Consider the following 144,179-nt stretch of genomic DNA (forward strand, 5'->3'; position numbering starts at 1 on the left):
CTAGGGTCCACTTGGCTATGGGTTCCAAAACACAATCTGAGCCTGCACAACAATCATCAAACGAATACACTCTCACTGTAGCTCATTCTCCTTCCACCTGGGTATTTGCCTTGTCGTTCTCATTCTCGCTTCCGATTGGACTTTTCAACCCACATGGGGCTACCATGTGTCATGGATTGCCTCCAGTCTGTGCACTCTGCCTAACTAGGTACCGAAGCCCTTTCTTTCCACCTTTCCTGCATCCCTCTTGTGCACAATCGCATCATTCTCCAAGCCTCTCGGGGTGCATCAGACGAGGGGATTCTCCACTACCAATGACTTTGATATTTTTATAGTTAAAATGTGAATAACTAGCAGCGCTGCATCAGGGGAAAAAGGCCTTGTAGGATGATATTAAAGTGTAGGAAAGGGATGAAGGGGAGGCAGTAGCTAAGAGTTTTGGATAAGCTCTCTTTTGGCTGTAGAGTCAGGGAAGTAGCTTCAGCGGGGTGTTACAACCCCCTGACAAATGTGTCTTGTGATAAATAGTTGGGTACAGGGGCTTTTAATAGGGTTTGGTGAGGTGTAAGCCCCTCTTGTCCGCCATGTATTTCAACATTATGTGCCAGATTGATTGGTGGGAAATCTGAAGCTCACCTCTTCCGCCCTCCCCCCCACTCCAATCTTACTGACAAAGTTAAACCCCTGTTTAGAGTCCCTAAGGCCACAGAGCTAAGCCAGAGCCAGGCATCTGGCTCACGCAGGCTCAAATCTTTAGTGGCTCATCCACATCTATTTCTATCTCAAATAAAAGTAGAAAGAACTAACTTCTTCTGTGTAGGGGTGGGCAGGGGGGCACTTCTCTCCCAGGAAACATCAGCAGGCTGAGCTGTTTCTGGCCTGCAAGTGAAGTGTCATGCACAGCAACAAAGAAAGATATAGGCATTTGGTAGAGTAGGAATTTGAGTGACGGAACAGACGCCCAGCTCCCTTTTATTGGGATGTTCATCTGATGTGGTTGCGACTAAATAGGGATGCGTGAAATGCAAGTGAGGGACAACTCTCTAGAGGAGTGGGCAGATCCTGCGTGCCTTCCCCCTCGCTGTCTGCCTGTGTGTGATCCTTGCTTCCCGAGTGCCTGTCTGTGTGTGATCGCGCTCCCCTTCTCTCCTTGTTTCCCAAGTGTCTGTCCCCGATTGCTGCCTGTGTGTGATCGCGCTCCCCTTTACTCCGTGTCTCCCGAGTGTCTGCTCGCCTGAGTGCCCCCGCCGTCCCCCTCGTCCTTCCGCCGTTTTCTCCTCTTTTTCGTACCTTTTTGAGGTACTTTTCGTTTTTCAGGCCTCCTCGCCGTTCTCAAGACCTCCCGCCGCTTTTTTTTTTCCCTACCCGCCCGCCTCCCGCCTGACCCCGGCTACCCCTTAAATGGCGGCCGCGCGCAGCGGGCACGCCGCTGGCACGCCGAAGGCGCGCCTAAGGCAAGCCCGTCTGCGCCCGTCCACGCCTGGACCGCGCCCGAACCCCTGGTCCCCACGACCCCCACCCCACCCTCCACCACCGCCTGAGCTACGACACCACCACCCTCACCGCCCTCAACCCCGGCCGCACGCCGGGCTGCTACCGCGCCACCCCGAAGCGGACCCACGGATCCTTCACCTGCCGCAACTGCCGCTTCACCTGCCCACGAACACACATCGCACCCATCAAGAACGACTCCCACGGAAACAACCTCGACTGCATCCTGATCAACACCCGATCCGTCCACAGGCACGCCACCGAACTGTGGAACCTCATTGAGTCAACAAACCCGGACATCGCCTTCCTCACCGAGACCTGGATGAACCCCTCCTCGGCACCCGACATCGCCATAGCCATCCCCGACGGCTACAAAATCATCCGGAAAGACCGCACCAACCGCACCGGAGGAGGAATCGCCATCGCACACAAAAACTCCATCCGCATCTCGACCCACGTCGACGACTCACTCCCCGACGCCGAACACCTCCACTTCGCAATCCACAGCGACCCCAAGACCACCCTCAGAGGCACCCTCATGTACAGACCACCAGGACCACGCACTAAGTTCAGCGAAGACATCGCAGACTTCGTCAGCCCACACGCACTCCCGTCCACCGACTACATCCTCCTAGGGGACCTCAACTTCCACCTGGAGAACCACACCGACAACAACACCACCGCCTTACTGGACAACCTCGCCAACCTGGGACTGAAACAGCTAGTCAACACCCCCACCCACTACGCCAGACACACGCTCGACCCCATCTTCTCCTCCAGCAAACACATCTCTTTCAGCCACACCACCGTACTCGCCTGGTCGGACCACAGCTGTGTCCACTTCAGCTTCAAGAAGACCACCATGCGCCACCACACCCAGCAACCACCAAGAAGACAATGGAATCGAATCACCACGGAACAACTCACATCGACCCTCTCCCAGAACCAACCCACCAGCACCACAGACCCCAACGAAGCCGCCAACAACCTCACGAGCTGGATCTCCGACTGCGCCAACCTCCGGGCCCCCCTGAAGACCCAAGCAAACACCAACAACCACAAGAAAAACTCCTGGTTTACCCCCGACCTCAAGGACTCCAAAAAAGAATGCTGCACCCTCGAGAAGACTTGGCGCCTCAACCAGACCGAAGAGAACATGTCTGCTCTCAAGAACGCCACCCGCCAACACCACCAACGCCTCCGCGCCGCACGAAAATCAGCCTTCCAGAACAGACTAGACAACAACGCCCACAACAGCAAGGAACTATTTGGCATCGTCAAAGAACTCTCCAACCCCGACGCAGAAAACAACTCCATCCCTCCCTCACAGGACCTCTGCGACTCCCTCACAGCCTTCTTCCACCACAAGATCACCGACATCTACAACAGCTTCACCACTACCAACAGGAACCCACCACTGGAACCCGCCACCGACAACACCACCATCCTCACCTGGAACCCAACCACCACCGAGGAAACCACCCGCATCATGAACTCCATCCACTCAGGATCACCATCCGACCCCTGCCCGCACCACATCTTCAACAAAGCCGACAACATCATCGCACCCCACCTCCGAGACGTCATCAATGCGTCTTTTACCACGCCCCCTTCCCGGAGAACTGGAAACACGCCGAAATGAACGCCACCCTAAAAAAACCAACAGCAGACCCCACCGAACTCAAAAACTTCCGGCCCATCTCGCTCCTACCGTTCCCCGCCAAAGTGATTGAGAAAATCGTCAACGCTCAACTCACCACCGCCCTGGAAACCAACGACTCTCTCGACCCCTCACAGTTCGGCTTCAGAGCTAATCACAGCACCGAGACCGCCCTCATCGCAGCCATGGACGACATCAGATCCCTGACCGACAAAGGAGAAACTGTGGCCCTCATCCTCCTGGACCTCTCTGCAGCCTTCGACACGGTATGCCACCGTACCCTGATACGCCGCCTCAGCAACGCCAGCATCAGAGGCAAGGCCCTGGAATGGATCACCTCCTTCCTCTCCGGAAGAACTCAGAGAGTCCGCCTCCCCCCCTTCAGATCCACAGCCACGGAGATCATCTGCGGCGTCCCCCAAGGATCCTCCCTCAGCCCCACCCTCTTCAACATCTACATGACCCCCCTGGCGAACATCGCACAAAAACACGGACTCAACCTCATATCCTACGCCGACGACACCCAGCTCATCTTATCCCTCACCAACAACCCCACCTCAGCAAGAGCCAGACTACACGAAGGCATGAAGGAAGTAGCGAACTGGATGACAGACAGTCGGCTTAAACTGAATACAGAGAAGACGGAGGTCCTCATCCTCGGCCCTTCACCAACCGCCTGGGACGACTCCTGGTGGCCTCCCGCCCTAGGCAGCACTCCCCAACCCACCGACCACGCACGCAACCTCGGCTTCATCCTGGACTCTTCCCTCTCCATGACCAGACAGGTCAACTCGGTGACCTCGGCATGCTTCAACACCCTCCGCATGCTCCGCAAGATCTTCCGCTGGATCCCCACCAACACCAGGAAGACCGTCACCCTCGCCCTCGTCACCAGTCGCTTGGACTATGGGAACGATCTGTACGCCGGCATCACCATCAAGCTGCAGAGGAAACTTCAACGAATCCAGAACGCTGCCGCACGACTCATCCTGAACATACCCCGCCACCACCACATCTCTGGACACCTGAAGAAACTTCACTGGCTACCAGTCAACAAGAGGATCACCTTCAGACTCCTCACCCACGCACACAAAGCCCTGCACAACCTCGGACCAAAACTCATCAACCACCGCGTCTCCTTCTACACTCCTCCGCGCACCCTACGCTCGACCGGACAAGCCCTGGCAGCCGTACCCCGCATCCGCAAAGCCACCGCCGGAGGAAGATCCTTTTCTTTCCTGGCAGCGAAGACCTGGAACTCTCTTCCCAGCCATCTTCGCGCCATACAGGACCACCTCTCCTTCAGAAGGCAGCTGAAGACCTGGCTCTTCGAGCACTGACCCCCACTCCCGCCCCAGCGCCTTGAGACCCTTACGGGTGAGTAGCGCGCTTTATAAATGTGATTGATTGATTGATTGATTGAAGTATTCATGGACTCTGCACTACACTCAAAACCTGTCTTACTCTTCCAAAACACCATCCCCATGAGTTTCAATGGGCTCATCCTTCAAAACCACTTGATCATGTAAAGCTGCCTTTTAGCTAGTTTCATGCTATAGAAATACCATACACACACATGCAAACCTGACCCTAACTTCCTTGTGGACTCAAAAAAGGCTGAGAAGTATGAATCCATTGCAGCCCTGTTGTTCTTCAATGGTCGCCCACCTGACAATCCTGTTGTCCAAACTGGTAAATGAGGTTGTTACAAGGCTAACCATCAGCTACAGGTAAGATCTTCCGAAATATTTGTGAAAATTGGCTCTGCATTACAGCTGGCTTTGGTAGGAAGTCCCAAATTGATAATGATGAATCGGAATCACATCTCAGGCAGAATGATGTCTAGAATCAAAAGTTAATTTTCTAATTGGAATCAATAATACTGAACACGTTTTCTCCCGTTGAACATTTTTATTGCTTTAGTTTCATGTGAAAAGCTGGAGATTTTCGTTAATTTGTGTATCGTGCTATCAAGACTGAAAAATACAGTCAACCCTTCCTTTAGTCTACACTGGCTGGGAAATCAGATGGTGGTAATACGCGTGATGGAAATTGGGGGGACTCTAACTACTATTACATACGTACATGAACTCAATCACATTAAGGACCTTTACAAATCTTAAAGGATTCACCTAAAAAACAAAGGGAACAGTCTTACTACCCTTGAACTATTCGGTTCTTCGATAGCGAAGCACCTACATCAGATATTTAAATGTACTGTGGTTCAGCAGATCCCTTGAATGATAATACAGCCGAAACCACTTCTATTAATCCAATTTAATTGACAACATCGTTCCTCTTGTTTCCTTAAAGTGACTGGTTTGCTATGCAGCTGCTGCTGTATTTCAACTAATGTTTGACCTGCCCCATTTAAAACTCACTGTGCTGTAGCATCTAACAATAATTTAATCTAAAAGAAAGCCTATAAGGAGAATAAGGGGAATAGTACACCTAACTAAATCAACTCCAGCCAGATGCTCCATGGAAGTCTAAGGAGATCTTTAGCTCCACTGTTGATTTTCCTGAAAGAAACAAGCCCTTAAATATGGTCAATATAGTAGATTTAAAAAAGAAAGACAAAAAACCCAAAAGACCAACTAATCATACGCATGCTACATTAAAAGTTATTTAAAAAAATACTCATAGGTTCACTCTGTAATAACTTGGGTTGTTGATTGAGAGGGGGTGTGAGCCTGTCTCAAAACAACAGCCACAATCTTGGTGAACCATAACCACAAAGAGATACTAAATTAACCTGTGCTTAACTCACTGGTAGCTGAGCTAAAATTTGAGGCAATGTGGAAAGTATGCAGCATACAAACAGCAATAGAGTGAAAACACAAAAGAAGAAACATCTCAAACCAATTTAGAAAAATAGAGTACATTCCACAAATTATTTAACACCAAAACAACAAAAATCCAATCAGTAGATCTGGAGCTATGCAGTTAAGAAGCACAAAGTGCCAATTGTGATTATTTGGATGCCAAGACTTTGTCCAAGCCATAAGGTTAGACCAATTGAGAAGGAGTGCAGGCTGGATACAGGCCTGTGTTCAGTCTGCTGTTAAAAGTACCTAGTGTCCTGGTGACTCGAGATACAAAGTTCTTGGGTTGGCCAGCACAATGCGGGCATTGAGAAGCCATTGACAGGAGCTGCGATCCGAGGTCATGCTCTGTGATGGGTTGTGCTAAGCTAGGATGGTTGTGGTCAGTGAGGTGCGTTGCACTGGGATGGTGCTTGCGAGGATGCTAAACTGGAGATGCGATGCATGGTGCTGTGTCGAGATGTGTCAGGTTGCATCAGCGCAGAGGGCTCTGGTATGTCAATGGAGCTCAGAACAGGAGGCCGGCTAGCTAGCTATTGGATACCCTCTGGTGACCCCGGGTTCAAGTTTGTAGATTCAGTCCTTACTCCTCAGATAGCAGGGCAGCAGAGCAGTACCCCGTGCAAGAAGAGCAGCAGAGCAGCTGGACAGTCCTTCAAGCAGAGAAAGCCTTCTGAGTCTTCTACAGGTCCAGAAAGGATCTGAACAGTGGGCCTTAGAGTTTCCTTTTTGTGCCTGGTGCCTTCTTTGAAGTGGGAGACCCTTCTGCAGGCTTCCCCTCACAGAGGTGTCTGGAATTTCCTGCCTACCTGCCCTGGCTCCAGCCTAGCTACAGGCACAAAAGGCTAGTGTGAAGTCCTTTGCGTGCCACTAGGTCACAGCTTATTGAAGTTCAAGAAGGGCTGTGCCCTACTCCGTCCCTGCCCCCAGCCCCACACCTTCCTGCCTGAGATGACTGAACCAGGCATACATAATCCCTCTATTGGATGGGTACAATATACAAATGACAATTGCCATTCACACCTAGTCCTGGGGCCCAGGAATAGGCTGCAAACACCAAATGGTTAGGACACAGAAATGCTAACTTTGTAAAAGCACCACAAAAGGATGATGGATAGAGTGATGAAACCTTTCGAACACCCACCCCCAGTCACACATCCAGTGCTTGCTATGCCCCCAGATTAAAGCTAGCCTAGCTGATGAGGAGTGATATCCTGAACCTGGTCCCAGGATGCTTGTTTCTGGTCCAGGGAGGACTTGGCCTGGCAGTTCGGTCTGGACTGTTCCCATGGGGAGTAGGGTCAAGACTGATGTGCATATAGCTGTGTCCAAACTGGAAAGGCATGGTAGGGAAAAACATAACTGATATATATAAAACCCAGATCTGTGACTGGGGGTGAAAGTTTTATTTGTTCCGCATTGCATCCATCATTTGTTTTTGCATTTGTTGCCCTAAGTGGGAAGGGTATGCCCAGGCGTATGTCCTGTGCTCGCTATGCAACCAGATTCAAGCTAGTCTGGCTCATGAGGGGTGATACCCCGAAACTGGTCTCAGGATACTTGTTTCTAGTCCAGAGAGGACCAAACTGCCATTTCGGGCTGTACTGTTCCTATGGACAGCAGGGTCAAAACTGATTTGCATATGGCTGGGTCCAGAATGGAATGGCATGCTGAGCAAAAAAATCTGATGTGACTGGGGGTGAATGCCCGATTTATTCCGCATTCTGTTTATCATCTGTTGTTTTTGCAACTTTCTAAAAGTGGCATTTTTAGAACTGTGACTTAAAATCTGACTTTATCATTAAACAAGATTTTAAACTATAATTCCTCTGACACGAAACATGACTTTCCAACCTTCTACCAATCGAAAGTAACCACTAATTGAATGTATTAAAGTAACCCAATGTTATCTTATGGGAAAAATGGGCCTAGCAGTACACATACAACTTAAAAGTACATGCCCCATTCCTTTTCATTACAATGCACCTTGCCCTATGGGCTGTCTAGAGCCTACTATAGAAGTGCCTGAGATGTAATAAAAACTGAGCTTTAGGCTTGGCAAAGGGGTTATTCTACCAAGTTGAATTGGCAGTTTAAAACTGCACACACAGGCTGCAATGGTAGGCCTGGGACTTGTTTTAAAGGGCTACTTAAGTGTTTGGCACGATAAGTGCTGCAGGTCCACTAGTAATATTTAATATACAGGACATTGAAATATGGTCTACCACTTCACAAGGGACTTATAAGTAAATTAAATATGTTAATCAGTGTAAGCCAATTTTACAATGCTTTAAGAAGCATGCATAAGCACTTTAACACTGGTTAGCAGTGTTAAAGTGCACAGAGTCCTAAGGGTTCAGAAAACAGGAGAGGTGAGGGCAAAAGGTTTGGGAGTGATCCTGTATAGAGGGCCAAGTACTACACCTCCCCCAATCCATTTACCTACCCCCCCCCCTGCCAACCACTCTAGAAAAACCAAGAGTGTTCACCCTATAACCAAACACTGCTTAAATATTCCTTCGGAATAGATTTCTGAGCAATTTTCAGATGCTGACAATGTTACTGTGTGTAGTGGGTTGTATGACAGGACCATGCATGGGTTTACAACGCAGTTGGAACCACAACTATGCCTTTACCACACATGCCTTTACAACAAATTTCATTGTAAAAGCATGCTTAGTAAAGGTATAAGTGGGAACACCATCCATGGCTGTGTGATACAACCTCCCCAACCTCCTCGCCCCTGCCCTAAATCCTATACTGTCCTAAAAACGACCACACCCTATCATAAAAACTACCCCAACTCCTCACCCCAGCACTAAGCCCTAAAACCTACCCCGCCCTAAGAAGTATGCTGTCCCCTGCCATAAACCCTAAAAGCTACCCTGCCCTGTCCTAAAACCCACCCGCCCTGTCCTAAAAACTACCCTGACCCCCCCTCCCACCCTAAATTCTAAAACCTACCCTGTCCTAAAAACTAGTCTGCCTTGTCCTAAAAACTATCCCGACCCCCGGCATTAAACCCTTAATTCTGCGCTGTCCTAAAAACTACTGCACCCTGTCCTAAAAACTACCCCAACCACCCACCCGCACTAAACCCTAAAACCTACCTGTTCTAAAAACTACCCTACCCTGTCCTAAAATCTACCCCCATTCTAAACCCTAAAACCTACCCTGTCCTAAAAAGCACCCCACCCTGTCCTAAAAAGTACACAGACCACCCACCCCGCCATAAACCCTAAAACCGACCCTATCCTAAAAACTACCCCACCCTGTCCTAAAAACTACCCAACCACCTTGCTCCACCTTAAACCTTAAAATCAACCCCGTCCTATCCTAAAAGCTACCCTGAACCCCACCCTAAACCCTAAAAGGTACCCAGCCCTGCCCTAAAACCTACCCAGCCCTGTCCTAAAAAACGTCTGACCCCTCACCCCCAAACCCTAAAAACTACCTTGATCCCACACCTGAAACCCTACCCTGTCCTAAAAACTACCACACTCTGTCCTATAAACTACCCAAACCCCAACCTCCTGCCCTACCTTAGAACCTACCCTGTCCTAAAAACTACCCGTCCTGCCCTAAAAACTACCCTGACCCCACCCCTAAACTCTAAAACCTACCCTGTCCTAAAAACTACCCCAACCCCGCCCTCAACCTTCAAACCTACCTTGGACATAAAAAACTACCTCTCCCTGTCCTAAAAATTACCCTGACCCCACCCCTGAACCCTAAAGCCGCCCAGTCCTAAAAACGACCCACCCTGTCCTAAAACTACCCCCGCCCTAAAGCCTAAAACATACCCTGTCCTATAAGCTACCCCACCCTGTCCTAAAAACTACCCTACCACCTTGCCCCCCGCCCTAAACCCTAAAACCTACACTGCCCTGTCCTAAAACCTACTCCACCCTGTCTTAAAAACCACCCTGATCCCTCACCCCGCCCTAAACCCTAAAATCTACCCCACCCTTTCCTCAAGACTACCCCGACCCCAGCCCTAAACACTAAAACCTACCCTGTCCTAAAAACTACTCCACCCTGTCCTAAAAACTGCCCCAAACCCCACCCTAAAACCTACCTTGTCCTAAAAACGAACCCTCTGTGTCCTAAAAACTACTCTGATCCCCACCCCGAACCATAAAACGTACCTAGTCCTAAAATCTACCCCACTGTGTCCTAAAAACTACCCTGACCCCTGCCTCACACTAAACCTTAAAACCTACCCTGTCCTAAAAACTACCCCACCCTGTCCTAAAACCTACTCTGACCCCACCTGCCCTCCTGAACTCTGAAAACATACCCTGTTCTATCGGACATGTTAAGACAGTTAGGGATTGATTTGGAGGATATCTCCTTCAGGGTCTGCACTCACAAAATTGGGCCCAAGTAATTTTAGACACAAGTGGCTCAATGTCAAAAAAGATCCCTACAAAGAACGGTTTGCGCCAAGGTTGTGTGTTGGCACCAATATTATTTAAATTATTTCTGTCAGACCTGCCCGGGTTGCAGCAGGAGGTTAAAGGCCTATGCCCAAAAATGGATGGTGTACATGTTTCTTGCCTATTATATGCTGATGACTTAGTGATAATGGATATGACAGAATTAGGTTTACAAAGGAAATTAGAGGTGTTCTACTTTTATTGCCACAGGAAAATAATTGTAGTAAGTTTAGAAAAAACAAAAATTATGTCCATAGGGAAAGTGAAGAGTGATTTTGCTTACCGGCTAGGAGGTGAAAAACTAGAGAAGGTAAAAAAATATAAGTATTTAGGCATGTGGTTTGACTCAGACTTGAGATGGAAAGATCATATTGAAGCCTTAAAAAACAAAGCTTCATCATCGGTCTGGGGATTGAAACAATTTAGTAGCAAATATGGGGGTCCTTCTCTCCAGCTGGTTATCTCTGCTTTCAATGCTATGGTTCGTCCCCAGTTTCAATATGGGGTGGCAGTCCTAACACTCTCTGGGAAATTAAATTGGGAGATAGAAGAAAGTTTTTGTGTAAAGCGCATGCTATCATTACCTCCGTCGAGTATGTTACAAGCTATAAGAGTAGAATGTCAAATGACGGCTTGGATTTACCAGGGACTGCAAGCAGCACTGAGGTTATGGTTAAGCGTTAGGGACGAGGGGATCTGTAAAATCGCGGGCTTGTGTAAAAAAGAAATAACAACAAGCGGATTGTATTGGGCGTTACAAGTGAGAGGACGGTTAGAGAAGATCTGTGTTCTCTTAGGCTTACCTGGTAATCAGTGGTGCAATGCACAGATCTCGAAACAAAAATTACGAACAATAGTGAAGGAAAGGGCAAGAGAAATAGATCTGAAGTATTTAGAGTGTAAAATCTCAACTCAGGCTATGGTAGGGGGATGGAAGAACCCGGAAAATGTTCCCTATATAGAGGCTCTACCTAACTCAAGATTAAGGGAAGCAGTGTTAAAATTTCAAATTGGACTGAATCCAGGCTATATGGTCCCTAAAGCAAAATCATTGCTCAGGGATACCCAGGGCTTATGTACATGTGGCTTTCAACAGAAATTCAGCATGCAACACTTATTTTTGGACTGTTATTGGTTTTTAGAGGTGCGTAAGAAGTTTTCAAAACCAGTTTTTAAGGAATATAATATTAATAATCGGGATCAATCGCTTAGGCTACTAATAGACATGAGATTTTTAAATGTACCTTGTGCGCTAGGCCAATTTCTAATATGATTAAGAGGGGTTTTAACTGAACTTATCGTGCCGGGTATAATGTAGGGAGTAAAGGCGAACAAAGAGTTTGAAATGGCACAAATAGATTGTTTTAAAAAAAAAAAAAAATACATATGCAGTGGGTTATGGTAATATGGAAAATTTGCCACATATTAAAGAGGCGGGAGGCAAAATGTAGAGCACTTTAAATCGGAAATTGTACTTTATGTCACTGTAAGGATCGGAGTCCCATTAGAATTGTATGTGGGATAATTTGGTTAGCATGTAGTATTTTAAAGAATCATTAGGAAATGAAATTGGCTGAAGGCTGAAACAATTTAATGAATCAGGCAAGTGTAGTCTGATAATAAGAATTAGAATGAATTTTCAATTATGCATGTGAATGTATTATGTAACAAGGGAATTCCCTGCAATGAATTTTGTATAATCAACGATATGTATAGGATTTTTATGATGAACTTTGCACATTTTATTGTTTTTATACTTTTAAGGTTTAAGCCAAATAAAATAATTTATGACTGACTGATACCCTGTTCTAAAAACTACACCAACATGTCCTAAAAACCACCCTGATACCCCACCCCGCCCTAAACCCTAAAAACTACCCCACCCTTTCCTGAAGACTACCCCGACCCCAGCCCTAAACACTAAAACCTACCCTGTCCTAAAAACTACTCCACCCTGTCCTAAAAACTGCCCTAAGCCCCACCCTAAAACCCACCCTGTCCTAAAAACTACCGCTCCCTGTCTTAAAAACTACTCTGATCCCCACCCCGTACCCTAAAACGTACCTAGTCCTAAAAACTACCCCACCCTGTCCTAAAAACTACCCTGACCCCCCTGCCCTCCTGAACCTGAAAACATACCCTGTTCTAAAAACGACCCCACCCTGTCCTAAAAACTACCCTGGCCCCCGCCCTAAACCTTAAAACCTACCCTGCCCTAAAAATGACCTGACCCATGCCCTGAACCCTAAAACCTACCCTGCCCTGTCCTAAAATCTACCCCAAACCCCGCCCTAAACCAGAAAACCTACCCTGTCCTAAAAACTCTCCCACCCGGTCATAAAAACTACCCCGGCCCCCCGGCCCCCCTGCCCTAAACCCTACCCTGCCCTGTCCTGTGCTGTGCTAAAATACACTGACCCCTACCCCACCCTAAACCCTAAAAGCTACCCTGCCCTGTCCTGTCCTAAAACCTATGTCACCCTGTCCTAAAAACAACCCTGACCCCCAAGCCCTGAAACCTACCCGGTCTTAAAAACTACCCTAGCCTGTCTTAAAAACTACCCTGATCCACACCCTAAACCCTAAAACCTACCCTGTCCAATAACTACCCCACCCTGTCATAAAAACTACCCGACTGCCACCCTAAACCCTACCCTGTCCTAAAAACGACTCCACCCTGTCCCAAAATCTACCCAGACTCCTGCTCTAAACCCTACCCTGTCCTCAAAACTACCACGACCCCCAGCCCTAAACCTGAAAAACCTACTTGTCCTAAAAACAATTCTGACGACCGCCCTAACTACTAAAACCTACCCTGCCCTGTCCTAAAACTACCCCAACCCCCTCCCTAAAAGCTACCCTGCCCTGTCCTGAAACCTACGCTGCCTGTCTTAAAACTACCCCAAACCCCTGCCCCCACCATAAACCCTAAAACCTACCTTGTCCTGTCCCAAAACCTACCCCAACCTGTCCTAAAAGCTACCCTGAACCCCTGTGCTGATCCCTAAAACCTACCCTGTCCTAAAATCTACCCCACTCGTCCTAAAAACTACCCCAACCCCCCATGCCAGGGGCCCTAAAACCTATCCCCTCCTGTCCTAAAAACTAGCCCGATACCCCCCTAAAACACCCCAAAAATTACCCTGTCCTAAAAACTGCCCCATCCTGTCCTAAAAACTACCCCAAACCCCACTTCCTACCCTGAACTCTAAAACCTACACCGCCCTGTCCTAAAACCTACCCCAACCCCCCCTAAACCCTAAAACCTACCATGTCCTAAAAAATACCCCACCCTGTCCTAAAAACGACCCTGATCCCCCCTCTAAACCGTAAACCTACCCTGCCCTGTCCTAAAAACTACCATGACCCCCTGCCCCCGCTCTAAACCTTTGAAACCTACTCCACCCTGCCCTAAAAACTACCTGCCTTGTCCTAAAAACTAACCCGACCCCAGCCCTGAACTCTAAAACCTACCCCACCCAGTCCTAAAAACGACCCCAACCCCCGCCTAAACCTACCCTGTCCTAAAAACTACTTCAATCCCACTCCAAAAATCCTAAAAGGTATCCTGTCCTGTCCTCAAAACTACCCCAACCCCCTGCCCCACCCTAAACCCTAAAACTTAGTGTCCTGTCCTAAAACCTATCCCACTGTGTCCTAAAAACTACCCTGACCCCCGCCCTGTCCCCTAAAACCTACCTTGTCCTAAAAACTACCCCACCCTTTCCTAAAAACTACCCTGACACCCCACCCATGACATGAACCCTAAAACCTACTCCACCCTGTCCTAAAAACTAGCCCGACCCCCACCCTAAACCCCAAAACCAACCCTGTCCTAAAAACTACCGATCCATGTCATAAAAACGAACCCAACCCTCCAACCCCACCCTAAACCCTAAAACCTACACTGCCCTAAAAACTACCCCCTCCTGTCCTAAAAACTACTGACTCCCTGCCCTAAACCCTAAAACCTACCCTGTTGTAAAAACTACCCTGCACCCTGCCCCCGCTCTAAACCCTGAAACCTACCCCTCCGTGTCCTAAAAACGACCTGCCCTGTCCTAAAATAAACCCCGATCTCCTGCCCTGAACCCTAAAACCTACTCCACCCTGTCCTAAAAACTACCCCAATCCCCCGCCCCCACCCCGAACTCTAAACCCTACTACGCCCTGTCTTTAAAAATCCCCCCACCCGACCTAGCCCCATTTACCGGGCCACCATGTTCCTCTTCCAACTGTTCCTACGGTGTGCCTCAACCACGCATATGCATTTGCGTTGCTCAGGCACCTGCATGGTTCAGGCAAGCGTAGTAACGCATGCGTGGGTGGCTATGCTAAATGTTGCTCCCGCTGCGTAGAAAAGACTGTTTCCCGTTTAGTCCAGCCAGCAATATAACCTAAGGATAGAAAGTAAACCCAGTTACTTCCTGAAAAGCAGGAAAATATGTGCCATGCGGTTGTCCTCTGTGAGCAGCACTGCTCCACTATCTTGAAAAAAACGATGAAGTTCGCAGTCCCTTATCATTAACACGCCAGTGTCTGTGAAGGGTCCTGTCAGTTGTAGCTGCACATGCAATTTTACGAAAATTACATTTAATAAAAATGTATATGCCAGAGCTTCTGGACTTCAATTTACAGGCAACGGCGGGTAGGCAGTTCACCCTGATGCACTTGGGCCTCGTAAAAACTTATCATCTGTCACTAAGGTTGAGTCAGTAGTAGGGGCTAAGATGAGGACATCTTTAGATGGCCTCATTTTAGCCCCTACTACTGACCCAGCAGTTAGGAACAGTTAGGAATGACTATACTGGCCCAATAGCTAGGAATGTCTATACCTAATGAGTAAGGGTTGCTTGAAAAAATGCCTCAATTGATAGGAGGGTAAGTGGGGGGAGAATAAAATATGCAAGTAAAAAGTCAACATGACAGATAATCCCCATAGACTAAGAAATGGCGGCCGTGTAGGACATTATAAGGAATGACTGCCAGGGGAGGATATCAGCAAATATATTTAATGTCATGATTGCCCCCAGTGGGCTTGTGTAGTAGGGTGCAAATATGGCCTTAAAAGCAATATAGCGGCACAATTTTCGGTGAACAAATATCACCAAAGGTAAGGAGAGGGGTGGTTTTTTAATTGAGGCGGACTCCCTTATTTATGACATCCTAATAAGCGACTGAACCACACAATAGAATATGGAAATGGATACCTAGGGAGAAAAAACATAGCCTACACGAATAGTGGGGAAAAGAATAGCTGCTCCGAAACATTAACTAAGAGTTGTTGCCATAGTCATATCTGAGGGGAGGAAATGGGCATAAATATCTGTATAGAATAGGCCATTTGGTGCCAGATATATGACATTAAAGCATTTTCAATAAACATGTATAACGGTAGCCGGACATTATAATGGCTACCATGCAGGTGTTATTATTATGAAATTCTAGCATGCTAATACCGTATTATTTATAAAAAAATGTTGCTGTGGGTAGGGAGGCGGGAATGGAAACTATAGTTATGAGTAGTAAGTTATGATCTTGCATAGAATAGTCAGTTCAAGGCCAGATACACTATATAAATGAATTTTCAATAAACATGTTGAACGGTACCCTGACACCGTAATGGCTGACATGCAGGCGAAACTCCAATTCCGTACTATTTATAATCTTAGATGATAGGTGTGTTAGACCTGGCATCTATAGAGTGGTTTCCCCTGGCTTTTTGCTTTCTGACTTCCCGTTTTGACTGTGTGCTGAACCTGTTTTTTGCTGACATAGGACTCTGCTCACCTTACAACTGCTATCCAGTGCTAAAGTGCATGTGCTCTGTGTCTAAAATATGGTGACTGGCTTCTCCATGATTGGCATATTTGATTTACTAGCAAGCCCCTAGTAAAGTGCACTGCGTGTGTCCAGGACCTGTAAGTCGAATGCGACTAGTGGGCCTGCAGCACTGGTTGTGCCACACACTACGGTAGGCTTTCAGCCATGTCTCAGGCCTGTCATTGCAGAACCTGTGTGTGCAGTTTAAACTGCTGTTTCGGCCTGACAAGTGCACAAACTTTCCTTTTTATTATATGTAAGTCACCCCTAAGGTGGGCTCTGCTAACCCGCGAATTGCAGGGCCCAGTGTATTTAAAAAGTTGGACATGTACTTTTAAGTTTAACATGTCCAGTTAGTGAAAAACATATTTATTTTTAGGGTTGAGCACACAAGTGCTCTGGCCTGTTGTAATCTCTCTGTGGGCTTTTAACCACGCCTACAACTGCTATTCTGTGCTGGTCTTAAATGATTCATTTTTATTGGTGAATTTTGTGAAATGTCCCTACTTTGTGTGCAAAGTTCCCTCCCAGGCGACTTTAATAAGTGAACATTTTTGTTGGCCATCACACTACGTCACACTTCCTCCTGTTATAGCGTGTGATGGCCCCTCCTTCGGTTTGCCTTTCATCCCAGCCGTGATCCTTTCTAGACATTCATGCAGAGAGCCAATAACTCTCTGGCTCATGCTCATGGCGGCCATGGCGCTTTGAATTGACTTGTTCATATTCCAAGGACTTTCTCTCCCTTAGGCTAACATTGGGGTTACCTTTGAACATCTTCTAAGTGTAATTTCCAATTGGGAAACGATATAAAAATGGAGTTTGGAGTCTCTGGACACACAGTTTAAAAATACATCAGTTGGTAAAATTGTTTCTTAAACTGCAGGTCTGAAAATGCCACTTTTAGAAATATGGCATGTTCCTACTTTAATAATTCTGTGCCTTAGCCTGTCTCTGAATACACGTCTGGGTTTACGTGACAACTACATTTGTGCATTTCTGCAGACAGCCACAAAGAGGAAGGGATGGGTGTGACAGGAGACACATCTGCATTCATCTGCATACTGATAGTCGTCCTGCGCAGGGAGCGGTAGTTCACACTTACATTTTAATAGGCTGTGTCCTGCCCTCACACAAAGGGCTGATTATCCCCCTACTGGTAGTCTGGAGCCAGGGCTGAGTTGAAAGGGATCCTTGTACCCTTCAGAGATTTCTTTCAAAGTTACCTGTCCATCAAAAGCCTTTTTGGGTAGAAGTACTGGTACTCTGACATCATATCCTTAGAACACTTCTGGACTGAGAAAATTCTACCAGGAAGAAGGATCGCTGTGCTGGCAGGAGAGACTGCCATTTTGCTGTTTCTCTGCTGTATTGGCCTGCTGCCTGCTACTTCTTGTCTGGGAGTGAGAGGACTGGATCTAACTCTCTACTTCCTGCAATCTAAAGTTTCTCCAAGGGCCTGACTGAGCTTGCCTCCTGTTTCTGAAGTCTAAGGGATATCAAAAACTTCACCTGCATGTCGCTACCAGCACCTGGGATCCTCTGCTGTGAGTCCTGCTCTGCCAAGTGGTGCCAAATCCAGTCCTGGGCCCTTGGAGACGAGTGTGGTACTGCAACACAAGAACTAACACAACAGCACCGGTGCATCACTTGGAACTGATGCACCCCGCTGCAGAAAAGCTGTTTTGCCACTGCCTGCACTGGAGCCGCAGACACAGCTCACTGACTCCGCGATGCAATGACCCCCAACTTACAACGCAACCCCGGCTTGGCCGACACAGCACCAACGCTTCTGGACATCGACGCATTCACGACATTGCCTGATTAGAAAACGACCATCGCCTTCAAGGACGGCGCATCACTTCCTCTAAATTAACACATCACCGAGCATCAACAGAACAAAGGTACTGTCAGCTGGCCTGCGTGACGTCTATACCCGGCCCTTGCTCCATCGCGGTTGGACTGAGCTTTTGGATTTGCCCCAGTCCAGCGTGACCAGATAGCCCCAGTAGGAGCTATTGTCTTCTAAGCACCGCATTTTGATTTAATCTTTGAAAATTCATAACTTGACTTCTACATGTCGGATTTTTCTCGTTTTAGTCATTTGACAAAGATAAATATTGGCTATTTTTCTAAACTGGGATTGAGTCTTTTGTGGTGTTTTCACTCTGTTCCGGTGTGTGCGCACACATACTTTACACATTGCCTCTGTAGTTTAGCCTGACTGCTCTGTGCCAAGCTACTAGAGGCTGAGCACAGGTAAACTTTTAATGTGTATCTCATTTGCCCTGACTAGGTTTGTCATCTCTGCTTGGACAGAGTGCAAACCTCTGTCAACTAGAGATCCAATTTCTAACAAGAGGTATAGAAACTATGATAACAAGTATTTTCAATAGAAAGGGATGATGATATCCCCGACACAGAGATCATGTGAGACAAAATAAAAGATTACTAAAATGCACTGCAGTCACTGCCGGGCATAATGCATAAATGCCTGATCAGAGGGTGTAAAGATTGTAATACAACGTAAAGCTCAAAACTAAAAGGTCACAGTGAATACAAAGATAGACAAAATAGTTTCACCGTAGAAAATTAAGGTATTAATGCCAAGAGGAGGAAAGAAAGGGATTATTTTGGCATATTTGGCAATCATCCATTAAAAAAACAGCACATTACTTATATAAACTGCAAGCAAAGAAAAGAAGGCTGAAGGTGTGTAATATACAAGAAAGTAAGGCATAATTATTATGGTGAGCACTAGCGCATTATAAAGGATTGTTATTTTTTAATCCACAGACGCTTGCTTGAATCATGACGTGATCAGCAGTTTTACTGATAATCACTGGGTTTTTGCACATAGAGAACCATAGGAGGGAGGAGTTATCTGGCTTAATATATTGAAGGAAGGAAAAGTTTTATAGCAGGACTCACATGGGTACTGAATAAAATATGAGCGATATTGTAATGGGCATGTCCTTTTTCAAATTGGAGAATAAAAACAGTTGTAACAAAAATAGTGTAAAATGATACATTATTTGGTTTATTAATTTATAGTACTTCCAATGTGTACTCCACCTGCTCGTGTTGGATGGAGAAATAAAGGGCTCTCAGATAAGAAAAAATACTACTACTATTTGAAGTAAGAAAGTTTTGAGTAGAAGTGGGTTGACTAACAAATAATGGAATCATGACCTACACTCCTGGATGTTCTTTCTTAATGCTAGGTAAAAGTTTTTAGCCAAAACAGCTTGTAAACAACATTTTGAAGGCAGAAGGAAGCCCCCTTTTAGTAATAACCTAACACTGTAGGGAGGAATTCACTGCAGGTATGAAAATTATCAATTAATCGACAAACAATTTAAAAAAAAAAAAAAAGAAAATAAGATTTACCTCAATTGGATAAGAGGTAAACATATAGAAGAGATGAGGCAACTCTTGTAACAAAGGATAGCTAGGAAATGTTAGAGAGTTACAGCATATTTTGTACATAGTTGTTTGAATGGCCAAAGTTTATTAATTTGTGTTTCTCTGTCTTGCAGAATTCTGTGTGATTTGTATTTTTATGTCCTGATGAAGGTGGTGTAGACCAACTTGAAAACTACGAAAACGCCACATCAACAGATTTCTTGTTTTTAACTAATTTTAATATTAATTTTGTATAAATTGGTAAAAAAAAGACTGATTTATGATTCTACTCTGTACAGTGTACCATAAGACACATTGATGGGTCAAATGTTTGGAAGAAAAGATACGGATTAAATTTTTAATGTGGTACTAATTATATTGTTTTAATAGAAGAATAAATGAATATTTTATAATAATATAGTGAGACAGTTTATAAATTTGTATAAATCGTTACACTGACATTTGTTTTTTGTTTATTGTTGTATGTAATTGTGATGGTTTATGCTCGTGCGAATAGTACATTGAGGCTGTAAATCCAGGGTTACAGGTAAGGGGTATGGCTTGAGATATATATATATATATTTATATATATACACACACACACACACACACAAAGTAAGGTAATCTTGTTTGTTTCTCTAGATGATGACTGTCGCATTAGTGAATGGCATCTGTTAAGTCGCAGCACGATTGGTTGCACTAGAACACTTGAAAGGTTCTTTTATGGTAGGATGGGTAAGTAAGGACAGGGCTTAACTCAGACAGGCACCATGTATGTAATGTGCAGCTTTGGGGACTTTGGCCAAGCCTGCCTTGAATGCCAATCCCGGGACAAGAAATAATGAAGTGACAAGGCCCTAAACCGGTATGGGAAATTATGGGCGGCAAAACTGTGAATTGGCAAGACACAAGTTGCTGTGTAGGAAGGCGTTTGAATGCAGTAATGAGTGACAAATGCTGTGAAAGAGGAAAATCCTGAATGAAGCTGGTAATGAGAGGGGTGGTGAGATGGTACCTAGTGGGCTAACAATTTTGTTACGAGAATTAACAGCAAACCGTCTTCCTTGGTCAGTCCACTCTTCTAGTGGAGGAGGCTGGGTGAATTATGGGAGCATGTCCATGGTTCTTCAAGCAACGGTCAAGCCGACATGCCCCACAGAGCCACAGGGATCCTCCAAGGAAGCCAAAGAATGTGCTTCATCTTGTAGCACCACCAGCCTTAACAGGGTAGCATTTCACAATGTTAACTACAAAAATATCAACCTGCACAAATATTGACTCCGCAATATCGATTATAACCAAATTGTAAACGACAATATACAATAGGATGTGTAGAGTTGCTATTCTTAACATCACACCTACTGCCCTTGTTGCTAAGGCACAAGTCTATTCTGTTGAGTCAATATTGTTGCAGGTCAATACTAGAGCATCGAATCCGCACAATTACCAGTAGCATGGTGCAGCAAGGGGAGGTGGTGGTGTTGCTGCTATACTCTTGCTTCCAAATACTAATCCCTCCCATCACCTCTGAATCCACCACGCTCCCCTGACAGGGGCTCATGTAAAGACCAGGGGTAGTGAGGAAACAATTAGGTTCTACCTTCAACTCAGGCACAAAAATATTTTTAATAAGCTTAGAGCTCGGCTTGGTCAGATGTCAAAATTCTTATACACGAGTATCGGGTAACCCCCTGGGTCTTCAATACACAACACGCAATCTTTAACGTGGATACACTTTTCTGTTGCATATTGAACATGATCTCAATGGGTAACAGATTCCTGATATTGAATACAAAATGACAAGCGTGGAAAATTGAAGGAAATCAATATCTTTAAAACTAGCAGTGTTTGCTTTATGGATGCCATGGAGCCATTATCCGAACCAGATTCCTTCCAATCGTCGCTCCGCTTATGTTTTTATTTTGCACACAAATGTGTTATTAATGACCTGTGTGACAACAATGAAACCTAAAGTACTCCTATCGGTCGTACCTCAGGGACAGTGCGCTGAGCATCACTGCAAGCTTCCTCTCATAGTACAGAGTGGACTACCCCCAAACCAAGCCAGTGCAAGACTGCATCAATCTCCAGGATTTTTTGAGGACTTTGAAAACCAAGAAGACAGAGTGTGTATACATTTTGTATGCAAGTATGTAAACATTCCTGGTGAAATCTGACAAACACCTCACCATACCCGACTGAAATAACGTTGCACAACGATTTACCAGAAAATGCATTTATTAGGGGGGTGTAACACCCCAAACACCCCCCTCCCCCTCCAACCCAGAAGCAGAGCCCCTGTATTTAATTTACCTTCATGCCTCCTTAAATTCAGGAAGCCAGGTTTTTTTTTTTGGATGGCGAGTGTAAGGCAAGTACTCACTGGTATGATGATACTTCCTAGTTTTTAACCCTTGAACTTTGGAACAGACACTTATTCACGCGCTTCAAGGCTAAGAGCTATGATGACGCCCAGAGCGCTTTGCTCTTGTGTCACTAACCTCTTTCACCCTGTCCCTGATCTCAGAGGACTTTAGGATCTTTATGGACCATCCTGTGCACAAATAATCACTTGTCATATCATTGTAAAAGTCTACTGTACCTAAATCATCAAGATAGTAAATAGGTTGTGCCAAATAACATTCATTCAGTCCTTCACAAAGTGGTATTTTGATCTCTGCATTTTTCCTCAAATGCCTCTTCATTGGTAACCACTTTTGCCCAGTTTGCTTTTTTATTGTGATTTGAGTAAACATACATACAAGTTTCACACCAGATGCCATTACAATTTGGATACTTTGCAATGGAAAATTAATTGCAGCCTGGGTCTGCTTAAAATTCTACTCAATGAACAAACATGACTGGTTGAGAACACAATAGCAGCAGGAAGAGGATGATTTCATTCACAATTCTAAATCAATTGCCACTACCTATATCGTTGCTAATATTTTTCCTGTTTTCTACCAATAGACTCAATATTACCCAAGGGAATAAGCCATATTATATATAAAATACGCATCAAATTGTAAATCATGACAAGTCCAAACTAAACCAAAAACCGTCTGCCAGGGTAGAAGAGGTCATTTCCTCTGCCACCCAGATGGACTACTGTCTTCCAAATGTAAAGATGGCCGTCAGCTCACCAGTCATCTCTGTGCAATGAAAGGACCCGCCGTCACAGTGAGTCCTTTCAATGTACAACATTTTAGGGTATAGCCACCATCTGTTTTGATGCCACCCATCGAACGTTCCCAAAGTTTTGTTTTTTCAGAAACAAACTAACAAAGCTGCAGGTTTTTTTCTAGAAAACACAAAACTAGTGAACTCTCGGTAAGCAGTGTAATGTCCTTCCTCTCATAGCCCCTAATCAGTCAGAGGAGCCTTCCTTTGAAAGAGCCAGCGGGGGTTCCGTCAATGGAAACCTTAAGGTCCGTCCAAATCTAAATGAGGGGGTGGACCCGAGGGCTTGACAGACGGGGTACCCCATCCGAACTGTCCATTAGACTCCCAGTACTGCCTCTGAAAGAAAACCAAACAGAAATAGCACAGGAAGCAAAATTAACAAAATAAAAAACAAGTAAGGGTTATAACAAGTTTAGGAACATTGTAATGACGACAGAATCCGTTAGCGAATAGAGGGAGAATAAATTATAGGGTGATGTTCGCATCCCTCTTTTTCCCCTGATTTGATACTGTATTTGTGAAATGTCCATACTATTTTATCCGGTTTCATTTTCACATCACCCTTATTTTTAGTGATATTCAAAAGTGTTTCCTTCTCTCCAAGAGGTTCCCATCAATTTTTCGGGCGGCCACGTAGCGCATAAATTCACTAAAGTGATCCGAAAGCTGTTCCCTGTTCAAAGAATCATGATCAGCAGACATTTAATTCCGCAGATTGTTTTCAGCCCTTCGAGAAGCTACTTTTGGAGTAAATTATCTGACCAGATATGACAGAGGCTGTGTGACCTGCCAAATTCAAAATTAATCAAAGGTTAGCAAATCTCATTCCACACTAGAAATGTACTGCTGCGATAAATAAAGTATACCCCAAAGGGTTTCTGCAGGGGAAAATATTTTCCTTAAGGCAAAATAATATAGTTATTTCATGTACATCTGCACAATCCACCATATGTATTATGGTAAATTGTCTGTATTCTACAAATTGTTTGCCACGCAGAAAAACTGTTGTGGTGTGCATAATAAAACATGTGTAGCTTTAATTTTGATTCTGCAAATCCCTATCATTGAGTAAATCTACTCAAATCGCAGAAGTACGTCTATAGTGATTCGTGCATTTTTGGTGAATTGTGCCTCTGATGCGAAGCTGGATGTATGCCATGAGAAATCACTTTTCAGAGAACTAGTCGGTCAATTATTCCATGATAAATGAATTGCATTGTTATTGGAGTCTGAGGGGCATTTCCAAGCTAAGCAAATGTGTGCCATAATAGCAGTAACATGACAGCGAGGCAGACTGAGCAACAGGGAACTTATTCATGGAAGGAGTATACGACTCAGAAAAAATGTAGGTTTCTAGAACTTACAAACCCCATCTCACAGTTATTTAAAAAAAAACCTGGAAATGCGAAGCTCCTTCTACATCATTGTATTTGCAATTTTCATTGTTTGTGTAACTTTGTACTAAGTTGGGCTCTCCAGTGAGTAGCAGTATTGGCAGATGATGGCAGCAGTTCTAAACACTCCAAGTAGAGTGATCATTCCTAAATCTCAATGTGGATGATCAACTGCAGAGAGAACTATTTTAGCTACCCACATGCACGTTGCATTTTCGGTTGACCACATGAAAACACCAGAGGCTGCTGTGGGGGGAGGATGTAAAGCAGTTGTGATGCAGACCAAAGGACTATCATGAACCGATGCATGTTGGTACATTCAACATAAGCTGTGATTTCCAGGTGAAAGGAACGCAACAGGACTGTGCCAGTTTACTCAGGCTGGATACACTAACAATCTGACTGCCTGTATTCATTCCTAAATACAGAATGCAAGTGGTCAATAAAAAAAAATAAAAAAAAGATGTTATCACCATGAAATACATTTATCCACTAAAGGTACAAAAAAACCTGCACCTGGAGGAGGTGGAGGGGAGGAGAAATCAGGTTTCCGCCACAATTTTCTAACCACATGCAAAGGCATCCGTGTTAATTGAAAATGATAAGAGATGAAATAGAGAGTAAACCATATTAGGACTGCACTCTTCCTATATGCACCTGAATGAGCCATCAGGTTCCCATCCACAATTTATAAACCACTTGCAAAGGTGTAAGTTCTAATTGCAAATGAAGAAGACATGAAATAGGGAGTGAATACTATAAGGCCAGCACTCTTTCTACAGCCTCTAAAATGTATTTGTGTCAATAAGTATTGGTGTGAAGGAACCAGACTGGTGCAAAAACAGTGCTAGTGATGTCTTTATATACTACAGGCCGAGTTTCAGACGACGGACTGTTTTATGTTTTAACAATTACTTAAGCCTGTATATATTGTTGATCTCGGATGAGATCTAAATAAATCCATTGAAATTGATTTGATATTGACAACAAAAACACTTTAAATCAGATCAGTGAGACTGACCTTAGTTACAAGAAGGTCATGCTGTGGACTCCTTGATACACTGCGTTTGGGACTTAAGTGGGGCTCCTATTGTAGACTATGCTTTTAGAAAGCTCAAAATCACTAAATGCCAGAGTGAAACACATGCAAGCTGCATCAAGCAAATTTTTTTAAACGAAGATTGACACTGTTGGCAAAACTGTACTCTGCATCACATAACAGGTAGATTGGTACTTTCTATGCCCACTAAAGTGAACTCTACCAGTCCCCTCCATTTTGAGGTCCATGTGTCACCTGATTTCAAAATGCAATCTGCTTGTGAAATGGTTAAAGGAATTTTGTGGCAGTAAAAGTTGCAGGTAAGATATTACAACCTTTTATTTTTTCATCAAGCACATCTCCAGAGTCACTCTGCTATTTTATGTGACTTATGGGTACCAACTAACATCAGGGCTTAGCAATGTGACATATATCTGCATATGCAGACCGCATTCCTATCTCTCAAATCATTTACATATCATTCCTATGAAAGATCATGTGCGTCAGTTTGTTGTCCATCCAAACATCTAGGTCAGCGAAGCATGAATTTATGAGATTTACTCTTGCCTACGTATAAATGCAGAGATTTGCCTCGTGTCTCATGAGCATACATAATCTTTAAACACACAGCACACAATCAAGCGTAACCAGCCCAACTACAGTGAATAAACCACTGCTAAATTAAACCTGTATCTTTACTAATAATACAGTCAGATGTTTTTGGATGCTGGCTTCAATTTTCAACCAGACATTTTGCGACTAATATTTAATTTTGCAAATCAGCCTATGTACTAATAATTCCATTCGTAAAATAAGGAATCATAGCAGTTGCAGAATGTCCAGCCTTATGAATGTTATCAGCAGCTCTCAATTTATGACCCTTTTTGATTGGCTACAATCACATTGAAGGTGGCGTTTAAAGGACATCAGACCATCTGCGACTGCATTCAAGTTTGAATTGTTTTTTTTAAGCAGCTTTGTTTCCTTAAAGGAAACAAGGCTGCTTCAAAATACAAAAGGTTTCATATTTTATAATAAATTTAAAAAAAAAAAAAAAAACTGAAAGGTGGGGGTGGTCCCCTGGATTGCGGCTTTCTCCCTCTGAAGGTGCCACCCTGATTACTAAAGGAGAAGGGATCTAAGGAGAACGGTAGAGGCATTAAGCAATCAACAGTTTGGATTCTGAATTATCATTGCCAACCGCTCTTAGGTATGATAACAGAGTTGTGATTTGAAAAGACTGGCCAAAACACGCCAGTTACAAATTTCAGATTTGTAACCATTTCTAAACCAAATTCACAGGCTGGTAAACCTTACAAAATGATTTTAGTAAATAAAATAAAGGGATTATGCGGTTGCAAACCCAGTGATCTTCTGAACCACAGGATCTGCAGCCGTAATATGCGTTAATACATCTGTCCCTTAGAACATTGTCGAATTTCAGGGATAATTCTTCTGGAATGTGTGAGGATTTTAATTAGAGGTAGGCTATCCTTACTACTCTCTTGGGAATCCCATACATTGGCCTTGTTACCCTCACAAAGGATATGTGACACCTACACTACCTTTGGCATTTCGGAGAATCAACATTTGATTCATGAAGGCATTCTACATGTTTGAGTAACTTTCCACTTTTGAATAAGTTTACTACTTTTCGGCATTAACAATCTCAGAGTATAAGTTACTACAAAAAACAGTGGTAAGGACTCCACTACACATGGCCAACCACTGGTACTGCAACACCCTCCCATAGAAGATAACAGAGTTAGGGAATTAAAAATAAACCAATTCGAAATAATGCTAAATTAAATTATTAAAGATAGATAAAACTAAAACTATGAATGAATGTTAATTTTGAAAATATATATATATATATATATATATATATATATATTATTTAACTATACCATTTTTAAAATTCCTATTTTGAATGTGAAAAAAGTAACAATACCATTTATTAAAAATGAATTCATTTTAATAATTATATACATCACTTGTAATCATTTCAAAGCACATTTTTTTATTTATTTTTTAGACCTGAACCAGACCCTGTAGACCTCGCAACTCAACTTGCCATCTTGAGTTAAGAAATAACACTGATCTCATGGCCTGCCATCACCTCAGAGAAGACAGCCACCGTCATGAAGTCTATGCACTCCAGAAACCCATCTGATCCCTGCCACCCATCACACCTTCACTGGATAACATCAACCCATTAGAGAAGCACTCACACTTATTCTAAAATCCTCCATCGCTTTAGCCACCTACCTGGAATCAGACAACAGTTCTCTCACCTCTAAGAAACCCTTTGCTTTTCTATCTACACTTGTTATCTATAGACCTGCTACCATACCCACCCGAAATCCCAAAGAAACTTATCAACATATGTCTCACTGATCATCTCAGCAACCACCAACTCCTCGATGTCAATCAGTCCAGTTTCAGACCCAGCCACAGCACGGAAACAGCCCTCATTGCCGTTACAGATTCTGGACAGAGGAGACGGCTGCCCTCATACTCCTTGACCTTTCTGCAGCCTTCATCACAGCCTCCCAACTTATCCTCATACAATGCCTACATGATATTGGAACCCAAGGACCCACCCTCCACTGGATTTGCTCCTTCCTGACTGGCAGAACACAAGGAGTCCGACTGAGCCCTTATGCTTAGGCGACCACAACTACAACGTGTGGACTACCACATGGTTCATCATTCAGCCCGATGCATGTAGGATCCCACTGACCAACACCATCACCGCCCACAACATCAACGTAATTTCCTACGCCGACGACCCTCAACTCATATTCTACCCCTTGGTCATGACTCCCAACATCAGGAACACATTCATCGCTTGCAAGGCCGAAGTTACCGATTGGATGAAGAGCATATTTCTCAAACTTCACCCTGACAAGACAGAAATCATGATCTTTGGTAACAGCACCTCCCCTTGGGACTCCATCTGGAAGCCGGCTGAACTAGGACCCACACCTTCCCCCAGCACCCATGCAAAGAAAATCGGGACCGTCTTAGACAACAAATTCGACATGAATGTGCAAGTAAACATTGACACTGTGTCTTGCTTTCACACCCAGAAGATGTTGAGGAAAATCTTCAAGTAGCTTCATAGCAACCCCAGCAAAACCATCAAACTTGCTTTAGTCACCAACAAGCAGGACTATGGAAACACACTCTACACAGGAATAAGCAAACAACTTACCAGTAGTCTACAACAATTGTAAGGAATAGCCTCTTTATAGAGACTCGCCCCCGAAGTTTTGGATTGATGCTGCTGGTTTTTCAACTAGGCGTGCACTGAAGCCTGCTAACCAGACCTCAGTGCCAGTGCTCTGACCCTTCCAATTGTATGCTTGATTGGCTAACATCCAATTGGCATAAGGTAACTTAGAAGTCCCAGGTTCGTGGTTCCAGGGGTACGCCGGGAGAGTAAGTTAAGCTGTACCTCATGGCTGCAGCACTCATTGTGCCACCTTCAGTGACAAATGAAAACATTTCTCGCAACCACTTCAGACTGGTAGAGCAGTTTTTAAACTGCTAACTCGACTTTGCTATGTAAACTAATGACAAAATCCAGACCTCCCTTATGAATTTATATGTCATCCCTACATCAGGCCTATCGGGTCCTAAGGCAGGGAGCTGTATGTTAAAAAGTAGGACATATATTTTCGCATGTGCCAACAGTAAAAGCCCTAAATTGTCGTTTTTGCTGTGGTAAGGCTAGTAGACTCAATGGCAAGTACTGGGTTACAACTGACAACACAGCTGTGCTAACTCTGGCATGGGACTAATAAAGTTTGTGCTTCAAGGTATCAAAATAATTGTTACATTACACCCAACTTGATTGCCAATTTGAAGAAAACTTTTAAGAAAAAGACAATTTTAGAAAGTTGCCACTCGGTTGCCTAAGCTTTCAAGTGGCCATTCGCAGAAGATGGAAACAAGACACCCTTCTGCTCTCTTGGGGAAAGTAGTGAACAACTCCCAGGAAAGGTCACAATAGAGGCCTACCATTGGAAGAGTGTGTTAGCCATCCCTGGCAGAAAGCCACTCATGGTGTGAGCCCAAATGGTGAGCTTCAAAGTGGAAGTCACCTTTGAAGGGCCAATGGTGGACAAACACAATAAGGGCTTCTCTTTTGTCCTGGTAGACAGGTTGGCATCAGTAACAGAAATGGGTAAAAAGTTGTTAAAATCGTCCAAGAGAGTCGTCAGAGTACAATTTGGTCGGTAAGAAGGGCACTAGCCACCACCAAAGGGAACTGCTGGTTTCATTGTAACCAGAAACCAGTAGTCCAGTGGCAAGTAGACTTTTGCTGGACCATTCAGTACTTCGAGGGATATCAACTTCTGTGGCCAAAGTCACCCCATCATGACTGAGGACCAAAGAGTAGCCCTCAGCATCTTTCAGCATACTGCATTGTTTGCATCAAGACCACTCCATTAATTTCTATGGCTGTTCACTAATAGAGCCTGGAACAGGACTGGAAACTACTTTGGCAACTAGGTAACTGTTCTACAAAACTCTTCACTGACCCCCTTGACCTGCTCTCTGCCGGAGTTGTTTGCCCAAACTGAGTCAGAGTACCCGAACATACAAGCGTTTTTCAATGTTTCTGCTAACCTTTGTTGTTGCCAACACGTGTTTGCATTTTGAGTGAAAAGCTGTCAGGTATGTTTAACTTTACAAAAAATTATATTTCTGGAACTCTCCAGTCAATTTTGCTCATTTTAGTGTCCAAAAATGACTATCTATTTTTATAAATTGTTGTTGGATTGCTTTTGTGTTGTGGAACTTTCTTACTCAGTTGTTTTGCTTTGCACTTGTTCCATTGTTTATGCTTGGCTGCTCGGAGGCACAGCTACCCAGGGTTGAGCTAAGGTTTTTACAAATGAGCCTGACTGGACCCAAGATGATACTGTGATTGTATTACACAATGAAGTTACACCATATAATATACCACTTACCTCACACCATTCAGAACTCAGAAGACAATATTATGCTTCGATAAATCAGGCCCTTAGTTTCTTCATAACCCTAGAATCGCAGAGGCATTCAAATATTAGGGTATCCACTGTCTAATTTAAGTATGGAGTCCTTTCTCCAAACATGTGGTAGTACTAGTAGACACCCTGGCCCTCATTATACTGGTGAGATGTAATCTCAACACCCATAATTATTGTTACCATGTGGTAACACCCAACCACTATTATTCAATTAGGAGTTAAACCCAGTGGCATGCCCAATGTTCTGGGCAGAAATATGGTAGCCTGGCACTCAGACCTCAGATCACATCTGCACTGGAGAGAGGACCGGCTTTTACAGAGCATAAAACTGCAAACAATTTCTAATTCTGTGAGTTTTTTCTGTTTTACCAACTGCTCTGAGAACATGGTAAATGGTGCAAAAGGTTCAGTACAGAGATGGAATGAGGGGTAGAATATAGGGGAAGGAAGAGAGCGTAGAAGGAAGGGCAATTGTCCCCCACAGGGTGGAGCACTGCATGCTCCCCCTTGTCAGTAAAGGACAGGAAAAAAGTAATGGCTGTTGTTGCTACAAACTCTATAGCAGTTTTACAGATCTCGATTTGCAGCCAGTAAAATTGCTTCAGGTATTCCAGCAACTGGGCAAACACCGTGTCATTATTGATCACATTGAGGGTCATTCCAGTGGACAATTCCTCTCTGCTAGACTCATAATGAGGGCATTGTCTTCCAGCCTTCTGAGATATTGCTCCAGTCTAGGTACCCCCATTCCTTTGTTACCTGCAAGGCAGGTGGCATGTTCATCGAGGTCTTCCAGTGCACGTATCAAGAGCATCTTTGCAGCCCATTGAGAGAAAGTGATCTGCTCATTCTGCCCTCCAAAGGTACTGTAGCAGACGTAGACACGGACTGATGGGTTTCCCCATTTGAAGGGTTAAAATCAGTTTGCAGTGACAATATTATTATTAGCTCCCTAATCTTTAACTGAAGTAGAGATAGCTTTGTAGTGGAGCATCTTTCTTATTCCCAACGTATCAACTAATTTGCATTATTCTCATCCAGGTGGCTATCCAATTTAATTCAAGTCCAATGACATAAACTGAGTTCCCCCATTTATCTTCAAAACTTTTCACCAGACAGACTGTTCCAGTAACACAGTGGTTTTGGTGGATATATCTAACAACATCTGAGAGCCAGAAGTTGCCACCTGTGTAACCTTCGCCAAGTAGGCCTTAATCAGAGGGATCATGGACACCTGATCGGTCTCCATGGGGGACAGTGAGTGAGAGAAAACAGTAGATGACACCAAGAATGTGTATTATGAAGGACCTGGAGGACCTAAACCTTCCAGGCATCGATTTGAAGTCCTCCTCCTACCCTGCCTCCCAGCCCTTGTGCACAGACAGTATTTGTGCCCTCCTGGAGGGTGGGTTAGGTTTACTTCAATCTGCATGCTCCAGCAGGTCAGAAAGACAGACTAAACACAAAGGATCTTTGCATACTATGAAAGGTGAGGGGCTAGACCCTAAAAACTGCAGGATGCACCACCATATGAATGCAGATTAGGGGGTTTACCCCCAATCTGTTCAGCTAGGGGAAGAAAGCACAAGTAGACACAATGGATTTTTAAAGTAATGAATGGGGTTAGTGCCAGCCCTCCTTGCCATCGGGGCACAACACAGCCCCCAATATGTCTGCCTTTCTAGAGAGGGAGACTGGGGGGGATTATTTCCAATCTGCCTAGCCAGTAGGGTTGAAAACCACATTGGGCACTTATTAAAAAGGAAATCCAAACTCAATACAGCCATCTCTTGTAGACACTGAGAGGAAATTGCTTTCTGGATACTCCTGACATTTGCATGGCATTTTGGGCAAGGACTTGCTTCCATTCTTGCAAGCCACACCGTCCTAGATTCCCTAGGTCTTTAGTTTCAGAAATGTTTTGGTTAGTAGCCCAGGGTCAACTATCCTCAGACTCAAATATGATAACTATTCACAACCCAAAAGCAGGCCTTCTTTAAAGTGATACAGAGATCAAAGAGATATACACAAGTGAGTTACAGACTCCATTGGAACACCAACAACCAAGGCTACAGACATCCATGGAATCCAGCTATAGGTCGAATCCTGAAACCAGTGCATACAGACACGCCTCTTTAAGACAGCTGGCTGCCACAGGGGCCCACATTGATATTAGGAAGACCTCTAAATTGGGGCCTCCTGACACTGCATTGCAGGATGAACTGGTAGTTAGACCAGAAGAGGACTAAGCTATGTTCATTTGGGAAGGTCTGGGTTGACACTTAGGTTTGCACTGCTCAGAGTACTTAGTGCAAGTGAATACACCAAAGTCTGTCACCCTACATTCAGTTTAACAGTTGAGTCTTATCTCGGCATTCTTCCACTTTTATTTCTGTTGAGGAGTTTCTCACATCTTCATTATTGAAGGTTTCCCCTTTATTCTGTTAGTGGTGTATATGCATGTTCAGACAGAGTCATCAATAATCAATGCAGGTCAGGAACGCAGCCGATATTGTTTCTCTCTGGTAACGTTGCCAGCAAGTTTTTTCAAGGCAATGTGCAAAGGCATAATGAAGACTGACATGTTCTAAGCTTGTCGACAGGAGAAAGTTGCCATACAGGGAAAGGGGAACATTTCAGGGTAGTCTACCCCCCCCGGCAGGTTGAAATGTAATGTCTTGCCTTGACGAGTGATTGACTATTCCTCAATCCTACCAGCACCCCTGACACAAATTTAGTAAATCTGGGCCCAGATTTACCTCTTTGTATAAGTGGTGAGTATCTTACAAGGATTAGAAAGCTTGACCTGCAGGTTAAACCTGTATCGGAGTCATAAATGTATGACCCCACTCAGTTGTGTTTTTTTTAAATTGAACTAGGAATGAACCCTGCAACCCACACACCTCTGTAACATGCAAATACCAAAAAACACACAGTGCTCCACAGCAAAAAACACGAACAAACCATCAGTACTATACGCTAATGCAGGCTTCTCCAATGAATAGCTTGTAAACTACTGGTAGCTCTCCAGCTAGCTATGTGTAGCTCTCCTGTGTTCAGCTTAGCCTTTTCAGTTCAACATTTTAGCTTGGTTGAACCAATGTAGTTTACCACAATTCAAACGTGTCTATTTGAGACGAAAATGTATGTATTTTCAGACCATATATGCAGAGTTTTTGAGAAAAGCTGAATGTAAAAAAATATATTAAAAGCTGACATTTACGTGATAAGTCATACGTCACTGTGGAGACCTAATACTAATATTAATTACCTTGGTGCTAGGGGCATTGCAGGTACAGCAGTTTTGCACTACAGAGGTAGAGACATTCTACATTGAAAAGGCGTTTTATTACGTTACTGCAAGCAAACATGCCTATTGAGTTAAGGTGATCACTGCTCATATCTTGCAGATAGTGGCCTCTAATGTAAACTTGTCTGATGTGGTCACTACTCCACCACTAATATCAGTAGATGGGGGGGTGGGGGGAGATTTTCATTAAACGTAATTAGCTCTTATTACAGAAAAGGTTGGAGAACCCGGCGCTAATGTATGCTGGATACACAGATCTTTACAACATCCTCCTCAATCTACTGAACCATCTCACTAGCTGATAGCTTTTAAGGGAGACAGAGGCATGAAGGCATCTCAGTGTTAATGTTTCAACTGTAGAAATGTGTGGATGATTTGAGGTCAGATGTTCAATTATCAGTGAGGCCGACTCGGCCATTGATTTGGGATGTTCAAAATTGCATTTTTAAACTTCACAAATTTCTCAAACTTCACTACTTGTATAAATCCAAAACTGGAAAAGTTTAAAAACAAATACTGCAAAAGCCAGTCGATTCTGAAGCCAGACATATTGGCTTTGCTAATACTTGTTTAAATATGAACTCAATTCTCATTTCAACATGCCAATGCTTGACCGACAACACATGAAGCCGACACAGGATTACAAAACAAAAGCTTTATTATTATTTACAAAATAATTCAAAGAGAACATGGAAATGTTTTTAACAAGGGTGGTGGCTCAGTACAATGGAAGAAGCAGAAGGTACCAAAAAGCAACAAGAAAGTGACCAAAATGCACGTATGTTTTTTAATAAACGTTTTTTGCACGTAGTGTTACTCGTCTGCTACATGTACACATCTATTATCCAAAGTATCAATAGCTTTCATGTCACATTCAAAATGCTGAGCTTGAAGAGTGGGAACTGTACACCTTTTTTGTGGACTTAATGACTGCAGAAGGAATAACTTCCTGCATCCATCAGGTTAAAGACTGGGTTAGCAAAAATAAAGCTTAATTAGTAGTGACTTTTTTTTAGTATACTGCAGGTATTTCCAATCGAACACTGAATGAAGACCTGAACAATCTCCAGGGATGCTCTCAATCATCTTTTCACCAGTGTCACCACATCCATTTAAACTCTGGCCCTTCTACTGAGAACTATGTACATACTTACAACGCAAACCATCCATCGCGCTAACTCTGCTAGCCGCACACAAACATAATCAGTCATTTGTACTAAACAGGTGGCTGTCACTGCTCAGAAGCAGGTCAGCTGAAGCACTGAATCAGCCCCATGGCCTCTTCACAAGATTATAACCAGTACTCTCTGCCTCGAGTACCGAATATTATGTATAATACCCTGTGGACCCCATTACTGAGAATGAGTAATCCCGGACCCTGGGTCCACGGTTATTCGTCATGTTACTACTAACTGATCACCTGGAGAAGCTCTGCTTTTAAGAGGTGAAGACAAATAATGAAAGACAAGAAATCCAGATCAAAAGACCTTCTAATTCTGATGAGGCCGGTAACTCGGTTATAGATCACTGTTGAAATTAAAAATTCAGTCATAATAAGGGTCTGAAGTCAATCTGACAAAAACGTGGCTTAATTCCAGGCATCATGGGACACATTCATTTTGGGGTCATGCTAGGTTTTGTGTAAGAACTGCAGGTTTTGCACGAGTCACCAGCATGCAAGGCGTTAAAGAAAAGCCATCCCTTGTTCTTCATTTGAGAAGTTCCAAACCCCAGAATTTCAACAACATCAAAATTCCTCACCCACCACAATCGTCCTCAGTAACCCAGTCTTTACTAAAAAGGAGAACCTCGGTTTAAATGAATACAAAATAAACCTATTTAAACCATCTTCACAAAATACCCCCCCAAAAAGCCTACTTTCCTGGCTGGAAGCCATAAAAATCCTTGTACAACCCTTTCACTCTCACCTTCTCCATCCTCTGGACACTTACTGGTACTCTCGTTTTGTTGGGAGCCTTTGACTTGCATTGCGATGAGGGCTAGACCCTGAAAACAGGAAATGCCCACCCCTTGTCCTGTTGCTGCTTATCAATAGTACTCTTCGCTTCCAACTGCCGGCCTCGTTACTTCTGGCCATTAGTCTGTGTGTTAATAGCGCACCGGTAAACATGGATGGTGCATGGTGTGGGGTTTACCGGGCTCGTCACTATCCCATCACTCCAAGGGAGCATTACATGCAGAATCAGACTTTGTGCGCTCGATTACCACGTTTGGCCTCTGTGCAATGATTCTTCCCAGGGCATATTACAGCAGGTGTGTTTCTGGCTAAATGCACTTTGGGGACATTGCACACAGCTCAGAATCACCGGTATACACTGCTGTTATCAAGCCCCGAGTCTGAAGTGAGGGGGTGCCATCCGATGTAGAAATAACCCCTCCCACCAGACAAAGGACTACTTTCAGGCTTCAGTATGTGGGAGTGACAGATAACACTGACAGAAGGCTAGCCATGCAAGAACAGCAAAGCCTGGTAACATGTGCCTGCAGAGGCGTAGAAGTTATGCACCCAGTGATATTTCCTGCAATAATTCAGCTTAGACACTGGTTATGGTATATATATATATATATCCTCCTTTGTAACAAATTAAAATAGCATTTATGCAGAAGCCCAGCGTATTTTTAAGAGACAACCGGGTTTATGTTGTGGCAGATGAACTTTCATCGTATCAAAGCGAGAAAGAATGAAATGCCTCAATCCCACTCTTGGCACTGCCAAGATTGCAGACTCTCATGTGAAACTGTGCCAAGCAGGAAATATCCACATCTCGAGGAAACCTGCTGATGTCATGCTTGCGATTATTCCGTGGACAAAGAGGCGCTTGTGTGGGTTTACGAGTGGGTGGAAGGCAGAGCAGGGAGAGGGCAGACTAGTCTGCATTCCTAGGTTAGCGTTTTAAGGTTGTCTGCTAACCAACTCAAGAAACACGTCATTTTCAGTCTCTATCAGAATTCTAAGGACAAAGTTAGGAGATAAAGTGATAAGGGCAACCTAAATACCACAAACAGCTTGATATTAGGTTAATCACCCAGAGTTCGAGTACTTGTTGGGCGACAGTGGTCGTGCTACACCCACCTGTACTAAGCTTGCTTGATGTGCTGTGAACAGTTTTCTTAAACTGCACAGGTGCGATAACTTCCCTCGTATCCAGTGTATTTTCAGAATACATTCGATGTTTGCAAGGATAGCACATACATAAATTTTGGCAGACAAATATCTGGTCTTACATATCGTCCACAATGTGTAGATTTTCAACTATTAATTCCCATGGGGCGATGTTTTTGTAGGCTATTGTTAAAATACGATGATTAAGTCAGAGGATATTCTGACAACGACATTCTGGTACCGCACTACCAGATCTGACTTGGAAGAATCTTCATTTAGAACAACATCATTCTAGCTCTTTGCAATAGTGCACTGCACCCCACAAGGAAGCCACTGGGAGGGAGACGAATTCTGATCTAGGCAGGGACAAATGAACTCCTACACCAGGTGTGATACCCTACACTGACTTCCCACTGCCTCTAACTCACATTGTGAAGCAGTAGTGTTGACAAGTAAAGTGGATGAATGCCATCTTAAAGAAATAAAAGTCTAGGTCTTTGGCAGAGAAAGTTACAAAAAACATATATACTGCCTATCTCGTTGCCTTCATTGTGTACGCTTGAATCAACAAGACACTGACGAGTTCCCAGTTTTGGGTAAACTGAACGTTGCCATCTGTACTATTATTTTTATGGCTCTACCCGATGAAGGCATTGCTGAGTACACAACCCTAATGCCAAAACTCCCAACAGCTAATGATGTCAGACGATTGCAATATGTTCATTAAAAAAAACCTCATTCTTACATAATCTCATGAGAGCACAGAATCAGCAAGATACATTTGTTCCAGTAACAGTTCTCAATCAACTGAAAAAATGGCTTCTCCAGAGGGTTTGGCAGCCTCGAGTTCTTGGGAACTTCTTGCATTTATTGTACGAATCCAAGGTTTTGGAAAAAAAAAAATGCAAAAAATGTCAGTATTGGGCTGCATTCCACATTACAAACCCGCCACCAGAAAATGAACCATAAAAAATACACTTATGTTCAGATATTTTTTTGGTTATAGTTTAAGAAATGAACATCAGCTGAGGACTTGGACTCCTGAAGGAAAGTCATGTAGTGACTCACAAGATGGACTGAGTAGTATGAGATGATTACAGCTATAGGCGCTCCAAAATAAGAACGAGCAGAATGTTTCTCTTTATGAGAGACATGACGTCAGCTTTTAGAGTAAAACATATCCATGTGCATCCTATGTAAAGCACAGGGTATTTCCACCCATGTCCGATCAATCGTGCAGCTTATACTGTTAAGCATATACTTTCTCAAATAAATAGGGATAGCAGTTCCTATGAGTCTTATAGCTCCTTGGTGTCTTGTGTCTTGTAATCATCCATAATTCGAAGCACATCATCTAGGATAGAAGGCCCCAGATCTAGATCCAGTCCTAAAAGTGATTCTGATTTTGGCATGTCAGTCTCAAGATTGCACAAGTTGTCTGTGTTGTTGTAGGCAGAGGTAGTGCTCAAGCCGAAACTCTGGCTATAATCTGGTTCTTTACTGCATGACAGTGAATCCTCTGAGGAAGAGAACGAGGCAGCTGACGAGGGGAAGGAGTTTATCTGTTCGTGGTGTGAAATGGAAGAAAAGGACATTTCCTCATTGCTGTGGAAGGAGGTCTCTCTGCCGCTGACAGACATGGTCCTATGGCCAGGGGCTTCTTCTAGGTGCAACCTGGGAGGTTTGGGTGGGGCCGGGTCTTGGTTTTGAATACCACTGAAAACAGGAAGTGACACTGCACTCTTCAGGAACGATCTGTAGCCTCCGGAGGGTGAACACTTGTCATACTCTTCATCAAGACTGCCTTCCGTTCTCTGGAAAGTGAACTTCCTGGAAAGGTTCGGAAGGAGGTCATATTTTCCTTGTAAGAAGGAGAGTTCTCCGAACATATCACCTTCTCCATCCAATCCAATATGAGCGCTGTGACGGAAATCACCAAGTGGCGGACTTATCATCTCACTAGACAGGACATCTCGAAGCTTTAACTTTTTACCCCTTTTGGGAGTGGAGGTTTTTAAATACATGGGGGTCTTAGCTGGCATCTTGGCAGTGTGTCTGTATTCAAGGATCCCAATGATGGATTCAAAACCTTTCCAAAAAACAGGTGCTCCAACTTTGAGTTTAGAGTATTGATGCTGAAGCACTAAAGGAACGTCAGGCTTTCAGATCTATTGCACCACCAATGTCCTTCTTGACTTACACAGCTACACCTCTTCGCAAGTGAAAGTCTACAATCCACCAGCTAAAGGATCTTCTTTTGTAATTTTACTGCAAAAGGATAAAAGGATAATTAGTTTGGATATTGAAGTATTCATTGACACAACATTTCAGCAACAAAGACAACTAGAAACTGGATTACATTAAAGCCTGACAACAGATATAAAAATAGAGCATCAGTGAATACAACATTTTTCAAATAACATTTACTAAATGGATGCGACCACACACTTGCAATTTGCTGCAATGCTCAACTAATTAGCTTTGTTTCCAATACAAGAAACTAGGCTGTGGGGGTTGCAGCAGCCCTATGTAAGAATACAGATGAGATGTTTTAGGAGTAAAGAACACTTGTTTTCAAAAGAGTAGAAGTGGAGACTAAAGAAAGCTGAGAGATTAGCTGAAAAAGGACAGCACACAGAGAGAAAAAAAAAATAACAGAATCAATTTCAGTGCTATGGAACCCTATCCAGTCACATACAGCAATTCTGAATGTGTAAAGACCAGGGTGGCCACTTTAATACTAGTCATCACAGACACTGTTTCCAGTCTCGAGCTTCCATGCAACATCCTATTTCACTCTGGGTATTGTGGGCTTGGTTCACTCTCATTTCACTCTTCTCCAGCCAGTAGCTCTCTAGCCACCTGGAAGTAAGTCACCAGTGTGCAGCCCAGCCTACTAGAATAGAAGCTTATGCTTGGTTGAGTTAATACATGTATCCCAAAATTGAAAAGTGGGCATTTAAGACACAAATCTATTTTCAGAACTCATGTGCTTCGCTGATGTTTGGAGACAAATGGTTGGATTTCCAAAATATATTTAAAGCAGATGTTCGAGTCCTCAATCACGAGGCATTGGTGATACATAACTACAATTATTATGTTGGTGCGGGGGCATTTAGGCTATGACTGTAGTGTAAACTTGTAGTTGCATTCCAAATTAATAAGGCCATTTTCACATTACTGCTGGCAGCCTTGCCGAGGTAATAACTGTTGGTAATCTTGCACGGGTAGAACACCAATGTAATCTTGTCTGACGTGGTCACTATTAGCACAATACTAATATCAGTTAGCACAATACTAATATCAGTAGCTCGCTATGCTTTTAATTGTACATAAGGAGCTCTTATTGCAAAAAAAAAAAAGGTTGGAGAACCTAGACTAACACATCGGATCCTAAGAAGTTTTAAGTTAACAGAGCGAAGTGGACATTCTAGTAATTACTTTCATTCGGAGGTTGGACGAGTTCCCACGAAAGTCATTTTTACTGATGTTATTAAGCATTAGAATGGTTTACAATCTGCCCTCTCCAGAACAGCTTAATACCATTTGGGTAGTCCAGGGTATGGTTTCCAACCATTTCCGCGAGTAATGCTGTGACAAGCTCAAAAGGGGCTGTTCCGACCATAAAAAGTTCATTACCGGAAATGTTGGTCACTTATTTCAAAGGAAAATGGAAAGTGTCTCCATCATGTTTGAGCGTCACTGGGATTGCAACTTAAAAGCCTGGGACATTTGAGAAACAGGAAAAATGGATTCACCTGTGACTTGTTTTGCATACGATGTAATACAACTACTGTGGGGCAGCCGTGTGGGTCTCACTTCAGGGATGGTTACATGTACATATTTTGCAACACACAAATATGCAATAGTTAAAGATAGTTAAAGATTCACTTACATGGCTACACCTGCTTCCTATTTCCGCTCCTACTTCTGCATTAGACTTCTCAGGCAGGAAAATTCAACATTAATAGAAGGCCAGAAAATTGACACCAATAGTTTTTTTTTTAGGTATGCCATTAACAAAGACCTTTTGATTTGACTAAAACGATTTGTATAATCAACTCGCTTAGAGGCCATTTTAAACCAGCAGTCTTCAGCAACTTATCAGTTACTGCGTCATTTATATTTTTCTTGAACCCACTATAGCATGCAGCATGGGGCAATGGGTCATCCCACTCCAACCATTGGCTGTCTTCACTGCCAATTTGGACATTCTGCTTTCTCCCAAGGAGCACACCCACACAAAGTAACTGCCTTCAGTGCTTGGGACTCCAATGGCATTGTAAGCTTTTTCAAACCAACATTATTTTTACTTTTAGGCAATGTTTCATTTACGTTGACAAAAGCAAGGCAGATTTCCCAACAACATGAAACAACATGCATCGACAAAGTCTAGTAGCTGGTAGTCATGCCAGACTTCTTTTGACAAGAAAGTGGACTGTGTAAAGAGTGTCCACAAGTTTTATTGTAGCAGAGTTTGTGGTCTGCCAAGAATTGTCATTTTGTCCTGATAATTGTTTGTGGTGACTAATCACTGAGGTACACTCTCTTTTTCCCCCAATACTTTTTTGAACACTTTTGTACACTCTTCCATGTTTATATTTCTTTTTCTGAATTTGAAGAGTCTTAGTCATTTTACGTCACATAGTTTGAGTTTTGTTTGACAACTCCACTCTTTCCCCAAAGTGTCTTAGAACGATTCAGATAAATTAGCTTCACACCTTTAGCTATATACCAGATTTGGACATGCCTTCTAAAACGTAATCTGAACAGGCGGGACAATGGAGAACAAACCATCCATCTTAACGAAAACAAGCACTGACAAAGCAAATATGTCCCGCATTTGTGAACTATCAACATCTGCAAAGCTGTGCAGCATGGCTGAAACATTGAAAGAGATTGCGAAGAGGCAATGCTCCTTGGAAGGGACAAACACAAGATTGATAAGCTGGGACACAAATAAAAAGCAGGCAAAGGAGTGTGACAATGATATCCAACCAATAGTCAGCAGTAGCTGGTCACTAATGCCTCTATGTTCTGATTAAGCCACAATACACCTCGAAAAATACAGCACATGCACGGTCTAGTATACCTAATCTAAAATGGTATAGTCCTTTGTTACATCTATCCTTTCACATACCACACTACAAAGATCTTTTACCTGGACTGCACTCCTACTTTCACATTAATCAACACAACCCGTTTCTAAAACAATACACTGAAAAAAACTTTAATAAACCAACCATAAGTGAAGAATGTTAGTTCAATAATCTTGTGAAAAAGGTGTGCAACTCACAAATTAATAGGGTGTCCTAAGGTAGAAGGCACTTTACAAATGCTAATAAAAAAAATGCAACTGAAAACAAAACAGTGTATAAGAGATGATGTTCGTGTTATGGCACCTACAGGTGGACCATACATAGCTCTCACTTGACAGGAAAACTGAGAGCAGACCCTTTCCTAGTCCGGACCTTTACTTTTACAAACATTATTTTCAGGTATGAAATTCCCAGTCATTCAACTAAACGGAGGGCTGTGGCTCCCAGAATTTTATGCAATGCTAGGCTATGTATATTTGTAAAACACACAATGACCAGTGAGGTTATACTGGTGCTATGCTGGTGTGTGCGTTTAGCCTTGCCAAGGGCCGGGTTAATTGAAAAGCCAGGTCTTCAGCTTTTTTCAGAATTCAAGAAGGAAAGACACTGATGTGAAATGGAAGGTTGTTACACACTTTAGGAGCGATGTATGAGAAAGTGCAGTTGCAAGGGAGGTGGGGTCCAGTTGAGGGTTGAAGTTGCTGTAAATGGATTTGATTTTGTTGCGGAAGAACATCAAAAGTTTGTTGCAGAGTTCCTGGGGTGATGATGCTGGTGGCAGCTGGAGGCGTGGTAAAACCTTTGGGGTGACAGCCAACATTTCCTGCTGCTGTTAATTTTGCAGCTGATTCAATCTGTGAGAGCTGGTCACTTAATACCGATTAGCTGGTGGTAACGTCTTAGGGTGGATTTGAAGATTCCTTTGTCCGTGGTGTCTTGGTTTGTTCTCCACTTGTGCTCCAGATGCTTGCACTGACTTTTTTGCCATTCTGAGTTTTACTATGTACCAACTGGCCTGTTTTCTTACTCTTAATGTTAGGTTTTGCTTGAAGGGAGAGAGTATGGGTGCATGCAGTGATCTAGCTTTTGTAGTTCTTGATGGCTTCATGCAGCCTGCTGGTGTGTTCAAACATGTACGCGAAGTGGGCAGAAGCCTAGTCCTCCTCTGTGGTATTTTTCCAACTGCAGTGGGCGGGTCCAGTGGTGATAGCTCTGTGGTGGGGTGGGAATGTTGAAGCTGATTTGGTCTATCCAAGTCATTGCTTCTGGTTTGACTGCGATGTTGCTCAGGTGTATGGCAGTGCAGGTGGGTCATTCGATGTGCTGGGTGAGGTCAAGGTGTTCAAGTAGGGTCGTAAAGTTTTGATCAAAGCGGTCTTCCAAGTGAAACTTCAGGTCTCCAAGGACGATGAAGGTGCTACAGTTGATGATGAGGGGCATATTGAAGTCAGTGAATGCACTGCATTTTTAAATGAAAGACTAGGACTAGAAACAAAGTTCCTCAGTAACATGGAGCACTGCGTGGGTTGTGGTTTGCCCACTCCTCAGAACATCAGCATCTGAGACTGCCCGGTCGGCCACAGTGAGATTTTCACTAGGTTTGCCCTGTATATGTTTTTCCTCAACTTCCTGTAACAACACTTAAAGCGCTGACACTTATCACTCTATATGCCAGGACTATGCAGTAAAAAAACGTGTGGGTGAATTACCCGGTTTCTCAGTCTCAGGGGGGTCCGAGCTGTCTTTGGGCCAATGAATATCTGAGATATGGGCAACCTTGGGCCCCTCTATACAGTCTACTAAGAAGGGAGGGGGACGAATCACTTTGCATTACGCCACTGGTGAATTGGTGATATTCTAACAATTTTAAAGTATCAACATAAACCTTTACAAAAAGAAAGGATTTGGATAACATAGAAAGTTATTAAAAAAACGTGGTTGTTTCTGTGCAGCGCTCTACCATCTGATGGTAATATATTAACTCGTATAAATTTGGGACAGTGCAGAGGAACAGTTTGTTCCGTGGAGACATCAGCAAACGGTTTGTGTAATTATTGAACCAAAACTCAGTGTTTATAGCTTTTCATATGAAATCAGTTAAACTTTCCAGTTTACCTTAAATGGAGATCTGCATCCCGTATGACTGGGGAAAGGGGGCAAAGAGCGAGAAATAGGATGGGCCTTGCACTCCCGCCTAACAGTAAAAGAACAGTAAGGACACAACCAAGCGTCTGAAGCAGCGCTGGCTTCTCTCCCCAAATCCACCACTCAGCTTTCTTCAAGTTGTGCTCTTTTAAAAGATCATTTCATTTTAAAGCTTGTGTGGATGCTCTGATTGCAAAGGGCCCGGAAGCCCGCCTGGGAACCCTGGGAAGGTCATGGGTTACAGGAAACGATTGTGAGCGTGCAGCTATGGAACACAAATAATATTTGCTAAGCTACATTTTAAGCCCAACCCTGACCCTGCTCTTTGGACTGCTTTGTCCAAGAGTTCAGCCTATTTCACTTTGTGTAGGCACTTCAACAATTCATATGTGACAGTGCAGTGCTTAACGCAGTGCTTAGAGACAGAAGTTTAAAGGTTTGAAATGTTGCAAAAGGCAGCTGTTCTCATTACCTCAGTTCACTGTTTCTCATTTTATTAACCATGGATGAATGAAAGGGCGAATACAATGGTGGTAAATGAGGACTTGAAACAATAATTTGTAGGCTGACACCAGTCTCAGCAGCTGGACATCCCTCACTGACCTATCGTAGCAGCCCAGTAAGAGTGAGAGGGCTGGGAAAACCTGGACTGCGTCAAGCAAAGTTGAGGTGGGGCTCCCTTTGTGGCACACCCTCCTACGGTGTTTCAAGTCAGCCTCTTGGCAACATCAGCTGCTGGCAGAACAGTCATTCTACAGTGTTCTGGTGTCTTCATGGTGAGTTGTCCTGGTGACCATGAGGGAAGCAGCTGGGAAAGATAAGACCCCCATCTCCACAAGCAAAGACCTGAAACTCCCAGCCAATTCAAGTCTTAAACATGCCTCTTGGGCCAAGAGCAAGAACACAGGCCCGGAGATAATCCAACTTCAGATGTATGCTAATGCTGCCTGCACACTTCTCTACTTGTAGAACCAAAGTAGGAGTTGGATGAACATCAAAAATGCCTGGTTCTTGCCTAGAATCTGAGAAGCATAAACTTGTAAAATGAAGGTTTATATTCGCTCTATAGCGAACACAGCAAATAAAACAGGTGAGTGACTCGCTGTCAATCTTCTTCACATAAAAAAGAAAAGGGGTAAAAAACAAACTTTCAACTCTCCATTATGGTACAAAAGATCATATCGTTCTTGGAAACCACCTGTATTGTTATATAGCATCCACAATTGGCTTATATAGCTACATGTGGCCACATCCAGTAACCGTTGGCACACCTGCTGCCAGGACATAATCAGATTCGAGAAAAAAAGTACCCCAAAAAATTGCAACTGGCCTTAGTCATCTGTACAATCTGGATCAACACCCTGTATCCATCAGGAGCGACCCAAAGGTGCTCCAATTTTCCTAAGAGCTAATGACAAATCATTTGGGAGCACTGCATCAAAACACCCGTAACAATCTACTTCCACACTCCAGGACCATGACAATCTGACTCAATATTTGCTTTTGACCCTGTAAGGAACACTGCTGCCTACCAGCTAGGTTCACAATGTACAAATACCTCAGACATGTATGCGTCCAACATGTCACCTCTGAGCAGATTTATTTACCAGCATGTAATGTTGGCGCTTCCTTTTGGCACTTTTGATTGCTCTATGCCAAGCTTCCAAAAACAAAATGAACAGATTCTCTCGACTGCAAAAGATCAGTCAGTCCAGAAGAAACATTACAAGAATTTTCACTCCAATAATACCTCTATATGTCACGACTAGGATGACATTACTCCATAATAAGTGAAAAGAGCTTCACCCAATTCTGATCCAGTACCTTTTGAGAGAGAGGCATCCGTTTCCTTTCCTCAGTATGTGCTCATTTTAAAAACACCTGCATTTTTTATTTTAATCCCCAGCCTTAGCATTTCAATGAGAATCTGCTGAAAATGTAATGAGAAGCAGGCATCTTGATTTTACATTAATGAGTGACAAGAACATGTATTTAGACTGGTGCTCATTGTTTCTGGGCAAGTAACAACATTGTGTACAAAAGGGTCTTTCCAGACCCGCTTGTCGGAACATCATCCGTGTGGTCTATCTGGACCTACAACAATTGGGACTGCTCCTTGCGTATACCATTTATAATCATCAGAACGCTGACGTTACACAACTCAACCTATCAGTCATTAGCTGATGCAAAAGCAGAGCTTCTGGGAATGTACTAGTCACCCAAACATGGATGTCAAGCATGTTGCTGAACTTTAACCTCTCCCGCAGAGCCTGAGCTCGTGCTTCTCACCCACGCAACCACATAGACCAGTCCATGTATGCAATGCTAGCCCTAGCCACTCCTGCTCCTGGCTCACTGTTCAAATACTTTAGCTTACAGATTGATTGCAATCTCTCCTGCAACACAAGAATTACTTGGCTCTGTTATTTTTTTACTATACAAAATATAACGATATATTCTAAAAGCACTTCTCCAAATGATGGTCCTAACTCAGCATGGAAGGGCCCGGATCTACCAATGCTTAGCACAGGTGCTCATGTGAAGCTACGATATGGTATGTGACTCAAAGTGGCTCAAAAATAGCATCAATTAGCTTTCCCATGCAAAAGGATGTTTGCACCAGAAACTGATGCAAGTCCACCGTAGCGGCCTTCTGTCACCTAGTGTGAAACCTCTAAAATTCTGTACTAAGTGGGCATAACAGGGTAAGAAGAGTGTAAATATCTGTAGGATTTCACGTAAAGCCAGACCAACTAAAGTCACACAAAATTGCTCTTTCATGCAATCCTAGTGCCGAATGAAGAAGGTGCAAACAATGGACAAAAGGATAACGGTACAAGGCAAACACTTCATTTTTCAAAATGAGCATGACATACGACTATCGGCATGTGATATGTAATAAATACGGAACTGCATAATTTTTTGCCTTTAGCACAAGGCAAAACTGCAGATTTCTGCGCTGCGTTATGTTAGCAATCCTTAGTAAATCTGGTCTAAGCCATCGCGAGCCTACACCCAGGATCTCCCTAAAAGCATCAAACACTACACCGCGATGGCCCTCCTCTTAGCCACACAAGAGATTGCTGTACACTGGGTAGTGAAAGCTTACCCACAGGTTAAGAACTGCCTCAAACGTCTGACATACTGTGACACCACCAGCAAGCTGTATGCTTCCCTTGGACCCCCAACTTCCAGCCCGAAGGAATTTGGCAGCCCTTGGGTAACTACTTACTGTTAACAGCCAAAACACCTCAGAGCGCAGACACCTCTAATGGTGCGGTTACACATTGCGCCCTCTTCCCAGCCACGTCCTCTCCCCCTCTAGCAAATCTCAGTTAAACACTCCTGGGCCATCACCATCCTACAGACGTGACACATGCTATGAGACATGGACCCGTTTCTCCCCCAACATACCCTTCTCCCTTTGCTCCCGCACTGGTTACTCTGCATAACCAGTTCAATGTATAATTTATGGATGTATGAGACACTGTACTTTTCATATAGAGGAGAGGCTTTGCATTTTTGTTTCTGCTGAAGTTTGATTATGTTTCCAAACTTCAGACCCTCTCACATCTCCTACTGCACATCAGTGCCTACTTGAGGCTTCTCTACACCACAGACAATGGAGATGCCCCTTCTCTGTACTACTCCTGCGTTACAGCAATTGTATCTCATTTCAATAGCTGTGACCCTAATTTTACTTACCAGAGTGCTAGGGTCACTGATTATTATTCATCCTATTACTGTATATGTATTCTATTGATGTTGTGCCTTACCATGAATATGTCTGTTCAGAAAAGTCAATAAAGTTTGGGAAAAAAATCTGTGCTTTAAAAATACCTAAAACAAATGAATAATAAAGAAACTGGAAAAACTAATAGAATAATTATTTCAGTTTATTTATGGATGTGGCCATAAAGAAACACTTCCACTGTCCTTTCTGTATATTTAACCTACTTAGGAGATTAATATGGTCTGGGAATCCAATTAACAATATGGACTCTTTATGAGCAAGTGTTCTATGTTGAAGCCACAAAATGTTTGTTCAGCTATCGCCAGATCCCGATTAGCCATCCTAAGCACAGTCCTTTTGTGAAACGTCTCGGATCTGTTCTTTCGAAAAACGGCTCACAAAATCTACCTGAATAAGTCAAGTTAAACTCAGTTGAAAATATATGTGGAAATTCAAAGGTCGGGGGATGACTTCTAGAAAAACAAAAAAGGTCGTTTCTATATTGGGCCCGGAGGATCTCTCTTTGTAGGATTATCTTCTTAGTGCGACAGACACGTTTCCAGGTAAGGATGCATGTGGATAACCTCAGCACGACCCTCTAAGTCTTCATGCAGCTGCGGGACATGCGGATATCCAATACCTACATCCTGTAACAAGAACTCTGAGCTCTGCTAAGCCAGTAATTAACGTGAGCAAAAAAGGAGAATTTGCGATTCAATTCTAATACAGATTGTCAAGATAAGTGGAATTTTTGATTATCAAAAGGACACTTAAGGACAGAAGAAAATCCACCAAGACACGAAAATTCCTACCAGAATGAATGTAGACAGTTTTGCAGGAGGAAAAGCAGAGGGGGCAGGCAAAATTCACTAAACTGCCAGAAACACACACTTTTGGGTTGCCACAAACACTTGGCAGATTTTCCATCACCCTTCTAACTATACTAACATCGAAGGCAGGGATATGAGATTTTCCAGAATGGGGAAGGGAACACTCAATATTTTAAAAGGGTGTAAGGGAAGAGGTTTCCCACATGCATTTTCTTTCTTTTCTATGAAATTCATAATGATATAAAATTAGCTAATATATAAGCCACTCAAGTATATTTTGTTTGTAGTAGCAGCCACGGAAACCTATAGTGTACATTTGCTCGTGAGTTCTCATGGTAGTCGTAAATCCCTAAAATGCTTGAAATGTACTTTAAAAAAAAAAAGGTAAGAGGAAGTGTACCAGAGAAGAATTCAAAGATTTACATCACAGCTTTGTGAATGACAGTCGAAAAAAAAGAGCCTGCCTCAGAAATCTGTGAGGATCGAGAACTATCTGGATTTTGCTGTGCACTGAAAACGTTCTGGTTTACTTAAGGGGGGGGCCTCTATCTGTACCACTAGACAGAGTTTTTTGGTTCCTTAATTGTTCTGCCACTGCCTTACCACCAAGAAGGTTTCTAGGCACACACACACATATATATATATATATATATATATATATATATATATATATATATTATAATATAAAAATGTAATCAACTTGTTGAGTGGAAAAAGTAAACACTATATTTGAGCTACCTATACGATCTGTTATTATCGGAGTTCGGGCAGATGCTTTAAGCAGAAAAATACGGTCTCAGATTAGGTACCAGAAAACTGCCTTTCAAACACTCCATGTAGCTGCAACTTTCGGTATCCCCATTTCCCTATGAATGGACTTTTGTCTCCATCACTAGATTAGATTCATTTGAGGAGGGGTAAACTCTGGTTCCACATGGAGCATTCTAGAGTGACATACAACTATTTACATACCTTGGCCCAATGAAATGGGACATTCCAAATTAAACTATTCTTTCACTTCTCCCAGACAGAGTTGAAGACGTGTGGTACCTACCAATTCACGTATGACACAAGTCAGCATCCAGGGATTAGAGGGTGTTTACCTAGCAGTGAAGCAGAAAAAAAAATACACATCTTCTCCCACCAAGAACTGGAAGCACTGAGAAATAATAAGAACTTGGCCTTGGATTACCAAGAGCAGAGTAAGAAACTCACTAATTCATCCAATTCCATTTTCTGTGACTGTTTGCCTAAGGTCTGCAATATACCACTGAAATATCAGCCTATACAGACTGAGTAACTTTCAGGCTCACTCAGCAGAAGCAGTCCATCTCTGATGATATAAGTACTTCCATCTGCAAGAAAAATCTGAGTAAGTTTAAAAAGTAACAGTGGATTTGACTAATAAGTGAGAAGTTAGCAACTATGGGGGTCATTCCGACCCGACCGTCAGGGCGGAGTGCAGCGGAAGCACCGCCAACAGGCTGGCGGTGCTTCCTGGGCGATTCGGACCGCGGCGGTAAAGCCGCGGTCAGAAAAGGGGAACTGGCGGTTTCCCGCCCAGGGAATCCGCCATGGCGGCGCTGCAAGGATTCCGACCCCCTTCCCGCCATCCTGTTCTTGGCGGTAATTACCGCCAGGAACAGGATGGCGGGAACGGGTGTTGTGGGGCCCCTGCACTGCCCATGCCACTGGCATGGGCAGTGCAGGGGCCCCCTAACAGGGCCCCATAAAGATTTTCAGTGTCTGCTTTGCAGACACTGAAAATCGCGACGGGTGCCACTGCACCCGTCGAACCCCTTCAACTCCGCCGGCTCCATTCGGAGCCGGCTTCATTGTTGAAGGGGCTTTCCCGCTGGGCCGGCCGTCTTCTGGCGGTCGCCCGCTGGCCCAGCGGGAAAGCCGGAATGGCCGCCGCGGTCTTTTGACCACGGAGCGGTCTTTCGGCGGGACCCGCTTGGCGGGCGGCGACCGCCGAGGTCAGAATGACCGCCTATATGTGCTCTTAGCCACTGTCCTTGTCATCCACCCAAACATGAGCCTGGTACCAGAAGAAGTGATAATTGTGTTACTGGTGGAAATGAAAAATATCACTGGCTGTAAAAAAAAAAAAAAAAAAAAAAAAAAAACTCCATAAAGAACAATCTAGACCACTGATAGGCAAAACTGCCATATTACTACCACAATACTGCTGTGGCAAATTTACTGCTGGTAGTATACGCATCATAATCGGTCTTATTGGAGGTGTGTCCTAAAAATGGTTGTTTTTTTCATCATAAATGAGGAAAACCCAAAACTTGATTTACCTAGGCCACACAGCTCCCACAAGGAGGCTACATATAGTCACTAAAGACTCAAGTAAAAATGACAGTAAAGTGTTTTTGGCATATGGTGCCTGTCAGACCATTTCAATTTACAAATTTCTCGACAACGGTATTTTAATCACAGGGGTAAAAATGTAGGGCCATATGTACCAACACTTTTTCCCATAGACACAGAATGGGTAAAAACATTTGCTACATCTGGCCCTTACCGACAATGATCAGGAAAAAAAATACTGAAGCAGTAGGTACATAAAACCAAAAAAATGCCCTTCACGTTTGCGTACAAGTATTCTACATTAAATCATACTTTTGCTTATTAGTTCTTATCACGGAAGATAATCACACCAACTTTGGTCTCATTTTGCAATCTCACCCCTACATACAAAGGGGAGCCTTTCATAATGCACCCAGAGTCCTACAGAGGAATACTAGAGCCATAAATAAACAACGTTGTGTGTACCAAGCAGCAAAATATGACACCATTTAAAAAGAAAAAAAGAAACACTGAGTTTACCTTATCTGGAATGCTAAATTGTGCAACTGATCACTATGTGTCTCTTCCTGAGGCAGAATGAGGCAATGTTTGAAAACATTGACCTTGTAACACATTGTGTCTCACCACAATTGTCATGTCAGCTGTAAATTCTCAGCTGAAATCTTTGCCCTGTAAAGTTTCAGTGCAATGTTTCAAGTTTTAGCAACGGGGTCCAGAACTGAGAGCGCCACAAAGTTCACGCACCCGGGATCAAAAACACTGGATGGAGTTCCACCACAGGCCTTCTCACTGGAGCGGTTGTAGGATCACATCTGTGTAGTAGCTCTGTCAGAGGTCGGCCTAATCACATACATTCGCTAACGTGCATGAAACTGTACATGTGGGCACGAACCCCTCTGGCTAATTATCTTCCCACAGTAAATCATAAGAAGCAGGTGTGTTGTGAGGGCACGTGATGACCTGTGATGCAGAGGCATGGCCTGGGAAAGAAAAGGTTTTCTACTTAAGGAAATGGAAAAGATGGAACATTGTTTATCCTCCGAGAGTTTTACAACATGCCTTATATCATCTTGCATTTGCTTCAGTCCCCAGTTTTATTCACACGGCATCCAGGTGAGTGCTCACGACTCCCAGCAGATGTCTGCTGTGGAGTGATGCCTTGAGCCACCTATGGGGTAACTGGCCACAATGGTTACTGAAGAACATGTAGATTCAAGAGGGTGAATGGAGTCTTGAGAGGAGTGTGTTAGCAGCCAAAGGACTGCTCAAGAAGGAACAATTTTAAATGGCTCCTGAATCGCTAATGATTCTTGTGCGACCATGATGACAGATCAATGTTGTTCCTAAGAGTGTGCCACCTCTGAAGAAGTATTTCTGGCTTTTTTCCTTCAATGGAATCTGTGTGAAACTGATGGCTTCAGCTGAAGTGTAATTCTTAGATGAGAGCACGGTGTAGGTCCCATACTTTCAGGTATTTTAAAACCCTACAGATAGTGATTTAAGTAGGGTACACTTTTTATTCACTACTGAGTCAGCGGAGTGCTTGGGTACAAGAATTCATGCTTTTTGAGATTCAGTTATAGCTGACAACATCTGCATCCCCTGCAAAGTATAGGGTGTTAGTGAGGGTAATGGACCACATCACTCACCCTCCTTATAGGGCAGGACCTCATTAAAGGATAAGGTTATTTTATTGGCATCTCTGCAATGAATACATATCAGAGGAAGTTCCCGAAGCTGACACATCTTGACCACTTCTGTCTCAGTATGAGGATGCTCTGAAAATGCACCCCTGACTTGTGAGGAGGAACAGCCCTATGAAGTGTTTTTTGCATCACAGGGCGGGATTATACAAACCAATAAAATAATCAACCTTCCATTAATATGTCTTCATGTATGCTCCATTTGTCCTACAAAATAGCAACCACGTGGGCAATTCAGAAACCGCTAGATGGCATTGCTGGAAGCACCCGTACATTTTGCTTCTACTGGACATGCTTTTTCATGCTTATGCGTGAAGTGCGCATGCAGGTTAAACACTCAACTTGGTCAGTCTCATTCTGGACTGCGTCACAAGGCATTGTATTTTCTTCTTCCAGAGCTCACTTAAAAAGGTGTTTTAGCGGAAAGCAAGAATTGGGATTTTCAAGATGACCTGTTTTGGCACTTCTGAGCCAACTGTAGTTACCCGACAATGGCATCTAAGCGTGGTTATGCTGTGGCTAATCACATGACATGGCATTTCGCCTCGTTTACTCTATAGGGCAAGCAGCTGGTACGGTTCAACTTCTCATCACAGAACGCCACAGTAATAAGATACGTGCCTCACAGAGAGCACTAGTATTTGGCACTGTGTCGGCCATGCAATCACTCTTCCTTATAACAGATGTGGAATGTCTCCCAGGTGGACTGCGCCAAGGAAAGGCAAGCACATCATCATGGTGTTCTGGCAGCCATCCTAATGTGCAGAACAGGGTGGAATGCAACGTTTCCAGACAGAGAATTATTTCAAAGATTTGTTGGTGAAAACAGATTCGACAAAAAAGGGAGTGCGTGAGCCATATACTTTGAACTTTATTACATGAATAACTAAACGTCTGTGGCTTTTATACCCTTTGCCGGCAAGTGAGGTTTGAAAAGTAGACACTCCTCTGCGCAGAGCCGTCCATTTAGGTGGTCGCTGTAGGCCATCTGAACTAATTTCTCATGATTATGTTCTCTATGGGTCAATATATTCAAGTTAAATTGTGCCAAAGGGACACCACTCTGCTCAATTAATTTATGCCCCTAAAATGCATCGTTGTGCAGATGTGCAATAAAAAAAAATAAAGCAACAAGATCCTTATAATCTTCCAGAGAGATAAATTAGAATAGGTTTGATAATTTGAGTACTTTCATAGCCGGCTTATTTTGAAACCTGGGGGTATCTTCAGCTCGGAGAACAATGGTATCGTATCCCAGATGCATGTTAATGAGCCCCCTGTTTATCGTGTGCGAACTAGTTATGCCACGTCGACATACTTTTGTGCGAAGGGGACATACTATTGTGCGAAGGGGACATAAGACCCCCTTTTGCTGCGAAGGATCTGCCTCACACCCAAGAATATGCAGTACTGTCAGGCCCGCGTTTATTAAGGTGCCACGGACAGCCTCGAGGTTAATTCAAGGCTTGTACACTTTTCAAACATGAGCTGCATTGTGAAAAGGGTACATTTAGTACACTATTGACAATAAAAAGTATTTATAACATTGTTCTGCCTGTTAAGCAGGCGCTTGAGCTCTGCAGGTCATTTAAATGTCATGTTGTATTGACGAAGTTTGGAAATGTCTAAAAGCTTCCGCTGAGACTGGCCTGCCAAATGCTCAAGGTGAACTGCATGGTAAGGGATTACATTCTGAAATGGGGTACATACGGTCTGGGCAATCCAACAAATTGAACATTCAGATTTTTCAATACATTTATTAAATAATAAGTACACTTTTAGCAGCGAGGTGATAACAGCTGCTTAACCAAGTAATTGCCACTCGTGTTAACTTCGGAAAAATCAGAGGACACGTGGGGCTGCTGGGATCCAAACAGACCTCCATTTTTAATGCAGGTGATCCACGGGCGGTTTTTCATGTACATTTGACTGAGCACCCTAACCCCTCCCAGAAGGGCGAGTGCCCCTGGGGGCTCCCAGGCCATTGTCTGTTTAACCTTTACCTCTTTTACTTTACACGCAAAGGACGTCTGTTTGTACATGATGGCTGCAGTTTATTCACATAAACCAAGTATAACAACAACACATCCATGAGCAACACAAACTTCATGCATAGCTCATACTTATCTGATGTTGTTACACTAGGTTCTGCTTTAGTCCATTTTGCCTTGACAGCACCCCCTTATAGCACCTTAAGCGGTACCCTCCCCTTCTCGTAGGCATCTAGCACTTAGGCGGCCTTTAGGCTTCACCTTGCTGCAGAGATTTGTGTGGGCAGCCCTTTTGCCTGACCAGAGCTGCAAGTGCTGTGTGTACCCTAAGGTGACCCCCCCCACTGCTGACCATTCACCTACCCCTCAATAACTCTGCCGTGAAGCATCCCAAGGACATGTAATTAAGCAGCTCCTCTTTAAGGATATTGTGCTCAACCTAGCTTTACCTCTGTGCCGCCTCAGTCATAGTGCCTCTAGTTTTTCAACCTCAGGCAGCTCCCCCCACGCGCTACCTGCCCTCATTTTCTAGCTGAAACACAGCTGCTCAAGAGCTCCCACTATGTTCAGTAGAAACCGGTTCATACCCACCCCAGTCAGACTCCATCTACCTCGTAGTAACCATGGGTTTTAATACTGAGCCCATGTTGTATGAATCCCCATCCATTAGCTTTGCACACTTTTTTCAATGGAGATATTTAACTTTCGCCTTGTTCTACCGCTGCATGTGCTAATGCTCTGCCAGTTGTGCCGGACGAATTAACCGGGCAACTGCTGTGAGGCCAGATACGGTCCCTTCGCCAAAGGCTGACCAAGTCATTCTCCTCTCCATTTTATGCACGTATCACTAAGCCCGCTCATCACTGTTGTTGCTGCGGCACCTACGCGAAATTAGTGTGACCCAAACTCCCTGAAGGAGAGGCCTGACCTGCCCAGAGCCAACCTAAGGACCGCACTGAACTGTCCTCATGTCAAAAGACTTGGCACCCCATCTGCACTCCGCGATTCAGGTATCCACTCATGAGGTATACTGGGTAGCACTCGCTGTCCTCCAGGAAATCTAAGCACGTATACTTGCCTTTAGCCTGCTGATCGGTCCTGGAGTGGTATAGGGGTATTAGCATGTGCCCTTCACCCACGTGTACATCCTCACCTCTTAAGCAAACTATCCCTGGATTGAACCTGAAGGGAGCTACTAGCTCACTAAGGTTTTAGGCCTCTAAGAACACCAGCATAAATGACTCATGAAGAGTGTAACTTTTAATTCCTGCCTTCAAACGCTAACCAGCTCCGTGAGCAGCCCACGCAATATGTTGAAATCAATAGAGCGCAACATATCCTTCCGCTTTAGTTCTAAACACCCCCCACCCTTTCATGGATGCCCTGCAATAGAAGGCGCCAGCTGGATCCTTCGCTGTTGGCAGCTTCATATTATAGAACACCACATTAATGTGGGTCTGTGCTTATGCCTTGGTCCTACCCCCCCCACCCCTTAGAAAGCCTAGCATACGAATGTCTCTACATCTCTGCTTGTCACATCACAACCCCCATGCGCGCCGATTATCCTCAAACGATTCCCAGCACTTCTTGAATTTACAGGACTGCCTCACTTGCATTCATCCTCATCGTATTTCCAGCAGGCAATGTTGCAACCCTTCCCTGGCGTCCCCTCTGAAAAGGGCTTTGCTCAGTTGCCTTGTAGAATCCCTTCTTGTCTCCCTTTTGGCCCTGTTGTGAGGAATGATGGCTCTCGGGCGTTCACACCTTCCCTGGCTGCTACCATGTGGTTCCTGAAACCCTCAACATCCTGGTGATCCCAGTCTATCACAGGCCAAGTTTGCATAACAGAGCCATGAGTCCCCGAGTCCCTTTGTGCCTCCTGTGTTTCGCTCATGCAGGAGGAGTGCTGCCACACTCTGAGGGAACGTTACTACAAAAAAAAAAAAAAACACACACACACATGCTAGGGTACTGAAGGACCATAGCCAATTTTCAACGGACCCTTTCACCACTAGATTCCATCCTTCCCTCTTGTCCTCTTCCTTTTGGTCATAAAATTTCAGTTCGAGCCCTACCTGGCATACCTCTAGTAGGGAGAATATATCTATAAATTATTTGCATCAGATCCTCTCTATTAGTGCTATTGAGCTGAGGATGTCTGGTCTTCCGAGCTGTGATGGGCAGGTGGCCCGGGAATGGTCATATGTATTTGCAGGCAGGTTTCGCTTCAACAACCCCTTCCCCCCCCACCCAAATGTCCCTCTTCCCCTGCCCAAGCCTTTGCAGGATCAGATCTCTTGGGTGGAGTCGACACTTTACTCACTGTAGGGTTCACCTCCTTGTTAACAACCCTGGTTCCTTGCGCCCGGTTGATTACCCGTACCATTTGCCCCAGCCGAAGCCCCTGTCCGGGCCTCTGCCACTTTCCCCATCGCCTACGCTAGCTTGAGCCCATCTCAGGAGGTTCCCCACTCTGCCCGTGCCAAGGGCCTATGCCCTGCCAAATGAAGAAAGGGTAGCCCAAAGGCCAATGCCACCATCGTGTCCCTGGGAATGGTTATGTGTCCCCATGGCCCTGGTCCTTCTTGCCAATGCCCTGCTTCTTGCCGCCCACCCTCTCGGTTCCTGCCCCTTAATTGCCCTGGTATCCTAAGTGTCCATGTGATTTAGCGTTTAACAGCACTACTTGCATGCCAAAGTTAGCTATTCTGCCTATCGATGCCCCAGAGCGCCCTCTTGCTGTGGCATCACCCAACTGAATGCTTGCCCCTGCACCGCCTTGTGCTTGTGTCTCACCAGTGTCTACAACTTTGTCTGTCTCTGCCAGATTCAGACCCTTTGGCTGCCACGGTCAGTACTACAGGCGCAGTCTGCTGGCCGTAGTAACTGTCTTCACTGCTGCTGTCGGTTTCACTGACGTCTGTGCATGAAGGCGACGGTATTTTGTTCTGTCTCTTTAGCCCAGTGCTGACCATCCCTGCCCTGGCTAGTTTGCCTATTCTCCGACCTGTGTCCTGATCCAGGTGCAGTGTCTCCTTAAGTCATTTGCCATTGTCCTTTGCTATGGGGGCCACCTCTCTAGCTGCAAGCCCCTCCCAGCCAGATCCCATACCTTCCTCTTGTGTTGTTGCTAGCCCTCGCCGCCTTTCCTCAAGTATCCCCTGTCTGCCACTGGGGGCCTGTGCGGTCCTGCTCCAGTATGCCCAGCACCTGCCTACTGACCCAATCCCCGACTCAGTGAGCCACCAACTTACGTGCACCTGGGAGCAGTTCCGGCAGGTCCTCATCCAATTCAGGGCCATCATTCTCCTCCCGATTGCCCACAAAGTGCCTGTTTGTGCATTCTGCCTGCACCACCTCATCCTGTCTCGCTCCTGTATCTGGCAGACTTATGGTGCCCTCTGCCTTGACCCAATCCTCTGCATTCAGGCACCATCTTTCCTAAGCGCTGGGTTTGCCTGTTGAACCTTTCATCCAGCCAACAATGCTCCTTAAAACAAACAGATGTGGGTGAGGCACTGTGTGCTCCTTACCAGGGGCCGAACCAGTTCTTTATCTCCAGGAGAGGTGGTGCAGGTGGGGGGCGGTGTGCTCTTTGTATGGTGGCCAACTCGTTTTTTTAGAAGCGTTGGTTCATCCCATCGCTTGTTTACTCAGGCTTGGCGCACAGAAGTGGTGAAAGATAGCTGTAGAACCCTTTGTTACCGTTGCCTGCCTTGCCTTGTGCTACATAGAGCTCCTCTGGTTCCTCAGCACTCTCCCCAAACCAGTGTCCACACAAATTCACTCCCCGTGGTTTTTGCCATATGCCCAGTGCTGCCGTTTAACAAGGTTGCTAACCATCTGACGAGGCCCGCTCCTCGCTGTCCAGCCTAGCACTCACTCAAAGCTACTGCGCTCCTCCAGCTCTCCTTGCAAACGTCAGGCACGCAACTCCCTTTTTCCCCCACAGCAAAGCACGCAGCACTCCCGGTGCACTGCCTTGGCCTGCTCTTCTCTGTGGGTTCTTCGTCAACAACATGCTTGCTGGCCAGGTTGCTCCACTCCCACTTCGTATCAGGCAGATCTCCCTGCGCACTGCCTTGGCCCCCCTCTCCAAGGCTCCTTTGTAGGCAATGTGGTTGCCGGCTGGGTTGCTCTGCTTCCAGACCACCAGGAGCGCTGCTGCCATATACGTCCCTGCGGGAGTCAATACTGCAATCTTCTAGTGGTCAAATGGTGTCCCAGGTCAGCGATTCACCAGCGACCCAAAGGTGTCCAAGGTTGGTACTTCTTCTGGGTGCCGTTTTACAGAGAGCACATTGCACGACTGTGTCGTCACTCGCCCCTTTAACTGTGCATGCCACAAAACGCCCTCCTTGAGATTGGTCTATTTGAACGACAGCGGCCAATCCAGGGGTCTGCTTTTTCACAGGCTTGATGGCCTTCCCTCCTCCAGGGATCCCCCCCTCAAGAGCTGTTCAATGCGGGACCTTCACAGGCCCGGCTGCACCTCCCCAGCCAGCTGCTCATCAGCCAGTTCTTGGTTTAGATTTTGGTTCTAAAGAATCCTTGTACGGCTTGCCTCCTTTATCATTACCTACTTATTTGACCAGATTCTGGATACTTAAAATGGTTGCTTGCTGCGACGTTCAGCACTGGAAGAACTGTCAAAACACTCTTTTATGGACAAGTAGTGCTTGAATGTTATTCCTCATATTAATTAAGAGATTTCTGCCAAAGCGTTCCATCACCATGAGTAGAAGGTTTAAGCCAGCCCGTTTCATACAATGTCTAAGTCTTACAGAGGCTGAGCAATGTCAGAAAAGCAACCCATTTTCCTTAAGGGCCAATGTGTCACTAGCAACCAGCAAGAGTATTATATAAGATCATAATGTCAGATCTTATATTCTTCCTTTTATGCACACATTAAGGAGAAATATTAACAAAGATCGGCCACACCAGCAGGCCTGACTTTAATGTGCTAAACACATGTAAACACAGGCACTCACAAACCTCATTTACATGCAATGCATACACAAATACTATATCACATTAAAGCCTGCCCTACTGGCTTTGCCAATTTTGGGGAAAAAATGAAATAGAAATATTTTCTGTATAGAATGCATGTACACGATAAAAAAAAACGTAATGTGGCAAGCAGCATGATGATGAGTGTACTTTTCAAACGTAAAATAGTCCCTGCGTTCAAAGGGAAGCACTACCTAGACGAAGTAATGACACCAAATAGTCACAGCATAGGGTAAGAATTTCTCTGGGTGGAAACACAGCACAATCATGTCTACAGACTGCAGTGCTGTCAAGCAAGACTTGAAAATAAAGTGTGAAATTGTGAGATTCTGATTAGTTTTAGATTTTAAGTAAGGCCATTTTAAAATTAAACTCAGGTCTTTGAGAAGCCCCAAAGTATGTGGGCTTTGCTATAACGTTACCCGCAGAAGATCCCTTCAAAATAAAACATTACATTAAAAAAGTGAAGTTTTTTTTTCTATTATATGTCCTTCCCCACCCCCTTTATTTTTTAGCAGCGGGAATGTAAAAAAAAAAAAAAAAAAAAAAAGAGAAGAAGAAGATTAATGTTTACAAGAGCTACAGAGCTGTCCTGAACAAATTATCACAGTCCTACTCAGCTTCGTTTTAGTGTACTTCAATATTTCCAATATCAGAAAATGCACTTAAAAAAGCTCTGAAGCAGAGGACTTACAATTTAGATACTATGTTACTTCTACTAACTTTTGTCGCCAGTTTGGTATCCTTTTGCCGGATAGTTTTGGTCTGCCACTTAGGAACCAATGGGCTCTTTAGCTATACTTGTATTGTTTCTTCTAGTGATCAACGCATTAAAAATTAATCAAATATAAAAATTTGAAAGTGTGGTGCAATGGGGTGTTTGATCCGACTCGAGCCCAGTATGGCATGCCGATTTCCCTTGCAGTAGTTTATTGCTGCGTACAGCATTTTAAAGCAAGAATTAAATGCCAAAAATCCACAGAGATTAACGTGGGGCAAGGCGCGTTCGTTCAGCCTCAAAAAAGCTGTGAGACACACTGGAGCCCAGGATGGCGAAGACTCTTTGGCGCCAAAATGTCCCCATGACAAGTGCCTCTTCTTGACAGAGCATTTGAATGACCCGACTTGGAAAAGGGGTCACAAATTCATTCAGTCGGGTTGCAGACGGAAAGAAGGAGGATTATGAAGCAAATTGATCAAGGATTTAAATGTTCCAGAACTGACCCCGTTCCTGCCCAGCAGAACGGTTCACTGCTGTTCCCAATGAGGATCCCAGAATGTAGGCGGAATAATAGCTCTGCAGTGCTGCTGTCAATGGGCTCACTCTACCAGGCATCGAAGGGCCTGGCTCACACGGCCCTATGACGGAAGTCCGTGGGGCATTAGCTTAATTCTTTCAGCGGTGCTGGAGTTCACTGCCCACTGGCAGCCATGTGAGAAGTTATAACTGTTGATGGAAAGAACAGGAACAGCATATTGTGCGTCAGTTCACCACATCACAGACCCCCTATCTATAGCCCTTACAGGGATTTTAGCCTGAAATCAAAGCTCAGACATATTCAACGTGAAAGGACAGTTCCATTGTTCACTTTTTAAAAACACTTTCTGTATTAATTTCCAGCGAAACTCGGGAACCATATAAAAATTTAAAAATATACCATCATTTAAAAGTGACTGTTTGCTGGACCCAGGCCTCACTCAAAAAGTGCAGAATTATAAAAATACAGGACTGTACAGTTTGGTGCCCATTAGCGTGATTATTTTGAAACATGCCCAAGGGCACGTTTGAGCCAGATAAGATGATCACCCTGGTGCCAGGGTAACCCTAGCCTGGGGTGTCTAAAAACGTAGTTAATTGGGTCACTGGACTTGGGTGGTCTGCAATCGGATCACTTGACAAAGTTAAGGAGAAGACCAGGTATTTGCCCAATTCTTCTATAAAAATCAATTATTTAAGAGAAGGATCTTGGAGATGGGGTTGGTTGAACACCCAATGGAGATTCCCCCAGAGCTGCCACATTGTAAGGCACAGGAGCTTTTATATGGCTGGTAGAGGTGGGCATTTATATGTGGTGGAAAAAAAACACACACCAATTCCAACAGAACCAGCAGTATCCACTATCAACTAGGGAACTAGTAATATTAGTTAGGGATCAGTCACGCCTTTAAACTACATTGGCCTCAGAATCGTAAAGTGTAGGATGGTTCACCTGGCTCCACAACCAGGGAAACTAGGTTAAGCCAAAAGGGCATTAGCAAAAGCCAGAGGGTTTAGGTGGGGAATTTTTTTTCAATCCTTCTCAAATTGGGAAGAAACAGGATGTGTGTTCCCACAAGGTCAGGAGTGATGTCAGCAAGGTCATAATCATGAAGATTCACCACACTTGTAGTCCTGGAACGTTTTCCGTGGATGCTTGTCCCTCTTGTAAAGCAGATGTCCTCAGTTTGATTTTCGCCCAGTTAATCCAAGATAACCTCCACCGATAATCAACTGGGTCTGGCTGTTTTCTTCCTGGTAACACAACAAGATGACGGACGGAGTGCTGAAACTTTTCAAACACTCATCCGCAGTCACAGTTTAATACATTGTTCTTTTGCTCACCTTGCCACCCCAGTTTGGACCCAGCCATATGCAAATCAGTCGGACTCTGTTCCCCATGGGGAACAGTCCAGCCTGAACTTCCTGGTCACCGGTTAGCTGATCCACAAAGGAGGAAGCACTGCTACATGTTCTTTGAGAACACGTTACAGCAATTAGGCCTCTTCAGAGTAGTGGCTGTTCCAGCCTACGGGCAGAAACTGCAACAAAAATCATGTTTCAGGTCTAAAATCCTCTCAAATAAAGCCAATTAGTTTTTCCAAGAGGAATACGGTTACTAAAAGGTGCTGCCAATTCAGGTGTGCACTAGTGGGAAAACCCTGACAATCAAAGGGTGTTTTATGTTGAAAGTCTATAACTCTGACCAACCAGAGCATGACTGCTCCTAGTGTTTCTCTTTAAAGGAAGTGTTGCAGTACGCACCAACAGGTCTCAGGAATGTATATTCCAATGCCAAGTGGATTATCAGAACTGGGGCTCGGGTTTTCAGATTTTTTCCTGTGCAAGGCAAAAGGAAGCACAGAGATGACAATAGGATGTGGACTTGAAGGGGGGGGCGGTGTCAAACACTTAAGCAGAAAATCTGATTCCCTCAATAGGTTGAGTTATATTAGGACAAGGCCAGCCTACTGCTGAATTTTGATTTCCATTCCAGAAACACTACAAGAGAAAACTATATTGGAAAGGCCACTGTCCAAAGCAACAAAGAGGGGTTAGAGAGGGAAAGTCAACCTCATGAATTGTTTTCGAAGCAAATGGATGTCTTAAACTAAGATTAAGAATGATGTTTATTATTCTAAATAAACACCTTGTTCAAGATTCCGTTCTTAAACACAGCCTGCACTGTTTAAACACCACATCTACTGATAGGTCTATCATCTAGCATGCGACTGGACACCTGCTCTGTAGGCGACCCATAAGGAGTGAGATTTGCTGCCTAGAGGAAGCGCTTTTGCAATCACTTACCAATTAAATTAAGATCTGAAACACATGTAGCAGCTTTCTGTCCAATGGTAAAGCTGAGAACTCTATGAGGAGCGGTCTAACACAAGAACCCTCTAACATTTTGTGAGCTTACTAATTAGGTTTAGCCTCCTCTTTCTCGTGTCCCTCATAACAAACAAACTAGGTGCACACTGGGTTTCACTTCATGCCCCTCCCCGGCTCTCAAGTCTCAACCTCCTCACTTAGATTCTGTTCTACTCTTCCTTCACCGCACCTCTTCCACTCGGCTCTCAGTATCTGCGTCCCTTCGTTTCGCCAAACTGAATCCTCTTCACTACCTTGCTCCTCTTCCCTTTGCCGCTTGCCCAGCAGTTCCAAAGGACATGCTGCACTGTTTTTGAACCGCCATCGTCTCACTGACTGTAGAGTCCTCATGTCTATCTTTTCCACACGCCCCTCACAGCTTGGACTGGAGACGCATCTTCTGCTCTGGTCTCTGGCTTTCAGTCGCTTGCGGATATTAGGCTCCTGTTTTCAACCAGCTGTGGACCGCCATGGCTTCCCACTGGCTGTTTCCGATGGAATGTGGAAAAAACCTATGCCCACTGGATGCACTAGAAACAAACCCCCCCCCCCCCGCACCACCCCAGTTAGCGTCAAGAAGACTGTCCACGCATCACTTACCCACCACAGTTAAATGAAGGAAGGCCGCAGGACTCACCTAGACAAGGCTACCAATATAGCAGCTATTCTAATGGGAACATTCCAAAGTACAAGCCCCCCCCCCCCCAAAAAAAAAGAAATGACTGAGAAATAAGAGACCAGAGGATGCTCACGATATTTAGATGTCATACTGAAAAATCGTAAATCTGCCTCAGATATATTCAGCGCTTTAAATAGGAATACAGAAGAGCAGGTACTCTTTAGAAACAGTGCTACTGAGGAGTGCTGATACTCTCCCAATAAGGCCACTGCACTAGCACAGTAAGTACTCTGTACCGGACAGTACCTGCCCATTTACAGCACTGGATATAACCTGGTGCTACAGCGTAGTCAAAACTAACAGTTTTAAATTAATTTCATGCTCAAAAAAATAAAATAAAAAGTCCCAAGTTTTCAATGAAAATCAAAAACATTTCAAACTTAAGGACTCCTTCAGTCATATCAATTTTGCTTTTCTGGACATGCACGCAGCGCATTAAAGACTCATTCTGTGGATTGTTTTATTTCTTTCAGTTGATTTACCTGGTGCAAAACTCCTGGTCACTTCAGAAAGCTGCGTTGCAATGCAGAAAGAGTGAGAGAGGCTGAAGGTACACTGGGTTAGAGAAGGGGGTCAAACAAAGCAACCTGCGAAGTAACATCCCAGGAAAGGAAGAAGGAACAGAAACATAGTGCCTGTCCTTTTTGTGAAGTCAGATCAGACATTTTCCTTCGGAAAGGGCGAGAGAGGTCCTAGGGCGTCACTTCGCGTGGAAGGCAATTTTGTTTTGTTTTGTTTTTTTTAAACGCGGGAAATTGCTGTTTAGATGTAAATGAAGGGAGTGCACCAGCTGCCCCACGGCTATTCTGGCTTGAAGTACTGCAATTCCTCACACCCTTAGTGGGTGAGGTAGGGTTGTAGCTGATCAGAGTTTGGATCCGAAAGGACAAGTGAGAGGATGCTGGAGGGTGTTGTTAAAGCAACACACTTTCTGCCCTACATTATATAACAACAAAGCCAAGACACTGGGTGGGCCCTCGGTTCAAAGATTCGCACTAGCTACTTGGACACTTGAAAACTTCGCTTTGAGTCAGCCACGCTTGTTAGGTTTTGCTAAAGGAAAACGCGCACTCACGTTTTATTTCTCATTGTATCTACTGGGTGTGGTAAGAATGTAGTAAAGTTCAAACACGTCAAAATGTTTTCGTTCTCAACCGAAGGTAACAAAAAACACAGCAACAGACGTGTTAATGTTACAAAACCGTACACTGCGTCACTGTTGGCAGACAGCAAACATGGTTTCGGTTGAGCCACTCTGCAAAAGAACTGCACGGGCCTCGTCAATCATTAGGGCCAGGAAAGGGCAGAACACGGTGCTGTCTCCAACTAGCCCCTCCAGGAGTGCCCAGCACTGCGAGATACAAAACGTGACAGGTGGAATTCACAAGGCAGCCTTCTGAGGAAATTCGGGCGACGCCAATTTTGCTTCCTTAGCTTTTTGCGCGGCGCAGTACCTGGAGGAGGGTTGGCTAGGGTTTGCATCACTTAGGACAGTTGGGTACCTTTATCAGGGACGGAGGGGTGTATTTATCAACAGTGGAGCAGGTGCAGTGGCACTGGGGCCTGAAGGTGTGAAGGGCCCTCGGAACCTCAGTTAGTGGAGGTTTTTTACTACCAGGACTGGAGCCAAATGTCTTTTCTTACCTTAGGACCCACGGCACCAAGGCTAGTCCCCTGGCAGCAAGAACAGCCAAGGCTTCGATCACACAGGACAGTGCGGTATAGCAGAGATACGGCTTTCATCGCACAGGACTGTGCGGTGCCTGCGCCAGGGGACGCTAGGCCTTTACCACACAGAAGAGTGCAGTGCCTCTAGCGGAGAGAGACAGAGCTGTCATCACGCCGGACTGTGCGGTGCCTGTAGCACAGAGAGACATATATTTATCAAACTGAACTGTATGGTGCCTCTAGCAGATGAGGAGAGTGCTAGAGTGGTCATCACACAGGACTGCGCGGTGCCTGGAGCAGAGGGACGCTTGACTTTCGTCACTCAGAAGACTGCAGTGCCTGTAGTAGAGAGAGACGGAGCTTTCATCACACAGAAGAGTCAGTGCCTGTAGCTCAGAGAGACGGAGCTTTCATCACACAGAAGAGTGCAGTGCCTGTAGCTCAGAGAGACGGAGCTTTCATCACACAGAAGAGTCAGTGCCTGTAGCTCAGAGAGACGGAGATTTCATCACACAGAAGAGTGCAGTGCCTGTAGCTCAGAGAGAGACGGAGGCTGTACCAGAGGGAGACTGAGCATTCACCACACAGGACAGTGTGCTGCCCGCATAGAGGGACACAGGGCTCTCGCACACAGGTTGAGTACAGTGCCCTCAGTCTGGACCAAGCTGTGATTAAGGGGTGAATGTGGTGCCCGCGACCGAAGTGGGATCCATCACAAGAGAGAAGTAGGTTCTCGCAGCAGGGACACTGAGCTTTCATCCCAATGGAGAAGGCGGTGCCTGCAGAAGGGAGGCAGACACTGGTGCCTGCAACTGAGGTATATGGCTTTCAGCCACAGAAGAATATGGTGGTTCGGACTTGTATCACATGGGAGGTGGTTATGCCTGCAATAGCGGTCAGCTTCTTCCAAGGAAGAATGTGGTGCCCAGAGAAGAAGTGAAGGGCTGTCACCAAAAGTAAGGCGGCTGTGGCTGCAGAAGAAATGCAGAGCTTTCATCCCAAGGGGTAGGTTGGGGCCTGTAACAGGGGTCTAAGGCTTTCAAGACAATAAATAAGCTGGTGCCTTCTGAAGAGATGTAGGACTTTAGTTATGAAACAGAAGGTGGTGAATGCAGAAGGAATGAAGGGTTTTCATCCCAAGAGAAAAAATGGAGAAAATGTAGGAGGCCCTGTCTGCAGGAGAAGTGCAGATACTTCAACCCAAGGGAGGTTGCTTGCAGAAGGATAAGGATTTAAAAAAAGGGACAACACAGTGCTTCATCCCATGAGCTGTTTCTGTTTGTACAGTGATAACACACAAACCCTAATGAGCAGGAGCACTTTATTTCTCATAACTGTGTTGAAAGTTTGTTCCAGGACTTGGGTCGAGGCAACAGACGAGGTTTTCCACCCCTTATGCATCCATCAATTGTTTGTACAAACACTCTCTCACTGGGGGCAAAGATGGCTATCCAACTGGGTGGCGTTTGTGATATTATGTTAAGTTAAGTATTTGGAGTAAACACATTTTTACTTCCATTTTAGCATCCAGTATGATCAGTTACCTCCTGGAGACAAAAATAATCCAAGGGAATGATGGCAGTTTAGTGAAAGGGTAAACCACCATTAGAGCGATCCAACTAAAGCATCCACCTCCTTTCGGACAGACAAGAGGAGTCTAAGAAATTAGTACAGGAGACCTTCCTACCAGATGCCCCAATGCAGAATAGCTGAAAGGCCTGGAACAGCAAATCCAACACAAGAGCGATCAACCTCAGCTGTTGTCTCCAGTCAGGTGCAGATTAACGTTATAATAATGTTTGCTATACATTAGCGAAGGGATGGTCTGGCAAACCAGGTAAGGAGGAGGAGGAAAAAAAATATATATATATATATATATATATATATATATATATATATATATATAAAAAAAACTGTATCTAAAGACAGAAAGGAAGCAAAAGAAAGAAAACCCTCCCTCCATCAATTTCCTTCCCAACTTTTATCCAGTTCTCATTTCTTTAAATTGTAGGTTCCGCTCCTAAATTTTCGGTTTTAAACATTTCCTTTGGTTGTAAGTAATGCAGAATTACAAGAGGTTGTTATTCTGACTGCATCTTCTCCTATGTTGAGTTCAGAGTGACAGTAATGATCACCTCCCCCCCACCACCATCCAGACATTGCTTTTCTGTGCTTGTTGCACAACCGTGCTAAATGGAGAAGGCGGCGGACACTTATTGCTGGGGCTCACACCAGGGAAGAAAGAAAAGACACACACTGTTACAGTGCTGAAGAAACCTCATGAACACGGAACCCTGGCTCCACTACGCTAACCCTAAGCCTCTCGGGGGGTCATCAACGGATTTTGAAACCCGAGCTTAAGAGTTAGGCTTGTTTCCATTAAAGATCGCTCGCAGCTGCTCTGCGGACAGGGACTGGTGCGAGTGGGCCTGTCTCCTGTCACAGATTACGTCTGCTCGGCTCCGTGCCCAGCTGGTTTACTGAAGATGGAGTTGAGTCTCACGGCTCACAACCATGAGCTCACCAGGGAATCTGCTAACCATTTAAAGAAAGTGCACTGGACATGGGCTTTAAAATTCGACTTTGTTTCAAATCCCAGAATTGATAAGTGGATAGTTTTCCACAAACAGAAAGCAGCATTCCAAATATGTCTCTCGATTTAAAAAAAGGACAGCTCACAAATCTGTCAATTCTCCTTCATTGCTAAATTCTATGAAAAAAAATATTTTCAGCCTTTTGAATCAAAACGACTAATCAGAAATGTATGGAAAATAAGACATCATGTTTGGATCTCGAAGGCTGTGGTCTAAAGAGAAGCAGGCAAGTTTTTTTTTTAATTCGGGATTTTAAAAACTACCAGTTCCATGCGGATTCTTGCATCATGGAAATCGAGTGGAACTGACAGAGCAATCAGATTGTATTTGCTTTGGTCTCTTTTGGACACTACTGTACATGCCCCATAAATCTAGTTCAGTCACTACATCACGTACACAAGATCCACTCAATTCACTGGTTGTAAGAGAAACCACAGCCTAGACTTGGTTAATGAACACTGATCTAAAAGCCAAGTATCCTTTCCATGTGCAACACTTCCTGCCAGTCCAGAATTAGTCTCTCATCACTTTGGATTATGAGGCATGTAGGTCTGCTTCTACCATCCTAGGTATGAGTTTAAAATCACAGCATGCAAAGTGCTGTTGGATGAAAAAATCAGGTGGTTGCGTGGCAAGTGACATGTGGTAAATGGGCAACCATACAAATGATTAAATTGGCAGGGAGAGGGTCTAACACTGAAGCAGCAAAGCCAGCATCTTCAGTACAAGCCACCTAGCGAAGGAGCCAGCATCTTCAGTACAAGCCACCTAGCGAAGGAGCCAGCATCTTCAGTACAAGCCACCTAGCAAGGGACAATGAGGGTTGTCAAGGGTAATTCTACAAGCCGGTCTGATTTGAGCCCACCTACGCTGATGTGCAAATGACATCAGAGTCACTTAAATGGGGCAGAGGAGGAGAAATGTCTTCCTGACTCCTGGGCGTGTGGGACTTTTTAAGTTGGCGATATTGTAAAGGCGAGAGTACTCTTCTTCTGGCGACCACAATACTAAATACTTGCTGTGCAGGTTAACGGCAGGGTTAAGAATCTTATTTACACTTTACCTTCTGCTGACAAAAGGGGCTATACAGAGAACACCCTTCCAAAATAAGCACCAGGAAGCATGGACTTCTCACCCTAAGGGGGCAGCAGATGGATGTCTCCTAAGGGGTGGATCCCCAGGCTCCCCTCGCTCTTTCAGAACAGATATTATTGGAGATGTTGCAGAGCACCACTACAGCACAAATTATGCATTAGAAAGCTTTAATGGAGCTGAAAAAAAAAACTTAAGATAAAAGCAATAAACATGGATGATGATATCAGACAGCAGCAGACTGGGTGTATGGCCGATGCTACAGTGACAGAGGTTAAAGATCTTGGTTAACCGAAAGCAGGATTGAGGTGAATAACTTAGCAGGAGTAATCAAATTGACCTACTGAAAATACACATATCCAGAATAATCTTGAAATCTGAAAAATCGGTATCTGTTGGGGAAACAATGACTCAAGTCCCCATTATGGGTTTTGACTCATTTGAAGCGATTTACCAACATCCCAACAGGAAAGTACTTGAAAATAGCCAATAGATCTATGAAAAGTCTGGACAAGTGAATGACTAATGCATATGAATGGCCTCTCGGAGGTAACAGCATTTCTAGAACAGGCCCTATAATCTTGTCAGCAGGCGAGGGCTGCTGCGGTTATGACACGGCCTCATAACCAGAAGAAAAACAAACCTCCTGATCCTAGATGACTGGAAAGAATACGTTCAAAAATCTTTCTTTACCTCAATAAATTCTACGATAAAATGCATAATTTATGCCGAATTAACAGAAATTTACAGGTTAAAAAAGAAAGATGTGCGGACAGGATTCAAGTGTTTTTCTGATCAAATCTTGTGTGAAAGTGAAACTGAAATTATCATCCCAGCACCCACACACGCTGGCACAAGTCTTTACCAGGATTTATTGGAAACAACTCTTTGTAAATGTGTCCGAGTAATAAAGGTAGAGACAATAATACAATGTAATCAGTTATTTGTCTCATATAAAGATTACAATACACCGACTCAGAGCAAATGATATTCCTATAACGTATTCAACAGATTTCATTCATGTGGGGACTTAGGCAAAATAGTGCCGATTGCAAAATGTACCTAATCTTTATAGGAAAGAGGTAACTGGATGAAATATTTTCTTGCCCCCATAATTACTAAGGCTCCTCCTCTTCCCTTTTCCTTAATATACCCAGGTTTACAGTGGTAGAAACGCCCTAGTGTGTTTACAAGCATGTGCAAGTCATGATATTGCATTCTATGAAAACAAGGGACACCAGCCAGGCTATCCAGATACACCCTACAACATAAAAGAGCAAAATAGTAGCAACATGGCCCGAAAATATGGCCCACGTGGCCTCAGAATTAAAGAGTAAACACAGATATAGCACTCATGTGGATTTTTTTTTTTTTTAAATGGTCAGTTATGTCATTTAGGAAAACATCTACTTTCCCCTAGCTTGCACATCCTGTGTGAAGAGATATGAAGTGGCTCCCGGAAGCTGGCTTTGCTTCCTGACCGAATGGCTGACGTCAAGGACAGGACGTGTAAAAACTTAGTTTTAAAAGATGCACTACTAACGCCCTGTTTATCCATGACTACTTCCTTCCTATACTTCCGCTTCGTCACCGTCTCTGGCCCGGGTTCCATCTTTGACGGATATCAATACCAATGAAGTGAAACAAAGAAAGAGGTAAGTGCTTCAAAGACAAACAATGGAGCTTTCTAAATAAATTCCAACGCAAATAGCCACAGTTCTCACCTACTGTGACAGCCTCCAGACTACAACTTATGGCAACAAAAATGGCACACTGGGTGTACTTAATTTATTTTTCAATAACCGTCAAAACATTTCAAACACAAATGTTGCACACAGTGCCTGACGGTACATAAGTCAAAGGCATGGTGGTTGGTGTAGAACTAGTGACCGGAAGTGAGGGAAGAGTGACAACGGTGGTGGTGTGTGAAAATTAATAGAAAAGGCAGACGTTTGACGAACATACCCACCTGGTGGAAGAAGGAGGCTGCATGACCTATATGTATTTAGGAGTTTTATAAAGTTTAATGTCAGGAGATTGTAGTGTCCCTGAGTATGGCAAGGCTCGCTTTCTGCTGGGTTGTGAGACTCCTGGTATATCGGTGAGCCTTGGGATATTTACCAACAGAATGCTCCATGAAACAGCACACTTCCTTTATTGCTACATTAGTGTTTTGTGAACAACTTGGAATAATGAGACAACCAGGCCAAGCTTGCTTCCCTGCCTTATACCACTTTTTCGGGTGGGAGAGTCATATGCCAAAAGTCCACTTCCTGTATGACCGCTGACACTGTCACCGACCCGAAGAAACTAATCCTGGAGATGCCCATGAGTCAGGTGATAGACCTGAAGATGACTCTACAACTATGAGCCTTTTTCCTCCAATTTCTGAAAACAATGTCGAGGTTACACACTGTACTCACACAGCATAAAGTGGGATGCATACACAGTCCACTTAACCTGATCCCTATCAGTTTATGTAGAACTGAGCAAGGATCTGGGTGGAGGTGGGGCGAAGTGGGTTATATTTCTGGAGCAATCTACCAATAATTTATTTACACATTCACTGATTGGTAAGCAGATCACTAGCTATGTTACGACATCAGCTGGAAAATGTGGCAAGGGACGTGAAAGACGTCTGGTGCACTGCTGACCAGTGGTATAATTCATTCACTTCTTATTGTTTATGGGTGGCAGCAATCATATGCTGCTAAGTAACATCCCATGGTTTTATTGATCCCTGCTGACGTAGGGAGTCGCATGATGCTTCCATGCCTGGCAACTGGGTTACAATATTGAGCCATAACTGGTGCACACGACTATGTGCTTTTGTGCACACTAGTCTCCACTGGTACACAAGCAAAGAAAATTGTACAGACAGTTGGCTAACTCACAGGAAGATGTGCTTGGAGGATGTAGAGTGTGCCTTTTAATCGGACTGTGGTATGAAGCCCTGTAAAAATATCATAGCCTTCAGCTTTTTCCTATACTTCGCGTGGTCGCTGGGAAAGTTTCCTTGAAAAGGGAAATTTCATCTTTACCAGTCCTCCTGGCATACATAGATAGACATTTGTGTATCTCCCCTTTGGTATAGGGTTTAAGTTGGCCTTTAGCAGCACAATAATCTTTAATAACCAGACAAAATTGACTGAATGTGTCTGCTCATCAAGAAGCTAGTGAATTTCTTGAAAAACATGTCCTATATGGTCAGATTATCTTGGGCCTCAGACTTATTTGGCTACTCTTTCTTGCAATAACTATTTTTTTTTTTTTTTTTGGAAAGCCTTGACTTTAGTTGTTTTTCTATCTAGGACAGGAGATTGTCATGTTGTAGGAATAGAAGAGTGGGAGGATTTTCCTTGAGTGACAGTGTTGCAAGGGTGGGTCCTCTTGATGAGACCTCTGTTTAGGCCCAGCTTTGTTCTGGTTCTCTTAGTTTTCTTTTTGTTAATGACAGGTAGTTCAGCACCTGAATAGGGTCACATTAGGGCTAGGGAGTGAATATACTGATAATTCTCTGGTTTAGTCCTGGAAGACAAGGTTTCCACTATGAATCAGCTGGCATATTAAGGGGTAAGGAGGGTACAGAGACTAAACTGTGTGGTGCGACCAACATTAATTTTATACTTTTCAGTTGCCAGGACTACCAGCAGGAGGCTGATCATGTCAATATTTTATTGGGGTTCCTAATTTGTATTAAATATATTGCGGCGGTACAGTTACCAGTATTCGCTCATGTGACCACTCGTTATGTTTTTCCTACTAACATACATTGAACAGCTTCCAGTGACTGCGATTTCTTATAAGGACTGGATAGAAAATAAATACTTGTTGTGAGCTTCCAATTTACACTTAAGAGTACTTTGGCAAAGCTTCTGTGAAATACTGAAGAGCAGATTACATTATCAACTAGCTTAAGGGGTGCTAGTAACATTCAATTCATTTCCTGCAGCGGCACCGATTACTAGTTTAATTCATGCCCTGTGGCGACACGAATTACTAATCCAACTCATACCCTGCAGAGGCATTTATTATTATTAGACCTGATAATGTCAACCATAAGGAGTTGGATACTAACAATGTACATTACCGTTTGTTATTCAGCAGTAGTTTAAACTATTGATGCAGTGAGAAGTACAGTATTCTGTTTTTCCCACACGAGGCAGAGAGAAATACCAGAAACTCAGTAATACTGAATTAAATTCTGCAGGCAATTCCAGACCACCAACTTGTTGTTTATTGAGGAGTTTTTTTTGGGAGGGGGGGCGCAATCGTTACCAGAATTCTCATGGTGAAAAGTGTCCTACGAGAAGCCTGGATGCAACAAAGCCACATGCTGAATTACCAAATTCAAGTAAGAACCATGTTACGTGTATGATGGATGCGGGCAGGAACTCCCTTACCGCTCTTTCTTTTTCAATATACCTCAGAAGAAGGGGCTGGATATTTATGCAGGGGTACAGAGCACTAATAGAGCACCCTTCAACTAAGTATTGCCTTTGGTTGCCACCAACACACAATAGCTACTCCTGCAGTTGAGCCCATTTCTAACGAGGATTTATAAAGTAATCCAAAAAAAAAAGATTATATGACATTTAGGTGGGGTAAAAGAGTAAAAAATAGTATCCTGATTTACAAATAAAAGCTTTTTCTTATCATGGTGCGCATAGAAAATTGCAATGTGTGGTGTGAAAGGTGTCAAGGCTTGTTCTGTGCAGTCTTTGCAGATAACTCAATTAGGGGCTTAAATCTTTCATGCAGTAAAGAAGAGGAGCTACATGCAGCTGGCTAAAACTGACGTCTAATGCAGAAGAATGGAGTTGCTACGAGGCTAATATCTGACAGGCAAGATCTCACATACGGCACAGCTGTTCTCAAACGGCTTTTGGGCTCACAAAACCCCAAAATAACTGTTTCCACAACTCTGTAACTTTGGATGCCAGTACAGTTGGTTTCTAAGCCTCAATAATTATAGTTCAGGTATGTAATCTGATTTCGAGAAACTGGGATCATGTCAAAATGTGACTCACCTAACCACTAAATCGGTCTGACGTGGCCCACACCCATTCTTTTTCAATCAGTTAGCCACTACAATGTTTATTCCTTCCAAAGCTCTGAAATAGCTAATAAAGTGAATGAACTACTTCCTGCTTATGAAAAAGTCCCTTTTGCTTTCAAGTTGTGCCGCTGGTAGTCAGTGTGCAGTAAATGGCAAAATAAATACATGGAATAATGGAAGGAGAAAGCAAAAACAAAAAAAAAAAAAAAAAAAAAATCACTGAGAACAGGTGTGCATGACACGTAGACATCAAGGAGGCCACCATTTTTTTTAGGTCGTACGTAAGCATTCAACCTCGTCTATACTTTTAGTATACCTCTTATGGATTAAAGCGATTTCACTTGTTTGCAGTGTCCTTTAAACATTCTTCCTTGGTAGTGGTGCCTTTTTCTCCCTCCTTTTTCTGTTTCAGTGCAGTGAACAATTACTGTATTATGCCACTTTGGTTTCGTTACCTATTGCTGTGACAGACTTTTTTGTTATTTCTTTGCTGCTGCCTTTTCACTGTGGGTGTTTTAGGCTGGTAGCTGCCTGTATTACTGCAGTGTCCGTTCCTCCCACCTCCTCCCATGTCGCTGACATTTGTTTTAGCTTTATTCCAGTATTGTCCTCGTTTACCTCTGGCTCCTAAAATAAGCTTATTTTACAAAAGAAACACCCGAAAGCCACAATGTGCCCTTTCTGGTAGAATGTAGCTAAACCTAGAAGCAATGATGTGAAACTTACTTTGGCTTGCAAAATCTCTCTCTGCCAGCACTCAGGACATCCCACACAGGGCATTGCTGATCTCCTTATTGAAGCTATAAATCTTCTCAGGCTGCTCTGCTATTGTTAACTTCATTAGAGCTTTGCTGAAATGTGAGGCAAGAACTCTTGCAAAACCTTTCATTCAGTTAGAATAAAAAAATAAAAACTTTTCCAGCCTTATTTTCCAATTTCTGTTCAGACGTTTCTTATGTCAGTAGCCACCACTGACCACCAAAACATGGCAGGAAAAGACAAAATAATAAGACAAGGCCGGCCGATTTAGGAGGCAAGAAAAGTCCAGTTCTGAATTCACAATGCCATTAGCTATAACTCAAGAAAATGCCAGACCTATTGCATTGTATATGCATGTTTACATCTGTGCCAAATACAGAAATGCAACCTCCAACGCAAGAGTGTGTACTAAACTCTCTAGACATGCAACCGATACATAACACACCGTCAATGAGGGTGACTACATCCCCTTGCAGCAAGGGTCTCAAGCGCGACAGCAAACTCAGTGGAGCTTGGTAGAATTGAGGCCTCTTATCAGTTCACTACTACGAGTCATCACTCTGATACGGACCACATCAAACACATAGATCCGGGTTCGATCAAATCATTTGAGATTAGGCGCACGTGCTGTTTCACTGTAGCCTTTGCAATGCACCAGCCTGAGAGGCCATGAGACACCATTCATGGCACCAGGTAATATGATAGGTAGAACGAAAAGACAACTTGGATATTATCTTAATAAGTGCGAGTTAACACTTTTTGTGACAGACATGAAGAAATGTCCTAGCAAACCTAAACTTCAAAATAAAGCACCATGGTTGTAGGAAGTTGGCTCTGTATGCACTATTTCAAAGTAAGGAATAGTATGTACAGAGTCCAAGGGTTCCCCTTAGAGGTAAGATAGTGGCAAAAAGAGATAATACTAATGCTCTATTTTGTGGTAGTGTGGTCGAGCAGTAGGCTTATCAAAGGAGTAGTGTTAAGCATTTGTTGTACATACACACAGGCAATAAATGAGGAACACACACTCAGAGACAATTCCAGGCCAATAGGTTTTTGTTATAGAAAAATATATTTTCTTAGTTTATTTTAAGAACCACAGGTTCAAATTCTACATGTAATATCTCATTTGAAAGGTATTGCAGGTAAGTACTTTAGGAACTTTGAATAATCACAATAGCATATATACTTTTTACATAAAACACATTTAGCTGTTTTAAAAGTGGACACAGTGCAATTTTCACAGTTCCTGGGGGAGGTAAAGTAATGTTAGTTCTTGTAGGTAAGTAAACCACCTACGGGGCTCAAATTGGGGTCCAAGGTAGCCCACCGTTGGGGGTTCAGAGCAACCCCAAAGTCACCACACCAGCAGCTCAGGGCCGGTCAGGTGCAGAGTTCAAAGTGGTGCCCAAAACACATAGGCTTCAATGGAGAGAAGGGGGTGCCCCGGTTCCAGTCTGCCAGCAGGTAAGTACCCGCGTCTTCGGAGGGCAGACCAGGGGGGTTTTGTAGGGCAACGGGGGGGGGGGGGGAGGGGGACACAAGCTCACACAAAAAGTACACCCTCAGCGGCACTGGGGCGGCCGGGTGCAGTGCGCAAACACGCGTCGGGTTTCCAATGGATTTCAATGAGAGACCAAGGGGTCTCTTCAGCGGTGCAGGCAGGCAAGGGGGGGCTCCTCGGGGTAGCCACCACCTGGGCAAGGGAGAGGGCCTCCTGGGGGTCACTCCTGCACTGGAGTTCCGATCCTTCAGGTGCTGGGGGCTGCGGGTGCAGGGTCTTTTCCAGCCGTCGGGATTTTAGAGTCAGGCAGTCGCGGTCAGGGGGAGCCTTGGGATTCCCTCTGCAGGCGTCGCTGTGGGGGCTCAGGGGGGACAACTTTGGTTACTCACAGTCTCGGAGTCGCCGGAGGGTCCTCCCTGAGGTGTTGGTTCTCCACCAGTCGAGTCGGGGTCGCCGGGTGCAGTGTTGCAAGTCTCACGCTTCTTGCGGGGATTGCAGGGGTCTTTAAATCTGCTCCTCTGGATACAAAGTTGCAGTCTTTGTTGAACAGGGCCGCTGTTCTCTGGAGTTTCATGGTCTTTTGGAAGCAGGGCAGTCCTCTGAGGATTCAGAGGTCGCTGGTCCCAGGGAAAGCGTCGCTGGAACAGTTTTCTTCTGAAGGAGGGAGACAGGCCGGTAGGGCTGGGGCCAAAGCAGTTGGTGTCTTCTTCTTCTCTGCAGGGGTTTTTCAGCTCAGCAGTCCTCTTCTTCGTAAGTTGCAGGAATCTAAATTCTTAGGTTCAAGGGAGCCCTTAAATACTAAATTTAAGGGCGTGTTTAGGTCTGGGGGGTTAGTAGCCAATGGCTACTAGCCCTGAGGGTGGGTACACCCTCTTTGTGCCTCCTCCCAAGGGGAGGGGGTCACATTCCTATCCCTATTGGGGGAATCCTCCATCTGCAAGATGGAGGATTTCTAAAAGTTAGAGTCACCTCAGCTCAGGACACCTTAGGGGCTGTCCTGACTGGCCAGTGACTCCTCCTTGTTTTTCTCATTAATTCCTCCGGCCTTGCCGCCAAAAGTGGGGCCGTGGCCGGAGGGGGCGGGCAACTCCACTAGCTGGAGTGCCCTGTGGTGCTGGAACAAAGGGGGTGAGCCTTTGAGGCTCACCGCCAGGTGTTACAGCTCCTGCCTGGGGGAGGTGATAGCATCTCCACCCAGTGCAGGCTTTGTTACTGGCCACAGAGTGACAAATGCACTCTCCCCATGTGGCCAGCAACATGTCTCGAGTGTGGCAGGCTGCTAAAACCAGTCAGCCTACACGGGTAGTTGGTTAAGGTTTCAGGAGACACCTCTAAGGTGCCCTCTGGGGTGTATTTCACAATAAAATGTACACTGGCATCAGTGTGCATTTATTGTGCTGAGAAGTTTGATACCAAACTTCCCAGTTTTCAGTGTAGCCCTTATGGTGCTGTGGAGTTCGTGTTTGACAGACTCCCAGACCATATACTCTTATGGCTACCCTGCACTTACAATGTCTAAGGTTTTGCTTAGACACTGTAGGGGCACAGTGCTCATGCACTGGTGCCCTCACCTATGGTATAGTGCACTCTGCCTTAGGGCTGTAAGGCCTGCTAGAGGGGTGACATATCTATACTGCATAGGCAGTGTGAGGTTGGCATGGCACCCTGAGGGGAGTGCCATGTCGACTTACTCGTTTTGTCCTCACCAGCACACACAAGCTGGCAAGCAGTGTGTCTGTGCTGAGTGAGGGGTCCCCAGGGTGGCATAAGCTATGCTGCAGCCCTTAGAGACCTTCCCTGGCATCAGGGCCCTTGGTACCAGGGGTACCAGTTACAAGGGACTTACCTGGATGCCAGGGTGTGCCAATTGTGTAAAACAAAAGTACAGGTTAGGGAAAGAACACTGGTGCTGGGGCCTGGTTAGCAGGCCTCAGCACACTTTCAAATCAAAACATAGCATCAGCAAAGGCAAAAAGTCAGGGGGTAACCATGCCAAGGAGGCATTTCCTTACACAATCCCCCCCCCCAAACGAAAGAGGGCATTTCCTTACACCCCCCCCCAACAAACGAAAGAGGATGAGACTAACCTTTCCCAAGAGAGTCTTCATTTTCTAAGTGGAAGAACCTGGAAGGGCCATCTGCATTGGCATGGGCAGTCCCAGGTCTGTGTTCCACTATAAAGTCCATTCCCTGTAGGGAGATTGACCACCTCAACAGTTTTGGATTTTCACCTTTCATTTGCATCAGCCATCTGAGAGGTCTGTGGTCAGTTTGAACTACAAAGTGAGTACCAAAGAGGTATGGTCTCAGCTTCTTCAGGGAGCAAACCACAGCAAAGACCTCCCTCTCAATGGCACTCCAACGCTGCTCCCTGGGGAGTAACCTCCTGCTAATGAAAGCAACAGGCTGGTCAAGACCATCATCATTTGTTTGGGACAAAACTGCCCCTATCCCATGTTCAGATGCATCTGTCTGCACGATGAACTGCTTGGAGTAATCTGGAGCTTTTAGAACTGGTGCTGTGCACATTGCTTGTTTCAGGGTGTCAAAGGCCTGTTGGCATTCTACAGTCCAGTTTACCTTCTTGGGCATTTTCTTGGAGGTGAGTTCTGTGAGGGCTGTCACTATGGATCCATATCCCTTCACAAACCTCCTATAGTACCCAGTCAAGCCAAGGAATGCCCTGACTTGAGTCTGGGTTTTTGGAGCTGCCCAGTCCAGAATAGTCTGGATCTTAGGCTGGAGGGGCTGAACTTGGCCTCCACCTACAAGGTGTCCCAAGTAAACCACAGTTCCCTGCCCTATCTGGCATTTGGATGCCTTGATAGAGAGGCCTGCTGATTGCAGAGCCTTCAAAACCTTCTTCAGGTGGACCAGGTGATCCTGCCAGCTGGAGCTAAAGACAGCAATATCATCCAGATAAGCTGCACTAAAGGACTCCAAACCAGCAAGGACTTGATTCACCAACCTTTGGAAGGTGGCAGGGGCATTCTTTAAACCAAAGGGCATAACAGTAAACTGATAATGCCCATCAGGTGTGGAGAATGCTGTCTTTTCTTTTGCTCCAGGTGCCATTTTGATTTGCCAGTACCCTGCTGTTAAGTCAAAGGTACTTAAGAATTTGGCAGCACCTAATGTGTATCAGTTCATCAGCTCTAGGAATGGGATGGGCATCTGTCTTGGTGACAGAATTAAGTCCTCTGTAGTCCACACAAAACCTCATCTCTCTCTTTCCATCTTTGATGTGAGGTTTGGGGACTAAGACCACGGGGCTAGCCCAGGGGCTGTCAGAGTGCTCAATTACTCCCAATTCCAGCATCTTGTGGACTTCCACCTTGATGCTTTCCTTAACTTGGTCAGACTGTCTGAATATTTTGTTTTTGACAGGCATGCTGTCTCCTGTGTCCACATCATGGGTACACAGGTGTGTCTGACCAGGGGTTAGGGAAAAGAGTTCAGCAAACTGTTGCAGGACCTTCCTACAATCAGATTGCTGTTGGTCAGAGAGGGTGTCTGAATAGATCACTCCATCAACTGAGCCATCCTTAGGGTTTGATGAGAGAAAATCAGGGAGAGGTTCACTCTCAGCTTCCTGATCCTCATCTGTTACCATCAACAGATTCACATCAGCCCTGTCATGGAAGAGCTTGAGGCGGTTCACATGGATCACCCTCTTGGGGCTCCTGCTAGTGCCTAGGTCCACCAGGTAGGTGACCTGACTCTTCTTCTCTAGCACTGGGTAAGGGCCACTCCATCTGTCCTGGAGTGCCCTGGGAGCCACAGGCTCTAGAACCCAGACTTTCTGCCCTGTTTGAAATTCAACCAGTGCAGCCTTTTGGTCATACCAAAACTTCTGGAGCTGTTGGCTGGCCTCAAGGTTTTTACTTGCCTTTTCCATGTACTCTGCCATCCTTGAGCGAAGGCCAAGTACATAGTCCACTATGTCTTGTTTAGGCTCATGAAGAGGTCTCTCCCAGCCTTCTTTCACAAGAGCTAGTGGTCCCCTTACAGGGTGGCCAAACAGAAGTTCAAAGGGTGAGAACCCTACTCCCTTCTGAGGCACCTCTCTGTAAGCGAAAAGCAGACATGGCAAGAGGACATCCCATCTCCTTTTGAGTTTTTCTGGGAGCCCCATGATCATGCCCTTTAATGTCTTGTTGAATCTCTCAACAAGGCCATTAGTTTGTGGATGATAGGGTGTAGTGAATTTATAAGTCACTCCACACTCATTCCACATGTGTTTCAGGTATGCTGACATGAAGTTGGTACCTCTGTCAGACACCACCTCCTTAGGGAAGCCCACTCTGGTAAAGATACCAATGAGGACCTTGGCTACTGCAGGGGCAGTAGTCGACCTAAGGGGAATAGCTTCAGTATACCTAGTAGCATGATCCACTACTACTAGTATGTACATATTTCCTTAGACTGTGGGAGGTTCAAGTGGACCCACTATGTCCACACCCACTCTTTCAAAGGGGACCCCCACCACTGGAAGTGGAATGAGGGGGGCCTTTGGATGTCCACCTGTCTTACCTCTGGCTTGACAGGTGGTACAGGAGACACAAAACTCCTTAACTTTCTGGGACATGTTGGGCCAGTAGAAGTGGTTGACTAGTCTCTCCCACGTCTTGGTTTGTCCCAAATGCCCAGCAAGGGGAATATCATGGGCTAAGGTCAGTATGAACTCTCTGAACGCCTGAGGCACTACCACTCTCCTAGTGGCACCAGGTTTGGGATCTCTTGCCTCAGTGTACAGGAGCCCATCTTCCCAATAGACCCTATGTGTTCCAGTTTTCTTGCCATTGGACTCTTCAGCAGCTTGCTGCCTAAGGCCTTCAAGAGAGGGACAGGTTTCTTGCCCCTTACACAACTGCTCCCTTGAGGGTCCCCCTGGGCCTAAGAGCTCAACCTGATAAGGTTCTAACTCCATAGGCTCAGTTCCCTCAGAGGGCAGAACTTCTTCCTGAGAAGAGAGGCTCTCTTTTTGTTGTTGTGTTGCAGCTGGTTTCCCAGCTGGCTTTCCTTTTCTCTTGGTAGGCTGGGCCCTTTTTCCAGACTCCAGCTCTACTTTTTCACCCTGAGCCTTGCACTGTGCCCTTGTCTTGACACACACCAGTTCAGGGATACCCAGCATGGCTGCATGGGTTTTCAGTTCTACCTCAGCCCATGCTGAGGACTCCAGGTCATTTCCAAGCAAACAGTCTACTGGGATATTTGAGGAGACCACCACCTGTTTCAGGCCATTGACCCCTCCCCACTCTAAAGTTACCATAGCCATGGGATGTACTTTAGTCTGATTGTCAGCGTTGGTGACTGGATAAGTTTGTCCAGCCAGGTATTGACCAGGGGAAACCAGTTTCTCTGTCACCATGGTGACACTGGCACCTGTATCCCTCAGGCCTTCTACACTTGTCCCATTAATTAAGAGCTGCTGCCTGTATTTTTGCATGTTAGGAGGCCAGGCAGCCAGTGTGGCTAAATCCACCCCACCCTCAGAGACTAATGTAGCTTCAGTGTGACACCTGATTTGCTCTGGGCACACTGTTGATCCCACTTGGAGACTAGCCATTCCAGTGTTAGCTGGAGTGGAGTTAGAAGTGGTAGTTTTCTTGGGACAGGCCTTGTCTCCAGTTTGGTGTCCAGGCTGATTACAGCTACGACACCAGGCCTTTTTGGGATCAAAGTTTTTACCCTTGTACCCAAAATTGTTTTGTGAAGAGGCTCTGGGCCCACCCTCCTGTGCAGGTTTTTGGGGGCCTGAAGAAGTCTCTTTACTATTTTTGTTTTTGGATGTCTCAACACTCTTCCCCTGGGGAGGCTTTGTGACCCCTTTCTTTTGGTCACCCCCTGTGGTAGTCTTGGTCACCCTAGTCTTGACCCAATGGTCTGCCTTCTTTCCCAATTCTTGGGGAGAAATTGGTCCTAGGTCTACCAGATGCTGATGCAGTTTATCATTTGAACAATTACTTAACAGGTGTTCTTTCACAAATAAATTGTACAGCCCATCATAATTATTAACACCACTGCCTTGAATCCAACCATCCAGTGTTTTCACTGAGTAGTCCACAAAATCAACCCAGGTCTGGCTCGAGGTTTTTTGAGCCACCCTGAATCTAATTCTATACTCCTCAGTGGAGAATCCAAAGCCCTCAATCAGGGTTCCCTTCATGAGGTCATAAGATTCTGCATCTTTTCCAGAGAGTGTGAGGAGTCTATCCCTACACTTTCCAGTGAACATTTCCCAAAGGAGAGCACCCCAGTGAGATTTGTTCACTTTTCTGGTTACACAAGCCCTCTCAAAAGCTGTGAACCATTTGGTGATGTCATCACCATCTTCATATTTACTTACAATCCCTTTAGGGATTTTCAACATGTCAGGAGAATCTCTGACCCTATTTATGTTGCTGCCACCATTGATGGGTCCTAGGCCCATCTCTTGTCTTTCCCTTTCTATGGCTAGGATCTGTCTTTCCAAAGCCAATCTTTTGGCCATCCTGGCTAGCTGGATGTCCTCTTCACTGGAGTTATCCTCAGTGATTTCAGAGATGTTGGTCCCTCCTGTGAGGGAAGCAGCATCTCTGACTACTATATTTGGAGACAGGGCTTGAGAGGCCCTGTTCTCCCTAGTTAGGACTGGTAGGGGGGAATTTTCCTCCAAGTCACTATCTTCATCCTCTGTGTTGCCATCCTCAGAGGGGTTGGCCTTTTCAAACTCTGCCAAAAGCTCCTGGAGCTGTAGTTTGGAAGGTCTGGGGCCCATTGTTATTTTCTTTATTTTACAGAGTGACCTTAGCTCCCTCATCTTAAGATGGAGGTAAGGGGTGGTGTCGAGTTCCACCACATTCATCTCTGTACTAGACATTATGCTTCTAAAAGTTGGAATACTTTTTAAGAATCTAAAACTAGTTCTAGGTTCTAATTCAAACTTTCACAAAACTTTTAAACTCTAAAAGGAAATGCTAAACAGGGACTAACACAAGGCCCTAGCAGGACTTTTAAGAATTTAGAAAAATAGTTCAAATGACAAAAATCAATTTCTAATGAAATTTTTTGGAATTTGTCGTGTGATCAGGTATTGGATGAGTAGTCCAGCAAATGCAAAGTCTTGTACCCCACCGCTGATCCATCAATGTAGGAAGTTGGCTCTGTATGCACTATTTCAAAGTAAGGAATAGTATGTACAGAGTCCAAGGGTTCCCCTTAGAGGTAAGATAGTGGCAAAAAGAGATAATACTAATGCTCTATTTTGTGGTAGTGTGGTCGAGCAGTAGGCTTATCAAAGGAGTAGTGTTAAGCATTTGTTGTACATACACACAGGCAATAAATGAGGAACACACACTCAGAGACAATTCCAGGCCAATAGGTTTTTGTTATAGAAAAATATATTTTCTTAGTTTATTTTAAGAACCACAGGTTCAAATTCTACATGTAATATCTCATTTGAAAGGTATTGCAGGTAAGTACTTTAGGGACTTTGAATAATCACAATAGCATATATACTTTTTACATAAAACACATTTAGCTGTTTTAAAAGTGGACAGTGCAATTTTCACAGTTCCTGGGGGAGGTAAAGTAATGTTAGTTCTTGCAGGAAAGTAAACCACCTACGGGGTTCAAATTGGGGTCCAAGGTAGCCCACCGTTGGGGGTTCAGAGCAACCCCAAAGTCACCATATCAGCAGCTCAGGGCCGGTCAGGTGCAGAGTTCAAAGTGGTTGCCAAAACACATAGGCTTCAATGGAGAGAAGGGGGTGCCCCGGTTCCAGTCTGCCAGCAGGTAAGTACCCGCGTCTTCGGAGGGCAGACCAGGGGGGTTTTGTAGGGCACCGGGGGGGACACAAGCTCACACAAAAAGTACACCCTCAGCGGCACTGGGGCGGCCGGGTGCAGTGTGCAAACACGCGTCGGGTTTCCAATGGATTTCAATGAGAGACCAAGGGGTCTCTTCAGCGGTGCAGGCAGGCAAGGGGGGGGGGCTCCTCGGGGTAGCCACCACCTGGGCAAGGGAGAGGGCCTCCTGGGGGTCACTCCTGCACTGGAGTTCCGATCCTTCAGGTGCTGGGGGCTGCGGGTGCAGGGTCCATTCCAGCCGTTGGAATTTTAGAGTCAGGCAGTCACGGTCAGGGGGAGCCTCGGGATTCCCTCTGCAGGCGTCGCTGTGGGGGCTTAGGGGGTACAACTTTGGTTACTCACAGTCTCGGAGTCGCCGGAGGGTCCTCCCTGAGGTGTTGGTTCTCCACCAGTCGAGTCGGGGTCGCCGGGTGCAGTGTTGCAAGTCTCACGCTTCTTGCGGGGATTGCAGGGGTCTTTAAATCTGCTCCTCTGGATACAAAGTTGCAGTCTTTGTTGAACAGGGCCGCTGTTCTCTGGAGTTTCTTGGTCTTTTGGAAGCAGGGCAGTCCTCTGAGGATTCAGAGGTCGCTGGTCCCAGGGAAAGCGTCGCTGGAGCAGTTTTCTTCTGAAGGAGGGAGACAGGCCGGTAGGGCTGGGGCCAAAGCAGTTGGTGTCTTCTTCTCTGCAGGGGTTTTTCAGCTCAGCAGTCCTCTTCTTCGTAAGTTGCAGGAATCTAAATTCTTAGGTTCAGGGGAGCCCTTAAATACTAAATTTAAGGGCGTGTTTAGGTCTGGGGGGTTAGTAGCCAATGGCTACTAGCCCTGAGGGTGGGTACACCCTCTTTGTGCCTCCTCCCAAGTGGAGGGGGTCACATTCCTATCCCTATTGGGGGAATCCTCCATCTGCAAGATGGAGGATTTCTAAAAGTTAGAGTCACCTCAGCTCAGGACACCTTAGGGGCTGTCCTGACGGGCCAGTGACTCCTCCTTGTTTTTCTCATGAATTCCTCCGGCCTTGCCGCCAAAAGTGGGGCCGTGGCCAGAGGGGGCGGGCAACTCCACTAGCTGGAGTGCCCTGTGGTGCTGGAACAAAGGGGGTGAGCCTTTGAGGCTCACCGCCAGGTGTTACAGCTCCTGCCTGGGGGAGGTGATAGCATCTCCACCCAGTGCAGGCTTTGTTACTGGCCACAGAGTGACAAAGGCACTCTCCCCATGTGGCCAGCAACATGTCTCGAGTGTGGCAGGCTGCTAAAACCAGTCAGCCTACACGGGTAGTTGGTTAAGGTTTCAGGGGGCACCTCTAAGGTGCCCTCTGGGGTGTATTTCACAATAAAATGTACACTGGCATCAGTGTGCATTTATTGTGCTGAGAAGTTTGATACCAAACTTCCCAGTTTTCAGTGTAGCCATTATGGTGCTGTGGAGTTCGTGTTTGACAGACTCCCAGACCATATACTCTTATGGCTACCCTGCACTTACAATGTCTAAGGTTTTGCTTAGACACTGTAGGGGCACAGTGCTCATGCACTGGTGCCCTCACCTATGGTATAGTGCACCCTGCCTTAGGGCTGTAAGGCCTGCTAGAGGGGTGACTTATCTATACTGCATAGGCAGTGTGAGGTTGGCATGGCACCCTGAGGGGAGTGCCATGTCGACTTACTCGTTTTGTCCTCACCAGCACACACAAGCTGGCAAGCAGTGTGTCTGTGCTGAGTGAGGGGTCCCCAGGGTGGCATAAGCTATGCTGCAGCCCTTGAAGACCTTCCCTGGCATCAGGGCCCTTGGTACCAGGGGTACCAGTTACAAGGGACTTACCTGGATGCCAGTGTGTGCCAATTGTGTAAAACAAAAGTACAGGTTAGGGAAAGAACACTTGTGCTGGGGCCTGGTTAGCAGGCCTCAGCACACTTTCAAATCAAAACATAGCATCAGCAAAGGCAAAAAGTCAGGGGGTAACCATGCCAAGGAGGCATTTCCTTACAATGGTCTATAGCCTGCCTGGTAAAATTTATCATCGTTGCGGAGAAGCTATTCAAAGATGACGTACAATCCACCTACGAACCTGTTCTAAATGGCCTCCCCCTCCTCTCTTCTGCACTTTATGTGCATCGGCACTTTGACTCTGGCATGTTCTTTGGCTTTGGTATGTGTTGACCCCATGAAAGATAATCTACTGAAGAGATCTCGGACGTCTTTGTATTGTTTTCACTTGTTCTTTTCATGCCTGTCAATTGCTTTTACTATGCCTAAATGTTCCACGTTCTTAATCTTCACTTTACATGAACTGACACTCTTAAGCATCGTACGCTCAGCACCATTTAGGATAATTACTGAAGAGCTTCTTTGTCTCGTGTGTGCCTTGTATCCTTTACCTATTATGTTTATTTTTTTCTCATCTGTGAACGTGCTTTTTTTTTTTAATCGTGTAAAGGTTTAATTTGCCTGCCTCGTGATTAATACATACAATAAAAGCACCATAGTCTATAAACAGTATTTACCTGAAAAAGTGCTGTGTGGTAAATAAGGTTACAGTGTAGGGTGAACTTGTAGATTTGGGCTACCACTCGACGAGGTCCTGCACCAAGTGCAGATCTTGAGAAAGACATACCTCTACAAACTAGAACCAGAAAAGTTAACGTCCAGTTCCCACAATCAAAAGCAGGGTGTGTAGTGTTCCAACTCTCTTGTCTGGCATACAGCGTCAAAGTCCTCCATCCTCCCCTCAAGCTTCTGTGCCTGCAAAAAAGCACGACTCCAGGCTCATCTGACGAACAAGGCACCAGGGAGAAGAACTTTGCCTGCGACACCCACATTATGCTCGAGACTTGAAGGCCTAACGAGAGGAGGGTCCGTACAGATATTGCACGTTAGCAATTACTTTATATCTGAGATGCTAAGAAATGTTTACTCTGCCTAGACAAACGTTACCAAAATGATCCAAAACCTTCAAACCATTTTTTGTATTTTACTGGACTCAATGTCAAGACATTTAGAGGGGAGGTGGAGGGGGAGAGTTACTGCTAGAGTCTTGCAGCCCCTCTACAATAAAGGAGAATTTGTTGTAGCAGATGCCTTGTCATCTAAGCCCTGAACTAGATTTGTTTTTCCTCTGGTACAGGCCCAAACCAGAGACATCAGAACTGTGTCTGGTGAGAGTTTGGTATCTGGTAATTATACAGTCCGTGGTTACCTTTCTTACTCAGCAGCAGACCAAAGAACAACCCGCAATTATGTGATACAATCCTCAGACCAACATTTTTTCCCCACACGGAAGCAACGCCCGTTGGTTTTAATCACAGCAGATCCCTGGTTCTTCAACAAAGTCTTTGGTTCAGTTCAACACACCCAACTGTAAGGAGTGGCAGAGGGCAAATGTGATGGGCAGGTGAATAGGGCCTTTCAGCAGACGAACAGAAAGTGTTCCCAAAAATCCCTCGGTCTGTGCAACAATGCTTTTATGGATGAATATGTAGGCAGATGAACCAAACAAGAACTGGCAAAGCCAATAGGTCTTGTGTTGGACACTAGCCTTTTGGCTTTGTCAAGCCTTTTTTTTTTCTTGGTTTCTGCAAAACGTTTTGTTTGGTTAGTTGTTGGGCTCTCAAAAAAAAAAAAAAACACCACAAACACATTGGTTAATTTTTTTTTTTTTTAAATCGACTGAAAAAATACACTGACACAGTTGTTCCTGGCACTTAAAGGAACTACTTTGTATGTGGATGCCCTCTCTTTGTAAAAGGGGAGAATATTATAATCACAGGGAAGTTAGCCAATGGCTGAAGTGGGCTCACTACCCCATGCTGTATTGGTGGGGGGGGGAGGGGGTGTAGGAAAATGGGAATGACACAATAAAAGGCCAACTGATGAAGAAGGCTGGCTGAAAGCCCCTATAAATAGGTGAATTATGGATATAAATTTAGCAAAATCAAAAGGTTTGGGTTGGGGGCCAGACTTAAAAATCATACATCTGTAAGAAAGTAAAACCCAAGAGGAACCAGTGTAAGCATCTGTTACAAAACCATAGGCCACCAAACCAGCAACGGATTCCATTGTACACATGTTGCTGGAAATGTAGAGGATGGGTAAAGTGTGCAGGAGATACCTGGCAGGAAACAAAATGATCCATCTCTTTGGAAAAAGAAGGTATATGGACATAAGTATACCTTATGTTCACATTCATTAATTGCTCAGAAATAATTAGGGTTGATATTTCTGTGTTCTATAATCAATATCGTAACATGAGCTTTATGTTCTGGCCAAGACTGACTGCTAGTACTTGATTTAATGTTGGGCTCCCTTTAATTTAAGCTTATCATGAAGCAGTTTTACGTAATCAATCATATTTATGAAATCCAATTCAATTTCTTAAGTTGCTCGCCGTTTACGAATAAAAAGATATGCTGCACAAAAATGACTGTACTGGGGAACTAAGTCTAGCCCCCATTTCCAATTTATTAAAGAGCTTTCATTGGTTCATTTTACAATACGATTATTTTTTTAATGTTTTGCTTGTTTTTAAAGGCATTGGCTTTTGTTTTAATAAGTCCAAAATGTTATATTCCCAAAGAACTTAAGTGGAAAGAGAGCTCAGAGTCTCGGGAATTGACGTCATGCACTGAGAGGAAGTAATGTTTGGAACGCAGAGAGCGAGCAGGCCTATCCGCTCCTCCCTCCTGATTTGTTTGAGTTACTGATACCACTCATTACAGGGCAAGGACAAGAGAATGCTGGGGAGAGGCCTGTCCGCAGAGCTCTAAACAGCTTGCGAACAAGGTATTACACAGTAGGTCTACTTAAAGAAAACTAGATGAGAGCATGTTAGACCCGCTTACAAAGAGCATAAGCGGGGTGCGTGGCCGCCTCACAGAGTGCAGGAAGGATAGCGCTGAGGGTGGCCCTGCTTACTACCAACAATACAGGATTCAGATCGTGAGATAAAAACGCTTAGAGTGCCCTTCACGTAAGGCTGCGAATGGCTAGGCGGCCATGATGGTACAAGATCACAGGACGTTAGCAGCACACAGGGGACGAGGTAGGGCAATGCCAGCCTACAGAGCACAGGGCTGTGGGAGACTGGGACTGCCTACAGACATGGCGCCTGCAATTATGTTCCAACAGAATAAAAGCCTTTAAGTAGAGCAGGTCTTTTTGTGTCCAGACCCCGGCAGCGATTAATATAAACTGACACTGAAGCAGGACTATATTGATCTTAACTATGCAGCCAAAACGCTGACGGACCAAGCATAGGTAATGCCAATAGGTCTCGCCTATGCAAGAGCTATTGGCTTTGCCAATGTATTTAAGCCACGTTGCTCATCAGCGTGGCTGATGTTCAGCAAGACTAAAAGATAGTGGCATATAGGAGAGCAGTATGGAGTGTCAGAGTGGAATGGCGAAGACTGTTGTACAGTGGAGTGACAGAGTGTGTTGTGTATTGGAGTGGTATAGTGTGGAGTCACGTAGATTGGAATACACTGGAGTGGCATAGATAAGTGGCTCCCAACCTTTTGATTTCTGTGGACCCCCTCTTTAACAGTAATGGAACCCAGGGACCCCCAATCATCATGGGAATCCGGGGACCCCCGCCTGAGTCATTACTGGAAGATGGGGACCTAATTTGTCAATATTAGTTAATATTTTGTAATTTTCTAGGCTCTCGCAGACCCCGAGAAGGCTTCGCGGTCCCCAGACCACAGGTTGGGAACCACTGGCATAGAGTATAGTGGACTGGTGCAGAGTGCACTGGCGTAGAGTGTTGTGGAGTGTAGTGGCACAGATTGAAACAGCCTTAAGTGCAGAGACATCTCATTCAGCAGCATACAATGGAATGTTGCAGAATGCAGTGGCAGAATGGTGCATAGTAGAGTGCAGCGGCACACGGTAGAGCGGCTCAGATCGCTTCTGATACAGTGCTAAACCCAGAAACACGTCTAGAGCTAACACCACTACCTGCACCAACTTTGGTGAAAAACTGCAGCAACTTTGAAGTAAGTGTCCTGCATTTACCGGAATGGAATAGGGTGAACTGTGCTGGGATGAGAGTCAGTGTGATTCTTCCCCCTTTTTGTTTAAAAGCCTCCCTTGAGCTGATGAGCTCACCTGGGAGGCACCTGTGTGCCTGTGGAGTGGTATTGTGACATATGAAGACTTAGGCAGCATTTCAGCAACCCCAAGTAATTTTCTGTGTTCTCTAAAGCTAAACCCTGAAACACGTGTCTAGAGATAACAATACTACCTGCACCACTGTGGTGAAAAACTGCAGCAACTTTGAAGCAGTACCAGAATGAAACAGGTTGAGCTGTGCTGGGATTAAAGGCAGTGTTCCTCCCCCACCCCCCTTCCCCTGTGTTTAAAAGGCTCCCTTGAGAACAGGAATGTTTCCTGTTTGACTTTGATGGACCATATATCCCTTTTTAGTAATTTCCACTCTTCTCTGAGACTTCTTAGTAACATTTCATCCTCTGGTGATTTATGTGGTTGCAACTTTAGGAACAAAAAAGGATGATGGACGGAGTGTTGAAACTTTTCATACACTCACCCCAAGTCACAGATCTGGGTTTAATCCATCTTTCTTTTGCTCACCATGCCTCCCCAGTTTGACCCAGCCGTATGCAAATCAGTCTTGTGATGGGGTGAGTGGTTGAAAAGTTTCAGCACTCCGTCCATCATCCTTTTGTGTTGCTAAAGTTGCCCTAATTGGGAAGGGTATGCCCAGACGTGGGTCCTTTGCTCACTCTGCCACTGGATGAACCTGTGGAGTGGTACAGTAACCTGAAAAGACTTGGGCAGTATTACAGCAGCCCTAGGTGACTTTTCACTGCTCTCTAATACTTCTGATCTCTACTGAAGAAGAGCTTAACCCGGAAACACGTATCTAGAGATAACAGCACTACCTGCACCAACTTTGGAAAAAATAAAAATAATTTTTAAAAAATAAAAAAAAACTACAGCAACTCTGAAGTATGCATTCTGCATTTACCAGAATGCAATGGGGTGAACTGCACTGGGATGAGAGGCAGTGAGCTCCTCCACCACCTGGGTTCAGGATACATGTTCATCTAATCCTTGGCCTCCCTGCAGAGCAATTGTCAGGAAAACAGGGTGTTGAGGAAAGTAATGAGGTTTGAGATATGCAGATTAAGGGTTTCAGCAAGATACGTGAAGAAAGGGGTGCAAGTGTCTAACTGACCAACTGAACTGCAGAAGAAAATAGTATGTAGAGGCACTCCAAAGACCTCACCTATTGCACAGCCCTTAGTTATGTTTAATTCTCTCTCAAATTCAAACATTTTCCATGTGAATGATTCACAACAAAAGGTATTGTTACTCATTTAGCAGATACTGCTAACAAGCATTGGCCAAGCCAACAGGTCTAGCTTGTCCTGAGCATACCTTCATTATTGTGTAACCTCTCTGAATGCCATAAGGGAAAACTCACAGAGCTGCACCAAAATACTGCTTACTGGCATGCTGTATAGAGCACAGGATTTTAGTTTATGTGTTTAAGCCATGCCCTTAATTTCATAGGCCAGGTCCTATGGAAAGGATTTCTAACTACGCTTTGAGGGCCATGCCCCTTTGAGACCCACCATTTTTTATATCCCACTTAAAGCCCTGAGGAAGACTAAGTTATGCTGCAGGTTGACCAAAGTTATGCAGCAAGAAAAGGCAATATATGTAGTGTAACAATTTGTGGCAGTATTGTTTCCATATTTTGTCATTTAACACACATTAAAATTGCTGTGGCAAATTTTTCAGATCATTAGTACCAGTTTAATACCTGCATACTGTCTAAAGGTTGATCAGTTAAGCTTTGCAAAGTGTCTGCAAAGTGTTTTGCAAGCTGTGTGGCCTTTTTCTTGAGTTTTGAGCAAGTTAACAAAATTGAAGTAGTTTTAGTTGAAGTATGCAAACTATGCATGAAAGGGATTATACGGCAAGTATGTGGTACACCCGTACAGAAATGTATACATTTTTAAGATTTAGAGGTGCGACATAGAAATAAATGAACAGGGTGCAAACTCGAGAAAATATTTTGCGTGCAAGACCAGGGGAGTTGTAGTCCAGGTATGAGTGAAAGAGTTCACCATCCAATGCCACACAGGAAATATTGAGTGTATGGATGCATCAAAAAGGCGGAATCCAAAAAGAAAACGACCCAAGACCTTGGAGTGGTGCCACGGAGAACCTGTAACTTGCTGGTTGATTGCAAACCTCACACTGCTGAATGTTCTGCGACTACTTAGCTAGTTTACGCACAATTAAAAAAATAATGGTGGAACATAGCAGTATGGCTCTTGTGGTACGGTGTGTAATTCTAATACCCAAAGTAGAAAGCAATTTTAAAAAAAGCCTGTTGACTTATCGACATGTTACCCCATCTTGTTTAAAATGCCATATTTTGGGAGAAAAATAAACGATGTTCCCGCCGGTATTTGGGGTAGCAAATTAAACTCAAAATAAACTTCTCGCAGTGAAAGTTTACCCATGCCACCCACGTGGCCACACTCCCAGATCGGTCCAAACAGCGGATTGAGAGCTACACCTGATGTAAAATGTTTACTGCGTCAACACGTCTCGCACCTCGCCAGCCATCTGACTACACCGGCCAAAAGAACACAATGACCACCGGAAATGCCTCCTCAGGCCCCTCAAGTGCGAGAGACACACTTCTAAGCAGTCTCTCCGGGTCTGCATCAATGGGCCCGGTGAACTTAAGTGTCGCACCTCGGACAATAAATATTCTCGTCTGAAACCCTGTTTAATGTGGATTCGGGGACCTTTGATACCAGAAACGATTTGAAACATCCAAAGACATCTAAACACATTCTAAAAAACTCCCACTATCAAAGGGTTTAATGTTAAGACGTTTTGACACCTTTAACTAGAAAAATGCATTCTGGGGCTTAAGGTTTAGCATTTAACGCTGCATATTTAGAATTGTCTGCCCATGTTGTCAAACTGCTGTAGCCTAAAAAGACAGAACTGGCTAAAAACCCCACATAATAACATGGGGCCATTTGACACCTATGTCATAAAGGCTATCAAAACAAGCCAGCTTGACACATCTATTTTAATCCAGCAAGGACACAATCAGCACTAGTTTACCATGGAAAACATAGTGGTCTCAAGTTAGATACTAAATTGGATTGCTCCCCATAGAAAATAATAAATTGCCCCATGAAAATGAACAAACAACACACAGGATCAAATTTATTAAAGGTTGTGCGTTGCTATGCGCCTCGCAAAGGGACGCAGGGTATCGCAAAACATAAAATGAGAGTTTCAAGCCACGCAAGGCAACCTTGCCTTGCCCTGTGTGGCTTAATAGATATAGAGTAAAGCAAGGCAGCGATTGCCTTGCGTTACTTTGCACCAAGGCGGTGTCCCATGGGTGGAGTGTGGTTTTCTCAGCACCCCCCATGGATTCTGACATTTCTAGATTTACCAGTACAGGCGGACCTGGGAATTGTGTCAGAATTGTTTGCCTCCCCACCAGAGGTGCAACAAGGAGAAATATCTTTATTTATCCTTTTTATTTCCTCAGAAAGAGGAAAATGCCTCTGAGGATTCTTTTTCTGCTGGAAGGTACACACAGGTCCTGCACAAAACTATCCTGCCTACAATGCAGGGACCCTGACTACGTTGACACTAGGCACCAGCAGAGGCAGAGATCAGGATTGTGCATATGTTAAATACGACCCATTCTTGCCCTCTTCCTTTTACAGCAGCAAGGTGGCTTGCTACCTTGCAGTGTGTAAAAGTTAGATAAACCTTCTCCCTAGCGCTGCAGCACAGACTAAGTGACAATCCCAGCAAATTGTGTCGACACGCCCCTGATTCTTGCAGACACTTTGGTCTTTCCATAAATTGCAGAGCGGTACAGAGCTCCTCCTTGTGATCACTTCGGGAACCGCATGTGTATACTTAATATGCATGAGCCGTCCCTTTCATTGCGGCCAGGGTCGCCTGGGTCCAGTTTTACTCTTGCCCACTTGATGCCTGGAAGCCTGAAACAAGCCACGCGAAGAAGCCGTGGGCACCTACTGGAAACGCCCTCCTTTGTTTTGGGATATTTGTTAGTATGAGTAGCACCGTCATCCTAATCACGTTCACAGGTGGACCAGTTCACTGAGGAGACTAAGATTAACAGAGAGGGCACAGCCCAGCCTAAATTACATAACGTATACAAACACACAAAAAACCAATGAAGTATTAACGGCTCTAATAATTAATCAGTGCTGTGAGTTTCTTCCACTTCTTTCCGGTCCCACTATTTTGCGTTAATTAACCTCCTAGATTTTGAAACAAGATTGTGGTTTGACTTGATAATGTGGACCCGCCAACAAATATAAAGTATATATTTCCTACACAGTCGAGCTTATTCGGGGAGCAACGCTATAATTGGGCATATTAAATATTCGAGAGCTTTTTGTGTATGTTTTCCTTCATTTTCTAAAAAAAAACACGGATAAACGTAAAATATTAAATAGCTCTTTATATTAATTAATTATTCTGTTTTTATGTAGCGCTGTGTACCAAAGTTTTAAGGCCTCACAGCGTTACAAGCAAAAGCTGTTACAGGTAACTATATAACTTGTAATATGTTTATCAGCTCCAAGTAGATAAAGGCCTGAGGTGGCACTCGGTCATGGGCATAGTTCATTGTGCTATTTTACCTAAACACATATTCATACCCACTTCTACGTCGCTTTAAAAGGCGGTAAACGAAGAATTTAAGTTTGATCATTCTTTAAATGGCAAAAATCGGGGGAGAGGGGTACTCTGACAGCTGGGTCACTATGCAAAAGAAAATATAAGTGTTGCTTAAATAGTAAAGGGACCGTATATGTCTTTCATAGGTTCTTGGTAGAGAGAAGTCGGACATCGTGCAAGAAAAAAAAAAATGACGGATTGATAGACCAAGTGTGTTTTGTGAAGTGGGCGTAAAAATAAACATTACGGTTGAGATCAGCGGGCTTTGAAAGTTGTTCTCACTAGCCAAAGAAAATGCACCTGTGCTTTAAGTAAAGGGACTTTATATGATAAGACTCCTTATATAAACCCGTGATGTTAACAAGGTGGTCGTCACGCAAATATTTTTTTTTTTTAAATTACAGGGACACGAAAGAAGTGACAAGGGTGCAAAAAAAATAAATCTAGGACGAGGTCCTAGCATATTAATAACAACATTAATATAGGGCACCTCTGATTAATTAAACAGCGATTTACTGTATCACATTTATGTGGGAATGTAATACGCATTAAAACTTAAAATGGTCAGATACGGGACAATGAATAATATTTCGCGGCACGCATCACTTTCACTTGCCTGGTTGTATGAAGCTGGGAAGCGCCCCCTCCTCCTATTCCACAGCAGTGAGTGCTCCCCGTGTAAGCTCTCAGCCCTGCCGCTCCCAGGCTGAGGGGCCGTATCAGCGTCGCGAGAAGAGTGCGCGCGAGCTCGGGAGGGAGTCTGCGCACAGACTGCCCAGGACAGCCGTCCGAGCCTGGGATCCGGGAGCGGCCCAAGGGCCTGACGTCAGGCCAGCCCCGACGCTGCCTCCTCCCCTTACTCTTCCTGTGAACCTTCTCTTCACAATGGACTTAAATCACGGATACTGTGTCCCCGCCGTGATACTAACCACAGTCACCGTTTCCCTTCAGAGCAGACCCAGACCGGTTGAATCACTTGTTAAAGTGACATCATCATGCTTCCGGCGGCTTGATCACTTGGGGTGGGCATGACCGGCGTGCCTCCTGAAAATCAACAGCGACGTGTTTATCTAAATGCGTTGTTTTGATATGATTTTCTAAACTTGTTGTGCCATTTTCTCCTTCACCCTCGTTGCCTTAAAGCATAACTCCACTTTTGTTTGCTAGTGTTTAGCCTGCCAAAGTGTGAGGCATCAGAGGCCTAGTACATAGGTTGATAAAGGAATTTGCAATTTCAGATCATCACACAGCATGGTTAATAAGGGAAAGGTAGACCGGGTTAGAGCTCACTATCCCTGGGGCCACTTTTATCAATTTTGTTAGTAGTTCAGGGGACTATGCAGTAGGTTGATAAAGTGATTTGCTCAGGATCACACAATATGATCACGCTGTGAATAGGAGACAGGATTACAATTGGGTACTCCTGAACCACCTTCATCGAGCTGGCAATTAGTTAGAGGCTCCCTTCTTTGCATTTTAAATTAGCCATGTCTGGAGGATTTGCTTTTATAGGTTTACACAGTGGTTTCAGTCGGGCTTGTCCCTCCAGGGCTCCGGACCTGTAGTAGTTAAAAAAGTGACATTGAAAACGGTCCCTAACGGGTCGTATGTAGTCGTGTCCTTAATTATAGAAGCACAATACCCATCTCTTTCCCAGCAATTGGTTCTAGAAGCCTTATGGTTATCCAAGTCAGCGTTGCAGTCCCTTTTCATATTACACACATTTTACTTCTTGTTGCTTGAAGTATGGGTTTCTCTTTACGGAGTATTTGTTCTTCTGCAGTTTTGTGAGACGTGTACATTCTGTGAACTGACCTGCCTTTAGGTCCTTCTGATGAGTTCTGGGTGTGGGTGTATATAACTTGGTATAGTTGAGAACGCTCTGAAAGCAGTGTAAGGGGTCCCTTTTCCCCTGGGCCAGCTCACAACTGTGTCCCAGAGAGCACACACCCAGTACCCAGTAGTTTCCTTGCCAGCATCAGAAACCTATGTTTGCTCCCACCTGGCTACAGCATTTTCAGAACTCCAGACGGGTGGGAGCAAACATGCCTTTCTTACCTGTAAGAGTGTGGGCAGGGAAGGCATATCTGCTCTTACTCGGCGGGAGCTTTAAAAATGCTCTCACTGAGTGGGAGCAGACTTCTGTTTCCCTGCCCATGTGGGCAGAAAAACAAATATTACTCTCGCCTGGCAGGAGCAAACAAAAACAGCTGTTCCCGCCAGGCAGGAGCAATGCTAGCTCCTGCATCATGCAGAGAGCTGTCAGCCTGTGGGCACCTTGGGGCACCCCCTTCAGTTGCCGTCTTGCTTTTCGGTGGGTTCCCTGGGTGGGCACCAGGGCACCAGCCTTGAAGAAATAAGGGCCGCAGGGGAAGGAGTCCCTGGGGCCTATCAAGGCTCAGGGAGGGGGTGGGCACATAGCTCAACCCATTTTTAATGGATTTTGGCCCAGAGGATGAGCTCCCTAGGGCCTATTAAGGCTTTGGGGGTTAGGGGCATGTCCTCCTTCCCTGTAATTAAGTAATGCCCCCAGGGGATGGGATCCCCTGGGCACTACTGGCTCAGAGAGCGTGGCAGTGCTCCCTCTTCCCATAAAGGCCCATGGTGTTGGGGTTCCCCAGGCCGCTTGTGGCTCAGGGAGGGGAGTCAGTGCACCCTTCCCCTTTACTAATATCTTTTGGCCCCGGGGATGGAGAATCTTAGGCCCAGAGTAGGCGCATGGAGAAGTACTTAAGGTCCAGGTCTAATAGTACAATTAAGCAATAGGTACTTGGAGAGGAGGCAACATCTCCCTTGTAGATGGGGTAGATTATTGAGCCCTTCCAGCTGGCTGGGATGACCCCTGTTGACAAGATATGATGTTGAATGTTTAATCAGTGCTCGTGGTAGCCCACTGGGGCCTGGTGTGCAGTCAGTTCATGATTTTCCAATTATATTAATTATTTCAGTAGGTGTAAATGTTGGTGCATACTGTGCCTCAGAGGTCCGAATGCCCCTCTCCCATTGCACAGGCATAGCTTCATTGCAGGTGCTTTCTTTAAAATGAGATTTCAGATGACCAACCCAAGCCTCCTAACTTATATTTGCTCTATGGGCAGCGCTTGGGCCTTTTTCAATATTATTAATGAGTTTCCAAAAGCATTTTGAATCAGATGCGTTTGATAAATGCAGCAGTTTCGCCCATAATGTTTTCTGTTTGACTTTTTTTACGGACCATATATGCCTTTTTAGTAATTTCCTCTCTTCTGTGAGAATTCTTAGTAACATTTCATCCTCTGGGGATTTGCGTGGTTGCAACTTTAGGAACACAAAAGGATGATGGACGGAGTGTTGAAACTTTTCACTCACTCACCCCCAGTCACAGATCTGGGTTTAATCCATCTTTCTTTTGCTCACCATGCCTCCCCAGTTTGGACCCAGCTGTATGCAAATCAGTCTTGTGATGGGGTGAGTGGTTGAAAAGTTTCAGCACTCCGTCCATCATTCTTTTGTGTTGCTTAAAGTTGTCCTAATTGGGAAGGGTATGCCCAGACGTGGGTCCTTTACTCACTGTGCCACTGGATTCAAGCTAACCTGGCTGATGAAGGGTGATACCCTGAAACCGGTCCTAGGATGCATATTTCCGGTCCAGGGAGGACCTGCCTGACAGTTCGGGCTGGACTGTTCCCATGGGGAACAGAGTCCAGACTGATTTGCATATGGCTGAGCCCAAACTGGGGTGGCATGGTGAGCAAAAGAACGATGGATTAAATCCAGATCTGTTACTGGGGTGAGTGGTTGACAAGTTCCAGCACTCCGTCAATCATCCTTTTGTGTTGCTATAGATTTATGTAGTTGCTTCAGCAGCCTACCCACTTCAGATTTCCTTATCCACACTGATCAAGGCATAGAAAGGCCACTGCGGTGCCCCATGTGGGCTCCCTTGTTCACTCTCTTGGAAGAGACATGATTTATTAATAATTTGGTGAAGATCTCCCATACAGATGACAGATTTATGTTTCCTAGCTGGCCACTGCCTCCTCCGCTTGGGCCTTAACCGAACAGGAGCTCCTCTTAATCACTTAAGGTTTTCAATGCCAATCTGCCCCTTAAGGACTGCTGCTGCTTCCTGCTTGTGCACAATTATCTGAACCTTAATTATCTGCAGATGATGATCACTCTCCTCACGATCTAACACTCTGAAATCACTTACTTGCTTATACAATGGAGAATTTACCAGAGTATAGTCTAGATACGAGACTGATTCACCCGAGACTGTTGTCCATGCTGGTGGAATATTTGCTGCTTTACGACCATTCAGAGTGATGAGGCGGGTTAGCTCACAAGCCTTTATTAACATCTCTCCAATCTTATCTTTCCTAATGTAGCGTGGCATGCTTTGACTTGGCACAAACCCAGCTATTTCTACATGCTCCTCACTCAGGCGATGAAACAGATTAAGATGGAAATCGCTTGAAACTAGCCAATATGCCAGGCAGGTTGAATTTTTTAAGTGAAGCAAGTGTGCTGCAGGATTATCTGCTGCTGCGACCTTCCTTTTCGGGTTGATGTATACATTTATAAGAATGAGGGGTTTATGTAAGTTCTTTGCTCAGCCATTCAGGCGGACAGACAAAAAGAGTTAATCATCCATATAAAGTTCTGAGATCTTACCAGAGAGATTGGTATTAATATAAATTGCCAGAGCACCTTTTGCCCTTCCAAATGGCTGGTTTTCTCTACCAGTTTGTTGAATTCTTCAATCCCAATAAGGGGTATACTCGCTTGCGCCCAAGACTCTTTGATCATTATTATATCGAATGCTCCTAGAAATTGAGTAACTGCTAAATCTTCCATATTTGCCTGTAGGCCCCCTATGTTCCATGAGCAAGTACTCAGCCCCCCATGTTGCAGTCGGCGGTGTTGTTATTCGATTCTTATGGGTCATTCTTTGTGATAGCACTGTTGGCAACCAACTCCAGTTGTCCTGGAGGTCGCTTTTTATTATATTCTTCCTGTGCTCCTCTTCTCTCGAGATTTGGACTCTCACATTAGACTGACCTGCAAACTCCTTTATTAGTTTCCCAAAGTTGAATCTCCCATTTGTCCCTCGCAGAATGGACCAGGATAGATCTCGGTTCTTATCGAGGCCATACGTTTCTAATAACAGGTATGGATATCTATCTCCTTGATAGGTTGTTGCCTCAATACCCCATGCCTTCAGAAGTTTTTTTTGGTTCCAGGATCTGGACGAAGAGATCTGTGGAAGAAAACAAAATTAAGGTTGGATCCAAGTGCTGTCTCCCTCTTGCTTGTAAAAACTTTATATCTAGGATATCTTCAGAGGTCGCATGGTCCAGGCCGGGTAATGCCTTTAATAATTTTAGGATGCTTGTGCAGTAAGTAAATCCAGAGGACCCCTCGTTTTGAATTCAGGGATCGAAAGAAGCTGGTGCCCCTGCTCCAAGTTGGTCAAAGTTTGATGGTTGTCTGCACTTGATTTATGCTGAGCCATGTGCACTCCTTTTAATGCAGTGGGGCTATGGTTGGTCAAAATTGGATAGTTGTCGGTGCTCGACTTTTGCTGAGCCATATACACTCCTTAAGATGCAGTGGGACTATTCCAGGTTGGAGGGCAGTCTCTTCTTACCTTTGGACTCCCAAGTTGTAATTTCTTATTGCCCACTAGTTAAGCCTCCACTTGCCTCTGGGGGTGCATTTGCAGGTGGCTGTGGCCTTAGTGCTAGGGGGGCGTGAACTATCAAGGGTGTTAGTTCTGGCTCAGGAACATTAGTCACAGGAGCCGAGATGAATTGCTTGATACTGCCATCTAACTTTTGCTCTTTCTTAGGCATCTTGCCTTTTTCCTTGCCTTCCTCTATTACTGCAGCGATTTGCTGCACCTCCATAGCTGAGATGGGCATTCTTCCTGCCCTTTCTTGCACACTTCTGCTTCCTCTTTGTCATATACAGAGGGGAGTACATTTCTATTTCTGTTAGACTTGGTAGGTGAGCCTGGGCCTCTTGTGCACCGGAGGCATATCCTTGCTTTTCTTTTAAACCTGGCCTTGTATCAATTTCCTATGTGGAATCTGTTGTTCCAGCCAGGCCCTCCTTCTCAGCAGGGTTACTCTGATCCATTCACCCCACTACTGGAGTTGCTGATGAGAAATTGGCCTGTGTACCCCCCCTTGCGGGGTGGTTTGAGGCTTCTCCAGTATTCCTGCCAGGATTGCCGGCAACTGAACTAATCTGTCCACTACCTCCTTACCTGAATGGACGGTAAAGTCATTTAGCTGGTTTGTTTGGACTTTTGTTATCAAGAAGTTTAATTTTTCAGGTTTACCATAAATTACAGAGAAAAAAATGGGCAGAGGATTTAGCAAATCCACCTTGATATCCATTTTATTTGAGTGGGGCTGTGACTGTCGCCTGCATTGAATTCGAAATTGCAACCCACATGTTGGTCATGCTCTTTGTGGTTTGCGGATCCTTAAGAGAATCGTCTACCTTCCTCATAGATTGAGTTCCTTGAACTCCTGCTGGAGTTGCCGTGTTGCTTTCTTCTGACTGGGTCACATCCCCTACACCAGGCCCCCTACTCTTGTCGTGCAATCTTGAGTGGACCAACTCTGGCACATTATTGCTTGCTCCTAGTCATCAGGCTCTTTAACCGATGATTTTCGTCAATGGCATCTGAGTCGGTGTCTAACTTATACGAATTGTGCAAATTGTACTGCTGTGCGGTTTTCTCTTATGGCATTCCATGCCTCGATGAATTCCTGTCCTTGCCCCCCCTTTACTGTTGCAGCCTCTTGATTCACATCCGAAAGGACGGCCATGGTGGACCCACTGTACAAGCGCTGATTCTTCATGATCATGATTGTTGGGTAAAGAGGAATTTGAGGGAGGAATTCTCCTTTGGCCTCCTTACTTCCTTTGATCAAAGGGTCATGGGGAAATAAATTGGGATTGTCTGCATCTTGGTGAAAGAGTCCGCTTGGAGCCATCTCGTCACCTTGCTTGCTTGGAGTACAGGAAGAGTCAGTTATCTTTTGACAATCAGATTGTCAGGATGGTATCCTTTTCTCCTCTTTATTTTGGTGTTCGTTTTGGAAGTTATCAACTGCTTTCTGATCCACTCCTGTTGCATTCTCCACATCCATATCCAAATTGCTATTGTCTGTTAGTGAGCTTCTGTTAGTAATGCTATTTGCGCTAGTTGCCCTGAGTGTCCTGGATGGCTAGGCCGTGCGGCTTGCCCTTCTTTTTGATGCCTTTTCATATCATGCCTGGACCCTTTTCTGCTCGTTAGAGATTGGGGCCTTGCCTCTTGCTCTGCCTAATCTCATCCTCAGGAGCTTTGTGAAATAATTAGATTGTTAATCCGGTGTAACTTGGAGGCAGTGAATGCAAAGACAAGGCTGCCTCACTTTCCAGTCTTACAAGTTCTTACAGGCTCTTATGTACTGCACTACACTGGACTGGACTGCAAAAGTGTTCAAAATACTCAAAACACTCAAAATACTCAACATTTTCAAAGGGTACAAGAAATTCAGAAATGTTCAAATGCGCTTTTTTGGATAAAAGGTTCTTAGATGCTTACAATGCTTTTTTCCCCCTAATCTGGCGCATAACCAATACGTTTTCCAATGAGGCCAATGAGGCCTTAGGCAACTAAGAGGGGGCAGTTACTGAGGCAGTTTCTGTGGCGGTGTATTGATGTTCAGTTTTCAGATATTCAATATTCAATTCAAAATCATGTCTTTATTGGACAGTATTTGCAGTACTCACACTGAAATTTCAATATTCGTGTTCAGAATCGCATTTACAATCAAAGTTCAACATTCACTTCAAGTGCTGAAATCCCAAAACTGGCAATAGTCCACCTTCAAAGTATCACTAGGGGAGGCTAGCCAGGCCACAAGCTGCACCCGTCTTATGCCGAGACGCTTCTGTGGCAACTGCCCCCGACTCACCAGTGGGCAATCAGCAATAGCAGGCAGTAACAGGCGGGCTCTTTCTCCTTTCTCCGCTGGTCAATCTCCTGCTTTCTCCACCTTCTCAAGGCCTCCTCAGAAGGCAGCGAGGTATTGCCACTACAGACTCTCGAGTGGCTCTTGGGCAGCTCTCGGTGGCTCTTGGGCAACTCTCAGGTGTGGGCAGGCTGGGATGGCGGGCGAGCCCGAGACTCCCCTCTGATGATGGCAGAATGGCACGGGAGCTGCTACGTGCTGCTGCATGCAAGGGTTGGCACAGTCAACCCAGTCGGGGCTACTCGGTACAGGGCAGGGCACGGCAGGACAACTGAGCAACCGGGCCACCTGGCAACTCAGCAGCCTCAACAGGGCACTCCCGGACGTAGCAAAATCTTTCATGCTCCAGCAGCCTCGGACACCTCCACGATCTAAATTGTAAGGTACACAATGGGATTTATATGTATTTAGGTTTCCTTAGTTAGACTAGGCCTGAAAATTCATTTTGCAGTAGTAGAGGAAAAGTGCTAATTCATTCAGTTCACTTTGACCATAATTATTTCTTAGGTTGCTCATGTGTTAGTGAATGTCCTATTGTATTAAATACAGAGAACATGTTTTAATTAGTAACAAATGTAACAGAATTTGTTCTAGCTGTTGAACAAGACAGGAGGCATTTTATTAAATTCACATGAGAACTGGTAGAATCATCCTGTGCATCCTGGGAAAGAATCACAAACTTTCAATTGATAAACAAGTGTTATATTTTGGTGGAACTGTATGTATTCATCGAGATGACTTTGCACACTCCCTTAGAAAATCCCAAATAGTTGCAAACTTGATGTCGTCAAAAATCTTCCAATGGATATTGATTTGTGCATGATGAGCCCTCATAGAGGGCCAATAAGAAACCTAGGACATATCTAGTTAGGGAGAGACTTTTGAAACCTATAGTCAGAGTCAGAGTCAGTCTTGTCTCGCTTCTGACCCCTTGATGTGATGCTGCTATCTCTCTCTCCCTCTTCTCCTGAATTCTTATGACCCTTAGGTGTCTTCTGAAGAATCCAAGTTATCCTTTCTATTTGCCCTATTTACTTATGCTGTTCAGTATTATTATGCCCAATAAATTCTGAACTGCTGAACTGCTCTATGTGCAGCTGGTGTTCTGACTGCCTCTGATGCCGCTGTCTACTGATGCTGAGAAGCTGTAGGCGCTCTGAGCTGATGAAACGTTCCTGTCTGCTATCCCATGAGGAGAGGTACATAATCCGTAACATGGTATCTTGTTTTCTTGTCAATTTAGATGATTACACCAGTGTATTTTTATAGTGAGTAACCCTAGCTAGATGATTTTCCCAAATTATTTTTGTCTCCTCTTTTGTTTTGCCCACATGTGTTAGTCTGTCCCCACACATGCAAGTCCAAATTTGTTATCCTCCTGGAGTGTTCAACAGTATTGATGTTTAATAGGTTTAATCTCTTTAGACATTTTGGCCAGCGTATATTTTTCATGTATGTTTATAACTCAGTTTTGCGCATTTATGTTACATTGACTTTGTGTTTGTAATAAAGATTTGAAACTTGATTTAGTTTGGAGTTTTGTTTTTGTGGTCAAATTGGTCATGGTGTTTTAAATTATTAATGTTCCTCATGTTATTGATCTATGTTAAATGAATCTGATTACCACACTGCTCAATGAGTCCAAAGATCTAGTTGACCTATAGTGGAGGCAGGACAAGTTGTGGTATCTCACCAGGGTGTGTGCGGTTTCTGAACCAGAGGCAGGAAAAAGACCTCCGTGTATGTGCCCGCATTTTTTGGTAGCAGAGTTATGGTTTTGCCTCATGAGGAGGGGAGTCGGCTTTTGCCCACATTTTGAGTCATTCTTGGTAAAGTGTTGGGGTAGATGAAATTCCAGCATTGTGTTAGAGGTGTATGGTATGTGTTTTGAGTAGGGGTTGTGCTTGCAAGGCTTTTTGCTAAATTGCAGTGAAGTGTAATGCGTGAGCTGTTTGGGGAGTTTGCATACTCCAAGTGAATGTTGCGCATTGTACTCAAAATTGCCCATGTGGTTGTTGTTGTTTATGGGTCCTGCGTGGCCTAAGACTCTGGAGTACCGTACAAGTGTATGGAGACACTTGGTTAATTTATTATCTGCAGTGAAGTGTTGATTGATTGAGTACTGTAGATTCCTTAAGTGTATGAGTTGTTGGTTGGTATTAGGTGAATCCTGAGTGCACAGGGAGAATCTGTATCAACCGGAATGAGATTTGCAGGTTGAATCTTACTTGCATATGTGCAAAAGCCACAATTAGAAGTGTAGCCGTACAGCTTTCAAAGCCCGTAGTGAGCAGACAGGTTTGGTTTTTGTGCTTGCAATATTTGCATTTAGGGTGCATACGTGAGAAGTGTATGAGACGGCTCTGAAGTGAATCGCAGCTGCAGGGTGAAGTGAGTGTGACGCCATTTGGTCCGCACTGGGACTGGTTGATTAGGGAGAAGAACTGCACACGGATTGGCGGACAAGCCTGCTATTCTGTAGGCTAAGGACAGCCTGCGAAAAGGATTGTGGAATTGAAAATTACTTCCTGGTTTCATAGAATTTGTGTTTGTGAATTAATCTGTGTAAAATGATGTTTTTCAAAGCTTTATGTAGTGCATTGAGAGGATATTTTATTCCAGTTAGAGTGGGTGACACTACTCTACCTGAGTGTACACTAGCATTTGAACTAATGAAGGAAATAATAGTTTCAACATGTCTTTGCGTAAAACTGTGGTGCAAAATAACTGAGAAGGAAGGTAACTTAGCTTTTCCTTGTTATGAAACTTTCAATTTAAGGGTATGAAAGAATCTGAGGAGGGTGTTGTATGAATCGAAACCCCTTCCTAAACCTGCACAATTTGAGGCACTAGCCCTTTGGGAATTAGTTGCGAGACAGAAAGAGGCTCAGAAATTTGAGAGAAGCATGAGGAAAGCAGAAAAGACATTGGCAGAAGCTTGATGGGATAAGGAACAAAAAATGTGGAGAGCATATACATTACATGGAGTGAGATTATTCCCAGCAATAACCCAGGAGAGTGAGGGAAGTGTTATATGCAAAACCAAAAGGAAGCTCATAGAAGATCTAGAGCAGTTAGATGAAGATAAAAGAGTAACAGTCTCCGAAAGTGATTCAGATGATGAATTTATAACCCAGCTTTTGCAGAATCGTCCCCATCGTATAATTCAGTTGAATCAATAAATCAGGATGTAGCCCCAAATATTGCCAAAGCTCCAGTTGCGCAAAGCCAGGTTCACATAGCTCCAAATGCACCCACTACTACTGTAGCACAGGTGCCAGTGGTTTATCAGACAATTCCAGTTGTTACTACAGTCGAGAATATCACAGTTTCAGTTACGCCACAGTCAATTCAGAATACAGGAGTGGCTCAAATGGAGTCTGCACCTAATGTAATGACATCTGCACAAGCTGTGAATCAGTCAGAAAAGGCCCATGTATTCCCCAGTAGCGACACAACAGAATGTTGTCAATCATATCTGACTTTTAGTACAGTATTAACTGGTCAAGATACATGCTGATGTTCTCACCAAGTCAATCCAATTTGTCAGGACCAGATACATTGATAGTTCCTGTGACAATAAGTCCAGTTGTTCCGTTGTATGCCCAGGGTAGTAATAGGAGTGATTCAGGGACATCAAATCCGGTATCAGCAGTACATTCTCCTTTTTGAACAAATGCAGAAATGGAAGACTGAGCACTACTGTGCCAGCAACGATCCCAATTAATTCTTCTAGTTTTGATCAAATATGTAATAAAGTAGGTCAGCTGAATGATATGACATGAACCCCATGCTCTACAGGTTCAGCTGTGCTGGCTCCAGAGCAAGCTATGAGAGCACCATATAATACTCCACAGCCCATATCTCGAAGTCATAATATTAGCTTACAAGTATTATCGGCACAACAACTATCTGAATGGTTAAATAGTTAGGGTGAAGAATCAGTTTTGAAAAACATCACAGACAGAGAGAAGCCATTGAACATGGCTAGACTAATTTTGAAATGATTGCGGGAACACTTGAATTGGACAGATTGGATTCTTACAATGAAAACGAGCTTCACTTTATTTGCAAGGATGTCATGCATCAAGCAGGACAAATCTATGGGAAATTAGCCAATTTGGCAGAAAAATATGAAATTGAGCTTTATAAATCCAAACAGTTAAAAAGAAGTCACAGATTAGAATTTGATTCTAGAGACATTGCAAATATGAGATCACCTGGAATGAAAATTCACATTACGGAATTGATTCAGAGCATCCAAACATGGGGAGTATTGGATAAGTGGGAAGGCATGTGGGCAAAGAAAAGAGACCAGAAGAAAAAGCAGACATGAGAGAACTGTAAAAATGATGCCAATGAGAAAAATTCCAGGAGGAAATTTTGTTCATGTCCCATGGAGTAGAGGTGACACATTGTCCTTTACTAAGGATTACCAGAAGTTGGGGGAGAAGCCAGTGGAATGGTACCAACAAACAGAGAGGTTTGTTAAGCTTGCAGAGTGTTTGTGGGAAGATTTGAACACTTTATTTGAAATTGTGGTTCCAGCAGATTTATGAGTTGAATGCTAGCGAAGTGTTGATTGATCAACTCGTGAGAAGCCAAGGGATTCAGTGACAGGTTTGCCGTTGGAAGAGGTGATAAAAAGTTATCAGAAGGTGATTGAATTTCTGAAAACTACAGTTTGCCCTAAAGATGTTGATTGGCAGATAATTGACAGGACAGCTCAGGAGTCAAAAGAGTCAGTTCATGCTTATTATGAGAGATTGCTGGAAGCATTTAAACAATACAGTGGTACTGAGATTATTGAACTGAGATATATGATTCATTTTGTGTTCAGATTTGTTCAAGGATTGAAGCTTGAAATGATCAGTATGATTCAGAAATTTTGGATTTGCTGGCAGGGTAAACCGATTGATAAATTACTGCAATACACAAAAAACTGTAGTGATGAAATTGAATTGAAGCAAACAAGATTAAAGGAGAAGGCAATGGTGATGCAAATTAAATCTGCTCAAGCAGCATGTATGAAGGGATCGAAAGGAATGGTGAACAGAGGAGGAACGCAGGAAGTACAACAGCAGGGCAACATGATGCCTCAATTTAGAGGTAGAAGTCGTGAAGTTCGAGTAGATCAGAATGTTAATGTGGCTGATGTTCAAAACATGAGAACCGTCTAAAGAATCGTGGCAGGGCACTTTGGGACACCCCACCAGCAATCCCCCCCTGGTAGCTATCCGAGGCCAAGAGGTGCAGTGAGCAGAGCACTTGCACATGCGTGGGGATACAGCAGCTGCGCAAAGTCTGGCGTTCTAGTTGCAGTTTCAGCAGTTCAATAATCTCTAAGATAACTGTGCTACTCAGTCTGTATTTGTCATATATTTCCTCCTCAGTCTGTTGAAATATGGTCTGCCTGCCATTTTGAGAAACCCAGATGCCTTCTGGGTCTGCTTTTATACTTTGGTTCTGGTTACCACCTGTTTGGAATCAGTGCTAATCTGGGTGTGCAAAACTGGCTTTTTGCTACTATTCACAATTTGCGACTACCTTGTACATGCGGTTTGAGACTCGCAAATTGCAATTTCGTAATTGCGAGTTGCAATCTCTAGTCGCAAATTTTGCGAGTCGGTAATTGGTTGCATCGCTATTTGGGACTCCGAAATGGCATTGGAACATACCATTTTGCTTTTTGCTTAGTCGCAAAAAGCGCTGCGTCCAATTTCCGACTCGCAAAAATTTCGTACACATGGCCCTAAGATATTTGGGTCACCAGATTGAGAAAGGTGCAAGGAAAGTGTCCCAAGAGGGAGTTGCGCCTATTATGCAGATGAATTCCCCAGTTACACAGAGCGATGTCAGAATGTTTTTTGGTATGGTGAGCTACTGTTGCCAATGGATGACAAATCTTTCAGTAATTTCCAAACCTCTGCAGAAATTGATGCACAAAGACATTACCGTCCAAACCCCGTTTGATGAAGAATGCATGAAAGCTTTTACTGAGTTGAGGGAAAGTTTGCGCGGAGCTCCAGCTTTGGGAATTTCCCGATTATACGAAACGTTTTTCACTTGTTTGTCATGAACGTGATGGTTTTGCTCTTTCTGTTTTGACACAGTTGCATGGATAATTGAACAGACATGTGGCATATTTTTCTGCCACGTTGGATACTGTCGCTGCAGCTTTACGCAGCTGCTTAAAGAATGTGGCTGCCACTCGTGTAAGTCTTGGTCAATGTGAAGGTTACTGTCCATGTCCCACATTTGGTTGAGGTGCTTTTGACCCAAAGCAAAACCCAATACTTGACCAATGCCCGTCTTACCCATTATGAGTTATTAAATCTTGGTTCTCTAAATGTGTCTATCAAAAGATGTTTAGCTTAAAGTCCTGCTACATTGTTACCTGTTAATGTTGATGCCCTAAATGATATTAATGAAGTGAAACATGACTGCCTCAATGTCACTGAACTATTCTCTAAAGTTGGACCTGATATTCAGAATACTCCTTTAGAGGAGAATGATCAAGTTGTATTTGTTAAAAGCTCCTGTTTAAGACACAGCGAGCTGGTTATGCAGTTTGCACAATCTCAGGAGTAGTCAACCCTTCATGGCTTCAAGGAGTCATTTCTGCCCAAGTGGCTGAATTAGTTGCCCTTACAAGAGAATGCTGTGTATCTGAGCAGCTCAAAGTGACAATAGTCACAGACAGCCAATATGGATTTCTGTGGTACATGATTTTGGGCAGTTATGGCACCATAGAGGTTTTATGACCTCTTCAGGATCACCCATTCGAAATGGTGAGAAAATACACAGTTTGTTAAATGCATTACAATTACCTGAGAAAGTTGAGGTTGTAAAGTGTACTGCACACCAGCGACAAATGATTATATCTCGTTGGGCAATGCCTATGCTGACCAAATTGCCAGATATTGTGCACCCCATTGTGTCACCTTCAATGAGAAGTGGGATGGTGGAAGTGACACCAATGATACAAATCAAAGCTTCCTGATGTCAGTGGTCAATACTTGGGATAAAATGAAGAGATTGCAGGAAGAGGCAACAGAGGAAGAACGCAGAAGGTGGGGTAGAGCAAGTTGTATAAAAAGAGAGGAAGATGATCTCTAGATTTCAAATGAAGGAAAAGTAGTGATGCTAAATTGTTTATTGATCTCTATTGCTAGATATTACCATGGTTAAGTTAAACTCAGTAGAGATACAATGATTTGCACATTTAAACAAACATGGCATAACCCCAGATTTAAGTTAATTGCAGAAGCAGTATGTCACAGATGTGTTACATGTCAACGAATGAAAGTGGGAAAACACACTATGGTTAATTTGAGCCATATAGGCAGATCGGGAGGTCCATTTAACAGAATGTAACTTGGTTTTCTTGAAATGCTTGCCTGTAATGGATTGAAGTATGTTCTGGTGATTGCATGCATGTTTTCCAGTTGGACAGAGGCCTATCCAACAATCAGGGATGACAGTCTTACTATAGCCAAGCTGCTGCTCAGGGAACTGATACCTGCGTTTGGCTACCCGATTTCATTGGAATCAGATAGAGGAAATCATTTTAATAACAAGATCATAAAGTTGTTGTTTGCAGCACTGAACACTGAGCAAAACTTGCACTGCAATTACAGAACAGAGGCATCTGGATCAGTGGGACAAATTAACAGAACACTGAGCGCTCGACCAGCAAAGGTTTGTGCCTCTACAATGATAAAGTGGTCTGATGCATTACCACTTGTCCTGATGAGCATGTGTAGCACCACTGACAGGAAGACAGGATAGTCGCCGCATTAAATCCTTCTGGGGTGTGCAATGAGGTTACCAGCAGTACCTGCCAATGCACTTGTGAGTATAACAGATGACTTAGTGCTGGATTATTGCAAAGGTCTGTCTCATGTGGTTCGCTCTTTATCTCATCAGGCTGAAGCAGCAATGGTTCAAACGGCTCAAGCACAGTGTCACAGCTTGAAGGCTGGTGAATGAGTGCTTAAGAAGAAATATGTAAGGAAGACTTGCCTAGGACCAAGGTGGAAAGGACCTTATCAAGTCAATTTAGTGACAACAACAGCTGTGAAGTGTGCTGGTCTTCTGAATTAGATTCATGCAAGCCACACACGCGAAGTTCCATGTCCTCTTGAAGACACCAGGCCTGACTCAATATGAGTGAATGCAGAAGGTGAAGGGGTTCAGATGAACCAAGCAGTGAGGACTGAACAAGTGGCTGAAGCAGAACTCATGCAAGATGGTGAAAATCCAAGTATTCCAAATGCAGATAAAGATGCAGGAGAGCAAAGTCAAACCCAACTGACTCCTGCCAACACAGTAAACATTGAGAGTCCAGTTGTACCTGAAAACAGAAATGTAAAAGGAGATCAATGGCCTGTATCCACACCTGACCAGGTTGCTGATAAACTCCCAACTATAACAGAAGCAGTTGAAGAATCAAATCAAAGTGAGGGTAAAATGTGTGCTGTGAGAAGAACAAAAAGGAAAAGAGTGCCAAGCTGCAAATACTCTTCACCTGAATGGATCTAACTTGTTGTAAATGAATGGGAAAACAAGTTTATGGCCTGTAGCAGTGAGCGTAGCGGTAAGGACATACGAGACAACTCCGGATTTTAGGTTTGAGAGAGATGCATATTTAATTGGCAGTGTACAAGTCCGCGCTATCAGTCTATTAGTCTCTTCTTTCTCAATGTAATAATCTCTTCTTTCCTCTTCTCTCTTTCAGGTCCTCTGGAGTCCCGCCGAAGATCTTGTGGGGGAATGGTGTCGCCAGGGAAACTGGAAAAGGAAAGAAGGTAAGGTAAGTCGTAACTCTTGAACCGTGTTAGTATAGTGAGAGGATTTGGGGAGAGAGTGGGTGTATGGTGAACTACAAAGAAATGGGTGTAGGAAAGGGGGGGGGGTTGTTTTTTTTTTACCTGATAGTAGAATCACCTTAGTGAAATAAAGTTCTATGGAGGACCCGTCAACTATATCTCACCCGTGTCATCAAGGTAAGTGTAGATATTAGGGAAAAGAGGTCACGCTCCGTAATTAATTCCCTTATCCTCCAAGCATCCCAGAACAAAGGCCAATGGTGCAATCAGAGAAAAAAAAAAAACTTTTCAACAGTCTCTGCTAGTTATTCCCCCTCTTGATCCCTTCCCTTTCACCCTTCCTCCCTCACCCTCCCTCTTTCCCCTTCCTCTTTCCCCAGCAAAGCATTTATCCAGCTGTGAAAACAGGACTGTACCTGCTGGAGCCACGCTCCTCCAGGGACGTGGCGGAGTTTTGGCGTTTCTGGGCTTCTTTGCCCTTTGTCAGGTCTGTCTCCAGGAGTCAGCTGTCCCTGGCGGCTCCGCTCCTTGTGAGGGTCTTCACCTCGTCGTTCCTTTGCTTCTGCGTTTCCCGACTCTGTCTTCCTTTCTCTTCCCGCATTGTCCTCTCGTCTCTGTTCCTCCGTGTCGTCTTCTCCTTCCTGTTTCTCTGCATCATCCTCTCCCCTCCAGGGACGTCCCTCCGTCTTTTCTGCAACGGGAATCCGGATATCCGGATTCCCGAGGGGCGTGTCTTCCAGTTCCAGCCCCGCGGTGCCCCCGGGGTCTCGGCCGGTCTGGAGGCCGCCATGATTGGTACCCGGGTGTTCCGGCGCCCGGCTACATGGCCTTTTGTTTCGACCGTGAGAATTCAGATAAACATTCTGAAACTTGAAATTGCATCTGTACTGAGTTTTGAAATAACCTATTCCAATTGACCAACAGAGACACTCCAAACTGGAAGTGACAATAAGTGATCATCAGACAGTAATTTAAAAAAATGGAACATTGTTAACTGTTTTTGAGAACCATTTTAGTTGAGACTTGAAGTTTCTAGAAAATGGAGAACTGTTGTAAATAAGTGCAGAAAGACTTTTGAATAGCCGCTTTAGATTTGATTTGCCCCTCTCTGATTCTACAGCAGTCATGAACCCAGAACAGGGTAGACCTAGTAGATGTACATATGTGTACATTGGTTTAGTCACAGTATGTATGATTGTGTGCATTTTATTGATTGCAGGAATAAGTGTTTCAGGGAAAGAATATATGTAAAGCACAACAACTCCAGTGCAGGGAATAAAACCATCTACGCGGGCGAAGATTCATAAGGATGAGAGATTGCTTCATTTAGATGTTGCAAAGGGAGATTTGTCTTCCAATGTTTATTATAGCTTGCTGTATGAATATGTGGCTACAATGAATGTGTCTGACCGTTATGTGTGCACACAGATTCATTTGTCAGTAGAATAATGGAACACATATCACAGCTTACCACTGAATTATGGCATTAGTTACAGCTTACCGTTAACATGTTTGTACAATCAGGAGTACATTCAGTATTTTCACCCAAACTTTGACCTTGTTTTCTCTTTTATTCCTGTTAATCGCATTTGAGCAGCATTGCAAAGGCTGAGAACATAGATATGTTAGGATGATTCTTTGAACATACACCCATAGAAAGAATTTAACATGTATTCTCACACAAGTAGAGAAAGAGTTCATTAATCAAATTGATGACAGGAAGAAAGCAATGAAAGAAAAGATAGATAAGGGCCTAATTTCACATGATTACAAAAATAAATCTGCTTATAACACGCCTGATACACAAGGAGACTAGCTTTAGATTGGCAACATGTAGGGAAGCTTTGTATATATGGCCGCAGTCAAAAACTGAAAATAAGTTTGTAGGGACTGATGAATGAAGACATGTGTTTTTTGTTTAAGAATGTATGGGATTTTATGTTAAATGGACAAACCCTGCTGCTCCTGGTGTATATTACATTTGTGGGAAGAACGCATAGTGCAAGTTACCAAAAGGTCGGTATGGCACGTTATATATGGGTTGTTTTTCTGAAAATGTATCAAGTAGACAATTTTGACCACCCAGCAGGGCACAGGAGTCCTAAAATAAGGATTAAAGAAGGAGTAGGTAGTTCAGAGATTACCTCAGATATGTTTGGAGCTTTTGTTCCATCAGTAGGTGTGATCCTAAATTACATCACAATAAAGAAGTTATCAACTATTGTAGATAAAATCTCAACTGATTTTGCAGGTCCAATGCTCCTAATGGACACCGAAATGGTTGTGGTAAGCTCAATGGTTTTGCAGAATCGCCTTGCATTAGACATTCTTTTAGCAAAAGAAGGCAGAGTCTGTCAACTTTTAAAGATGCAACATTGTTGCACCTATATACCTAACAACAGTAAGGTGATAAGAAGATATATTTCTAACCTGACAAGTCTGAAAAATAACTTGAATAACCTGAAACAAACAAATATTTGGGAGACAATAGGTGAAGGATTCTCTGAAGTGGGATATTGGTTTGGAGATTTAGGAAATGGATTTGTGAGAATGATCCTTAAAACTTTGTTGCTTGTGACAGTGTGCATAATTTGTGCACTTGGATTTTACAAAACTTACAATTTCTGGAAGATACAAAGAGCAAAGAATAAGCAGAGAAGGGAAGAGATTGAAATGGAGAAACAGATACTACAAGAACCTGAAGAAAAATGAAAATTACTGCAGATCTATCATGCCACAAGGCTTTGCGTTGTCTCATTGTAAATGATAGAGATCAAATTTTACTAGTACATAAGTGGCATACAAGTTAGCATATAGTGATTTATAAACCTTCATTTAAAAGCCTAATAGAGAAATTGATATGAAATGTAAAAATGTGGATGTTTTAAATATGGTGAGCATTGTGACCTCCATTTGTTTTCGACACTATGGGGGTCATTCCTACCCTGGCGGTCCGAGACCGCCAGGGTAGGGGACGGAGGAAGCACCGCCAACAGGCTGGTGGTGCTTCTGGGGCTATTCTGACCGCGGCGGTAAAGCGGCGGTCAGAAAAGGGAAGCCGGCGGTTTCCCGTCGGTTTCCCGCTGCCCGTGTGAATCCTCCACGGCGGCGCTGCAAGCAGTGCCGCCATGGGGATTCCGACCCCCTTCCCGCCAGCCTGGTTCTGGCGGTTTTCACCGCCAGAACCAGGCTGGCGGGAACAGGTGTCATGGGGCCCCTGGGGCCCCCTGCAGTGCCCATGCCACTGGCATGGGCACTGCAGGGGCCCCCTAACAGGGCCCCACATTGATTTTCAGTGTCTGCTTGGCAGACACTGAAAATCGCGACGGGTGCAACTGCACTCGTCGCACACCAGCAACTCCGCCGGCTCCATTCGGAGCCGGCTTCCTCGTTGCTGGTGCTTTCCCGCTGGGCGGGCGGGCGGCCTTTTGCCGGTCGCCCGCCAGCCCAGCGGGAAAGTCAGAATGACCGCCGCGGTCTTTTGACCGCGGTACAGTCTTCTGGCGGTTCCCGCGTGGCGGGCGGTGTCCGCTGCCCGCCAAAGTAGGAATGAGGGCCTATGTTTTGCCATGACAGATGTGCATTTATATTCTAATGATCTACAGACATGAATTAATATCAAAAGTATTATTTTTAGACAAACAGTAGTGAAGAAGAATATATTATCAGTATTAAATGAGCATGACTTAATTGTACTTACATTGCTTTAAATTAATTTATTAACATGAGTTACATGTGTGCAAAAAATTAAGTGCACGTTTAAACTGTTGTAATGTCAGGCACCTATAATGATTGCAATTAAATAATTTGCTCTGCATATTTGATTCAAATTTTAAGGTAGGCAATAGGATTTGTATGTATTAATTGCATTACTATGTATTTAGGATTCCTTAGCTAAACTAGGCCTGAAGATTCATTGTGCAGCAGTAGGAGAAAAGTGCAAATTCAATCTGTTCCCTTTGACCTGAATTATTTCCTAGGTTGCTGATGTGACAGTGAATGTGCTATTGTATTAAAGACATAGAACATGTGTTAATTGATAATAAATGCAACAGTTCTAGCTGTCGAACAAGAAAGGAGGCATTTTATTAAATTCACATGAGAACTGTTAAAATTATCCTGTGCACCCCAGGAAAACCCTGGGAAAAAATCGCAAACTTTCAATTGAGAAACAAGTGTTATAGTTAGGCGGAACTGTATGAATTTTGCGAAATGACTCTGCACATCCCATTGGAAAATACGGAACAGTTGCAAACATGATGTTTTCAATGATTTTCCATTAAATATTGATTCATTTGCTAAGATGAGCCCAAATGGAAGACAAACCAGAAACCTGTGGCCATTTCTATTTAGGGAGAGACTTTTTAAACTTTTAGTCAGAGTAAGTGCTGTCTTGCGTCTGACCCCTTTATGTGGTGCTGCTCTCTCTCTTCTCCTGAATGCCCATGACCCTTAGATGTCTTCTGAAGAATCAAAGTTATCCTTTTTATTTGTCTCCTTTACTCATTTACTTATGCTGTTCAGTATTAACATCGCCAATAAATTCTAAACTTCTGACCTGCCCTATTTGCAGCTTGTGTTCTGCACTGCCCCAGATGCCACTGTCTACTGATGGTGAGAAGCTGTGAGCGCCCTGGACTGACAAGTCTTATATGTCTGCTGTCCTACGAGGAGAGGTATATAATCCATAATGTGGTTTCTTGTTTTCTTCAGCTTAGATGATTACACCAGTGTATTTCTATAGTGAGTAACCCTAGCTAGATGATTTTTCGAAATTATTTTTGTCTCCACTTTTGTTTTGCCCGCATATGTTATTCTGTCTCCAAACGTGCAAGTTGAAATTCATATTAGTGATAAGGATGGCCCAGCCCCGAAAACTGAGTGGTATAACTGAAGTTTGATGGTTTACTGATGTCACCATCATCTGCTTCGAAATCTGGTTGGGAGTTATTGTTCATAGGGGTCTTTGTTGTTTTTGTAATCTTCTTCGAATGCTGCATTTTGTTGAAAATGCTTTAGGCTTGCCACAAGATCACCCTGATTCTGACTGTCTTTTTAAGATTAGGCATGTCCTTGCTCATTTTGTAGATCGGTTTTCAGAGGTCTGTGTTCCAGGGAAATAAATATCTGTGGACGAGTCTTTGGTCCTGTTCAAGGGTCCTTTGGTTTTTAGGCAGTATATTCCTAGCAAGAGGGCACAGTATGGAATTAAAATGTATATGCTGCCTGAAAGTAGTACAGGATATGTTTATAACTTCCGGGTCTACACTGGTAGGGATTCCAGTATTGACCCCCTTGGTTGTCCGCCCCCTTTTGGAGTTAGTGAGAAAATTGTGTGGGAACTTGGTAGACTGCTGTTTAACAAAGGTCACCATTTGTACGTCGATAACTTCTACACTGGAATAAAGTTGTGCAAGGAATTGTTTAGAGTGGACACTGTTGCTTGTGGCACAATCCGTTCTAACCGGAAAGGCTATCCAAAGGAGCTTGTCTGTAAAATCTTGAGAAGGGACAGTGCAGTGTCTTGCGGAAAGATGAGCTGCTAGCTCTGAAGTTTACAAACAGGAGGGATGTCTACATGCTAACTACCATCCATGACGAGAGTACTTAGCCTGTGACTGGGGTCAGGTTGCCGAAGTGTGCAAACCTGTGTGCATATTAGATTATAATAACCACATGGGGGTGTAGATAGAGTTGATCAGAGGTTGGAACCTTATTCTACTGTTCGTAAGTCTTACGTTTGGTATAAGAAGTTAGCAATTCCCCTTGGCAACTTCTAATGCATTTATTGTGTTCAAGGATAGTTCTCCAGAGTCAAAGATGACATTTGTGAAATTTCAGGAGTCAGTGATAGAGAGCCTTATTGTGGTGGAAAGGCAAGAGTTCCTAGAGAAGCAGTGGTGGAGGATGTGGCTAGATTGCAAGATCACCACTTGTCTGAGCACATTCCTCCGACACCCAAAAAAGACTTTCCCGCTAAGAAATGTAGAGTCTGAGCTCGAAGAGGTATCCGGAGGAGACTCGTATGTTCTGCCCAGATTGTTCTTTAAAGCTTGGGATGTGTGTGGGTGGCTGTTTCAGGAGTTACCACACAAACAAATTATTGGGAACTACAATGAACGTAAACTGCCTGTTTTATATTTTCATATGTTCAGTTTCAGGGTTGGCATTACTTTTATGTATTCAGTTAGAGCTTTTGTCTTTGTAGTCTATTTACTTATTTTTAATAAGTTATTGGTTTCTTTGTTGTTTAAAAAACAAAAATAAAGTGTGCATGGAGTGGCGCTTGGCTGGTGGTGTGCGTGGAGTGGCGCTTGGCTGGTGGTGTGCGTGGAGTTGCGCTTGGCTGGCAGTGTAAATAGTGACTTGCTGTTGGCCACAGCCAGCCAAACGCCAGTCCACACACTCCCATCAGCTGGTGTGATTGATGTATCGGGCATGTGGGCATCTGAAAGTGATGGGCCCTTGAAGGGCGCTGTCTATTGCTGCAAGTGTTTTAATGTGCTGGGCCAGCAGCTGACGGCGTGAATGGTCTTATGCATGTCATGTATGAAAGGTGTGTGAATGGACTGTAAAAGGTTGGTGCCTTGACGCGCCTCTAGAGCTCACGAGCTGTGAGTCATTGGTTCAGTTTTTTGGGCCTTTCAGTTATTAACAGTGCATTTCATTTTTGTGAGGTCTCTTGTTAATAAAATTTGACCTACTGAGCCATCACTCACCCTCGTGCCAAATCCAACCAGTATGTGTGGTAAAAAAGACAAAACCTGCTCCACTTTAGTCCGGCATCGCAGCACACCCGTGACATGCTAGATGTCTCTGGTGGGACCCTGATGATGAAGCACGCCACCAACTTGGTTGGCGGGTGAGGGGTTTTTTCAGCACAACCTAAGTGCATTTCTTTTCACATTTTTAGTGTTTGAAACATCACAGAAGGATGTGGATACTTCAAAATGATCTATTACAAAACAACCTGTTTTTGCAGGGGTCCACCTGCGTTTCTGGTCCCGGGTGAGGCGGTCATCTAGGGAAACCTACCAAAACCCAGACATTTTTGAAAACTAGACAACTGGTGGAGTTTAGGGAGGTGTGGCTTGTGGGGATCCCCCAACATTTTCATACCCATACTACCTGCAAACCTCAAAATTTCCTTAAAAAAGCATATTTTCTTCACTTTTCTTTGTAGGATCACTGCACCAGCACACATTTCCTACCACCCAGCTTTCCCTCAGTCTCCCAAGTAAAATGATACCTCACTTGTGTGGGTCCCCAAAGCAGAGTCAGCCTAAAAATGTATTACAAATAATTGTGCTTATCAACTTGCTGTGCTATCCCCTGAATCTCTTCACATTTTGGCCTTTTCCCTTTTGCAGGCATCTGGGCCACCCACACAAGTGAGGTGCCATCTTTATCGGGAGACCTGGGGGAATTTTTGATAGAAGGAAATTTGTGGCTCCTCTTAGATTCCAGAACTTTCCGTCACCGAAATCTGAGGATTTGTTTTTGTTCTTGCCAAATTTTCAGGTTTGCAAAGGATTCTGGGTTACCGAACCTGGTGAGAGCCCCACAAGTCACCCCATTCAGCTGCCGGCTGAGCCAGAGGCCAAAATCCGCAGCTAGGCACTTTGCAAAAAACAGGCCAGTTTTCTTTGGGAAAATGTGATGTGTCCATGTTCCTGTCACGGGCACTACGCCTACCCATATAAGTGAGGTACCATTTTTATTGGGAGACCGGGGGAAACACTGGGTAGAAGGAAGCCTGTGGCTCCCCTCAGATTCCAGAACTTTCCATCACCGAAATATGAGGAAAAAGTGTTTTTTTTGCCAACTTTTGAGGTTTGCCAAGGATTCTGGGTAACAGAACCTGATGAGAGCCCCACAAGTCACCCCATTCAGAATTCCCCTAGGTGTCTAGTTTACAAAAATGTCTGGGTGTGCTAGGTTTTCCTAGCTGCCCGCTGAGCCAGAGGCCAAAATCCACAACTAGGCACTCTGCAAAAAACAGGCACGTTTCTTTGGGAAAATGTGATGTGTCCATGTTCTGTTTTGGGGCATTTCCTGGTGCTGGCACTAGGTGTACCCACACAAGTGAGGTATCATTTTTATCAGGAGACTTGGGGGAATGCTGGGTGGAAGTAAATTTGTGGCTCCTCTTAGATTCTAGAACCTTCTGACACCGAAATCTGAGGATTTGTTTTTGTTCTTGCCAAATTTTGAGGTTTGCAAAGGATTCTGGGTTACCGAACCTGGTGAGAGCCCCACAAGTCACCCCATTCTGAATTCTCCCAGGTGTCTAGTTATCAGAAATGTCCAGTTTTGCTAGGTTTTCCTAGGTGCCAGCTGAGCTACAGGCCAAAATCCACAGGTTGGCACTTTGCAAAAAACTGGCCAGTTTTCTTTGGGAAAATGTGTTGTGTCCATGTTGTATTTTGGGGCATTTCCTGTCACGGGCACTAGGCCTATCCACATAAGTGAGGTACCATTTTTATCCGGGCAACTGGGGGAACGTTGGGTATAAGGAAGTCTGTGGCTCCCCTCAGATTCCAGAACTTTCCATCACCGAAATATGAGGAAAAAAGTGTTTTGTGCCAAATGTTGAGGTTTGCAAAGGATTCTGTGTAACAGAACCTGGTGAGAGCCCCACAAGTCACCCCATTCTGAATTTCCCTTGGTGTCTAGTTTTCAGAAATATCTGGGTGTGTTAGGTGTTCCTAGGTTCTGGCTGAGCCAGAGGCCAAACTCCACAGCTAGGCACTTTGCAAAAAACAGGCTAGTTTTCTTTGGGAAAAATGTGATGTATCCATCTTGTGTTTTGGGGCATTTCCTGTCGCGGGCACTAGGCGTACCCACACAAGTGAGGTACCATTTTTATCAGGAGACTTTGGGGAACGCTGGGTGGAAGTAAATATGTGGCTGCTCTTAGATTCTAGAACTTTCCATCACCGAACTTTGAGGAAAAGGTATTTGTTTTGCCAACTTTTGAGGTTTGCACAGGATTCTGGGTAACAGAACCTGATGAGAGCCCCACAAGTCACCCCATTCTGAATTTGCCTAGGTGTTTAGTCTTCAGAAATGTACATGTTTGCTAGGTTTTCCTAGGTGACAGCTGAGCTAGAGGCCAAAATCCACAGCTAGGCACTTTCCAAAAAAAGGCCAGTTTTCTTTGGGAAAATGTGATGTGTCCGTGTTGTGTTTTGGGGCGTTTCCTGTCGCATGCACCAGGTCTACCCATACAATTGAGGTACCATTTCTATCGGGAGACCTGGGGGAACACTGGGTGGAAGGAAGTCTGTGGCTCCCCTCAGATTCCAGAACTTTCCATCACCAAAATATGAGGAAAAAGTGTTTTCTTTTCCAAATGTTGAGGTTTGCAAAGGATTCTGTGTAACAGAACCTGGTGAGAGCCCCACAAGTCAGCCCATTCTGAATTTCCCTGGGTGTCTAGTTTTCAGAAATGTCTGGGTGTGCTAGGTTTTCATAGGTGCCGGCTGAGCCAGAGGGCAAAATCCATAGCTAGGCACTTTGCAAAAACAGGGCAGTTTTCTTTGGGAAAAATGTGATGTATCTATGTTGTCTTTGGGGTATTTCCTGTTGCGGGCACGAGGCGTACCCACACAAGTGAGGTACCATTTTTATCAGGAGTCTTGGGGGAACGCTGGGTGGAAGTACATTTGTGGCTCCTCTTAGATTCTAGAACTTTCCATCACCGAAATTTGAGGAAAAGGTATTTGTTTTGCCAACTTTTGAGGTTTGCACAGGGTTCTGTGTAACAGACCTGATGAGAGCCCCACAAGTCACCCCATTCTGAATTTGCCTAGGTGTCTAGTCTTCAGAAATGTACAGGTTTGCTAGGTTTTCGTAGGTGCCAGCTGAGCTAGAGGCCAAAATCCACAGCTAGGCATTTTCCAAAAAACAGGCTAGTTTTCCTTGGGAAAATGTGATGTGTCCATGTTGTTTTTTGGGGCATTTCCTGTTATGGGCACTAGGCCTACCCACACAAGTGAGATACCATTTTTACTGGGGGACCTGGGTGAATGCTGGGTAGAAGGAAGTCTGTGGTTCCCCTCAGATTTCAGAACATTCCATCATCGAAATGTGGGGAAAAAGTGTCTTTTTGCCAAATGTTGAGGTTTGCAAAGGATTCTGGGTAACAGAACCTGCTGAGAGCCACACAAGTCACCCCATTCTGAAGTCCCCTAGGTGTCTAGTTTTCAGAAATGTCCAGGTTTGATAGATTTTCCTAGGTGTCGGCTGAGCTAGAAGCCAAAATCCACATCTAGGCACTTTGCAAAAACAGGCCAGTTTTTCTTTGGGAAAATGTAATGTGTCCATCTTGTGTTTTGGTGTCATCGTTATCGGGAGACCTGGGGGAATTCTGGATAGAAGGAAATTTGTGGCTCCTCTTAGATTCCAGAACTTTCCGTCACCGAAATGTGAGGAAAAAGTGATTTTTTTTGCCAACTTTTCAGGTTTGCAAAGGATTCTGGGTAACCGAACCTGGTGAGAGCACCACAAGTCACCCCATTCTGAATTCCCCCAGGTGTCTAATTTTCAGAAATGTCCAGGTTTGCTAGGTTTTCTTTGGTGCCAGCTGAGCTAGAGGCCAAAATCCACAGCTAGGCACTTTGCAAAAACAGGCCAGTTTTCTTTGGGAAAATGTGATGTGTCCATGTTGCTGTCACGGGCACTAGGCCTACCCACATAAGTGAGGTACCATTTTTATCAGGAGACTTGGGGGAACGCTGGGTGGAAGTAAATTTGTGTCTCCTCTTAGATTCTAGAACTTTCCGACACCGAAATCTGAGGAATTTGGTTTGTTTTTGCCAAATTTTGAGGTTTGCAAAGGATTCTGGGTAGCAGAACCTGATGAGAACCCCACAAGTCACCCCATTCTGAATTTGCCTAGGTGTCTGTTTTTCAGAAATGTACAGGTTAGCTAGGTTTTCCTAGGTGCCGGCTGAGCTAGAAGCCAAAATCCACAGGTAGGCACTTTGCAAAAAACTGGCCAGTTTTCCTTGGGAAAATGTGATGTGTCCATGTTGTTTTTTGGGGCATTTCGTATTATGGACACTAGGCCTACCCACACAAGTGAGGTACCATTTTTATTGGGGGACCTGGGTGAATGCTGGGTAGAAGGAAGTCTGTGGCTCCCCTCAGATTTCAGAACATTCCATCATCGAAATGTGAGGAAAAAGTGTATTTTTGCCAAATGTTGAGGTTTGCAAAGGATTCTGGGTAACAGAACCTGCTGAGAGCCACACAAGTCACCCATTCTGAATTCCCCTAGGTGTCTAGTTTTCAGAAATGTCCAGGTTTGATAGGTTTTCCTAGGTGTCGGCTGAGCTAGAAGCCAAAATCCACATCTTGGCACTATGCAAAAACAGGCCAGTTTTCTTTGGGAAAATGTGATGTGTCCATGTTGTGTTTTGGTGCCATTTTTATCGGGAGACCTGGGGGAATTCTGGATAGAAGGAAATTTGTGGCTCCTCTTAGATTCCAGAACTTTCCGTCACCGAAATGTGAGGAAAACGTTTTTTTTTTTGCCAACTTTTCAGGTTTGCAAAGGATTCTGGGTAACCGAACCTGTTGGGAGCACCACAAGTCACCCCATTCTGAATTCCCCCAGGTGTCTAATTTTCAGAAATGTCCAGGTTTGCTAGGTTTTCTTTGGTGCCAGCTGAGCTAGAGGCCAAAATCCACAGCTAGGCACTTTGCAAAAAGCAGGCCAGTTTTCTTTGGGAAAATGTGATGTGTCCATGTTCCTGTCACGGGCACTAGGCCTACCCACATAAGTGAGGTACCATTTTTATCAGGAGACTTGGGGGAACGCTGGGTGGAAGTAAATTTGTGGCTCCTCTTAGATTCTAGAACTTTCCGACACCAAAATCTGAGGAATTTGTTTTGTTTTTGCCAAATTTTGAGGTTTGCAAAGGATTCTTGGTAGCAGAACCTGATGAGAACCCCACAAGTCACCCCATTCTGAATTTGCCTAGGTGTCTGTTGTTCAGAAATGTACAGGTTAGCTAGGTTTTCCTAGGTGCCGGCTGAGCTAGAAACCAAAATCCACAGGTAGGCACTTTGCAAAAAACTGGCCACTTTTCTTTGGGAAAATGTGATGTGTCCATCTTGTGTTTTGGTGCATTTCCTGTCACGAGCACTAGGCCTACCCACACAAGTGAGGTACCATTTTTATTAGTGGACCTAGGTGAATGCTGGGTATGAGGAAGTCTGTGGCTCCCCTCAGATTCCAGAACTTTCCATCACCAAAATGAGGAAAAAGTGTTTTTTTGCCAAATTGTGAGGTTTACAAAGGATTCTGTGTAACAGAACCTGGTGAGAGCCCCACAAGCCACCCCATTCTGAATTTCCCTTGGTGTCTAGTTTTCAGAAATATCTGGGTGTGTTAGGTGTTCCTAGGTGCCGGCTGAGCCAGAGGCCAAAATCCACAGGTAGGCACTTTGCAAAAAACAGGTTAGTTTTCTTTGGGAAAAATGTGATGTAAGCATGTTGTGTTTTGGGGCATTTCCTGTCGCGGGCACTAGGCATACCCACACAAGTGAGGCACCGTTATTATCAGGAGACTTGGGGGAACTCTGGGTGGAAGTAAATGTGTGGCTCCTCTTAGATTCTAGAACTTTCCATCACCGAAATGTGAGGAAAAGGTACTTTTGTTGCCAACTTTTGAGGTTTGCAAAGGATTCTGGGTAACAGAACCTAGTGAAAGCCCCACAAGTCACCCCTTTCTGAATTCCCCTAGATGTCTAGTGTTCAGAAATGTACAGATTTGCTAGGTTTTCCTTGGTGGCAGCTGAGCTAGAGGCCAAAATCCACAGCTAGGCACTTTGCAAAAAAAACAGGCCAGTTTTCTTTGGGAAAATGTGATGTGCCCATGTTGTTTTTGGGGCATTTCCTGTTATGGGCACTAGGCCTACCCACACAAGTGAGGTATCATTTTTAATGGGGGACCTGGGTGAATGCTGGGTAGAAGGAAGTCTGTGGCTTCCCTCTGATTCCAGAATATTCCATCACCGAAATGTGAGGAAAACGTGTGTTTTTGCCACATTTTGAGGTGTGCAAAGGATTCTGAGTAACAGAACCTGCTGAGAGCCCCACAAGTCACCCCATTCTGAATTCCCCTAGGTGTCTAGTTTTCAGAAATGTCCAGGTTTGATAGGGTTTCCTAGGTATCAGCTGAGCTAGAAGCCAAAATCCACAGCTAGGCACTTTGCAATAAACAGGCCAGTTTTCTTTGGGAAAATGTGATGTGTCCATCTTGTGTTTTGGGGCATTTCCTGTCACGGGCACTAGGCCTAACCACACAAGTGAGGTACCATTTTTATCAGGAGACCTGGGGAATGTTGGTTGGAAGAAAGTTTTTAACTCCCCTTAGATTCAAGAACTTTCAATCACCGCAATGTGAGGAAAAAGTAATGTTTTGCCAACTTTTGAGGTTTGAAAAGGATTCTGGGTAGCAGAACCTGGTAAGAGCCCCACAAGTCACCCTACTCTGAATTTCCATAGGTGTCTAGTTTTCAGAAATGTCCAGGTTTGCTAGGTTTTCCTAAGTACAAGCTGAGCTAGAGGCCAAAATCCTCAGCTAGGCACTTTGCAAAAAACAGGGCAGTTTTCTTTGGGAAAATGTGATGTGTCCATGTTGTGTTTTGTGGCATTTCCTGTCGCGGGCACTAGGCCTACCCACACAACTGAGGTACCATTTTTATTGGTGGACCTGGGTGAATGCTAGGTAGAAGAAAGTCTGTGGCTCCCCTCAGACTCCAGAACGTTCCATCACTGAAATGGGAGGAAAAAGTGTTGTTTTGCTCAATTTTGAGGTGTGCAAAGGATTCTGGGTAGCAGAACCTGCTGAGAGCCCCACAAGGCACCCCATTCTGAATTCCCCTAGGTGTCTAGTTTTCAGAAATGTCCAGGTTTGCTGGGTTTTCCTAGGTGTCGGCTGGGCTAGAAGCCAAATTCCCCAGCTAGGCACTTTTAAAAAAACAGGCCAGTTTTCTTTGGGAAAATGTGATGGGTCCATCTTGTGTTTTGGAGCATTTCCTGTCACAGGCACTAGGCCTACCCACATAAGTGAGGTACCATTTTTATCGGGAGACCTGGGGGAACGTTGGGTAGAAGGAAGTTTGTAGCTCCCCTTAGTTTCCAGATCGTCCAGTCACCGAAACGTGAGGAAAATGTGTTTTTTTGGGCAAATTTTGAGGGTTGCAAAGGATTCTGGGTAACAGAACCTAGTGAGAGCCCCACAAGTCACCCCTTTCTGAATTCCCCTAGGTGTTTCGTTTTCAGAAATGTCCAGGTTTGCTAGGTTTTCCTAAGTACAAGCTGAGCTAGAGGCCAAAATCCATAGCTAGGCACTTTGCAAAAAACAGGCCAGTTTTCTTTGGGAAAATGTGATGAGTCTGTGTTGTGTTTTGGGGTGTTTCCTGTCGCGGGCATCAGGTCTACCCACACAAGTGAGGTACCATTTTTATCGGGAGACCTGGGGGAACACTGGGTGGAAGGAAGTTTGTGGCTCCCCTCAGATTCCGGAACTTTCCTTCATCGAAATGTGAGGAAAAAGATTTTTTTGCCAAATTCTGAGGTTTGCAAATGATTCTGGGTAACAGAACCTGGTGAGCGCCGCACGAGTCACCCCTTTCGGAATTCCCCTAGGTGTCTAGTTTTCAGAAATGTCCAGGTTTGCTAGGTTTTCCTAGGTATCGGCTGAGCAAGAAGACAAAATCCACAGCTAGGCACTTTTAAAAAAACAGGCCAGTTTTCTTTGGGAAAATGTGATGGGTCCATCTTGTGTTTTGGGGCATTTCCTGTCACAGGCACTAGGCCTACCCACATAAGTGAGGTACCATTTTTATCGGGAGACCTGGGGGAACGTTGGGTAGAAGGAAGTTTGTAGCTCCCCTTAGTTTCCAGATCGTCGAATCACCAAAATGTGAGGAAAATGTGTTTTTTTGGGCAAATTTTGAGGGTTGCAAAGGATTCTGGGTAACAGAACCTAGTGAGAGCCCCACAAGTCACCCCTTTCTGAATTCCCCTAGGTGTCTAGTTTTCAGAAATGACCAGGTTTGTGAGCTTTTCCTAGGTGCAAGCTGAGCGAGAGGCCAAAATCCACAGCTAGGCACTTTGCAAAAAATAGGTCAGTTTTCTTTGGGAAAATGTGATGTGTCCATGTTGTGTTTTGGGGCATTTCCTGTTGCGGGCACTAGGCCTACCCACACAAGTGAGGCACCATTTTTATCGGGAGATTTGGGGGAAATTTGTGGCTCCTCTCAGATTCCAGAACTTTCTGTCACCGAAATATGAGGAAAAAGGTTTTTTTTGCAAAAGTTTGAGGTTTGCAAAGGATTCTGGGTAATAGAACCTGGTGAGAGCCCCACAAGTCAGCCCATCCTGGATTCCCGTATCTGTCTCTATTGGAAAAATGCACAGGTTTGGTAGGTTTCCCTAGGTAGCGGCTGAGCTAGAGGCCAAAATCCACAGCCAGTGGCGGCCAGCAGCTTTAGGAGGGAGGGGGGCGGGCTGGGCACACACACACACACACACACACGTTCTTTCACACACAGACACGCACGCATGCACGCACATTCATTAACAACACTCATACCATTCAAACATGCACGCACGCACCAAACATTCATTTTAAAACATCATACACACTCATTCTTTCACACACGCACGCACATCCATTAACAACATTCATACCATTCAAATACGCATGCATGCACCAAACTTTCATTTTAAAAGATCGCACACACTCATTCTTTCACACACACCCATGCACGCACGAACATCCATTAACAACACTCAAACATGCACGCGCGCACCAAACATTCAATTTAAAACATCACACACAAACACACATACACACACACACACTTACCTTCAGCCTCCAGGTCCCAGGAGGGTTGGGACTGCTTCCTTCCCTCATTGGCTGACCTCAGGTCAGCCAATGAGGGAAGGTAGCAGTCCCAGCCTCGTCACAGAGTGGGATGGGGTCAGTGAGACTGCTGACCCCACCCCACTCTGTGACAAAGTGTCACTGACTGACACTCGCCCTGGGCGCTTCAGGGCTTAAACCTGAAGCGCCCGGGGCGAGTGTCAATGGGTGCCGCTTTCCTCATCACCCAGGGGAGGGCCTCGAGGCACCTTTGCTCAGCCGAGGAGGTCACGCTCATAGGAGCTGTGACCTCCTTAGCCCAGTAAATTTCAGCTCAGGCAGCCAGGAGTCTGCGCAAATCGTGCTTGGATCACTCCTGGCTGTCTGAGCTGAATATGAAGAGTGTCTGTCAGGCTGGCCTTTGTTCAGCCTGACAGACACTCTTCATGAGGGGCAAAAGGTGGGGGGGGCGTGGCCCATCCGCCCTAAAGGACGGGCCGCCACTGTCCACAGCTAGGCACTTTCTGAAAAACACATCTGATTTCAATGTAAAAATGTGATGTGTCCATGTTGTGTTTCCTTTCGTGGGCATGAGGCCTACCCACACAAATGAGGTACCATTATTATCGGGGGACTTGGGGGAACACACAATAGAAGAACAAGTGTTATTGCCCCTTGTCTTTCTCTACATTTTCCCTTCCAAATGTAAGACAGTGTGTAAAAAAGACGTCTGTTTGAGAAATGCCCTGTAATTCTCATGCTAGTGTGCGGACCCCGAAATTCAGAGATGTGCAAATAACCTCTGTTTCTCAACACCCTATTATGTGCCCATTTTGGAAATACAAAGGTTTTCTTGATTCCTATTTTTGACTCTTTATATTACCAAATAAATTGCTGTATACCCAGTATACAATAAAAACCAATTTCAAGGTGCACCTCATTTATTGGCTCTGGTTACCTAGGGTTCTTGATGAACCTACAAGCCCTATATGTCGCAGCAATGAGAAGAGTCAAGCAGACGTAGCGGTATATTGCTTTTGAAAATCTGACACCGCAAGAAAAAGTTACAGATCAACACGTGGAGAGAAAGGGCTGGGTTTTTTTTTACCTCAATTTCAATATTTTTTTATTTCAGCTATTATTTTCTGTAGGAAAACCTTGTTGGATTGACACAAATGACCCCTTACTGAAGTCAGAATTGTGTCTGCTTTTGAGAAATGTTTAGGGATCCAGCATTGATTTCACACCCATTTCTGTCACTAACTAGAAGGAGGCTAAAACAAATTGTAAAAATGGGGTACGCCCCAGTAAAATGCCAAAATATGTTGAAAAATGTGGTTTGCTGATTGAAGTCTGCTGTCACTGAAAGCTGGGAAGATGGTGATTTTAGCAGCAGAATGCCTTTGTTGATGCCATTTTCAGGGATAAAACCACAAGCCTTCTTCTGCAGCCCTTCTGTTCCATCATTGTTTTGAAAATAACGAAATATTTGCTGTATTTTGGCTAATTTCTTGGTCTCCTTCAGTGAAACCCACAAACTCTGGGTACCTCTAAAATCCCTAGGATGTTGGAAAAAAAGGTCGCAAATTTGGTGTGGGTAGCTTATGTGGACAAAAGTTATGAGGGCATAATCGCGAACTGCCCCAAATAGCCCAAAAAAGGCTCAGCACTTGAGGGCAAAAGGCCTTGCAGTGAAGGGGTTAACAGTATTGATGTTTAATGAGCTTAATCTCTTTAGATGTTTTGGCCAGCCTATGGTCTTCATGTATGTTTAGAAATTAGTTTTGCATTTACCTTACATTGACTTTGTGGTTGTAATAAAGCTTTGAAACTTGATTCAGTTTGGAGTTCTGTTTTTGTGGTCAAATTGGTCATGGTGTTTTAAATTATGTATGTTTCTCATGTTATTGATCTGTGTTAAATGAATCTGATTACCACACTCCTCACTGTGTCCAAAGATTTAGTTGACCTCTAGTGTAGGTGGGACAAGATGTGGTGTCTCACCAGGGTGCGTGCAGTTTCTGAACCCAAGGTGGGAAGAAGACCTCTGTGTGGGCTCCATCACATATTACATTACAGATGACATCTTGTATGAAATCATTGATAAAATCACTGCAACATTTTCAATAAAATTATTGATAAGAAAACTGGTCACAGCAGGGGCACGAGTTTTAGTTACCTTAGGGCATGAGTTATAGTTACTTGAGGTTAGTATAACTGATGAATTGGTTTTGTATGTTTAAAACATTACGTTGTCACTGAAATTCTCACCTAATTATAATGATACTTTAACCCTCTTTTTCAGTGAACATCTATCTATCTATCTATCTATCTATCTATCTATCTATTTATTTTCCACAGTGACGGTCAACACAGTGTAGTTAAAGTTTCGATAGGAAGAAACATTTTTTGTATTGCTTATTACTTTAACGCCATTTGAAATATCTTCACAAAACTTTCCCAAAAAAGTTTATCTACCTCATTTACTTCCTGGAAAGTTTCAGGGTGATCTGTGAAGCAGCAGCCAAGACAAAGGGTGGGGTGCCAAGACATTCATTTCCCATCTTAATTACCTTAGGAAAAATCGGTTGTCGATACTGAATAAATGGCTGAACAGAATTACACCAAATTTGGCAAAGAAAAATAACTTTACTCGGAAAGCCAGCTTTTTTTGTGATTTGTTTAGCCGTTTTTTAGAAATTTGCATTTAAAAGGTGCATGGGTTGGTCATGAAGGGCTAAAAAAATGTGTATATGAATGATTGGTAAATTAAAAAAAGAAGGCCTTCTGATTGGCCAAGGGATCTTTTTCTCCCGGCTGGCCGTGCAAAGCAAAGTTGGTTGCAGGCCCTTAATGTAGGCCTGTCCCTCTAGCCAGATCCCTTGCATGCATGGCTGACTGTCATTCGGAGTGGGGCTTGGGCTGCCTTTGGGGTGTTAAGTGCAAGGCCTGGTTGGATGTTACATTTCATCAGTGATACCATTTAGCATGTCATGAGTGATGTACCATGTGAGATGATAAGCATTGCACGACCATGGTGCAAGTTAGTTAGCTCAGTAAACTAGAACAGGTGAATTTTACTGATTGCTTTGGTTTCTAAATATTTGTTTTTCTATTATTTCAGCAGCTAACTATACCATCACTCTAACCAATGGTTTCGTACGTAAATATACATCAAACACTTTGCTCACTGGCTCAGTGGAATGGAAACTTGCTGCTAAAAAGCATCACAGACACAAATTCTAATCCCGACACAATCATGTTTACAAACACAATTTAAAAATTGAAATTAAAATAAATCACAAAAATGCTCTGACCAGATTCGAAGTCTGATCTCATACAATACTCACTTGAATAGCAACCCTCCAACTGACACAGCCACTGTGCCAGCAATTGGAAGTGCTTCTGTTTAAAGAGGTCTTATCTTCTTTCACACAGAAGAGCAAGGCAATGCACACAGCAGGAGCATGTGTAACTCATGATTCCTACTGTGAGCTGCAGTTCCAGAACAGACGTTTCACTGTCAAGTGCATCAGCCAACGCATCAGAAAAGCAAATCATGTAGAAAAGATGTGATTTTGAATAAATAATACGTGCACACACTATTTGCTCATGTGGATTTGGAAACATTGCGTGTCAGAAAAGGCAGGGTATTGACTGGGTGGTATAAATGAGGGTGATAATCACCCAAATACTGGTCAGGTGGCACACTGTGTCATCCACAGAAATCTGTTTTACACTTCAGTTTATTTAAGTTATATGTGCAGCATAAAACTTCAATCAGAAAAATTCTACATAGCACCTGTAAAGGCACATGTGACGAGCGGCCATGACGAAATTAAATACATGTTCCAGAGCTTAATCAGTGGAAATGAGGATGAAATCATAAATGCAGGTAATTTAGGAGGTTGTTAGAATATAAGTATAATGAAAGACAATTGAAGATAAGCCTAAGGGAATTTGAGAGACAGGGTAAAAGCAGGAGGGAGCAGGGCAGCGTTGGATTTTATGAGCCGAGGTAGGACCACTGTCAGTTTGAATCAATTGGGGCATCTCTCTGTGAAAATAGTGATTAAAAAATAAATCAGTACATTGGAGGTAATTGATAAGGGTTTCATGATATGAGGACTGAAAGAGTTTGATGGTGCATACAATGGATTTGGACTTTTAATTATAGGAATGAGTTCAGCTGCTGACGTTGTAAACTGTGAGAGGGGAAACCTGGAGGTTTCAGATCACAGTGGGTTCAGAACAGGAAGAAGCGAAAGAGAGAACAGGTCTGATTAACTGCCCTGGGGAAGGGGTGTTTGTACACGGAGGAGCTACAGGCAGAATGGTGACAATAATCAGGTGGTAGTGATATGGTAATGGAAGGTTTAAAGTGGGTTAGTGTATTAGATATGAGTATGAGAGCTAGGAGTTTGCCATGTAAGTGGGTAGATGTGAGATATGTGTTGGCTTAGGACTGTTCAGAGAGGCACTGAGTGAAGAGGGTATACTGTGCATTGTTACTAAATGGAAGGCTGAAGTTGCCAAAAAGCATATTTGATGTGGACGTAAGCATATTTCAAGTATAAACAGCAGGTCAAGTTTAAAAAAAAAAAAAAATAGATGTATCACTCCTGGAGGACAACAGATGATGTTAGTGTTTGTCTTGAACAGTGAGATAGTTGTTGTGGACTGTCTTTGCAGAATGATAGGAGGATTGATGGCGTGAGAATCAAAACAGCGGTAAGTGTCTTGTTGCATAGAATGCCAACTCCACTACTTTCTTGTTGGTGCACGGGGTGTGTGACGTGAGGTCAGTGTAGGAGCTGTAGGTGTGTCAGAATCCTTGTCGCGATTCAAGTCTCAGGAATAGCTGTTAAGTGAAGTTGGGTTTGTTAACGCGTCCCTTTATGTCAAGTTTATACACATTTGGACTTGTTTTAGGCCGATGAATCTTTTGACCCAGTGGTGAGACACTGTAGAACGAGATAACTAATCAATATGTCAAGTAATATGTCAAAGACGTTATCAACATATACCACCACAATATATTTTACTTTAGACATTTGTTAATCTGTCGGCGCAACCATGACCTTTCAGCCATGAATAGCCACACCTTTATTGGAGATTTTTGTGAATTTTATTCCCTATTGATTACAATCTAATAATAAGAGTGTCAATCTCAAAACCAAGAAGCACAAGAGCAAAGTCACAACACAATGGCTATGATAAGACTTAAATAATGCAAAGATCACGAACATGAGAACGCCAACATAAGTATTGCATAGATCAGAGTGCATAGAATTTCGTATATATCTCAGTTTAGCATAGCACAATGTCAGTCACGTATATTTGCGTCAGTCAAAGTGATCACCTAGCCTAACCACTAATTAGCATCAGCATGTTGGACTTCAGGCAAAATAATTTTGAACACAAATTTGGAAAACATCTGACTAAGGTCTCTATCCAAAAATACATCAGTTGGTACCTAGAAAGAAAAAGCAAACAGACTAATTACATTAGCATTGTCATAATTACCCTCCTCGGAATAAGTCAGCATACAGGATCAGTCTTCGTCTTCAGGACATCAGTTACATCGCCAACGGTCTATTTCATCTAAGGACAAGAGGACACTTTCCTCATAAGGAGGAAAAGTGTAAAGGGCAGTCTATGGGTGAATATGGTTTTGTCTAAGTCTCAAATCACCAAACAAAGTGACAGAGTTTCTGGATGCAATCAATATCATTCCCTACCTAATTCTAACGACCCTTCTGTGTCAAGAGTTTTTATCCCTTTTCCATAATACATTCCCCCAAATTTCTATTGGATAATCGTTATACCCCACTATCTTTAGCCTATCAAATTATACATTAGGTAATGCAAATTGTCACCCCACGATAATTTATAACGTTTTGATTGGTCTTCATAATTGGCGTCTTCGTAGGTGGCACATCCGGGGTTACTTCATCCTTTGGCACATTCCTCAGGTCAAAAGTTCTCTTTTCCAGGGTAAACGTCCTTGAATGTTTCTAATATTGTTGCAAAACGTATAAAACTTATATTAAAGCAGCTAGCATGCGGATGAGAAAAGTTAGCATTGATACATTAAACGAAGAAGAAGAGAACAAATGCTGGGTCATGGCCCTTTACAAGTCAGCACACTGGAAAACAGAAAAAATAAGTTTTAATATGAGAGCTACACGGCTAAAACTTCGACTCACGCTAATTTAATGCCTATGGGTTCTAATGTAATCTTCGTAGGAGTTTAACATATTCAATTAGTTATAATGCAAACAATTATTTCCTTCAGTCGACATTAGTTTTACGTGCACAATAGAAGGTTCACACTTATAATCATGTTAAGAATACATTTAACAACAATATTTTATGATCGTTTTGTATGTAGCATTGTTAGATATAAGCATTTCACATCTAGTATATGTAATATTTAAACTACGCTCTCTCAGTCCCTCCTCTGATGACGCTCGTCATCACACAAATCTTTCTTTAAACTTTTCACTTTTAATTTTCCACCTTGCGCATTATACGCATTTCAACATCTTGCCCTTTATGTGAGCTTTCCCAAATTTCATTAAACATTTTCTCTCTTTCACTTTCTTCATTTCTCCTGGTTCTTTTAGTCCAATTTTTCTTTATTTTGTCATTGATTTTACATGCCCCCCATAATCCTAATAAACAGACTAAGATAATTAATAAACCCATCAATATTTTTGCAAGAACCCCATTCCAAATGTTGGTAAACCAGCTCCCTACTCTGGCAATTCCTTTCCCAAATTTCTCCCAAACACCAAGTTCTTTCAAATCCTTCAAATCTGTACTATCTCTAGTAGGGTTAGTGAGCATACTTCTAATCTTTTTACTGTTATCCGGTATAAATGAGCAGCAATGACGCTCATTGAGCATCTTGCAGACCCCTCCACTTTTAGCTAAAAGAATGTCTAAAGCAAGTCGATTTTGAAGAGTCATAGCCCTTTCTGCAGCAAGTTCAGTATCCATCAGGAGTATGGCCCCTGTAAAATTTGTCAGCATGTTATCCACTATAGTAGACAACTTTTGAATCTTCATAGAATTCAAGATAACCCCTACTGATGGGATTATAGCTCCAAATATATCACCAATGACAGCCGCCACTGATTCTCGTTTCTGTCTGGGGTGTTGTAATTCAGACGTCTTAGGTATTTGCTTTAGGTCATCAATTTGGTAAATCTTTGGAAATACTATTCCCAAATAACAGGTCCCATACCATCCCTTAGGGAGACGGTAATAAGCATTTAACCCACAGATGTAATAGATTCCAAGAATCGCTGGGTCTTGTCCATTTAGCATAAAGGTCCATTTACTCTGAAACAAAAACACATGCCTACATTCACTCGTTCCCACAAACAAATTATCCTGTTCATATTTCGGCCTATATACACAAAGCCTACCTACATGTAATGCATCTATAGCTAATTTGCCTTGCGTTTTGATTGCAGTGTAAGCATAATCATTTGCGTATGTGCGCTTCTCTAATCCTTTTTCTAATCTTTCTTTTAATGCTTTGCGTCTATCATCTGTGTGGTCTAAAAAGCTTTCTTCTACAGGTGATAATAGGCAAGTCAAATTATTGCGATGTGCATAAGCAGTCCCAAATGTAAGCGTTGGCTCAAAGAATCCCCTATCTATTTTTATATCATGTTCCTTAGCTAATTTGTTCAAAAATTCTATTACAGGCACAAAAGAAAACACAACATCCAGATTTGAATAAAAATATTGCACATGCTCTTGATTATAGAAACTTGTTAATAACAGGCTACAACTAATCCCGTAGTTTAAAGGGAGGCTATGATAAGTAACTCCCTCCTGCACGGATGAAAGAATTTTAGTACATACATAACAATCTTTCGCATCCATTGTTTCCACATATTCGTTTAGTAAGCGATAGAAGACGTTAGTAGAAAGTTCCCCTTTTGCATTAGCTCCCTCATGCATGTGTCTTGCATCTTGTTGGAATCTCTCCCATGGTGTTAGTGTGGTAGTTTCAGGTTTTGAAGTAGCGTTAGCAGTTTCTTTCTCTATCCAAGGCATACCTACAATTACTTCCACAATTATTATTGCACACACAACACCTATTATAAGACCTAACCAACCACACACCTTACTTCCCTTGCTAGTATTTCTATTGTAAGCCATGTCTGTATAGAATCAGATAGTAGAGCAACAATCAACTAGAGGATGGTTAAAAAAAAAAAATTCTTTGTTTATTTACAGTGTCTACACTCACTCCAGGACCTCTTCTTGTCAAATCCGGTTAGCAGCTTGTCGTAATCAAGTTTTCAATAGTCAAATCCGGTTCTAGTGTCACTTTAGGTAATTCATAAAGTCTTTTTTCTCAATTTTCAGATTCAGATTTCATCCAAGATTTTCTTCAGCTTTGCTCAAGTTCCATAGTATTGACCTGGTACTTCTCGATCGAAGCAGAATGCTAAAAACTCTTGTTGCCATTCAGAGGTTGTAGCATATGCCCATTCAAGACCTGTATATCTTCTGTTTGCGATGCTTTATCTATTTAACCTTCGCTCACCCTGTTGTTCTCCTTCGCTTAGATCATCCACTCTAGATGTATTGTTCTCTTCAGTTATTGTGTCATTTGATACATCTCTTATCTTGAGGAGTGGCTTATCTGCCCAATCGTCGCCTCTATGGGTCTTTTCTCGATGTTTCCTTTCAGGACGTTGGACAGTACCCTCCTCTTGTAATATGGTGTTTTCTCTTGATGGACCTGCAACTGGTTCAGGAAGCTCTGGTTCGTTCTGATTCCTCTCTACAATTTCTCCTTCTTCTTCTTCTTCTGGTTCCGTGCCGGGTTCGAATTCTAACCTGTAGCCGTCTACTTCTGGGAGAACCTCTCCTTGACTTAGTTCTCCTGTCAGTTCTTCTGAGATAGGCACTCCGTCACCTCTCTCGAACTCATTAGCTGTTTGAGGGACAAGGCTGTTCTCAGAGGGCTCTCTGATAGTGTCAGTTCCTTCTTGACTGTTCTCCTGCCCTGAGACTTCCCCTTCTACAGTTGGTGTGCCGGAAACTTCAAGTTCCTCGTCAACAGGACATGTTACCCTTTTTGTATGACTGGCATGTATCCAGTTGGGAACCCCAGCACACTTTACGGCAGTAGTAGTCGTCAATATTACTTGATACGGCCCTTTCCAACGTGGTTCTAGACACGATTTTCTCACGTGCTTCTTGACAACCACCCAGCCACCGGCTTGAAGAGAGTGGCCTGGCTCTCCGATCGATGGCAACGTTTTAGCTTCCACCTGGTGAGAGAAAGAGCAAATCACAACAGCCAAACCTTTGCAGTAATCCAACACCATATCATCTGTAATATTTACTAGTGCATTTGCAGGTACTGCTGGTAATCTCATTGCTCTGCCCATGAGGATTTCATGGGGAGACAGTCCTGTCTTCTTATCTGGGGTATTTCTCATTGACATTAGCACTAGAGGCAAGGCATCTGGCCACTTCATGTTAGTTGCTGCGCACATTTTTGCCATTCTTGATTTCAAAGTACCGTTCATTTGCTCTACTAATCCTGATGCTTCAGGGCTATAGCTACAGTGCAGCTTTTGTTCAATGTTAAGTGCAGCGCACATGAGTTTAATCACCTCATTGTCGAAGTGTCTTCCCCTATCTGATTCTATAGAGACCGGAAACCCGAATCTTGGTATCAGTTCCCTGAGTAGTAGTTTAGCTACTGTAAGGCTGTCATTTCTACGTGTGGGATATGCCTCAATCCAATGACTGAAAACACACACAATCACCAACACATACTTCAGCCCCCCACAAACAGGCATTTCAATGAAATCCATTTGCATTTTGTTAAATGGACCTCCAGCTCTTCCAATATGGCTCAAAGTTACCACAGGTCCCTTTCCTGCATTCATCTGTTGACAGATAATGCATCGGTGACAAGTAATTTCTGCGGCATGTCTGAATTTTGGGTTAAACCAATCAATCTTAAATGATCTGATCATGGCGTCCCTTCCCAAGTGTGCTTGCCCATGGTAGAGTCTGGCAAACTGCGATAAAAGGCTGTTGGGTAAAACTAACTTTCCTTCTTCTGAGACCCATAAATCATCAGCTCTCTGCACACATTGCATTCTTTGCCAAGAGCGTTTTTCTTCCTTGCTTGCACGGCTTTGTAATGTTTTTAATTCATCCAGCGTGTCAACTACCCGCAATGCTAGGTTTAAACATGTGTCATTCTCAGTTTGTGGTAACAATTCCCATTGTTCCTTGAACGATATACAGTTCAATGCACAGAATCTTGCGACTTGATCTGCATAACCGTTTCCCATAGATACAAAATCTTGTGATCTAACGTGAGCACTGCATTTCACCACAGCAATTTCAAGAGGTAACTGAATCGCATGCAACAAATCTTTTATTTGTTCCCCATTTTTCACAGGAGAACCAGATGAGGTCATAAAACCTCTCTGTGACCAAAGTTGGCCGAAATCATGTACAATTCCGAATCCATATCTGCTGTCAGTATAAATGGTCACTTTCAAATTTACAGCTGCGTGGCATGCCTTAGTAAGGGCGATTAGTTCTGCCATTTGTGCGGAAAACACTTTTTCGAGCCAGGAGGCTTCGACAATGCCAGTTATAGTACATACCGCATAACCAGCTCTCAGTGTTCCGGCAGAGTCTCTAAGACAGGACCCATCAACAAACATGATGCAGTCATTTTCTTTCAATTGAGTGTCCTGAATATCTGGACGAGGTTTGGTGCACAGTTCAGTCACTTCAAGACAATCATGTTCAAATTCCTCCCCATCTTTAATTTCAGTATTTTCATTTGGAAGTAATGTTGCCGGGTTTAGCACAGTGCATCTCCTAAGGGTGACATTCGGTGACCCCAGGATGACCGTCTCATACCTAGTAAGGCGTGCATTTGTCATGTGTTGAGTCTTGGTTCGAGTTAACAAAATTTCAACTGAATGTGGAACCACTACTGTTAGAGGGTATCCCATGACTATGCCTTCACATTGTAAAAGGCTCTGACCAACTGCTGCAACTGCTCGCAAACAACCCGATAAGGCTGCTGCGAAAGGGTCCAAGGTAGCTGAAAAATATGCTACAGGGCGATTTGCATCTCCGTGGACCTGTGTTAAGACAGACAAAGAACAAGCATCACGTTCATGACAGAACAACAGAAACGGTTTCTCGTAGTCTGGCATTCCCAATGCTGGTGCCCTGCACAGGCATTCCTTCAATTCCATAAATGAGTCGAGCTCTTCTTTTGACAATGTTATAGTATATGGTTCATCCTTGACTTCCTTCCCTGTCAGTTTTATTAATGGCTTTGAAATGATTGAGAAGTTGGGTATCCACTGGCAACAGTAGCCCACCATTCCCAAAAACATCCTAACATCTCTTTTTGTTGTTGGAGGGTTCATTTGCAAAACAGCTGTTATTTTTTCTTTTGATATTCTCCTGGAACCCTTCTCAATCAAATGTCCCAAATATTTCACCTCCTTCTGACAGTATTGTAGTTTTCTGGGGGACACCTTATGTCCATTCTTTCCCAGATGATTCAGTAATGCAATGGTATCATACTTGCAACTGTCCCTTGTTTTGGACGCGATTAGCAAGTCATCAATGTACTGCACAAGAGTTGAATTAAAAGGCAGTACCAGTGGCTCCAGATCCTTCTTCAATATCTGATTGAAGATGGATGGTGACTCTGAAAACCCTTGAGGAATTCTGCACCAACTGTACACCTTATCCAGGAATTTGAAACTGAACAAAAATTGACTGTCCTCATGAAGAGGTATTGAAAAGAAAGCCTGTGACAGGTCTACTACGGTAAATCATTCAGCTTCACAGGGGACCTGAAACATGATTACTGCTGGGTTGGGCACCACAGGGCAACACTTTATCACAATTTCATTTATTTTTCTCAGATCCTGCACAATTCAAACTTTTCCACAAGGCTTCTTTAACCCCATTATGGGAGAGTTACATGGACTGCTTAAAACCTCTTTCAGAACTCCCTGTCTGAGAAAATCTGCAATTATTTGTGACACTTCGATAAGAACATCTTGGGTCATGTGGTATTGTGGCACTTGTGGGAACTCTGCATTTGGTTTTATCTGAACTTTAACTGGTTCTACTCCCTTTATCAATCCTACTTCTTTTCCAGTTAAGTCCCACACCTTTTCTGTTACTGTCCCTTGCAATTCGACAGGTAAGTCGATCAAGGTATGCATTGGGAATAAAGTAATCAGAGGATAGTCCTCATTTGTTCCTGCTTCTTCCTCAAAAACTTGACTTTCATCTCCTTCATCGTCACTATTTGTCTGTACCTCAATTTCATCATTGGAACAGGTGATTGAGCATTTTGTTTTGCACAGTAAGGTGGTCATTCTGACCCTGGCGGTCTTTGACCGCCAGGGCGGAGGACCGCGGGAGCACCGCCGACAGGCCGGCGGTGCTCCAATGGGGATTCCGACCGCGGCGGTAAAGCCACGGTCGGACCGGCACCACTGGCGGGGTCCCGCCAGTGTACCGCGGCCCCATTGAATCCTCCGCGGCGGCGCAGCTTGCTGCACCGCCGCGGGGATTCCGACCCCCCCTACCGCCATCCAGATCCCGGCGGTCGGACCGCCGAGATCCGGATGGCGGTAGGGGGGGTCGCGGGGCCCCTGGGGGCCCCTGCAGTGCCCATGCCACTGGCATGGGCATTGCAGGGGCCCCCGTAAGAGGGCCCCTACATGTATTTCACTGTCTGCTGCGCAGACAGTGAAATACGCGACGGGTGCAACTGCACCCGTCGCACAGCTTCCACTCCGCCGGCTCGATTCCGAGCCGGCTTCATCGTGGAAGCCTCTTTCCCGCTGGGCTGGCTGGCGGTCTGAAGGCGACCGCCCGCCAGCCCAGCGGGAAAGTCAGAATTACCGCCGCGGTCTTTCGACCGCGGAACGGTAACCTGACGGCGGGACTTTGGCGGGCGGCCTCCGCCGCCCGCCAAGGTCAGAATGAGGGCCTAAGTCTCTTCCCAGTAGGGATACCGGACTTGAGTCACCTACTACAAACCTATGTAGTCCCTGGAAGTTGCCAATCTCAACCTGTACTGGATCTGTAATGGGGTTAGTCAGATACTGATTTGCTACTCCAACCACTCGTATAGTACGCCCTGACAATGGTAATCTCGGAACTTCCGCACTTCTGACTGTAGAGCGTGTGGCTCCTGTATCAACCAGAAATGAAACCCTATACCCCATCACCTTTCCCTCGACGTATGGGCCTCTCTGATTTACCTCCAAGGATGCTGCAAGCCTGCACTCTTCACTGTCTGAGCTGTCATCTGACCAATCTTCATTCATACCATTTTCTGCATGTAATGGGAACTGTTGTACAGTATTGTTTTGATTTGTTACCTGGCCTGTGACCTGCTGAGGAAGCATCACCTGTTGCTGTGTCATCAGAGCTATTGGTAATTGCATTTGCTGTCTAGGCACCATAGAAATCTGCTGCTGCACTGGTTGCATTTGTATTGACTAAAAACGCGGCATTTGCATCTGTTGCATGGGCTGTACCCCTTGCATTTGTACCAAGTTGTTCTGAAAATTTGGATTCTGATGTCTTAATTTTGGGCCTCGTGAATTTTGTAATGCACCAACATTAGTGCTCTGCTGAACTGTACCATCCTGCACCATATTCGGGCACTCCCGTTTCCAGTGCCCCACGCCCCCGCACGCGTGACAAGGTGACATCTTCTTTACCCCTTGTGTGTCATTTTGAATAACAACAGTATTCATATCTGAACCACGGTTCACAAACCCTCGACCTCGACCCCTCGGTTGGGTCTGAAACACACCATTCATTTGCGGTTGCTGCTGTATCATCTGTTGAACTCCATTCCCCTGTATTCCTGCCTGTGCAGCCCTTATCTGCATCACCATCACCTTTTCCTTCAACTTTTTCTGCTTTAACTCGATCTCATCACTACAGTACTTTGCATACTGAAACACCTCATCAATCGGTTTAGCTTGCCAACAAATCAAATGATTCTTAATCATTTGGCTAACTTCTGGTCTCAGTCCTTCGACGAATCTGAACACAAGGTGGTTCATGTCCTTTGGTTCGATAGTCTCAGTACCACTGTAGTGTTTAAACGCTTTTAACAATCTCTCATAATAAGCATGTATTGACTCTTTAACCTCTTGAGAGGTCCGGTCGATTTTCTGCCAATCAGTCACCTTCGGCGAAACCTTTTGTTTCAAAAACTCAATCACTTTATGATAATACTTCATCACCTCTTCAGAAGGTGCTCCAGTCACCTTATCCCTTGCTGGTTCTTTTGTCGGCCAATCAACGCTTCTCTTGCACCCGAGCCACAAATCAGGCGGAACAATAATCTCAAACAAGGTGTTCAAGTCTTCCCAAAGACACTTTGCAAGTTTCATGAACCTATCTGTTTGTTGATACCACTCGATCGGCTTCTCCCTCAATCTGGGATAATCATTAGTAAAGGATAGAATATCTCCTCTAGTCCAAGGTACGTGAACTAAAACACCACCGGCTGTCTCTCTCATAGGTAATATTTTTACTGATTCCAAATCAGGTGAGGTCTTGGCTTGAGTAGACCCTGGGCAGTCACCTTTTCCCTTATCCCTTTTCTTTGCCCATCTGCCTTCCCATTTTTCCAGTGCACCCCAAATTTGTGCACTTTGCAACAGTTCTCTCAAATGCGCCTTCATTCCTGCAGACCTCATGTGCTCAAAATCCTTTGAGTCAAAATCTAATCTGTAACTTCTTTTCAAATGTTTAGTGTTTCCGATATCGATATTGAATTTGTCTGCCAGGTTTGATAGTCTTTGATGCACCTTACCTACTTCTTTAGTAATCTTAGGGCATAGGTATCTCAGTTCTGCCTCTGTGTATGACTCCAATCTATTTACTCCCATTGTCCCTTCTACTAACTCAGCAGCTTCCGCCCCTAATCGTACAAAGTTCAAGTATTCATTTCGTTTTTCTTTCTCTGGTTCGACTGTAACCACTGCGGTCTTCTGTGAAGTATGTCTTTTCTAACCATTCATTTAACTGTTGAACTGCAAAACCTTGCAGTGAAATGTTCCCTGCATGCATCATTGGGGAATGTGAGGTATTCATACTCATGGTTTGTATAGTTAGAACTCCCAAACCTGCTTGACGCATTGCTTCGAGAGGTGCTCCTACTGGACTAAGGTCCATTAAGGGCCTAGGCTGTTCAATTACTTGTTCTCCGGGGCCATTATCTGTGGGGTTCCTATGGACCCTCCTCTTATCGCCTCCTGAGTCATCACACACGCTCGTTTTACCCTGTGCATATAATGGCACTGGTGGACCGACAGTAATGGGTAACGATATAGCGGCAGGTGTCTGACCTGGACCCAGACTTCTTGGAGCAGCAACTCCATAGGTCTGTTCTAATGTACCCGGAACCAGCACTAATGGTGGACCAGCTGCAGGGTTGTACCCTGGTATCAGCTGTGGCTGTGGTTGAGACATTAATTTTGCAGTTGATTCGATTTGTATTAACTTTGACTTCGTGTATATCGGGTCTGGCGGCACTATCAAATTCGTAGTTGTCTCAAGCACTGGATCATCAGGATAAATTCTCTGTATCTGCGGTGGAGGTTGCAACTGTATCGGTATGTCTGGTGCAGTGGGTACACTGACACCATTCTGTATCGAGGCTGTATCGCTAGTCTGTGCCGTATCAGTAACTCCCTTTTCCTGCGCCTGGTTCCCAGGATCCAGGCTAGTACTTGGAGCATTGTCGCTCTCCGCATATGGTGGCGGACAGTCGTGTAATAATCTGTCCATAAATTCCTCATCGTCTGAATCATCTTCCTCTTCCCAAGATCTTTTATTCTCTTTGGATTTGCCTGAATCTTTGTCGGTTTTACAGGCGGCTTTCTTTCCCTGCGTCTCTTCTCCCTGTGTTATTGCTGGGAATAATTTCAACCCATCTACAATCCCCCGTCTCCACATTTTGTTCTCATTATCCCACCTAGCTTCTGCATAGGATTTTTCTGCCCTTCTCAGCCTTCTCTGAAACCTTTGTTGTCTATGTTTAAGAGCCATCAAGTCCCAAATTGCCAAAGCCTCATACTGAGCTGGTCTCAGAGGTGGTTTCTGTGTACTTAACATCCACCTCAAATTTTCCAGTACTTTTTGATTAAATGTCCCATGCTCTGGAAATGCTAGGCATCCCTCCTTCTCTGTTAATTTGCGCCATTGTTTCATCCATAAACAAGGCGCGACACCTTTCTCTTCCATGACTATATAAGCTGGATTACCCTCAGGTGGTGTAGGCTCCCCATCGGTTGCAA

The 144,179-nt window shown here is 44.2% G+C and overlaps 1 protein-coding gene across 1 annotated transcript; it reads right to left on the bottom strand.

The window, feature by feature from the left end:
• Positions 1-34,225: 34,225 nt before the first annotated feature.
• LOC138260017 (cdc42 effector protein 2-like) lies at positions 34,226-95,996 on the bottom strand. The gene is made up of 2 exons (XM_069208079.1): positions 95,691-95,996; positions 34,226-38,982 (listed from the first exon to the last, which is right to left on the bottom strand). Exon 2 carries the CDS (start codon positions 38,754-38,756, stop codon positions 38,013-38,015), a length of 744 nt encoding a protein of 247 aa, XP_069064180.1. The 5' UTR covers positions 38,757-38,982; positions 95,691-95,996; the 3' UTR covers positions 34,226-38,012.
• Positions 95,997-144,179: the final 48,183 nt, after the last annotated feature.

This window comes from Pleurodeles waltl, chromosome 9, assembly GCF_031143425.1.
Source record: "Pleurodeles waltl isolate 20211129_DDA chromosome 9, aPleWal1.hap1.20221129, whole genome shotgun sequence".
NCBI lineage: Eukaryota > Metazoa > Chordata > Amphibia > Caudata > Salamandridae > Pleurodeles > Pleurodeles waltl.

Coding starts and splice junctions, on each gene's coding strand:
- LOC138260017 (XM_069208079.1), bottom strand. CDS start 38,756: ATGCCAGCTAAGACCCCCATGTATTTAAAAACCTCCACTCCCAAAAGG.